This window comes from Chamaea fasciata, unplaced genomic scaffold, assembly GCF_029207755.1.
Source record: "Chamaea fasciata isolate MVZ Bird 193981 ecotype frontalis unplaced genomic scaffold, bChaFas1.0.hap1 SCAF_8, whole genome shotgun sequence".
Taxonomy (NCBI): Eukaryota; Metazoa; Chordata; class Aves; order Passeriformes; family Sylviidae; genus Chamaea; species Chamaea fasciata.
Genome location: NW_027094093.1, coordinates 38,451,577 through 38,575,260, shown reverse-complemented (window position 1 = coordinate 38,575,260; position 123,684 = coordinate 38,451,577). Strand labels below are relative to the sequence as shown.

Below are 123,684 nucleotides of genomic sequence, written 5' to 3'. Positions count from 1 at the left end.
CACCAAACCAAAATAACTTCAGGAGCAATAGTCAGTTTTTAAATTCATATGAAAGCTTTATTAGTTGTTCCATGCACAATTTAAGAGATGAGACAGGTTTTCAGACAATTTGGGGAAAAACAAGCCCTATTCACCCGGCTACTCCGGGCTCCCACACTCCTCTTCCTCCCAGGAAATTACAAATTAGAGGAGTGCAGGGAGGGGAGAGAAAAGCAGTAATTTATGAAAACACAGTACACCATAATTTTGCCATTTTCCTGCAATAAGGATGGCAAATGATTCATGGGGAAAAATGAAATATATTCCCCTGTCAGCTCAATAGATCCAAGATTTACAGCTCCTCGACTTGGACAGGAACAGCTCTGCTTGCATAGGAATGAATTGCAAATCAGTTAATTGGAGAGATGCAAAAATAATAAATGAATCTGTGCAAAATAAACGGAGCAACAATTCGGGAGAGCAAATGAAGGGCAGCGTAGCCCTGGGTTTGTTCTGGGGGGGGGGGACAGGGACCTCAGCGCTGGGCACAGCACCCCGACCCTGCTGATTTTCCAGAGCAGTTCAATTCCAGCTGCAGCAGCTGGACAAGCACAGCTGGCTGTGGGGGGCAGAGCCGAGGGTGCCTCCTTTGGCCAATACAGGCACTGGGGGAGAGGAGAGGGGGATGTGCATCCCACCAGGTGATGCACAGCTCACCTGGGAAACGTGGGGTGTGTGACCCCATCCCTCCCTCCCTCCCTCCATCCATCCATCCATCCATCCATCCCTCCATCCATCCCTCCATCCATCCATCCATCCATCCATCCATCCATCCATCCCTCCATCCATCCATCTATCCCTCCATCCATCCATCCATCCATCCATCCATCCATCCCTCCATCCCTCCATCCATCCATCATCCCTCCATCCATCCATCCCTCCATCCCTCCATCCATCCCTCCATCCCTCCATCCATCATCCCTCCATCCATCCCTCCATCCATCCATCCCTCCATCCCTCCCTCCATCTCTCCCTCCTGCTGTGGGGGGCACAGCTCACCCGGGCAGTGTGGGGTGTGTGACCCAGCCCTGCACATCCCAGCTCACCTGGGCAATGTGGGATACCTGCCCCAGCACGGAGCTGTCCCAGCAGCACGGCCACGTCCCCAGGGGGGTGGCCTTGTCCCCAGCACCTGCCTTTGGTTCCCACCTGATGCGGGAACACCCAGCTCGGGCCCCGATTATTAATGAATTATTAACGCTGCTTTGATATTCCCCATCCTATTTCTAACCAGGCTGCAGCAGTCACACCAGGGGCCATAAATCTGAATTTCTGACCCGTCCAGAGGAACTGCCCCCAAAACTCCTGCGCCTTCCAGGAGCTTGGCATGAGGCAATTCTACTGCTGCAAAGTATTTGGGATAAAGCTGATCACAGCAAACATTCTTTGCCTTATCACTTACACACTGTGGATTAGGGAAAAGTCCGTAATCTCTGCAGCTCCCCTCCGCTCTGGTTCATTCCCACGTGGAGGGAGCTGCTTGTACACAGCCCCTGCACCAGCACAGCTCCCTGGCAGCTGCGCCATATCCCTGCTACAAGTGTAAATTAAGCCACGAAATAATCTGGAGATTATAAAGATTGTGCTCACGCTGCTAACGGCGCTGCTGACTCCCTGACAGGGAAAATGGATCTGCTCCGTCAGAACATTCATCAGCACGTGGCAGCCCGGGCTCACCTGACGTGGAACACGATCCAGGGTTGGGAAATCTCTGCTGTTCACTGATTTGGGCCAGGATCAAACCCATTCGTGTGTGGGGACTGCTCCTGGCAGTGGAAACCCAGGTGGAAAATGGAAATATCAGCCAAACCCCCGGGGGCTGCTGCCATTCCTGAGAGGGCAGGGCAGGATTCCTTCCCTGTCCCCTCCGCTCACTCCTCACTTCCAGTTTAAACTGCAGAGCACTCACTCTGAGCTAAGAGGGGAAACTCGGGCTCTGTTCACCAAACACATCCATCCCCGCGCCCTCCTTCCCAAAGAAACTTCTTCAGGGAGACTCCGAGGTATTTCTGCACCTGCCACAACAAACTGGCAGCAAAAGGAGGCTTTTAACCAGTTTTATTGATTCATGCTTTCGGTCCTTAGTTAAAAACAAGGCACATTAAATACATCCTCTTATTGCTCAATAAACGCATGCGGCTCATTCCAGATACCAAAGGTAATAAATAATGGCAGGAGAACACCAAGACCATTACAAAAATGACCATCCAGCTTCAAACACAGCATGGAACAGCCCAGGCTGCAACAGGAACCTGGCAACAGACCTAAGTGCCACGAGGAAACGTGCAGTGTGTCTATACACGTATTTATACACACCCAGACACTGCACGGATCTCCCCTCCCCACAGGGACGGGTTATCTAAAATACAAAACACCCACAGAAAATCCAGTCATCTTTCACTTCACCAAAAAAGAAAAAAAAAAAAAATTCCCACTCCTGCTTTTCCACCCCAGATCGGCACAGCAAGACAGTGACATCACACAACTCTTCCCACAGTACATTCACAAAAAGAACCCCACAGAGCAAAGGCAACACTCCTGCAGACAGAAGGAGGGGATAAATCAGCACTGCAGAGTTTTCCAGGTGCAGAGGCAGCTGCTGGGGGAGCACATGCAGTTGTCCCTGGCACCGCAGGCCCGGCTGTGCCGTGCAGGGGAGCAGGAGGTGACACAAAGCAAATCCATGCCCAGGGACACACACACAGCCAGGAGAACCCCACAGTCACATTCCAGATGCAAGATTAGCAACACAGAAATTATGCTTTGGGTACAACACAGAAATCCTGCTTTCCAGGTACATTCAGGTTATTATCTTAACAATGCCGGTTAGAGATGAGTGGAGAATTTCTCTTTAAACTGTACAAAAGCTGTTCAATAGTGAAAATATTTTTCTTTACAAAAAACCTGTTCAATATATTGGAAATATTTTTTTCTTCACGTGGCCTGGAAAAGGTCTCGTGACTTTTGCTTTGTTTTTTATTGTTGGTTTTTTTTTTTTTTTCCCCTTAAACATTTGTTAATAGTAGAATCCTGAACCCTTTCCCTCGCTCACGGAGCCAAAATTACTGAGTGTTATACATTCACTTCCCTCCATCCTGCAGGATAGGTGGAACCTGTTACTGTGGGCTTGGAAACACCAACATTCCATCCTTCACCCGAACATTCTGGAGCACAGCTCAAAAGGAAAAGCCTACAGGACCACAGGAACAAACCCCTTTGCTCATTAGAACATCCTTGTGGTGCCAGATGTGCCCCCTCCTCAGCCCCTGCTCCAGGCACAAAGCCAGAACCTGAACAACATCTGCATCAAAACACCAACTGAACCTGCAAAAACCATCTGAACCGTTTTAGGAGCTCACCTTAGGTGAGCCTTGCCCTTTTCTCTTGTATCTACTATTTTTCAACACCTGAATGTTAAATGTTTCTTTCTAAGGGCTCTGCTTCTGCAGCCGAACACGGCCTCTGCACTCTGCTAAGCATCTCCATCTGTGTCTCTGGGACCATCTTCCCTGGTAAAACACCCAAGGAATCCCTGCTGTTCGCTCCTGCCCTGTTATTTTCCATCAGTGGACTTGGCAATACCAGCTAAATACATCAAATTTTACTTCAGCAGAAATTCTGGGAAGCGAAGTTTGGTTTGAGGTGGAAATCGCTCTGCTCAGGGAATACAGCAGATGCCAAATCCAGCAGCAAACCAGGTTTCCCTGCCTTGTTCTACACCAGGCAGAAATGTCCCACCTGATCTCAGCCCAATCCAGCAGCAGGAGGACAACAGGCAGTGCTGGAAACAGCTCCAGTGAGGGCTCCATGCTTTGGTTTTTTCATTTAACCTGCTGAGAAACAGCTGCTTTGTTTTTTCTAGAAAAGTTAGTAGGATGCAAGACACACACTTTGTTTTTTTTTTTTTTTCACTGTGTTTGAGCATTTTAAAATTAATTTAAGACTGTTGTGCTACCAAAACCTGCCCGGTCCTACAGAGCATCAGGGTTTGCCCCAGACTTGCAGGAGTCTTTAGCGTAAAACGCCTTTTGCCTTTATTTCACTGCACAAAGCACCACCTGCAGACAATGCCATTTATTAGAGGCAGTTTATTTGTGTTAACAGGGGAGCAGGGATGCTGTTCCCAGCTTTCAGCTACATTATTACCTCGGGTGATTAATCCGGGTGTCTTGTTTTCCAGCTGGAATTTCTGAGTGGCCAAGTACCGGCCCCACTTGAATAACAGGGCAAAGCCACCACCCAGAGAAGGCTCAGGACAGGTCTCCACCACCCCCACCCCCAGGAAGTGCCAGTTTTGTCCCTTTGGAAAGGCATCTCCACTCCAGAACATAGCTTTCCCCCTCCTGCTCCTTGCGGCAGAGGCAGAAGCAGCTTTGAGATTTTGCATTTGCAGAACTCTGTGCGTTTAAGGGCAGGATTCACTCTGAGCACCGTGTGCTCCAAAGGTGAAGGTGATGCAAATGCTCCTGCAGCTGCATTCCTGAGCCCCTGCGGGGACACCCTGGGGCTGCAGGACCCCACCCCAAGGTGACACAGCAGGGACACTTGGGGCTGCAGGACCCCACCCCAAGGTGACACAGCAGGGACACCTGGGGCAGCAGGACCCCACCCCAAGGTGACACAGCAGGGACACCCTGGGGCTGCAGGACCCCCACCCAGGGTACACAGCAGGGACACCTGGGGCTGCAGGACCCCACCCCAAGGTGACACAGCAGGGACACCTGGGGCTGCAGGACCCCACCCCAAGGTGACACAGCAGGGACACCTGGGGCTGCAGGACCCCACCCCAAGGTGACACAGCAGGGACACCTGGGGCTGCAGGACCCCACCCCAAGGTGACACAGCAGGGACACCTGGGGCTGCAGGACCCCACCCCAAGGTGACACAGCAGGGACACCTGGGGCTGCAGGACCCCACCCCAAGGTGACACAGCAGGGACACCTGGGGCTGCAGGACCCCACCCCAAGGCCAGGTACCGGAGCATAAGGGAACCATTACTGACAAGGACAAACACAGCGAAGTCTTTAGGGAGGGCTGCAGCGGGCTGGGCGCCCCGGAGGGTCCCGGAGGGTCCCGGGCTCAGAGCCCACCCCCGCTGCGGTCCACGGGGATGGGCTGCCGCCGCCGCAGCTTCTCCTCGGCGCTCTTCATCAGCACGGCCAGCCTGCTCCCCGACACACGGCCCTTCTGGATGGCGCTCATCAGCTGGGGACACGGGGACAGGGGACACGTCACCCCGGGCTGCCGGCCCCTGCCGGGCCCCGGGGAGGAGCCCACCCACCCAATTCCCACCCTGCAAACCCAAACTGCGGCTCGTTCCAGCTCCCGGGAACGCCAGAGACTGCTCTGGACAGCGTGGGTGGCAAGTAGCAAACATGATCCACTTGGAAGCAGTGCAGACAACGCCAGTGCACGCAGCCATCGTCACTGGGGTTTTTCCTGTGACACTTCTGAATGTGGGATAACCCAGCAGTGGCACGGGCTTTCTTTGGTTATTTGTAATACCTGAAGGATGCAGCTCACAGAAGATTCAGGATTTTTTTTCCATTTAGGAAGGAATTGTTCCCTGGGAGGGTGGGCAGGCCCTGGCACAGGGTGCCCAGAGAAGCTGTGGCTGCCCCTGGATCCCTGGAAGTGTCCAAGGCCAGGTTGGACAACTGATGTAATGGAAAGTGTCCCTGCCCCTGGCTTGAAGTAGAGCTTTAGGGTCCCTCCCAGCCCACATCATGCAGGGATTTCATGATTCCTGATCCACCACTGATCCCAGACCTGCCCTTTTGCACCCACATGCCTTTCTCTGGAGAGACAGTGTACTTGACTCCCACAATTCTTTCAAATCCAAATTCCTTTATAGACTTTTAAAACTAATTTGCTTTTAAGTCCTGGAAGCTGGACTCTGCTCTCTCCCAGTGAAAGCACACTAGTGCTAAGATTTTAGTTAATTCTCTTTTATCCCATGGATAAAGCCAGCATTAGAGCTGAAATTACCTGCAGCCAGCTCTGCAGAGAGCGCTGGGGAAGCAATCCACGCTTGCCAAATGCAATTTCTGACTCCCACTGACTGCAGGAATCCTTCAGATTCCTTCCCCCATGGGAAAAGCTGCTCCTTACACCTGCAGCTGGACCTGTGCAAATGTGGAGTGTTCTTCTCCCTGGTCCCCCTCCCAGCTCCAGAGGCCCAGGGAGAAGGGCAGGCACAGACAGGGCTGTCCCTCCTGCCCAGTCACCCCCCTGGGCCACCAGCCTGCCACAGCTTGGGGCAGGGTGGTTTAGAGGAACGGGATGGCCTTAAAGGCCCCTTCCCACTCAGACCAGTGTGGCATTCCATGATTCCTCCTGATTTAACAAGGGGCTGTTGCCTTTACCTCCCAACAGCAGCTCCCATCATTGCCTGGGCACTGGGAGCTCCAGGGGCTGCCAGGGCCACCCTCTGCCAGCCCACTGAGCTCCCCCAGCACCGTCCAGGGGCCCAGGCCAGCCCTGCTCTGCTCCCACCTCCAGGCCAGGCAGCCCCAGGTACAACCTGCTCTATTTTCCAACACAAACCTCCACAAATATTTGCCCATGGCTCGCACAAGTTCTGCGCTGAAACGCAATTACTTGGAAGTTTTCAGAAAGCAAACACCCAAGTATTGGCCACTGACTTAACAGATCCATTAAAAAATTAAACAAACATTTAATGTATTTTGCTCCTTCCATGGCAACCCCAGCTGATTCCAGTGCCACCCTCCCTGCTCAGCCCTGAGAGCTTCCCTGGAGCAGTGAGAGGCACAGGAGGGGGCTCAGCCCTGCAGTGGCATCGCTGCTGCTCTGGAGATGTGCAGGAGCCACAGGGGGACACAGCTTTGCACAAACAACGGTCACACTCACACCCCTGAGCCCTGCCTGGCCTTGGCATTGTACAGGGATGGGGTAGGGCTGGCAATCCCCGTGACACTGCTCAGCCCAGCAATAAAACCCCAGAATGCCCCAAACCCCACAGAACAACCAGTACTGGTTGTTTCAACTCCTCAACTGCCGTACCCAACCCACCCAAACTGAGGTTGACTCAGCCCTGCAGGAAGGCTGGGCTGTCTCAGTGAAAGGTTTCCAGTGCAGGTCCAGGGCTGTGCCTTTCCAGCAGCCAGAGCCCCGCTGGGCTGGTCTCTCCCATTTGAAGAGACCAGCAGCAGCTCCCAAAGCCATTGGTTCTCCTTCCCCCTCGTTTGTTTGGTTTGGTTTTCCCCCTTCCCTCGAGTTCACTGCAGCTCCTCAGCTCAATTGCTGCATTTTAGGCAAATAAATACTCCTTTTTGCTAATGCTGGACACAACCTGTGAAAATTTTCTGCATTTAGATTCAACAATGCTGCTCTTATCCCCAGCTCATCTCCAGAGAGACAATTACCATTTCCTTTGCCTTGATCTTGTTTGTTTAACTTGACACAGTGAAGAAAGGGCTGACATTGACCAAAATCCCCAGCATTAATTTCTCTCCTGTTTGGCATTCATCATTGCCACCAGGCAGGGGAGACATGGCAGGCTCTGAAATGCCACCCCAAAAAAGACTCCTCAAACACCAGCCCAGCTGACAAACTGCACATGCAAAGGGAGCAGCCTTGGGTTTGCTTGAAAGCCCCCCAAAAAGCAGATGCATGTCATTTCTTTCAGAGAGACTGGGACAAATTAGCCGATCCAGGAGTAAAAATGGGCTGTAGAGCCTCGATGGGCTCTAAGTACAAGCTCATTCTTTATAATATTCAGTTTACTGAATATTATAAAGAATTAATTAATTCCTAATTTAGTTTATTATTATTATTACAGTTATATTACTATTTATAATTATAAATATTTGGTTATTTAGTTGTTCATTATTCAGTTCCTAAGTTTACTCATTTTTACAACAACCCTTACAGCTGTGGATAATGTCAGTGTGCACACTTGTGCCATGCACCTTCCAATGGACACCTGTATCATCTTTAATATTTTTTTATATATATATATATATATATATATATATATATATATTTATATATATTTATATATTTATATTTATATATAAATATATATATATATATATATATATTTATATATATTTATATATTTATATTTATATATATTTACTCATTTTTATAACAACCCTTAACAGCTATAAAAATAGCTATTAAATATAAATATAAATATAAATATAAATATAAATATAAATATAAATATAAATATAAATATAAATATAAATATAAATATAAATATCTATTTATAAAAATAAAACCAGCTATTATATATATATATAATATATAAAAAAATTATATACATATATACTCATTTCTATAACAACCCTTACAGCTGTGGATAATGTCAGTGCGCATACCTGTGCCATGCACCTTCCAATGGACACCTGTACCATTTCAAATATATTTAAATGGGATTTCTGGGCTTAAAATGGCAAATTCAGATCTGGAGTGGGGCATACTTTGTAAATTGGACCCGTTCTTTGAGTCTGACTGGGAAAAAAAACCCAACCCCTGATTTCCAAGCTGCTTGAGGATGGTTCTGTGTGCCCCTGGTGTCCAGCCCAGCCCTAGGCAAGGGGAAGGATTCCCTGGCTGTGTGTTTGCTGTTTAAAGCCAGGAGCAGCAGTACCTGCAGGAACTCGTTGAGCTCCACCTGCCCGTTCTTGTTGAGATCCACCTCGTTGAGGATCTCGTGCAGGGTGTTCTCGTCGATCTGCACGCTGATGCTCTGCACGGAACAAGCACAGCACAGGGGGCTCAGCACCCTCAGCCCCCACAGGGATCCCTCCCAGAGGGGCTCAGGAGCACGGGGCAGCTCACCTGCAGCACACGCTGCACGTCCACGATGGTGATGAAGCCCTTCTTGTCCTTGTCAAACATGTGGAACCGCTTCTTGTACCTGCCGGGGAGGGGCTGGCAGTAAGGGCTGCCCGGGGGCTGCAGGGCACAGCAGCACGGCAGCTCTGCTGCCTCACTCACCTCTCGATGTCTGAAGGCACTAGGCTGATCTCAGAGCTGTCTGTTAACTGGTCTGTTTTCACTTTGTAGCCCATTTCGTAGTACAGAAACGTTTTAGCGGTCTCAAGCTCTTCCTACAATGAAAACACAAAACCTTGGTATCTGCGCAACAGCAAGCTCTTACCAAAGTATTTATTTTTTATACTTTATTATTAGCTTCTTCCACTGAACCAGTGCTTCTCTAAGGTCCCAAAATTAAGCAGATGGCAGCTAGAAAGTATCCAAAAGTTAAACTTAGGCACTTTTTACTCTTGGAAAAATGTATCAGGCTAGTAAAGACTTCTAATTTCTGTGTAAATGCTTTCAGTACCATCCACACCTTCAGTCACACACAGTCCGTCTGCCCCTTTCAGGAAGAAATGGCCTTTTTAGGCCAGGCGTACAATATGTCATTTCTCTCCCACTTGATATCTTAGTGTGATGATTCACCCAGCTGTCCAAAATCAGGAAAAAAAATCAGGGAGCTCAACACCAGGCAGGCTCTTTATGGTTACAGGAGCTTCCTTTGCTGAGGCAGATCTGCTGAAAAGTGTCAGTGAAGCAAAATAACTGACAGGAATGGGACAGCAATGCCAAGCCTGCTTTCATTCCTAAGGCTGGGGAGCAACAGGAGACAGACCTTCCCCTTCCCCTCCAGCCCCTGGCCGATCCCAACCCACTTCACAGCCATTTGATAAAGTCTTCAGAACTTCAGAAATGCACCAAGTGACTCATTCTCCCGGGAATAAAACATCACTTGTAGTTCTCTATTCAACCCAGACGGTTAACAAGGAAATCCCCTCCAAGCAAAACAAACCGGCCCCGGCTGAAAGAGGGCCCTTTGTACCTTCTTCTTCTGCTCACACCAGTTGAGCTCCTTGCCCATGATGTCCACGATCCTGGGCAGCGCCTCGTGGGCAGCCTGCACGTTGAGAAAGGCCAGGCGGGTGCGGCGGGAGATGATGTCCACGGCCGTGCGGGCGTACTCCTTAACCCCGTACACCACCTGCCGGGGCCAGTGCACGTCAAACACACACAGCCCGCAGGACAAAGCAGCTCTAGCACCCGCTAAACCCCGAGAACAGGCCTGGGAAAGCTCCTTTTCCTCGGAGCATTCTACAGAATCCAGCCGGGATCAGACGTTTGTATATGAAATAAAAAATGGGCGCTATATAAATATTTAATTATGCATAAATGTATTAATGCGCGTATATATCGACACATGAACATAAGGTGTGCTCCAGGCACAGAAAAAATCTTGGCCTCCCCAAAGGGAAGGGCTCAAGGAGATGTTTCACAAGGCCACTAACCTAGGACAGAATCACAGAAGGTGACATGGTTTTCCCACGTACCTCAGCTTCAATGTAAGGAAATTCAGACACCAGACGTTTCCCAACAATGGGCCACCTCTTCCCTGTCACCTGGGCTATTTTGGCCACCTCAAAAGCCTTGCCCCCGTAGGTGGAAGCCAGGTGCTGAGCCACCTGTGGGGAGGAAAACAAATCCAGCACGCTTTGAAAGCACATGAAAGACACATTTTCCTCGACCATTCCCTCATCCCGCAATAACAAACAGGCTGCCAGGGGCGCTGGAGTGTGACAGTGTGGGAGGAGAGCCTGTGCGGTGGAGGCTGGAGCAGCACTGCCCTGCTGTGTCTGGGCCACCAGGACTGACACCAGCCCTCTGCCACGCTGCGATCACGGCTGGTGCACAGCTCGTGGGGGGATCCAGGGATGGCCGACTGGCAAGTCAGAGCATTTTTAAGCAGGAAACAGTCAAGTTTAGGAGGAAGGAAAAAGGGGAAGATGAGGAACAATTACTAGCTTTATTTCTGTTAGAACTATCTCTGCCCCAGCTCCCATTGGGCCCAGCAGACCTTTGTGCAAGTTCTGCTGGTGTTTGACTTGGGGGAAGCCCAAACCCCTCCACCACAGGAAGCCGGGGCTCACCTCACTTTCCAGCCCGTAGTCCTGCACCAGTCGGATGTAGAGCGTGGGGCTCCAGTCCTGGGCCCCCTCCAGCTGCAGCCCCATGGTCCGGCAGGAGCCAGCCTTCAGGCTGTGCACACGGATGGCCGTGTCGATGGTGTCCCGTGCCATGGCTCGGTACGTTGTCCACTTCCCACCTGGGGAACACACACCCTCCTCCTTATTTGGGGAAAGCAGCAGCAACACCAGCTGTTACACACTACAGACACATCTGTGCAGTTCTTTTATCACGTGATTCGTGCCAGGCTTGCTCCAAGCCAGTCCCCGTGCCACTGACAGAGCAGTTTCTGGCCACAGAGGCTGAAGAATTAGCACGGAACAAGCTTTTTGTTGAAGCAGCCTGGGGAAGGCCAGCAGAGGGGCAGCTCCAGGGAGCTCCCAGTACCTGCGATGGTGATGAGGCCGCTGTCGCTGACGGTCACCACGTGGTTTCGGGACAGGGACTGCGTGTCCTTGGAGTCGGGGTTGGTCACCAGGGGCCGGATGCCACTCCAGGCTGCCAGCACATCTCCTCTTCTCACTGTGCAGAGTCACACTGAGGCAGGGCCAGCCCCAGCCCCGGGCTGCTCCACACCCTGCTCGGCCCTGAGCAACCCCCAGAGCTGGGGAGAGCCCCCAGAGCCAGGGGACAAGCTGGGCTATGGAATCCCAGCATCACTGAGGCTGGAAAAGCCCTCCTGGCCATGAGGCCAATTTGTACCAATGCCCACATTGTCACCAGCCCAGAGCACTGAGTGCCACCTCCAGGTGTTTTCTGGACAGCTCCAGGGATGGGGACTCCAAACCTCCGTGGGCAGCTCCAGTCTGACCCCCCTTTCCATGAAAATTCTTCCCAATGAACCTGAACACTCCTTACATCACATTTCATAAACCAAAATAAAGTTTGTTACACAAGTGTAACATTTCCTTTCAGATCTTCCAAGCTCTTCCTCTAGCTTGAAGGTTATTATTCCAAGATCTCCTCCTGACAAGTCATCTTTACCCCCAGCCTTCACCCTAAGTGCAGCCGCCAATTTACATTATACTGAAGTCTTTGGAACATGTTTTTAGTACAACTTTCAAATGACCGATAATTGAAAAATCACTAAAAGGGTGTAAAAAAACATCCCCCCAAAGAACAGGGAATAGATTTCCGAAATCAGTGGTGCTCTGCCAGCGTGTTTAACCTGCCAAAATGAAGTGTTAATCACAGACACAAGATCCTGTATTAGGGTTATAAACTAATGAAACTACAGAAAGCAGCACGCGTGACGCTGTAATTAAGCAGCTGGAAGGTGTCCAAGCCTGTGGAAGTTGATAACCCTGGCACTGGCTCTGGCAGCAGAGGCAGGGCTGTGGAGGCTTGATACGGGCAGTGCTGTTGTTATTTCAGCTCCAGCCATCTATAAACTGTAATTGCGCAGGAAAACCAGCACAGGCCCAGCTGGGCTCAGCCAGAGGGACTGAACAGCTCCGAATGTGCTGCTGGAAAATGCGTGGGAAACCATGGAATGGCCTGGCTTGGGACTGACCTTACAGCTCATCCCATCCCACCCCTGCCATGGCAGGGACACTTCCACTGTCCCAGGCTGCTCCAGCCCCAGTGTCCAGCCTGGCCTTGGGCACTGCCAGGGATCCAGGGGCAGCCACCGCTGCTCTGGGCACCCTGTGCCAGGGCCTGCCCACCCTCACAGGAGAGGATTTCATCCCAATATCCCATCTAATCTCTGTCCTATTCACATTCCCATCTCCCTCCCTGGTCTCCTGCACTTCCAACACCAACTGCTGCTCCAGACACTCAACAGGAGCTTCCCTGGACACTTTCATGCAACATGCAGACATCAACTCTGCCCTTCAGGAAACAAGGAATGGAGCATTTCCCATCTCCAGACAGCAGCTTTTCCTAAACCTGTGAAGTACGTTTCAATGTTCCCACCTGAGTGCTTTTCAGATTTATTTTAATGCTGCAGCAGAAACGCAGCAGTAGAAAAGCTTCCACGGAATAACTGAAATAAACCAAACCCTCACTCTGGAGGAGAGACGGCTGCCCAGGGCAGTGGTAGGGTCACCCTCCCTGGAGGTGCCCAAAAAACGAGTGGATGTGGCACCTGGGGACGTGTGTTAGTGGTGACGATGGCGGCGGTGCTGGGACCGGATGATGTGGAACAGCAGCACTGTACAGCTCATGTTCCCAACGCCCAGACCACAGCCACCACAGCTGTCAGCCACACAAAAGCTCCAGGCAGCAGCACAGCCCAGGCTGCATTCCCCCAGCCCTCCGCAGGGCAGGATTCCCCGCGGTTACCTTCCACGTCGGCGCCCAGGTAGTTGCGCACTTCGCTGAGGATGAAGTTGATGTCCTCCTCGGTGGGGATGGGGTGGGAGGTGACATCCGTGGGGCTGTCCGTGGTCCCTGCGATCGTCATCTTCTCCCAGGGCAGGAAGAAGATGACTCTGCCGTCGCTGGTGGCCGGGTCCAGCAGCCCCATGTTGTCAGGGCTGGAAGAGAGGAGTGGCCTGGCTCAGAACGGGAACGGGGCGGTGACACCCGGGGTCTGTCCCTGCACCCCCAGGACCCAGGGAAGGACCGGGACACAACACCTGTTCTCAGGTGAAGGAGTTAATTAATGAACAAATAATGGATTTCACGTGTGGCCAAGACACGGCTTTAAACAGATGTCCCAGAAGTGTGGGGAAACAAGGCCCGTGGATGTTTCAATGCCATAAAATCACAGTGGTTCCTCCAACCTGCCTCCACAGTAAAGGTGGAGCAGGAGGGGTGAGGGGTGGCAACTGAGAGGAAAAAGAGAACAAAAAAGAGAAATGAAGACATTTAAGGAATATCCTTCCAGTGACACTAAGCCTGAGTTTGTCACCAGCTGCCACTTCAGCAGGAAGGAACACCCACAGACTCCCGAGGGACTTGGACCAAGGAACGTGCTCTGAGTGCTTCCAGCCCTGTGGCCCTGAATGGGGAACTGTGCTTTGAGGAAAAAAGTCATAAGAGACTTGGTGGCTGCTGCTACTCAGGCATTATTCATTCCTTCTGCCAGTGCTACAACAGAATGATTCAGTACAAGGACGAAAAACTGCTTTGGATAGGAGATTTTAATTCACGTATCAGGTTTTTCTGGCGTAATGTAAGAAAGATATCCACGGGTACAAACCCACTACCTCCTCACGGCTTATCAAAAAGCTCTGCTCGTACTTCAGAAAACAAAAGGCTTTTATAAACACTTCAAAGCAAACAGCTTTTATGTAGGAAAACACTGAAGTGCCCCTTTTTTCGATCATTTTTACTTCAAGGACTGATGCTGACTTTCACTGAAGGTGCTGCAACTCCCTTTACAAAGGTGTGCAGTCAGGTCAGGGCTCTTCAGCTGCTCCCCCGCTGCTGAGATACAGAAGCACAGGAAGGAGAGCAGGAGATGCAGCTTTAGGTGGCAGTTAGGGACTTCAGAGGGGAATTATTCAATGGACCCAAACCCTAAGGCAGCGTCTGAAGGCAAAGACCTGCTTGGGTGGGATTTCCCTATTCAAGCTGAATCGATACAAATTGCATTTTTAAGAAGCCTGAAGTGATTACTGAAGGGAAGTTGGCAATATCTGGCAAGGCTGGGAGAGAGGCTGAGAATTTCATAGCTAGCATGTATATTAGACCCATTTTAGCTGATATTTATAGACAGCTTAGGCATATGGTGGCAGAGGTACAATCTAATAGGGGAAGTCAACACAGGTTTGGGAAAGGTAAATCACCTCAGACAAATGATTACTTTTTAAAATGAAAAAGCTGTTGATTTAGAGACAGAGGAAATCAGAGGTTTAATATACAGTATCAGAATTCAGAAACTTTACAGACATTTTCTCCAAAGTATGAAATTTTTTTTGATGCGGTTTCATAAAAACTGTTGAAAAGAAGGAAGGGAAACAAGCAAAGACTTCAAACTAAGTTTTCCCACAGCACCTCTGGACTGAAGTGTTTTAGACTGCACAGCAAGTGCCGAGAAAGGCTGAAACTGTTTTCCATATGCCAATTATTTACTGAATCACTGATACCAGCTACCCTGGGAAGCTCTCTCTCCATGCCCTTTGCCGTGCTTTTTCCAGCTTATTTAAATAACTAAAGAACCACCCAAACAAATGCAAAACAAGGCGTTTTGCATCAGAAAGAAGCATCTTAACACCCAAACACTGGCCTTCCTGAGGCCCCAGGAGTCATGCTGCTGCACACCAGGAATACCTCTGGAACAACTGGTTTTATGAGGCAGAAATTCCTACGATTCCACCACGGATGGGAGAAGGAGGTAAGAGCCACGCAGCCGCAGCCGCCGTGGTGAGGTTTCTTTTTAATGATGGCTAAAATGGGCAAACTCAGGATTGGAAACTCCAACCTGAAGCATAAAGCAATGCCCTCAGAGAGAAATGTAGAGGCAAAAGGTCTGGGAGATCCATGGAAGGTCTTGGATCCACGGAAGATCTCCCCTTGAAGAAGCATTTGACCAAAGCACCACAAACGCAGTTAAAGAATGATAGAAGGTGACTCTCCATAGAGAAGTAAAGTGCAACAGGCAGGTTTACCTGGAATGTGGAATGCAGAGCAGAGAGGAAAATTCCAGAAACATCTGAAACTGGTCAGAAGGGAGAGGAAAAAGCCCTGCCTTCACAGACACATTCCAGGCAGGAAGCCTGATTAACCAGGGGAGGAATTCTGGGACTATTAATGAAGGACATCAATGAGCAAGAATCCCATGGGGAGTGAATGCATTAGGTTAACATTAGTTTTACAAAATCTTGACTATATTTATAACTTAAACCCTCTAGATGTTAAAAAAAAAATCAGTTCGTGTGACTATGGGCCAAAATCCTGTAACACATTCCCAGGGCACACGTGGACATGGTGAAATGCCAACCTTCCTGTGCTGAGCAGTGTTCCTTGGCACCAGGAGAAGGAAGGCCTGGTACAACCAAGATTAAATCCCACGAGTGTTTTCTATTTAGCAGACAGCTCCCTGCTTTCAGCTATCCCACTCCAAGGAAATTCAGTGCAGTTTTATCTTATCAGCTGTGCTGTGGAGGCAGTGTGTGGGCAGATACTATTTTCCAAGGAAAGTAATGCCCACATGCTGACATACACCGGGGAACATGGAGAACAAGAATTCTCCACATTTCCAATTAAAATTATTGGGTTATTACAGAATAAATAAATCAGAGCTCTCAAGCATATCCAGCCATCTTCTACTTCGAATTTACCAAGTGAGTCCAGGTTTTAAAGCTTTGCATGTTTTTGTGTAGGGCCATAAAGCTAATCACACCCATCCTTCTCCTAGCATATGAGGAAACTGGGATTACAGCCCATTTCTCCACATTTTTAGTACTTTAAAGCAGCTATCAGGTCATTTTATCATTTTTCATGGAGAAAGATACAAAAAAGAAAAAAAAAAAAAAAAAAAAGACCAGAAGAGAATGCAGGGGTGATTTTACACCAGGCCAAAAATGCCTCAATTTTACAATGTGTGGTGGTGTCCTGTTGGGACAGCTGTGGCAGAAACACCCCCTGGTGCACTGGGAGGCTGAATTCCCATTCTGAGGGGGCTGTGGAAGGCATTACTGCAAGGGCACTGTATCAACACAACTGGGCTAAGTCCATAAAGGGGAATTTCCATTAGGATGCTAATGACTTCAGGAACCAAAGGTAATATTTGAGTTCCGACTGACAAGGCTGGCTCGGGAGAAGGGGATTTGGCTTTGCACAGCAAACAGGGAGAGGAGCAGGAGACTGCAGGGAGCAGAGTGCCACAGGAACCCCTCCTGGAACAAGGAGGGCACGTCCTGTCCACCAAAACCCCCACGGGTGGGTGGGTGGGTGGGTGGGCTTGGGATTACAGCAAACGTGGTTGTGTTACCCTGAGCTACTTCTACTGCCTGTGATAGTAATTATTATTACTAATTACCCTGCCCATTCTACCACTTATTCTGTGCCTCTGCACTCCTGTTTCCTCTGAGCAGAGTCACTGCACAGGGAGTTTCAGATCTAAAGGCAGGCAGTGGAACAAGATGATCTTCAAAGACCCTTCCAACCCAGAGCGCTCTGTGATTCCATGATTTAACAGGACAAGAGATTCTGTATGAAGGTGCAGCCTCCCTAGAAGGTTTTACATGCTCCTTGTTTTCCTGAGGGGGTGACCAGGCAGCAGCACACTCAGCTCAAAGACATCACTGAAACAGGTGCTTTCACAAGCCTGGGGATGTTCTGCCTAAACACCTTCTGCTTCAGCAGAGCCCTGCCTTGGGGAGCTCTAACTAAAAGCTACACGGCCTCAGCCTGTTCTGAATAGATGAAATTGTTCTCCTCCCCGGCACAGCGCCAGGATCCTCTTTAAAAACCACAAATAAAAATCAGAATCACACTGTGCACTCCGAGGGGCCGCACGGCCAGCGGTGCATCCCTCCCAGCTGATTTATGCAGCAGCAGCAGAGATTACAAATGGTGTTACACGGGCAGCAGGCTCCCTGCGCCTCACCTGTAATAACCAGGCATCACGATGTGCACGCCTGCACTGGGCTGACAGATGTTGGGCACCTCCTGATCATCCATTTTGCGGACTGAGTCTGTGAAAGGTCCCGTGGCATTGATAACACACTTGGCTCTGACATCGAACTCCTTCCCTGGGAAAGAAAACAGTATCAATCACAGACACCATTTGTTTCCTGCTCACCGATGCTCTTTGTTATTCATCTCTCTATGAAGTCAACCTACTGTAAAGTGTACCCTTCGTGTTTGAACACAACAGCTGGGATGGGTTCTAAAAATTAACTGCCTGTGCACCCAACACCAGATTTGAGGGAAAATGTTTTAGAGTGGAATTCCAGCTTATCTGTAAGGGCAGGAGAGAGGCGGGCGGGGTGGAAGTTGCTCAGCTGAAATCTGCCTCTCAAGAAGAGAGATTTCAGTCTCAGCCCGCAGAGTTGGTAAATGGGATTACTACTGTACAGCACGGAGCCTTTACAATGTCATCTTTGCTTGACAGAAGGGCTGGGATGGAGAGCTCAGTCTGGCCTGCCAAAACACTGGGGTTTGAGTGAGAAATGTGACAGAAGTGGAAGCTGAGTGACACTAATGGCACGGGCCAGGAAGATGGCTCCTGTGTGGGTTCAGGGCTGTTTGCAGATGGCAATGGCCCCGCTCCTCCCTCCTGGGTTATCCCAGGGTGTCACTGTCCCCTGCAGTGCACACCCCGCAGACCCCATGCACCCCACAAACCCCACACTTACCTGTGACCACATCCCTGCAGTGCACCCTGCAGACCCCACAGAGCCCACACTCACCGGTGATGACGTCCCTGCAGCGCACCCCGCAGACCCCACAGACCCCATATACCCCACAGACCCCATACACCCCACAGACCCCATACACCCCACAGACCTCACAGTCACCTGTAATGACGTCCCTGCAGCGCACCCCACAGACCCCACAGACCCCATACACCCCACAGACCCCATACACCCCACACACCCCACACTCACCGGTGATGACGTCCCTGCAGCGCACCCCGCAGACCCCACAGACCCCGCAGACCCCGCAGACCCCACAGAGCCCACAGACCCCACACTCACCGGTGATGACGTCCCTGCAGCGCACCCCACAGACCCCACACACCCCACAGACCCCACAGACCCCACAGACCCCACAGAGCCCACAGAGCCCACACTCACCGGTGATGACGTCCCTGCAGCGCACCCCGCAGATCCCACAGACCCCGCAGACCCCATACACCCCACAGACCCCACACACCCCACAGAGCCCACAGAGCCCACACTCACCGGTGATGACGTCCCTGCAGCGCACCCCGCAGACCCCATACACCCCACAGACCCCGCAGACCCCATACACCCCACACACCTCACACTCACCGGTGATGACGTCCCTGCAGTGCACCCCGCAGACCCCGCAGACCCCACACACCCCACACACCCCACATTCACCGGTGATGACGTCCCTGCAGCGCACCCCGCAGACCCCACACACCCCACACACCCCACACTCACCGGTGATGACGTCCCTGCAGCGCACCCCGCAGACCCCACACACCCCACACACCCCACAGACCCCACACTCACCGGTGATGACGTCCCTGCAGCGCACCCCGCAGACCCCACACACCCCATACACCCCACACACCCCACACTCACCGGTGATGACGTCCCTGCAGCGCACCCCGCAGACGCGCGTCCGCCCGCCGCCCGTGCCGGGGCTCTTGAGCAGGTGCCGCACCTCGGTGTAATTGGCGGTGGCAGCGCCGTAGCGGGCGGCGGTCAGCGCGATGGCCAGGTTCATCCGCGCGTCGTTGTGCTGTCCTGCGGGGAAGGACAGCCGTCACCCGCAGCCACGGCCGCGCTATGGAAGCGTGTCAGCCCCGATCTGTCACAGCTGTCCCTGTCACATCGCATAGCGCTGACGGCCGCTCGCTGCCGGGCTCGGCGCACGCGGGGCCGGGGCTGCGCGGGCACCGCCGCGCCCCACGGGGCTCTGCCTGCCCCACCGCGGGCCCGGAACGAGCGGAGGACAAACCACCTCTCCCTTCTCCTCCGTAACCCTGCCGTCAGCCGGGACCCAATTATTATGACAATACAACTGGTAGTAGCCAACAAGCGCGATGACCAAGCGAACCCATGACACTCGACACCCAAAACATCCTTTTAGAGACTGGGCCAAATTTAACTGTTTTTGGGTTTTTGGGTTTTTTTTGTATATTCCTTTGAACTTCCCAACATGCAACATAAAAGCGCCCAAAAAAGAAGAATAAGTGGACAAGAATTAATGAAGGATTCTTAACATATATCATTAAAGATTTATTACTGAAATTCCCTCGTTAAAGAAAACCAAGAGAGAGGTGGAGGGGACTGTGAGGGGAAGATGATTAATTACTCTGAAATACTGGCTTCACCTGAGACTTTTCCTATTTATTATTGCACTGAAGTTGGAGGCCTGGATGCTGGCTGGAAAGAATTACTATACATTGAAGGGGCCAGGCTCTGTGTGTCCTGAATAATTAATTTCCGAGCAGGCGAAACTTCCTGAGGTACGGTTCACTTCCCCACCTGTTTGGACCACTCCTATCACAGACGATACTGATAAAGTGATAAATTTGTAATAGATACTGTAGGTGATTTATGTTGCCAGCATTCCCAGCATTTAGTATAAATGGTTTATGTAAAGTTTGGTCCTTCGGATTCTGCCTGCGCAAATCTCCAACCCCTGTGCAAATCATCTGCTCCCAGCTAAAAGGGCAAAGTTATAAAGATGGGATCAATGGCCTCGCAAGCAGCACCTCCCCTCCCCAAACCCCTCACTCCAACCCAGCCCAGGCTGTGCAGTGCAATCCGTCTTCAGCTGGGAGAAAAAAAGTTACACAAAGTGTACAGGAACGGCAGCATGATAAAGCACCCATGAAGAAACAAACAGTAACTCCAATTCCACACGGCAAACAATGCCCGGAATCAGCTGCAACAACGGCAGAACAGCAAAACAACTGAGCAAGATGTCAGGAAAAGTTGGGGATGCTCCATCACGCGAGATCCACGGGAGGGAACAACCATCGGTCAGAGCTGGCAGGCAAAGCATTCAGTAACTGCACGGGCACTGCTGCTGCTGCCGTGGCAGGGAGGGAAAAATGACCTTATGAGGTTCACCTCAAACCTGCCCAGTTTCAGGCAGGGTTGAGAGAAGGTACAGCTCGTGTGCAGAGGGAGCACTGGGTGAAAAAGGGACAAAGGACAGCGACAAGCTGTGCTACAGCAGCTGCTTCCACACAACAACAGGGATTCCAGAGGAAGCCGGTGTTCAGGGAATGACTGGATGTGGCACTCAGTGCTCTGGGCTGGTTGATGAGGTGAGGTCACAGCTTGGACTCGATGCTCTTGGAGGGCTTTTCCAACATAAATGCTTCAGTGATTCTGTAATGCAGGAAACGCTCCCGTAGCCTGCAGCCAAGGGCTCTCCGGAGCTCATTGCTCCGCAGACATCCCCTTTATCTGGTGCTGAACTGGGCCAGCCTGACCCACGGCACCGCAGGGCTCGGCTGTCCCGGGCACACAGCAGCACCCCTCAGACCCCAAACCCTGCCGTGCCAGGGGCACAAGGGGGATTGGTCCCCTCCTTGCAGCAGGACCCTGGCGCCAGGGGGGCCCAGACCCTGTCAGCCTGCTCCTGGCAGCAGTGCCCCAGGCGGCACCGGCACAAACCCCGCTCTCCTGTGGCTGCCCTGGTGTGGGGATTCATCACACGGCAGCACGACCCCACTTCAGCCAATATTAGCTTTGGTCTATGGAACCCTGACTGTTTAAATTTGGTGAGTTTGCCTCTTCCCAGATTTGTCACTTATTTGTCCAGAGCAAAAGCAATCCGGAGAAGCCAATCAGCAGAATAAATAATGTGGAAACGGGTAGCTTCTATAAAACCAAACTTCCAAGTAACAAATGTTTAGCAAGCCCCAAATCCAAAGGCTGCTCGGCGTTTTGTTGAGCCTCCCAATGCTCCTAAGGTCAGAGTGAGCTCAGGACACTCTCAGCACATTCCCAGGATTTGGACCACTGTGTTCAAAAGAACATTTTCCTGCTTTCTCTGAACCTCTCATCCATTTTCCCCTCATCATTATTCTGACGCAAGAACCCCCGTGCTATTACTCACTCCTCAGCTGTCCAAAAGCAACTGAGTGCCCGTGGAATGCATTTGCAGGCAGAGGACTGGGAAATAACCAGTTCCTGATTAACTACACTGGTAGAAAAACACACTGGCTTCAGATTGATGGGACCTACAGTGTGGAGTCCTTGAGTATTTCATGGCATAAACAGCAGAGATCTGGAGAGGTCTGGATTTGAAAGGAGCAAAGAGTGACTTCCCACCTTGGGGATTTATCATCTGTGGAGAACAACAGTGCAACAGTTTAGGAGAGATGGGGTCACAGGATAGTGGTTTCATACTCAGGAACAGCTGGGTTTTGCCTTTTTTTTTTTTTTTAAAGCCTGCCAACTGGCATGTATGTTCTCTCCCCTAGATAAGGACAATAAAATCCTGCTCTTGAACAGAGAATCGGAATATCCTGAACTGGGAGGGATGCACAGGGATCACTCAGTCCAACTCCCTGCCTTGCACAGACACCCCAACAATCCCACCCTGTCCCTGGGAGCGCTGTCCAAATGCCCCTGGAGCTCTGGCAGCCAGAGCTGTGCCCATGGGCTGTGCCCACTCGCTGGGGAGCCTGGGCAGTGCCCAGCACCCTTCACCCAAAGGAGAAGCACCTTTTCCTGATATCCAGCCTAAACCCCTCCTGAGAGAGCTGCAGCCCTTCCCTCAGGTCCTGTCCCTGGTCACAGAGAGCAGAGAGGCGAGCTGCCCCTTGGCAGGGAGCTCCAGACCACAACGATGATCTTTAACACTCGAGAGAGAAAGGGAAAGGTAAAGCAAAGCAAAGGTTTTGCATCTCAACCTTCCTGACCTTGCAATCAAATGTCACTGACCCCAGACACAGAGACCCCCCTGAAGAGCAGAGAAAAGCACCTCCAAGCTTTGGCTCCTGCAGCCCAGGCGTGTAAAGCTCTCTTGACACGGGCACTGCTGCACCTTCCCAAGATGTCTGTTCAATGATTCCACTCCAAGAAACCCGAGGTGTGATCCATGGCAAGGGAACCCCGAGCTTCCAGGGAGGCCCTGGATCAACCAGCACAGCCATCCCTGTCCTGCACAGCAGCCACTGGGGCTCCAGAGCCAAACAGAACAATGATCCCCCCTCGCTACCACAGGCGACCCCTCGGTGATCCTTTGAGGTTTTCCAAAGACTTCAGCCAAAAAGTTATTTTCTAACGACACAGTGGCTGAGCCAAACTCATTTGGCATCCTTCTCCACAGGTAAGTATCCTCCTGAAGATCCCCTAAATCTCCTAAGTGCAGGCAACGCAGGGAGATGGTAACTGTGACATTCCCTGAGACCAGATGTTCTCCAGTGCCCTGCCTGGAGAGGACTCTGCTGCTCCAGGGCTGGGTTGGAGAGCACTTGCTCCTGGCATGATTGTCACCTGCTGCATCCTGACAGAAGGCACTCACAGCTCAGCACACTGGCAGAGACAACTGATGGAATATGCTGAGCTCTCTTTGCAGCTCCTTGTGCAGCACCTCTTGAGAATAGCAAGGAGAAAGGAAGGAATCATCCCTCCCCTTACTTGTTGTTTTCACCTGCTCTAATACAGTCACAACGAAGAGTAACTTTCGTTTTTACTAAGGGCAGCCAACACGGCTTTTCCCAAACACTGGGCTAAGTGCTTTCACCAAATTAACACCGAATCCTCTAAAAAACCCCTCACTTCTAGAAGCCACACTGCTGAGGACATTCAGTGTGCAAAGACAGTTTGAGTAAGTCTGTCCCACACCACGGTAAGCCCAACAGTGATGCCATTTGGTTTATAATTTCTTCGTTTCGTGTGATTTGGGAAAATTCTATTTTCACTCCTTAGTAGCAAATGCTGTATTTCTCCACATCTGAACAGACAATGTTTCCGTTGGCACTCACAGGATCCTCCCCCAGAGTGCACAGTGTACACTCAATTTTATTTTTATCAGAGCTGAGCCCCAGCCAGCAGGGAGTGGTAACAAAGCCCACGGACCGGAGAGATTTGTTTGGGACTGATTCAGGAGCGTAGTGTGAAAACCAGAGCGTTAATGAGGCACTCTGGCAGTTCTGGTATGTTCTGTCCTGTGTCACACCAATTCACACAATCACAGAGCCCAGAAAGGCTTGGGATGAGAGGGACCTTAAAGCTCACCCACCTGTAGGTGTATTCCTTACTGCAGGTGACTGCAGGCACGCAATAAAGCAACACAGGGAACCAAATCCAGTGTACACACAAACCTTACCCAAACCTCACCACATTTAAGGCTGGTGAGTGATCACACAACTATCCATGTGCATTAGATATGGACAACTACACTTCACCAAGACTGTCCCTCTCCTGTAAATTTTAATGAAGTGCTTAATTGCACGAGCAGTTTTATTACAAGCCTTAAGCAGGAGCCCAGGAGCTGCTGTGCATATGGGAAGGGTTAGAGCCCAGACAGGCACGATGAATCAGCTGGAGTGACTCAAGATCATTCCAGACTTCTCTGAGCGAGAACTCAGCAAGTTCTCCTCCCCAAAGACAAGCAGAGTAAGTTCAGGGGGAATGTCCCCTTGGACTCGTGAGTCACAGGTCAGCACCATGCCCTCGGACCTGAACTCTCCACTCACTGAATCACATGAAAAGGAAGTGGAATTTGCTGCAAACTCCCAGACTTTCTAGGATATGCAGCACTCACGTCCTTGTTGCTGTCCTGCTCCAGGGGATGAGCTCTGTCCCGGCCGCATCAGCTCCATCCCCCCCAGCAGCACAGTGACAGCACTCCTGGCTGTCCCTGCAGTGCACAGGGAGCCCCAGCTCTGCTGTGCCCTGGGCCACCCGTGCTGCTGAGGTAAGGTGGGAAGGATCATGGACAGCTGGAAATAACCACACCCCACGTTTTAGCTCTTTAACATCCGCCCCAGGGTGTGAGCTCTCATGGGAAGGGAAGCCTTGAGACTTCTCACAGGTAGATTGATTCCAACAGATTCAAACTCAGATTTGACACATCCAGTTTAAATAATCCAGTGACCTGAATTGCTGACTTCCTCCACTGAGCACCAGCTCAGCTCACCAGAGCTAAACCTCCCTACTCTTGGAATCACAGAACGGTTTGGGTTGGAAGGGAGCTCATCCCATTCCACTCCCTGCCAGGGACCATTTCCACCATCCCAGCCAACCTGACCTTGGGCACTTCCAGGGATCCAGGGGCAGCCACAGCTTCTCTGGGGACCTCTGCCAGGGCCCCACCACCCTCACAGGGAAGGATTTCTCCCTGATCTCCCACCTCCTCCTACCCTCTGCCCGTTTAAAGCCAATGCCCCGGTTTTACCACGATTTGTTCCAAATTCTGTAGTTATAAACAAAGCAATATCCCAAGCAAGAGGCAGAAAACCCATGGAATATTTTTACAGAAGAAATCCCAGTATCCTTCAAATGCCTGTCTGATCGAGTCTGCTGCCAAGTTGCAGCACAGGAGCTAAAACTCCTACTGAAACTAAGATCCCAGAAAGCAAAAATAAGCCACAATATCCACCACATCCAGTGACAGACAAAATTTGGAATTCTGGCTCTGTGTGACTGCTTTATAATTACGTTGTTTCCCACTTCTTTTGTATCAGCCTTCAACTTGTCACTACACTGGGACTGCCGTGTCAGTGGCAGGAAAAGCACCGTGTTAAAATGAAACTAAACATTGTCACTGTCAGTTTATGGAAACGGCGCTAAAATGTCACCGTGAGCACCCGTCACGGCGGGGCTGCTGCGGCCGTGCCACCGCGCCAGGCTGGTGTCACCACAGCTTACTGCGTCCCCACTGCCACCAACGCCTTCCAGGGGGGAAAATCCCGGCGGGGCCGCTGAGCTGGTTTTTAACTGCCAGCAGAGCAGGGATGGACGTGTCAGGCACTGTGTGCTGAGCCTGGCCAGCTGCCGCTGCTGCTGCCGCTGCTGCGCCACCCAGGAGAGCCCACCTGGGAACAGCACGGCCAGAGGGGTGGGAGTGCTGGAGGGCCAGGCCAGCGTGGAGAGCAGCACTGCTCCCGCAGAACCCACAGCAGCAAGGCTGGAAGAGACCTTCCAGCACCACCACAATCTCCCCAGTGTCCCAAGGGCCACATCCAGACGCCTCCGGACGCTGCCAGGGATGGTGACCTCACCACCTCCACAGACAACTTCTTACACAATGCCTGACCACCCTTTCAGAGAGAAGCTGTTCCTAACATCTATCCTGATGCTCCCCTGCACAGCTTGAGGCCGTTTCCTCTGCTCCTGTCCCTTGTTCCCCGGCAGCAGTGAGGTGTGCAGGGGTCCCAATGCCACATCCCACGGGGAGCAGCACACCTGGCAGCCAGTGAGGCACTGCAGCTCTGCCAAAACACATCCCTGGCTCACGGCAGAGCTCCATCCCTGAAAGCCACGGCACACCGGGGACCACTCCGATGTTTGTGCCACAATGAACAAGGAACAGCGTTCTGTTCAGGAATAATCTTCAATCTTTTTGGTAGCACGACCTGAAGAATTATTCCCCGTTCACTTCTTAAGGGACACAAACCCCACCCTTTGCTTATACAAGCATTAAAAAAGGAAGGAGAGAGGCCCCGAATTCACTGGAATATTCATCATTTCCAACCTTAAACCCAGAGCGTACAAACAGACGAATCCGGCAAGTCAGAAAGCAAAGCCAATTTAATCTGTGGCTCCCCTGAGGTAAATGTAGTTCACAGTCCTGCCCCCACCCCAACCTCAGCCATAATCCCTGCTTCCTGGAGGTAGGAAAGCACTGGAGTGAGGAAAATTCTGCAGCAGGATATAATGATCCAAAATGACAGGGACAATAATGACAATGAATTTCATGTCTCCCAGTCATGAGCCGGGGATGCTTGACTGGGCTGACTCACACGATTAAATTGTTACAGGTACAGCAGGAGCCGCAGTTATCATCCGGTGCTTTTGGGAAGGCGCCCGGGGCGGCGGGCGGGCAGCGCCGGCTGCACGGCCCTGCTGTCGGGAGCAAAGGGCTCCTCCTGCGGCTGTGCCTGCTCCTCTGACAGAGCCAAAGCTGGGTTAAACATGCAGCTGGTTCAGCCCGTTGATTTTATCCCTTCTGAAAATGATAAAAGTGCCCTGACGGGTAAAGCGTGGCGGGACCGCAGCGGCGAGCCGGGAAGTGGGCAGTGCAGGATCCCTGTGTGTGTGCCAGCACCAGCACCAGCATCAGCACCAGCATCAGCACCAGCATCAACACCTGCACCAGCATCAGCACCAGCACCAGCATCAGCACCAGCATCAGCACCTGCACCAGCACAGGGAATGCTGTCCTGGGCTCCCTCCTGCAGTGTCCTGGGCTCACCTGCACCTGCACTGTCCTGAGTTCTCTGTACCTGCACTCTCCTGGGCTCCCTGCACTCTCCTGGGCTCCCTGCACTCTCCTGGCCTCACCTGCACTCTCCTGGGCTCCCTGCACTCTCCTGGGCTCCCTGCACTCTCCTGGCCTCACCTGCACTCTCCTGGGCTCCCTGCACTCTCCTGGGCTCCCTGCACTCTCCTGGCCTCACCTGCACTCTCCTGGGCTCCCTGCACTCTCCTGGGCTCCCTGCACTCTCCTGGCCTCACCTGCACTCTCCTGGGCTCCCTGCACTCTCCTGGGCTCCCTGCACTCTCCTGGCCTCACCTGCACTCTCCCGGGCTCCCTGCACTCTCCTGGGCTCCCTGCACTTTCCTGGGCTCCCTGCACTTTCCTGGGCTCCCTGCACTCTCCCGGGCTCCCTGCACTTTCCTGGGCTCCCTGCACTCTCCTGGGCTCCCTGCACTCTCCCGGGCTCCCTGCACTCTCCCGGGCTCCCTGCACTTTCCTGGGCTCCCTGCACTCTCCTGGGCTCCCTGCACTCTCCCGGGCTCCCTGCACTCTCCCGGGCTCCCTGCACTTTCCTGGGCTCCCTGCACTCTCCTGGGCTCCCTGCACTCTCCCGGGCTCCCTGCACTTTCCTGGGCTCCCTGCACTCTCCTGGGCTCCCTGCATTCTCCTGGGCTCCCTGCACTCTCCCGGGCTCCCTGCACTTTCCTGGGCTCCCTGCACTCTCCTGGGCTCCCTGCACTCTCCTGGGCTCCCTGCACTCTCCCGGGCTCCCTGCACTTTCCTGGGCTCACCTGCACTCTCCCGGGCTCACCTGCACTGCCCTGGGCTCACCTGCACTCTCCTGGGCTCCCTGCACTCTCCTGGGCTCCCTGCACTCTCCCGGGCTCACCTGCACTCTCCTGGGCTCCCTGCACTCTCCTGGGCTCCCTGCACTCTCCCGGGCTCCCTGCACTTTCCTGGGCTCACCTGCACTCTCCCGGGCTCACCTGCACTCTCCTGGGCTCCCTGCATTCTCCTGGGCTCACCTGCACTCTCCTGGGCTCCCTGCACTCTCCTGGGCTCCCTGCATTCTCCTGGGCTCCCTGCACTCTCCTGGGCTCACCTGCACTGCCCTGGGCTCACCTGCACTGCCCTGGGCTCCCTGCATTCTCCTGGGCTCCCTGCACTCTCCTGGGCTCACCTGCACTCTCCTGGGCTCCCTGCACTCTCCTGGGCTCCCTGCATTCTCCTGGGCTCACCTGCACTCTCCTGGGCTCACCTGCACTCTCCTGGGCTCACCTGCACTCTCCTGGGCTCCCTGCATTCTCCTGGGCTCCCTGCACTCTCCTGGGCTCCCTGCATTCTCCTGGGCTCCCTGCACTCTCCTGGGCTCCCTGCACTCTCCTGGGCTCACCTGCACTCTCCTGGGCTCACCTGCACTCGTCCTGGGCTCCCTGCACTCTCCTGGGCTCACCTGCAGCCCAGCCTGCACTCCCTCCCCAATCCCTGCATCCTGCAGGATTCCAGGGGCAGCCCTGTGATACAGAGCACACTGGAAAACAACGGGGTATGGAGCACTGACAGAGTATCTCCCAGCTACACCAGTGTGCCTGCAGGGCTTCTCTCACCCAGCCAGCCCCAGAACGCAAACACCAAGAAATACGAGTAGCTGTGTATTTAAATTCACCTATGCAAAGTCTGTTTGGTGACAAACTGTCAGGGTTTTTATATCCAGGGAAGGAAAAACAGCCACAGAGTTGTCTGTAATATCCCTATTACAGCTCAACATCTCCAAATATCCATTTGTCAAACATGAATTATAAAGCTATAACATTTCATAATTCAGGACACACTCAAATCCTAGGAAAAATAGCTACAAGAGCCCAAATAAAAAAAACACATTTATTCCATTTTTGACAGCTTAATGAATGCCCTACTCTTTTGCATTGATTTTTGTGTGTGTGTCTGTGTGTGCACGTGTGCCTGGGAAGGATTTCTCAGGGGGTTTGCTGTAAACAGGGAAAGCGAAATCCTCTGCCAAGGTCTCTTCTACTTTTAAATAACCCCCATATTAAAATATCTCAGCAGAGAATGTATGCAAAACTACTGAGAATGCAAAAAACCAGCTACTTACATCCAAGTAAACATCCAGGAGATTTGTAGAACAAGACATTAAACAATCCAATACCTTGATGTGGCAAGAGAGTCCTAGACACAGCATATGGTAATTTCTCCTTTCAGGAAATAACAGCAAATTGAGAAAGCAGAGCCCTAGAATCTTAAATTCAGGATTGATTCCAGAACACAGATTTTCCTTACACACCTAAGGGTTCATCTTGCAAGGCAAAATATGTTACAAAAGCCTGCAAGCACCTGGAGACAGAAAAATAATGCATCATAAAGAGAATGGTGCCACTTGGAATTGCTGAACGCTTTACACTGACGCACTCTGGCCAGCTGGATCCCTGCTTTAATGGTTCTCCTAGTTCTTATCATAATGAACTCTACAGAATTTAAATGGAGATTAATTCCTCCGTTTAAAGTGCTTTAGAACAATCCTGCCCGAGATCCTGAGCTCAGCCCAGCCTCTCCCCGTGCCGCCTCTCCAGTTCTCCCGCAGCCCCTAAGTGGATCTGACAGATCCCTGCTCAGATAGCAGCCGCCTTCTCCCCCCAAAATGTTGCCTTTTTGCTATTCAGGAGTATCCTAATACCAACAAATGCTAAATGCAGTCTGACATGTCCCCCTAAGAAACAAACTTGTAAGTTGTGGCTTCAAAGCAAACCTTGAATAAATAGGACACGTTGTGTACACCCCGGCTAACATCCAACATATGCTTCGGCTTCCCGATGCTCAGGCAGAGCAAGAATCGCCTCTGGACAACGCTGTGATTTGCTCTTGCTGGTGCTCCCAACGTTTCTAATGCACCATTTCTTTGTGCCTGTATAAACAATTGAAGGGATGTAATGAAGACGACCCCGGCGCTGTTGGGAACACAACGTCCCCATGAATTATGGATGGCTGGAGGTGCCACGGGGCCCCACCACGCTCCCAGCCCTGCACACAGAGCCAGGGGACACCCCTGGGCAGGACCCTCAGCACACAGAAAATTCACTGAGACACGGAACGTTTTTACCCCTTCCCTTTGGCGGTGGGGATGGACAGCTGGGATCATTAACAGCTCTGTTTTCAACAATCACAGGGACAAGGAGCAAAGGGAAGCAAGGAAACAGCATAAAACTGCATTTAGCTGCACTTGCAGTTAAGATATTCCACCCTTAAAAGGCCAATTTATTCATTCTTCAAGGGAGAGAGGAGGGATGGACAGGGAAAAGAAAGATATCACCTACTTTAAGACGTGTATTTTGCTTTGCCATTATTTAATCCTCGATTTTATGACTAATTCTTCTGAAAGGACTAAAACAAGTTTAATTTCATCACCCTCTTCTCTACTTTCAGCTCCATCCCCTTTCCCTTTGTGCTCCATCCCTCCGGATTTAGGGTGCGACAGCACATCATTAGAATTCCAGTACAAATAATTTACAAGACCTAAAGGGAGCTTGCTGAAATGTTATGACTTAAAGCCCGTTTCCCGTGGCCAGAACGCAGGTTAATTGATCAGGACAAAGCAGTTCATGTGCTCCAGCCCCAGGGGAGCCCAGCTGCCCCAGGGGCCACCCCACAGCAGAGGCAGCACGGCCAGCACTGAGCTGGAACGTGCCTGCCCAGAACTGAATTACCACCCTGGCTGGGCAGTCATTTATTCTGCAGTGGGTGCAGCCTCAAATGTGTAACATGCAGATGTGTGTTATCAACTCACACATTTCATCCCTGAGTCCTTCAAACCCATTTTATTCTTCAGCGAAACTGGGGTTTGGTGGAGCTTGGAGAGCTTTTTAAATTGTAATTCCAAACAGCATTTCTTTACATTCTGCCTAAAACCGAGGGTAACTAAGCTGTATCTTAAAAAGAAAGCAAAATAAAGCAGGACAGACTTTTTTTCCTTTTTTTTTTTTCTATTTTACTCTTCCTTTCCAACACTGAGTGTGGGTTTGTTTCCCTCTGTTGGGATGGCACCAAAACCTCCAGAGACATTTCTCTGCCCTGCCCGTGTTTGCCACCAAAGCCCAAGTGGCATCTTGATGCCGAATCTTTAGATTTACAGCACTGTTTAAAATAATTGTTCATGTGAGAAACCAATTTTAAGGCTATCCTGAAAGATGCATCCTTGGAATGCTGGAGTAGTAAATAGCCACGATACAGCCAAATTATTTATTTAATCAGAAAAAACTTCACTAGATTATAAATAGATTTCAAGCTATAGTGCTCTTATGAGAAGTGTAATTACAGTTAAGAGAACCACTTCGTTCTTCTGGGAGGCTCCTGGGATCCCTTAAAACAAGCTAAGGAATAGCTCAGGATACAGAAAAATAAATCTGAATTCCTTCTCTGTGTGCTGTCTGTGGCAGGTCCTGGTACTGGGTACAAATCCACCACATAACCCCACAACCAGTTTTGTTAAATTTGCAAATTTTGCTCTTACTTCCTCCAGACCTTAAAGATAAGATAAAATGCAGCTTCCCTCAGTAGTAAAATCAACTAAACACCAAGTCCATCCTTTAAATCCGACCCTTCTCCCAAACAAGGATCTGCACATACATGTTCCCATGCACATGAATAAATCTTAAATTGTTTTTCCATGCTGCTGGGCTCTGAGACACCTGCAATTAACAACAGAAGCTTTGGCCAGAAGCCTCGCAAACCCCATTGGAGTCCAGTGTGTTTCCAGAGTCCTTCCCAGTCCTGAACCCCTTTGATGAGCTGAAGAATTGTTCTAAATGCAGTTCTACAAAGGGAAAAGAATTCCCTTCATCATCCGCCTTGTGTGAAGACCTTTCTGCTGCCAAAAGGTCAGAAACCACATCTCCACCAGAACACTTTCACACTGCTCTACACCCACGAGCCAAGGAAAACCATTGCGTTTGCTCCCACATCCGGGAAGTTGCTGTCGTGAAAACGTAACTTATCTCCCAAATTAACAGTTGACAGGCAAGCTGAATCCTTCAAGCTGTAGAGACCCAGAGCACAATCTGCAGGCTCACAGTGGTGTTTTAACCCCCAACCCAACCCCCCTGAGCACGGGAGAGGCAGAGAGGCCACGCACCATCATAGTAGACAATGGCTCCGACCAGCTTGTCCCGGCGCAGCATGGGGAACAGCTCCAGGGCCCGGGCCTTGGTCAGCACGTAGCTGCTCTTCAGGCACTGGCTGCCCGCCACCAGGTCATACAGCTTGATCCCAACCCAGTAGTACGGCAGCTGCCACCACCTGAGGGGGAAAAACCACTGTGAAGTCAAAAAAAAACCCCACAAATGAAGCATTTAGAAGTGCGTGCACCCGCTGTTATTGCAGTACAGAACACGGCGAGCTCTTACAGCAGCCCTGCCTTGTCCAGCAATACCAGCTCATGGTAACAAGGCAGGGTAAATACTCCAGACTTAGGTGTTGTTTGCCACTGTTTGCAACTGAGCACATTCAAGGGTTTATTTGCTCTAAAATCAGGGCCTAAATCACAGAGCCTCCGTGTGAGATGCTGGAGCTGTGTGTGCAAGCTGGGAGGATTCCCCCAGGCACAGTCCAAGGCCTCCTGCACAAACAGGGCCACAATAAATGCAGGCAACCATCGACCTACACAAGCTCCAGTTCTTACAAGCCCCTCTCACTAAGACAGGAATAATGAAAAGAGGAATGGTCCTAATAGAATTAAATTCCTTCATCAAAACCTCTCTGCTCTAGGTAGCCTGTAATTCCAGTGAACAATTGCTCTTACAGACTGAAAATCTAACCCAAAGCACTGGATGTCTTCCTCAGAGGAGGAGGAGCCTGTTCTGTCCATACCCAACTGCCCTGTGCTCATATGGGCTGAAGAGCACCTTGCTGGGAGCAAGGGGAGGGCGTGTGCTGAGGACAAGGGTGCACTGAGAGAACAGCAAACACATCCTGGGAATGAGGGCTCTTTCCAGCTGTCCCTGTCGGGGTGCTGGAAAGGCACTGAAGAGCTGCATCCCAGGATGTGCCCCCAGGGCAGGGATTGCTGGCTGGGGCACAGGAGAATTTTGTATTTCTGCAGCCCAACAATTTCCCCTGGGATAGCTTCGAGGAATCTCCCCCAGGCCAGGGTTTGCTTGTGAGGAGCCAAGGTAAAGGAGAGAAGGCACAGCAGAGCTTACTTGTAGATGGGGAGCATGATGGGCAGCGGGGCCGAGAGGTGGGGCGCACTCTGCAGCAGGTGTGCACGCTCCTCCAGAGCCTCCTTCACCATCCTGTACTGCAAAACACCAGCCATGGTCAGTGCCAGAGCCCCCACCCTTCTCCAGAGCCTCCCTCACCATCCTGTACTGCAAAACACCAGCCATGGTCAGTGGGAGAGCACACAGCCTCCTCCAGAGCCTCCCTCACCATCCTGTACTGCCAAACACCAGCCATGGTCAGTGGGAGAGCACACAGCCTCCTCCAGAGCCTCCCTCACCATCCTGTACTGCCAAACACCAGCCATGGTCAGTGCCAGAGCCCCCAGCCTCCTCCAGAGCCTCCCTCACCATCCTGTACTGCAAAACACCAGCCATGGTCAGTGCCAGAGCCCTCACCCTCCTCCAGAGCCTCCCTCACCATCCTGTACAGCCAAACACAGTCAGTGCCACACACCCACCCTTGGCACCAGGGCAAACACTCGACACCAGGCTTAATCCAGGTATCAACCCCTCACACCATTGTTACTGGGCTTCCAAAAGCACGCTGCCATCTGCTGAGAAACCCCAAGGTTCAGGGAAAGGATCCCCAACAAAATAAAGCTTCAGTAGTTTCATCTTGGTGTCCTGGGAGCACAACTGAGTAATTTTTCACTTGAACAAAAAGCTGAAGGAGCCACGTTGCCCTAACGAGGGGCAGGAGGCACTTCAGGAGGGGAAGGACCCGTCCCACGGCACAGCCCCATGCCAATTCCCACAGCTCAATCCCAGGCAAACTCCAGCTGCAAAGGCAGAAGGGTTCCTCTCCAAACCAATCAATGTGCATCAACGTGCAGCTGTTCTTTGGCAGAAAAGGTGTGTTTCTATAGGTGGGTAACTGCAGGGTTTGGGTATTTCCCCCTGAAAAATCACCGCTCCTGCAGCAGCATTACAACCACTAACACACACTTTGAGAGGTTCCCATGGGAAGACAATAGGATTCCTCAAAACAGGAATATCAGGCTTCCACCCACACAAGAATGCACAAAAGCATTTATACACTATCACTCATTTACCACATTTTCTTCCCCCATGCCAAAATAAATCACTCATTTACCATCTTTTTTTCCCCTTATTCCAAAATAAGTCGCTCATTTACAACATTTTTCCCCCATTCCAAAATAAATCACTCATTCACCACCTTTTCTTTCCCCATTCCAGAACAGGACAGCCACTCATTCCCCCCAGTTCATGACATTACCTGTCTCATTTTATTGTATTATATATAATATATAATGTATTACATATTAATTATATATTAATTAGATTATATATTTTTTATTTTATTTTTATTCTGCTATCAGCCCTGTCTCTGCCTGCCTTTCCCAAAACCCCCAGCCTACCAGGCATGGCAATGACACTGCCCATCGAAGCACTGGAAACCTCCCCCAGAGAAGACACTTCCCATGCACAGCGGCTGTGGAATTCAACACTGGAATCCAGCACTGAAAAGCTCAAAAGGAGACTCAGCTCTGACTGGGACAGTGAAGTCAGTGAACAACCAGCACAAAAAATTACCTGCTCGAAATCCAAATTCATGATGGCCTTCTGGAGGTACCTCACTCCACCGTGGATCAATTTAGTGCTCCTGCTGCTGGTCCCCGATGAGAAATCATCTCTCTCCAGAAGGGCTGTTTTTAGTCCTGTGTTACCAGAAAACCAAATTAACTTCTTAAATTACACAATTTGTATGTAATTCATTAAAGACACTTCTCTAGGGTAGAGACAATCACAAGAAAAATTACTCTGTACATGGATAAATTTGTATTCAAAGTGTAGTGCGCTGTCTATATTGTAATGAAAAATTTTAGCCTTCTTCCTGAGGGAAAAGTCAGAGCAGAACTTAAACAGCAGCACATTAAAAGCTGGATATTTCACAATGGAAAGGCATTACAGGGGCCACGCTCCCCAAGGAAATGAGAGCTTGGATGCATGGCAGGAACAGAGGGGCTCCATGGACACTTTTAACCCTTTGCAGCAGACAGCTCCAAACCTCTTCACTAACGATTGAAGTGGCAGTCCAGAGAGGGAAACTGGCAGCTCTGCTTACCCGGAGTTTGCAGAGGTGCCCAAAACCAGGGGAGGGCGTGGGGCACACCTGGAATTCTGACATACACAGGAAATAGTCGGATCAGCCTTAATCACTGAATCCCTAGGGCTGGCAAGACCTCCAGGATTACTGAGTCCAACCACGCTCCAGCCCCTCAATGTCCTTTAGTCACGAGGGACCCAGAAGTGGACACAGCACTCGAGGGGCTCAGCAGTGCCAACGCAGGGATTTTAACATCTGCTGGTCTCCCCAAACTTTTCTGTCCTTAAAAAAATCTAATTATTACTGCTAACTTAGAAAGATCAGAGCAATTTATTTTTGTCGAATGTGACTGAAGATTAATGGACACAATCAGAAATAATTTGGTGAAGATTTATCAAGCACACGAAAAGCAAAATTTGTTGTTAAGCGAAGCAAACACGATAAAAGAGCAAGTTCCATGAATGAACAGCAACGAGACACAACTCATTAACCAAATGCCTGTGAATATTTCACACCTCAGAAACCTACTGATATAACCAGTATATCCAAGAAAAGGATAAACAGAGATTAACTGTAATGATTTCTGTCGGCTTTACGGCTGCATTCCCTGCCAAAGCACAGCAGAGGCAGAAGAGATCTTTGTCCTGTGTTATTAAATATAACCACCAGGCTGGAGTTTGGGCTTATCTCCCCATGGTCAGACCCTACTGCTGTATCCGTGTCATATCACCACACCTTCTGCACAGGTGTTTTCCAGCCCAAACTGAAAGGCTCTCCTGGGGTCAGGTTTAGCCTCTGTTTCTGAGGTTCATGTCCAGGTTAAAGAGCCTGAGAGCTTCAGGGCTCTCTGCCCTGCCCAGTTCCCCAAAGGTGGGGCAAAGGGGCACGGACCTGCTGCGTGACCTCCTTCGGGGCCCTTTGGCCTCCTGAGAGGTTTCCTAACCAGGAGAACCAACCCTCTACCTGTGAGTACTTTAGAAGAGCCAATCTGAGAAGTCTTTTCCAGGCCAGGAACCCCAAGAAGGAGCCGGCACGTGAAGCTCAGGCCTTTACCTCTGGTGGCTGCATCCAGGGCACAGCCACAGCCCGTGGCGCCGCCGCCGATGATGAGGACATCGAACTCCCCGCTGCTCTGCAGGGCTGCAAGCTGCTGCTCTCTCGTGGGGAGATGCTCCCTCCTCACTGGGGCACCTTCTTCAGCCTCAACCTGCACCAAGGCACCCTGCAAAGAGGGAACACAGCCCATGAGGCCCCGGCTTTAGGTACACACACCTACGGGGGACAGACACCGCGCACAACACAGCCTTTTCCAGAACCAGAAAGGTAAACTCACTTATTCCCAGCCACCTCCTCCATTTTAACAATAATTCATATTAAACATTGAGGAGCAAACAGTACTAAACCCATGAAGTGCTACCACGCCTTGGCTTCACCTTGCCCACCTCAACGTGACACTGTACTCAAGTGTTACTGCCTGTAGCAATTCCTTCGAGGAACGCTCAAATGTTACAGCACGCTGTTAGGATTTTAATTACAAAGGCAGCATTTTAATAAACAGACACACGGTTGGGCTCCTGATTCTCCACCAAAAAATTCACCACGGCAAAGGCTGCAGAGCTGAGTGAACATTTTACATCTCACACAGTGGCATTAATCCGAGCTCAAGTCTGGTGAGGTTCAGGAGTGATGTGATTGTCAAACGTAGTGCCCTGAAACACCAAAGAAACTCTCATTTCACCCCCGCTTTGAGAAACTTCTCAGCAACGCAGTTTAGGTCCTACAGCACCTTAAAATAGGACTTTAAAGTGACAAAGCTTAACAATGTGGCAGTTTCCAGACAGGTTCACATTTTCCTGGCATGGCCCTGGGAATCTCTTTGGGCTGATATTCCCGGAGCCAATGCTGCTGCCTGTGCAGTGACTGTGGAGAGAAGGGCTGATGCTCAGCCACCTACCAGGGACCATGCAGGGTTTGAGCAGTCACTGAAGGCTCTCTGCTGTTAACATCAACTAAAGCTGAATTCTAAACATTTCCAGACTTACTTGAAAATTATAAACACTTTAAACACCAGAAAAACCTGCTTAACCCTCATTTAAGACCTAATTTAGGCCCAGTCTCCAGGCCAAATGGCAGACTTTACTATGCAGAATAGCTTCTGTCCAGATCTCCCAGACAGGAAAGAGCAGACTAATAAAAATTCAAGTGACAAACCACAGAAACTCCTTTCCAGCCAAGCACAAAAAGCCTCAGTTCAGATTATATGGTGCATGCAGCCTAAATATTTTTGTTCAGAATTATTTGCTCATTCCTCAGTAGTATCATGATTTAAATGCATTAGATCTGTGTCCCTCTCTCCACCACAGAGCTGAAAATAAAATCCAGTAACGAGTAGCCATGACTCAAGGAAGTGCATATTCCAAAGATAATGAATGACCAGGTTCATCCTGCAATCAGGGATGGTGCTGACTATAACACAAGCAGCTCATGAAAATCACTTCGGACACCAGCAACCACTGTCACTGCACGTGTAGAACAATTCAATCCATGGGGAAAGTCGGGCCAGAGACAGAGTCCTTCACTTCATACTGAGGATCTAACGAGTCCAGGGGAGCCACGGAGCTGCTGCAGGGCTGGAGCCCCTCTCGAGCCAGGCTGGGAGAGCTGGGAATGTTCCCCTGGAGAAGGGAAGGCTCCAGGGAGAGCTGGGAATGTTCCCCCGGAGAAGGGAAGGCTCCGGGAGAGCTGGGAATGTTCCCCTGGAGAAGGGAAGGCTCCAGGAGAGCTGGGAATGTTCCCCTGGAGAAGGGAAGGCTCCAGGGAGAGCTCTGAGCCCCCGGCAGGGCCTGAAGGGGCTCCAGGAGAGCTGCAGAGGGACTGGGGACAAGAAAGAAAAATTAAGATTTAGAATCCTGGCATGCCCACAGTTTTCCCAAGCGTGGTGACTGATCCCTGTGGGATCAGCTCTGTCCCCTCAGCCCCGGCTGCACACCCCACAGCAAAGCTCTGCTCATCACCTGGTGCTCACAGCCCTCAAACACAGCCCTCAGCTCCGCAGGCACACAGGGAGCCGGCAGGCTCACAGGTGAATCCTGATGAGCTCGCTGTTGACACTTCAACGTGGGCTGCTGGCAAAGATCACCGGAGGAGGGACAAGGCTTGGGCGCTTCAAAGAAATTCAGCTTCCACCTTATTCTCCTGGCCCTGGAACTGTGTCCATTCCCACGTCCTCCTGCCCCTTGCCCTGCTCTCTCACTGGCCCCTCTCGGCTCCAGCACTGCTGTAAAACTTTTATATCCCCAAAGTATAATAAAAAGATAAAATAGAGTCCCAGAACGGTTTGGGTTGGGAGGGACCTTAAAGGCCACGCTGCCACTCCCAGACAGCAGTGACAACACTAAAAACACCTTATCTTGCCTGTGTTTTGGCTGATCAAGCTCAGTGACATGTGCTCAACTTCCACGAGCTCTAGAGAAGGAAAATCCTCACCTCCAAATTTTCCCTGCACTACATTTCCAGGGAAATTTCCAAGCGTACTACTTAGCTTCAGGCAAACAACAGAACGCCAGAAAGGACAGATTGGGAGTTCAAGAAATACTGGCATCAGGTGGGTTTGTCTCCATGTTTTGGTTTGTTTTGAAACCCGTTATTTACAACAAATGGCTCCTAGCAGAGCCCAGAGCAGAGTCCCCAGCATCCAGCCCCTGGTATAGGCAGAGTGTGGAGATTAGCCCTGGAATATAAGCAGAGTGATTAGTACCAGGAATTGATATAGATATGATGCATCTTGCTGTCAATTAAATGGGGGAGTGAAGAAAAGCTGCACGCAGGGATTCCATCTGCAGTAACGTGATTAGTTTGGCAGTGAACAAGTGTGTTTACTGAAATAAGCAATTGCTGTTTATATCTACAATTTCTCAGGCAAGAGTTCCCTGAATGGTTTTGATTACGCTCTTAGTGAGAGGAATTTAGTTTGGCAGTTTGAATTTAATCATCAAGTTATAAAGTGATCTAGTAATCCATAAGCCAATGCTCTCGTTAATTTGCTACTGTAAATCTCCAGGTAGGTTTGCAGAGTCAAATTCATCATCCTTACTCATTTAAACAACAACAAAAAAATACAGTAATTAAAACTCCCCAAAGCAGACCCTGATGCATTATCATATTATCACACTACCGGATTCACCTTGCTGAGCAATTTCTACTGACCAACAATGCACTCACGCACCAGGAAGAGCAGGACTGGGAAAGGACAGCAGAATCTTACAACTCCAAACCAAAGCACTGCCTTTGCCTTTAGTGATCATGAGGGGAGAGGGGAAGGAAAAGCCACCAGTGGTCTCCAGTTCAACCTGGCATAGCCAAGAACACCCCATCTCACACCTGGCACCAGCCTGCTTAGGTTGATGCAGTGAATAAAGGCCCAGAAAACCAGAATGCAGCACTTCAGGCAGGAAGCAGGAGGATCTGGTACTTCCAATACTCTGTGCCCATCAGTGCTGGTGAAATTCACTGTGCCACCTGGGCCACGCAGGTGTCTGAGTGTCTGAGAACAAATCGCAGAATTCCAGAATGGTTTGGGTTGGAAGGGACCTAAAGCTCATCCTGCCATGGGCAGGGACACCTGCCACTGTCCCAGGCTGCTCCAAGCCCCGTCCAGCCTGGCCTGGGACACTCCAGAGATGGGGCAGGGGTGGAATGACACCAGCTTTAAGGCTCCTTCCAATCCACACTGTTCTGGGATTCAATGATTCAACTTCAGTAGCACGAATGTGACCCCAAGTGTCAGCACAGAAGAATTATTTGGGATAAAAGCACGAGTGGTTCTGTCACTTTGACACCCTGATCATGCTCTGCAAAACCCTGGGGTTTAATCTGTGTCTGGAAGTTCATAGTGGTCACCCATCCCCAGAAAAAGAAGAATTCCCTAAATTTTGGAATACTGCAGACAACATGCAACAAGTGAGATTTCCAGGTGATTTCTGCCTTCCAACTCCTCTTATTTAACAGTCCTAAAAGCTGCAGTATAATGAAGCCAGGCTGTAAAACCCTGGGATAAAGACTCTGGAGAGAGCACTACCAGCTTGGAGCAAGGCAGGCAGCTCGATGGGGAGCTCACTTGAAATGCTGGGGTTTATTTTCTGCAACAGTATCTGAAGCCATAAGAATCCTGCCTTATCCACTTCCCAGCTTGGCTCCCCAGAAATGACTCATCTCATTCCCAGCTGCTCCTCCTTCTCCCCACAGAAACAGCCAGAAAAGGGATTTAAAGACAGTTGTGGATGTGGCACTTGGGGACACGGGTCACAGGGGCCTCGGCAGCGCTGGGGGAATGGTTGGACTTGGAGTCCTGAAGGGATTTCCCAACCCAAACAAGAACTTGGTGCAATGACTGCGAAGGGAGCTCAAGGGCACAGCCACCGCCACCCTGCTGGGAGGAGCAGATACCCCAGGGAGACCTGTTCCCTCCAACAGCAGGATCCAGCACACAGACTGACGTGGGGATGTGCTGCACCCCCTTCTCTGCTGCTGCTTTACTGTGCCAGGGCTCCCCCATCACCCTTCCCTGCTGGGGACTGACCGACCACGCCACCCTCACCTGGAGCACAGCCCTGCAGGGGCCACAGGCAACAGGAGCCTGCCCAGGACTGCCCCGGCACAGACCCTGTCCCCAGGAACCCAGCAGGAGCTGGCACCAGCACTGTGCTGGAGCTGGGATGCTCAGAGGGAGCGTTGGTGGTTTCACTTGCAGCTTCCAAGCTTGAAAACACTGTCCTGACAGGGCTTTTACCTCAGCCAGGTCTCTCCACTCCTCCTGCAACTAAGTAAAGCCCCCAGTGGCACCCATAGGTCATTTTTTAAAACTATTTGTACAAGCCTGACATATGCTCCGACAGGTTTTAAGTTTCCCATTTTATCAAAAATCATAATTAATACTTACGTGTTTGTTTCTATACTGAGAAAATTGAGAGAGGCCAAAAACTGTTGCTATGGCACCTCCTCCAATGAGAGCAGTTCCTTTCACTGCCTTCTGAAATGCCATCTTTTACTGGAAGAAAAGAAGATAAAAATGAATTGGCAGTTTTACCACGTCAGGATCTGGTACACATGGAATAGACCATTTGAAGAAACTAATGACAATGTTGTGACAAGCTGAAATTTAGGGTGGCAACGTCTTAATTAGAGATTTTCCCTGCAATATTAATAACTTCTAAACAAAGTCTAGACAGAGGCAAGCCGGAGTGCTCTGGTGTTTGCTGAGAAAGCTAAAGGATGAAAGAGTGTTTAGATCAGAGTGGATATACACACACCCCACAGTGTCCCTGAGTGTGTGACAGCTACTGCCAATCCCAGGATGGTGGGAACAGCCTGCCCCCACCCACAGGCCACCAAACCCTTATCCCAACACCACAGCAGATCTGATCAGCTCCACAACATCTCCTTCAGCTCCCTGCCCGTCCCATCCAAGTCCTGCGCCTTCCAGGCAGGAATTGCCCAGCAGCCCAGCCTGTCCTACCCCGGGGTGGTGGCGGTGCAGCAGGAGCAGGCCCTCAGCGAGAAGCAGCAGCGCAGACAGGGACAGCACTGCCCGCTCCAAAGCAGGGTGGCACTTCACCACCCAGCTCCACAGGGTTTCAAACCAGCCCTATGTGGGTCAGGCAGATCCTTAATAGACCCAGTGTTCGGATCCTGAATGACAAATTTGCACGGGACTGACCTGAATCTTAAGCAGGCACAGCCCGCTCCGACTGTCCCGGCCCGTGTAGGGATAACATCCATCCCGTGCGGGGATCCCGCCAGCACCCCGCACACGGGGACACCCCCGGCCAGGCCACACACCCCCCGCAGTCCCCAGACAGCTGACTGAGCACCAACAAAGCCCAAAGCAGAGGCAGACAAGGTGTGCAGCCCTGTGCCAACGCTGGAGCACCAGCCCGCTCCCTGGGCTGGAGCAGGGAGCCAGCTCCCCGTGCCAGGCCGGGCAGAACGGCCCTGGCAGCCTCCCCTGACGCTTGTCAGGACACAAACACACAACCAGGGCACCTCACTGCTCCTGTACCTGCACGTGAGGCTGCAATGCCTCAAAGGAAGGAATTCCCCCCTGGCAGGGTGGGCAGGCCCTGGCACAGGTGCCCAGAGCAGCGGTGGCTGCCCCTGGATCCCTGGCAGTGCCCCAGGCCAGGCTGGACACTGGGGCTGGAGCAGCCTGGGACAGTGGGAGGTGTTCCTGCCCACGGAATGAGTTTTGAAGTCTCTCCCAATGCACACCTTGACCTCATTCCCTGAGCACTTTGCCTGCAGCACGCTCAGCGTGGGGGAAATTCCCCCCCAATTTCTGGTGCAGGCATCGATGCAGGGCTGTTGGTGTACAAACCGTGTAAGGGATCACGTGCAGAAGGCCAAGACTTGCAGCTTCCCACAAGTGTTTCCACAGAGGGGCATTTATGCTCTTGGAGACTCCCACCGTGACTGCCTTTCTTGTGTTGCATTTTCCATTCACTTCTTACTGTGGTCACAGAAAAAGATCAGCTTCATCTTTCCCTTGTGCTGTGACAGGGAGCAGGGAAAGGGAAGGGTGACAGACAAACCCCAGCAAAGGAAGCTCCTGGGAGGGAAGTTACTGGAGGTCTGGCCTCTGTGAAAGCAGAGAGGAAGACCATGGACAGTCACAAAGCTGTACCACCACAAGGTGGAATCCAGGAGAGCAGAGGAACTGGAGGAGCAGCTGGAACATGCCACACTGAAGGAGCTCAGAGAGTTCAGCGAGGCTCCTGTCCTGTGTGCAGCCAGGCCACACTGATGGTGACAGCAGTGCTGCACACACCACCCAGCACCGAGGCACACACACCTCTGCCCAAGGCTCCCAGGAGGCAGCAAGGACAGCTCTGCTCCCCAGGGAAGCCTGCTGGCACTGCCGGAGTCGTTGCACACCCCTCACGCAGCAGCAAAGGAGTCGCTCTGAGAGCCTGGAACCCTCCAAGCGCCTGTACTGGAACACAACAACCCAGGAGGTTGAAAAGGAAGGAATTAGCATCTTCCAAGGAGCTGTCTCACACGTCTGCAGAGATGCTGGCCCGCGGGAAGACAAAGGGAAGCGTGCCCCTTCCATGCTGTGTGAGCTCACAGGTGAGGGCTGAAGCACAAGCCCTGCTCAGAACCAGGGCTCCTGCAAGCACAGACAACACTCAGCCCTGCTCCTTGTCCCCTGGCTTGGACCTCTCCTGAGACTTCATTTTGGACACCAGGGACACACCTGCCAGAGTTACACCATTCCTCTCCACGGAATTCGAGCCCAAGGTGCACAAACCACTGAGTAAGAGGCTCAGTGATTGTCACCTACACCAGCTTGTCACCTGACCCCGGTCTCAGGGCAGATACAGCTGTTGAAGTGACATTAGACGTGCCACAGGGCACAGCTTTCCCACTTTGATCATGGAGGTAGCATCTCTAACGCCCAGAAAGAGACTCGATGTCCCTGCGCGGGAGATTTCTGCCCCAGGGCTCCTTGCCTGGCCCCCGGGCTGCTGCATTAGCTCTCCTCGGAGCTGAGAGCCGATTACAGGCAATTCTCCCGAGAAAAGAACTCTCCCAGGAGACCGGCTGCTCAAATTGCCACATCAATCTTGCTCACCATCCCTAAGAGGAGCTCATTCAGGAGAGAAGGGAAAATAGGGCTTAGCATAAGCCACTCTAGCACAAAGCCAGACAGGCATTCCAACCAGACGGTGCTTTTACACCTGGAACAGCTCACTTGCATCCCGGGAAACGAGAGCTGGGAGCGGATGTGTTTGGAGGAGGCTGGGTGAGCTCAGGGCACTGCAGGTGGGCAGGGCTGTGCAGGCACATCTCCGGCTCTTCCCGAGAAAGGAACGGCCCTGCCGGCAGGAAAAGGGACACAAGGGCTCCTCGGGAAAGCAGCACAAGCCCAACACTGCCACAAAGCCACGGAGAAATGAGAGGCTCTGGACGGATATCACAGAACCCTGGGCACGGAGAATTCCAGACTTCCCGTGTTCACAGGCACTGACCCCCAAGCAAACACTGCATTGACCTGAGGCTGTGGAAAAGGCTCCAAAATTAAATGATAGCACTGGGAGTGTGGGTGTGGAGTTTGATTAGAAGTCTGTGATATCACAGGGTGCAAAACTCAGACTTTAAGGTTTTGGAATATAGTCATATATATATATATAAAGCAAGATGGAGGTTTTAGGGCAGAGGCTGAGTCTTTCTTTTTCACCTTCTTCCTCATGGGTCTGGGTGGGATTTTGTAATTGGTTAAAACATTCCACATTGCAGGCCAGGGGTGGTTGGTTATTGGGTTAAAAGTAAGAATAATTTAGGTGTCACTTCTTAATTGGACAGTTTGTCCTTAAAAGGCCTCGTAGAGAGAGAGATGGGGGCCATTTTTAGTTGGTTCAGCTAGAAATGCTGTAGAACTCATGGTTTGTGAGACTGTAATATAGATAAGAATTACTAAACGTCTGAATCCGAACAAGAAATACCACGTCGTGCATTTAATCCCCACCCTGGCAAAAGAAGAAGATAAAACACAACACAGACACTCCTGGGTTTGTCCCCCAGCTCTGCCCCGGACGGCCGTGGGAGGCTGAGCCAGCTCAGGGCAGGACAGACCCGAGAGCAGACGAAAGGGGAAGGAATGCAGCCCATGTGGTTCCCACCAAGCCTGCACGAGGGGAGAGCCCACGCTTACAAACCCTTCCCCTTCTGTCAGCAGGTACTGAAACCTGCCTCTCTTCCAAACTGAGATCAATAGCTTGTGGCAGAAGTGGGATTTTATTTTAATGAAAATTATAATAGCAACCAGCATGAGAAGCACTACGGTCAGAAAGATGTCATCTTTCCATCACACAAATATTCTGAATCCCCTTTAAAAGCGGCTCAGAGTGTTTTAGTGCTGTCAGTGCCATCTGACACAGTAAATCTGCACGTCAAGCCTTACCCTTGATTTCAAGAGAAGCCATAAATGGCACCTTTGGACCCACGGCCTCACCTGGAGGGTGGGCTGAGGTCCCTGACAGGCTCCAGAACAAGCTGTGGCAGGAGCAGGAGCCCTTGACTGGCGTGGGAAGAGCCAGGAGCATGTCATGAGGAGCAGCTATTGCATGGAGTCATCTGTCCAAGGAGTTCAGTAACCCCAGGGAACACTTCCCAGCAACAGCTGAGCACTGGTGAAGATTCAGAGGGACATCAGCTCAAACTGCTACTAAAGGATCCGTGATAAGAAGAAATAGGCTTTCAACTTGAAAGGACACAACGGGGCGGGGAGAGCAGTCCACACAAAATCGAAACTACACAAAGGATTTATCAGCACAAGTTCCTGCTTTCATTTTCCAGTGGTTAACACAAACCCCAGCCGCAGCGGGAACTCCTTGGTGCATTCCTGAACCAGCAGCTCAGTCACACTCACTCGCACTACAGCAACACTCGGTAGTCACTTCCAGAGGAGTGGCCCACTGCAGAGCCAGGCTGGTGACCAGCTCCCCACCTCAGGGAGGTCCCCAGGTGACCCTCCCCAGGTATCAGACCCTGCACCTGCTGTGTCACAGGTGAGGGCTCCACTTCAGCAATGAATGCACTCCTTACACCGCGTCCAACACGTCGGTTTTGGTTTATTTCTGCAGAGCTCTTTGGAATCTTCTAGGAAGAAAGGCACTACAGAGGTGCTGGACACAGGGTGTCTTCGCTTTCAACGCCATGCTTCAAACCCAAAAACCTACAAGGCACCACTTCCACCCTGGCTTTTAAAGAAGGGATTTCAACACCTGTCCTCAGCAGATGCCTCTGACCAGCGTGTCCCACATGACAAACCCGTGCCACCCACAGCCCTCACCAGGCTGGCACAGCTCCTGGCAGTCACCTGCCTGCCTTATTTCCCGTAATGCCCGACCCAGCCAGCTGCCAGAGCGTTGGTGGGATGTTACTGGGGTTGTGCAACCCACTCCCACCCGAGGCAGCAGGAGGCCGAAAGGGAAGCGCCCCAATCGCCGGCGTTTCTCTACTCAGGTACTTTCTAATTACAACGACACGGGGCTGGATCTGAGCAACGCATGGCCCAAGCTGGGGGAAAGAATGAAAGGAATGAAGGAAGGGGAATGGTGGGGAGCTGAGCCCCAGAGCCATGAGTTAGAGGGCGAAGCAGGATGAGGATTCCAGCAGGAGTGCAGGGACAGACGGATGGAGGCTGCAGAGCTCGCCGCAGCAGCGTGAGCCGCCCCGCGCTGCCATCAGACACGGCTCCGAGACGCAGACCCCGCGATTCGGGAGGAGAAAAACCCAATCTGTTACGTTGTACATCCCTGAGCCTCGCGGGGCCATTGCCATGGAATCCGGGTGCTTCACATTCCATTGCAAACGAACACATCTAATAAAGTGAGTCACTCTGTGCGAGGCTTAAAAATAGAAAACTTATAATCATCTCCACTACGGTTTGCATAACTCGCCGTCGGCGCAGGAGGATTGTCTTAATTCCTTCCTTCCCAAAGCTCCTCAGGTAAGTTTGGGACGAGGACAGGCGCAGACTGATGTCCCTGCGGGCCGAGCTCAGCCCCGCACTGCTCCTGCCGCTCCAAAGAGCCGCAGTCGTGCCCTCAGCTCCCTCTGACCCAGCTCTCCTGCCTCTCGCAGGACTATTCATCAGGTGGCCAGGGTGACAGCAGCAGCGAGGCCACGGCTCAGTTCGGACCGCGGGTCCTTTCAGCCTTCAAAGCTGTACCGGTCTGCTACCGGCAGTTTCAGGGTGTGTCACTGCAGGAAGTCGCCAACTAACAGGAAAAAGGGGATGTAACCAGAAAACAGCCCAATTAGCACCCTCTTAACCAGGTCATCTAGCAGGCTGTCTCCGGTGTGCTTTGAGAAGCCGGGAGTGGTTCGTGTTACACGGGATGTCAGGCCAGCATCGCTGAAATAGCCGGAAGGGAACTGAATAAAGCTTAAACCAACCCGAGCTGGAGATGCTTCCCCTGCGAGGCAGATCCGGCGAGGAACAGCACGCCCCAAGGCAGGGCTCCAGAGGGTCCCAACACGGCTGGCACAGCGCGGACACATCCACCCTCCAGAGCCTCTCCTGGAGCCCCCCATGCTCACTCTGGGTTCCCCAAACACAACTCAGGGCACGGCAATTAAAGTCATTATCCGTGACCACCTCTGCAAACAAGCACAGCAACGTAACCTGCGATATCCAGACAGCTCACAGGGTCACCCCACAGATGCGTGAGGTCCCGCACACAGAATTTAAACTCCCAATCCCCCCAGGCCACCCTTGTGCCGGTAAGTGGAAGCCAAGCAGCACTTTACCGCATGGGGAAAATCCTTCCCATGCTCCAGTACAGGCAACCAGCTCGGCTCCCATGCCCAAAAGCGGTTGTAGCACTTGTCGGGCACAAAAATAAAGGAGAAACAAAGCAGAAAATAGGTATCCTATCCTCATTCCTCCTCTTGGTCCTACTGCCTCCAACTACTTCATCTGCCTTCTGTACTCAGGCACCAAGATATTCCCACCCTGCTCTGGATGACAGAACAACTGCTGTGAACTCCGTCCCACAAGGAACAAACTTTTTGGCTCCTCTTTCGAGTGTCTGCATTTTAGCCTAACCACTTCTTATTCTTCTGCTTCCTGACCCTCCCGCTTACAGATGATGAGGGGGAAAAGTCCAGTGTGTAAATCCCTCTTGGAATTTCAACAGCAATGGTCTTGCCAGAGACAGCAGCGAGTTTGGGAATGAGGCAACAGTGCAGACAGGGATGGCCGCAGTGATGCAGTCCAAGAACTGTATCTGAGGACTAACAGGAGTAGAAAAACCCCACCAATGTCAATAGGTGTTTTGAGCTTTCCTGGCATACAAACCTCACAACTTATTTACCAAGTTCTAGATGAGAGTATTTCAATTCCCTGCTGGAAGGAGTGGGAAGCCTGGTCTCCAGCCTGATCACTGACTAATGTGTGCAGGATGATTTCCATCCGTTTGTGTTCTTGTGCCAATGTTGTTTTAACTTAAACTTTTCAGATAGTCACTCTTGCTTTCTCTGTTGGCGGGGGTTAAATCAGCCATCAACCACACACACCATACAATGACTATAGGCCAATTACTGTCACTAGAATGAAACGCTCTTGTCAGATACACTTAATTTATAGCTGCTTCCCTTTTTCTTTGATATTCTTCATTCCCCTCATTTTTAATGCGGATATTTGAGTAGACAGTCTGCCAGTTCAGCTTGATCCCAATGCTGGCACTTTATCCATGCTTTTCCTTCCACTCCCTAGCCAAGGAAGCAAGGAGCAGGGATCAGAAAACAAGGTGTTTTGCTTTTTACAAGACTGGACATATATCTGCACACACAAACAGGAACCGGCTCAAAAAACAGCGACAAATTAGGTGAATACTTAGGTGTGGCAAGGAAGTAGCCTAGTTTTTTTTCTGGGATACAGATTGAGACCTGATAGCACATGCAAAACTAATCCTGGAGGAGGGGCCTGCGTTCAGGATCACCCTGAAATCAGAATCAATGCGTCACTTGAGAAGCTTTGCAAAGCAAATAAAACCAACCCAGGCCGAGACTTTGGACTCCATCCGCAGGATCTGCTTGTGATTTGGGCTGAGTTCACCAGGAAACCCCTGGAGACAGAGCTACACGCTCACTCAGGAACCTGGCTCAGAGAAAAGCCATTTAGGGATATGGAAAGTTTCCAAAATCAATACTGTGATGTTGTGGAAGAGGTCTGATTACAAACCGCCTGTTCGTTACGTAATAAAAGCTGTTTCCTAAAGTGGAGCTTTTTGGAAGAAACAGGCTGCATCTACATTACCAAGGGCTAATTAGTGGAGCTGTAGAGCCCAACAGCTGCTGCTGCAAACAGCTCCGTGGTCCCTGTGCTCTGCAGTGTTTACCCCAGGTGGCTCCTGACTGAGCCACAAACACCCACGGAGCAGTGGCAGGGCAGGAATCCTTCCTTAAAGGGTGAGCTTCCACTTCTGTCCCACTCGCTTCAGCTCTCTTTTCCCACCCTTTAATTTTTATTTCACCGAATCCCCAGAAACACTGAGGTTGGAAAAGCCCTACCAGACCATGGAGTCCCAGCTGTGCCCGTGCCAACCTTGTCCCCAGCCCAGAGCTCTGAGTGCCACCTCCAGGAACTCCTGGGACACCTCCAGGGATGGGCACTCCAAACCTCCCTGGGCACTTCCAAGGCCTGAGCACCCTTTCCATGGGGAAATTCCTGCTGCTGTCCACCCTGAGGCTCCCCTGGCCCAGCCTGAGGCCGCTCCCTCTCCTCCTGTCCCTGTTCCCTGGAGCAGAGCCCAGCCTGGCCCCGTGTTCCACCCTGGCCCTGGTGTCCCACTCTCCCGAGCACACCCAGTGGGTCACAGGTGGTGGCAGGGTCAGGGATCACCCTCATGCTCACATCCACTGCAGGAGCACACCCATGATGACACAGCTAATCCCTGGAGAAAGGCACGTTCCAGCTGCAGCCACGAGGCCAAGACCATCCAGCGGCTCGGTTAATCTGTACAGCCAGGCTGGCAGAGCTGAGACTGAGGGTACACAGCCCATAAAAAGGCAAAGTAACTCCCCAGGTCCCCCTTGGCAGCACACAAACAAGCACCAGCACAAGGAAGATATTGCCCAACTGAGCCAGCTGCTTGGAAATGCCAAGCCCTGTTTTGAAACCATCGACTGCAAGTGGAAGGTGAAAGGCACGACTGAAAACTGATGGCAGAAAAAGTACATTTCTATGGAATATTTGCTAAAGCCTGCAGAGACTTGTGTGGAGACAAAGCAGGCAGCAGCAAGGAACCTGTAGGAGCTGTCCTTTGGAAAAGTCCTCTGCATGGATGGCCTCTGCACTCACCACATCCTGCCAACCTCCTAATTCCTGTGGGGGACAGTCAGCAGGTAGAAATGGATCTCTAGAGAAAATACCATATAATGCAGCAAGGTCTAGCTCACAAAGCTGTTATTATCACTGTGCTCCTGTGCACACACATAATGAAGCAAAAAACAAAGTGTAAATCCATATAGACACAACCAAAGTAATGCTACAATTTACAAGGGGTGTGAATCTTTTTTTTTTATGCACACTTGTGCCTACTCAAAACTTCCATCCAACTTCAGACTAAGTAAACTGCTAATTGCCTAACCTTCAAACGAATAATATTCTGGTTATTGCTGCTGAAGGGGCAATGCTGGACTTTGCTTTACATATTAACATAGAAAGATCCTGAAATATCAGACCAAGTCTTTACTGGCTACTGAGTCACTGCTCATCGTTGAAAATTCCTGAAGAACTGTAACCACGAATAGGTGAGGAAAGGAAAAGGGTGGAAAGGAGCAGGGAAAAGGAGAAAATGCAGCTCCTTTGGAGGGGAGGAGAGCCCCTGCTTCCCAGCAGCAGGTGCAAGGAGCTGCAGACCTGTCCTACCTGTTCACAGCAACACCAGAGGAAGTCAAGCAGGGAGTAAATCTGGCTGGTTTTGAAGCCAAGCTCTCCACACAAACATTTGTATCTTCTCCTGTAGAATCAGGCTTACAAACATTTACTTAATAGAGGTGAGAACTCTGAGGAGCTCAGGACACAGAGCAGTGGTCCCAGGAGGACGTTCAGTGGAAGGAATAACTTACTTTCATTTTACAAAGTTCAGTGTAACTACAGCTGCGCTATTTTTCACCAAGAATTCAGGGGAGGTTTTTTTGATAATGGGAGATATTATTTCTATCAGCTCCATCCAAGAAAAAAAAATATAGTTAACGAGCTCTGCAGCCTCCTTATTTATTATATACAGATACCTAGAGGCACTCAGCAGCTGTCCTGGACAGGGAAACACTGGGGCTGGACCTCTCGTTGTGGGACGTTCTCAGGGATCACAGGGATGACCTGCAGACGGGACAGCTGCCAGGGGCTCTGCACCACTTCTGGAAAACTCCCACACTCTCCTTTTTTTCTTTTCTTTCTTTCTTTTTTTTTCTCATCCAAAAGCTTAAATAAAATGGGGGGAGGGGGAGGGGGGGGGGAAAGCTGAGAGCACTTGATAGTGAAGATCACAGAATCCTGGAACGGTTTAGGTTGGAAGAGACCTCAAAGCCCATCTCACTCCATGGCAGGGACACCTCCCACTGTCCCCGGCTGCTCCAAGCCCCAGTGCCCAACCTGCCCCGGGACACTGCCAGGGATCCGGGGATCCAGGGATCCAGGGGTCCAGGGATCCAGGGGCGGCGCAGCAAACCTGGGAAATGCATCCCAGGGCCTGCCCATCCTCACAGGGAAGGAAGGATTTCTTCCCAGTATCCCATCTACCCGTGCTGTTCCTGAGCCTTACGCGGGGACCGATAAAATCCCAGCGTGCTTGCGGTGGGAAGAGGACCCGCAGACGCTCCGCTGCCGGCCGGGCCACGGGCAGGGGCGGCGGCCGCGGTGCCGGCCGCCCCGAGCCCCGCGCAGCCCGGCCTGGGGCGCTCCCAGGGCTGGGGCAGCCTCGCTGGGCAGCGGGCTGAGATGGGGAGGAGAGGCAGCAGGACTCGTTCCCCGTAAACGTCTCGAACAAAACACGCCCGCGTGCCCGCGCCGGCCCCGCTCCCTCCATCCCGCCCCGGCAGAATGCCCGCGGCACTTACCGCGGGAGCCGCCGAGCCCGCGTCCCTCTGCGGGCTGTGCCGGCCGCCGCGGGGAAAAGAGCGCAGGGCGGCTCTCTCCCCGCCCGCCCTCCGCCTGCAGCAGCCAGCCGGGCTCCCCCGAGCTCCGCCTCGAACGCGGCCGGCGCCTCCCCGCCCTGCTCCCCGCCCGGGGCCGCCCTGCCCCGCCGAAGGCCGCGGAGCGCCGCCGCTGCGGCCTGGGCCCGCGGGGAGGGGCCCGCTGCGGCCTCCGCGTCCCCGGCCTCGCCTGATGGGGGTCGCCGCCCGCGGCCGCCCCTCCGCGGGCCTGCGCCGGTGGCCGTAGCGGAGGCGGTACCGGAGGCCTCCGGCCCACGCGTGGGGCCCGGCTCCGCCGCCCGCCCGTCGCGGTCCTCGGCTGTCTGGGTGTCATTAACAACTGCAAGGATTGGATTTCGTGATTGTGCGAAGTCGGTGATATTCAGTCACTGGCGATGGGAGCAGTGTTTATCCCAGAAACATCAGTGCTCTCAAAAGGGGCTACGAGCTGAGTGCCAGCTGGACTTGGTAAATACTCCGGCTTAGAAGCTGTCAACTGAAGAGAAAGAAGTGAAAATAAAAGGAAGAAGAGCAGAAAACGATTCGTTGTTTTATAAGGATATGGTTATAGGGCGTGTGCTTTTTGGAGCACGTGAGAAGGGAAGAATTGGGATATGAAAAAAAAAGGGGGATTTAAATGCAGTTTGTGGCGAATAATTTCAGCATGTTCCAACACACACAAGTTGTGGATGTGAATGCCTACCCCCATGTACGTGTTCTAACATCTAGATGATGTTGTTTCATCCATCTCTAACAAGTATTTGTTGGAGCCAGGAGAATTCCCTGTCCTCCCACCCCTCAAAGGGGTTGTCTACCCAGATGTAGGTGCACTGTCCGTAATGATGTGTGCCAAATTTTGGTTGACACAGGGCAGTTCATGAGTGCAAAATGTATCTACAGCCGGTTCCCAAGTGAACATTTCCTGCATCCCAGCACTGCTGTGTCTCAAAAGCTTTTCCCGACCTGCAAAAGCTTGGAGGGGGTAGAAAATGAGGGTGTCCTACTGCTCTCTTCATAAAGGGAAAGTGAAAACTTCCCGAGGATCACATTTCCAAGCAATCTCACTTTCCAGGAGAGGTTCTCCTCACCTTCACAGTGCACCTGCTGATAAACAGGGATGGGCTGTCCTCTCCCCTACTTCGGGCTTCTCTTCAACTGCTACGGTCTTCTTATCTTCGTTACTGATTGTTTAAAATTGGGCTTCATCAGTGTGAAGAGTGAAAGAGTTTTACAAGGCTAAGTGAAAAAAAAAAAAAAAAAAAGAGATGCCTGAAAGGATTGCAAAATCCATCCCTCTCCAGTCTGTTATTTATTTAATGCCTGGATGAAATTATTACCTCCAAAAGCTCCGTGCGTGTGTGTGGCTCGGTCCCCGGGACACCTGCCAAGACAGGAATTTCATATGCCTGAAACCATGTGCTCAGCAGGTGTAAATTGTGTGCAGGGAGAGTGGAGAGTTCACCTTTTGTCCTCAACCCCAGAGGCAGTTTCTCTTCATTAGCGAGGGATGATGGGGAAAAAAGATCATCCTCGTTTCCTGACTGCGTGCCAAAGTTATGTATCACGAGAGGAAAATCTGTTCATACGCTCACAAATATGTTTTCTCCTGATCTGTCTTCAGGGAGATGTCTTTGTGAGGAGCAAGGGTGGTGACAATCCCGGCAGAGCTGAGACAAAGGGGCAGAGACAGATGCAGAATTTCTCCGCTGGAGTTTTTCCAGCGGGACCCACGGTAGGTCCTCCCGTTGTGAAACACGAGTACGTAGTCGTGGCTGTGATTAGGAGTTTAAATCGTTCCCATCTCGGGCTGTGGGTGTCGGGTATCGCTCCGAGTCCAACCCTGTGCCTTCCCATCTCAGTTTACTTCTGGACCAGGATGGTGTTCAGGTATTTCCCCTACACTGCAGCAGGGAAATCCATCCGCCCTGCTCCTGTGTCTGAGGGAGAGAAAGTGGCTCGTTCTCCTCTTGTGGTGTGTTATCATCCTAATTATCTCGGATTGTTTGCTGTCCCACCGAGGTCCCACACCGCAGAAACAAATGCCGAAATTGCAGGTTTGAAGGACGAAGGTCACGAGGTCACGTTGTTTGTAGCAGAACAAACCCCATCATTAATTGGCCTCTCCCTGCAATGGCAGCACGGCAGGGAATGGAAGGAAGGGACGTGGAGCATCCGTGTTTTTCTGGGCCAAACAGCCCAGCTAGGTCTGATGGACAACATGAATTCTGTTGGTAAAGAAAAGGAGGACAGAATCTTTCAGAAAGCAAGACCGCTTGGACTTGTCAAGAGCAGTTATTTTCTCCTTAAATGTTTAAGGAGCTTTGTTGTGGAAAAAAAAAAACCCCAGCAAAACCAACAAAAACCTATTAAATTTACTTTCTCTACATGTGCTGGAGTGAGAGACTGTATTCAGCAAAAGCAAGGCAAAAGGCTCTTCAGAATTTGGGCTGTATTCTTTTTTTCTCTCAGACAATGACAGAGGAAAACCAGCCCTGGTGACTGTACGTGTCTGCTGTTTATCCAGTTGTTTTTGTTTTTGTTTCCATTGAATTGATTAGGAAAAGCTTAGAAAACCTGTTCAGAGACATATACAGTGACTTCAAAATTGCCAGCCTCGTATCCCATAACAAATAAATCCAGGATTTGGCTCTCCTGTTTGTTTCCCTGGCACTGCCTGCCTGGTGCCTTTCTTTTGAGACCTTTAGAGAGGATCTGGGATGAACAGTTTCAGGGTGTCCATGCATTTATAAGGAACTTACAGGTTGCCAGCAACATCATCAATAATTGTGCTGGGAAAAGTTATTTTTAAATAACCACATATATCATTGTCAATTTGGTTTCAGTGACCTTTCGTGATCCAGAACTGTTCCATTGACAAAGAAAGGCTATTGGAAAATCCCTGAGAGGGATAGTTCCTGGTATCTGGAGCAATCAGCATTCCTGGAGGTGAGTGGCTCCTCTCTGTGTCCAAAGCCAGGGTAGGGATCTCTCACCCCACCTTCCCTCAGCACCATCCTGACCGCTCCAGCCATCCTGAACCCTCCCTGGGATCTCACATTGTGCCTTTCCCATCGGCTGAAATATTTCTCCCTGCAGATTTAAATAATTAATTGGGACGTGCCTGGTGGGTCTTGAGCTAAACTTCAGAGAGGCAGCAGATCTGTGTGACCAAGTGACCTTTTGCTGTCCTGCTCGTCCCCGCGCGCTCGCTGTGCTCAGAGGGACGCTGTCAAAATTGCTAGCCCTTAAAACTTTAACCCGCACTGACAACTTGTTCTACATTATAAGTCTCCCCTAAAAGATTTCCACGATTGTTTTGTTTGTTTTGTTCCAGCCATCTTTGCTGAAGGCTCCACGGTACGGGTTCATTTGTCCTTTTGGGTAGGTGGATATTTTTAAATGCCCGGCTTATTCCGTGACCTGTTAAAATCGAGTTGATGTGCGTGTGCTCCACTCAGCGCAGAACTCGCCGGGGATGGAGCAGCTTCTCTGCTCTCTGGAGGAACAGACAGGAACATGCTTGGGAAGCCGTTGTGGAGAGGCTTGGAGAAGCCATTTTGAAAGGCCTCTTGTTTCTTCAGTGCCTTGGAAGTCTTGACCGGACTTGCCTGGCGAAACAAAGTGTTGTGTGTGTGTGTTAGTGAAACACCAGCTGGTTCTTACACACGGGTTTGCTGTCTTCCGTGGTGCTCTGATTTAATCATTTATTTCTAAGATCTGCATTTACAGAATCACAGGATCACTGAGGCTGAAAAAAGCATCCAAGACCATCTAATCCAAGCTGTGCCCAATCCCCACCTTGTCCCCAGCCCAGAGCACTGAGTGCCACCTCCAGGAATTCCCTGGACACTTCCAGGGATGGGCACTCCAAACCTCCCTGGGCAGTCACTTCCAATGCCTGACCACTCTTCTGTGAAGAAATTCTTCCTGAATTCCTGAAAATATTCAACCTGATTTTCAACCTGAACCTCCCCTGGCACAACCTGAGGCTGTGTCCTCTCCTCCTGTCCCTGAAGAGGCACAAGATCCCCCCTGAGCCTCCTTTTCTCCAGGCTGAGCCCCTTCCCAGCTCCCTCAGCTGCTCCTTTAGGACATATGTGGTTTAATACAGCTCCACATGAGGAGGTGGATCAGGGACAGCTGTGCCATCACGCTCCCCATTTTCCTGTGCCAGGACAAGGCATCACCCATTTTATATCAATGCAACACCCATTTTATAGGGGGTGCCAGTCCCTCCACGTGGCTTGGGAGCACGTGTCCATGCCAGCAGGCAGGAGGGAAGGAATGACATACCCCAGGTAAGCCACACCTGCACTTTTAAGCTTGAGTTGAGCTGATTTACCACTGCCTATCAACCCGACCTTGTTCCTATCACAGTGCAGCAGCTGAACTTGGGGAGGGAGGCTGCGGGTGGCCCTGAGCTGCAGCATCCTCCTCAGAGGGGCACAGCAGTCACAGAAACACCTGGAGCTCCTGGGCCCTGCTCTGTCAAGCCTCAGCCAGAAGCAGGGACAGCTTCCACTGTCCCAGGCTGCTCCAAGCCCCATCCAGTCTGGCCTCGGACGCTGCCAGGGATCCTGGGGCAGCCACAGCTTCTCTGGGAAACCTGTGCCAGGGCCTCCCTATCCTCACAGGGAAGGATTTCTTATACATATCCAACCTAAATTTCCCCTCTGTCAGTGTGAAGCCATTCCTCCTTGCCTGCTCACTGCAGCTCCTGGTGAAGAATCCTTCTCTGGCTTCTTTGTAGCCTGTGGACTTGCTGCAAGAGTGCCCTGTCCTTTGGGGGCACGGAACAGATCCATCTGCACTGGAGGTTGGCAGAGAATGTTCTCCCAGCCATTGTGATGACTAAGACAAGGAACCCCTTGGAACTCCTCGTTTTGTTGGAGTAGGATTCTGATTCCTACTCAGCTGAACTGATCCTGTGAGATTTTCCCCAGTTCTGAGGCTCTGGACCACCATTTCTAACATTGCAGGTGTGGATTTCTGCCCTGTTCAGCAGCACCCTCCTACTCAGAGACAGTTCTGAGGGGAGCCAAGCGTGAGCCTGGGTCACACAGCTTGGGAACGGGCTCCCAGAGCGTGTTCTGGAGTGACATCTGGGCCCCAGGGGGGCCTGGGAGTTGCCAAACTCCTCCTGGTTGACAGAATTCCCTGCAGGACGTCAGTCAACACGCCCAGATGTTCTGAGCAGATACAAACCAATGTGAAGGACATGAGGAACTGTTCTCTGAGTTATGAACCATGAGTGCAAGGACAGCTTTCACTTCTGCTCTGAGCAAGTAGTGCAGGGTCTGTCACTGCAGTGACCCCCTGTGCAATGATTCCCCAAGGAGTGGCGCAAACAGCGTGTTCTGTTCTGCTCTGCCTGCCCCAGAGAGCAGAGGGCAGCTGGGGACAGGCTGCAGGGTGGCCTTGGCCGTGCTGAGTCACCCATTGCACCCAGTGATCTCAGAGGACCTTTCCAACCTCAGCCAGCCCAGGGCTCTTTGATTCTGTGATCCCCTCTGAGGACACGCTGCTGGGTCCCCTGTGGCTGTGCACAGATGTTGCCAGATGTGCCTGCCTGGCAGGGATATATATCCCTACCAGGAATGAGGAGGTGGGAGAACAAAAGGAGGGGGAAACCTCCTCGTGACTGACTTCCAGGCAGACACAGTGAGATGGGGAATTAGGGGCTTCTCAATATCAGTATCTTTTGCCGAAGTGCTTGGTGGGTTTTTGGTCCTGGGCTTGTCTGAGAAAACAGTTTTTCTAGGCTGACTAATCCAACTGTAAGCAACAGCCTAAATAATAATTATTGCTTACAGTTTTTATTATGTCACCTTCTGCCAGCGGAAGCTGAGAAGGAAAGGGAACTGCTCTGGGCTGTCACATTGTGCTGTTCGTGCACATCCAGACACAGGACACTGGAACATGACCTGCAGTGCCAGAGCTGGTGGTGGGACCAGAAAACTACCTGTGCAGAGGTGGGTGGTTCCTCCTGCCCGGGCAGTGTTCTCCAGCACTTTTGTACCTAAATCTTGATGTTCCCTTGACGTGAAGCACTCGTTGTAGCTTTTCTTTGGACTCTGGCTCACGTGTGGCTGCTTGTGGGAGCGTGTCCAAGGCAAACTGAGTTTCAGGAGCGTGCACCGTTTATTTTGGGACACAGCACGGCCACATCACAGCACAAGCAAGGACTCACTATTGACATCACCACACACAGGCACCGTGTGCTGCAATGTCATCACCTGGCAAGTCACAGAGACTGTTGTGAGCACACTCTGATCATCCTTTGTGGGTCAGCTGAGCCACTGAGCCCTCAACCATTGGCCTCCCCTGGCAAAGTCCTTCCAGGACAGAAAGGGAACAAAAATACACATTTGTGACCTGGTCTGAAAGCTTTTAAATGTAAAGAATGATCATAGAATCATTTAGGTTGGAGAAGACCTTTAAGATCAACCCCAACCGTAGTGCTTAGGTGTAAAGAATCTTGGAAACCTTTACCTGTAATCTCCTACAGTTCTTCCATTAAATCACTTCTTGCTTTTTCAAGGAACGATATTAGTTTGTCCCTGATAAAAATACAATGCTTAGAAACAAAATAAATTTTAAAGGAATATGTTGAGAAACAAAAGTTTTAATAATGATTACTGAAATAATTAGGGATATCTGTGAGAGATGAACAAGACCAAAACCAACAGTCGGGCCATACGCTCTGAGGTGTATGACGGGTGCATTATACACATTCCCAAGGGTTTTTTTAATCCTTTAGAGGAAAAATGCGTAGTGGGTAGTGCTGACTTTTAAAAAACTTTTTTTTTCCCCTGGAAATGATGGCTGAAAAGTGCTGCACGAGCGGAGGCTGTCTGAGAAACGGGATGGAGTAGGTGACAGCGGTGACATCGGTGACAGCGGTGACATCGGGTGAGCTGGTTGAGGCAGGGGCGGGGGAAGCTACCCGGGCGCGCATTGGTGGTTCAGTGGTAGAATTCTCGCCTGCCACGCGGGAGGCCCGGGTTCGATTCCCGGCCAATGCAACTCGTTTTTGCCGGCGGTGGAGGCGCCGCGTTTTGTGGCCGCGGCGTTTTGGTTTTTCCCCGCGGGGCTCCCGGGCTGGGGAAGCGGCGCGGGCCGGGCCGGGCGGTGCTGGCGGCCGTGCTGGGCCGGCCCGGCGGAAGCGGCGGCCGCGCGGGGAGGCGGGAGGAATTTAAAAAAAAAAAAAAAAGGAAATGAAAAACATTAAAAAAAGAACGCCTGGAGATGCCGGGGATTGAACCCGGGACCTCACACATGCGAAGCGCGCGCTCTACCACTGAGCTACATCCCCGGCTATGAGAAGCCGGCGCCGGGCGCCCCCAAATGGAGGGGACGGCAGGGGGACCGTGTCCCGCTGAGTGCCCCGGCCCGACCCGGCCGCACACAACTCCCTCTGCCGGCACCGGGACACCGGGACACGGGCACGGAGCGCGACACGGGCACCAAGCCCGGCACCGGGACACGGGCACGGAGCGGGACTCGGGCACCGGGACACGGGCACGGAGTGCGACACGGGCACCGAGCCCGGCACCGGGGCACGGGCACGGAGCGGGACACGGGCACCGGGACACGGGCACGGAGCGGGACACGGGCACGGAGCCCGGCACCGGGACACGGGCACCGGGACACGGGCACGGAGTGCGACACGGACACGGAGCCCGGCACCGGGACACGGGCACCGGGACACGGGCACGGAGCGGGACTCGGGCACCGGGACACGGGCACGGAGTGCGACACGGACACGGAGCCCGGCACTGGGACACGGGCACCGGGACACGGGCACGGAGCGGGACACGGGCACGGAGCGAGACACGGGCACGGAGCCCTGCAGCGACACCGGGACACCGGCACGGAGCGGGACACGGACACGGGGCGGGACACGGACACGGGGCGGGACACGGGCACGGAGCGGACACGGACACGGGGCAGGACACGGACACGGGGCGGGACACGGTCCCCCAGCCCCGCAGCGGCACCGGGACACGGGCACGGAGCGGACACGGACACGGACACGGGGCGGGACACGGTCCCCCAGCCCCGCAGCGGCACCGGGACACGGGCACGGGGCGGGACACGGTCCCCCAGCCCCGCAGCGGCGCCGCCCCGTCCGTGCGCGGGGAGCAGCAGCAGAGCCCCGGGCCCCGGGGCAGCCCGCGATGCCGATGCCCTCCGGGGCTCCCCAGCCGGGGTCAGGACCTGGCGGGGTTGGAGCCCTCATGCTGCCGGAGAGGAACCCAAGGACGTTCTTCCTTCCCGTGGCGGATTCCCAGCAAAAGCAGCACCGTCCATGAGCTGTCGAGGAGCTGCCCGGAGCCGGTGTTTGCAGAGCCCGAGCACCATCCCCACGGCAGCGCTGGGTGCCCTCGGTGTGCGCTCAGCTATCCCTCAGGGTCTGGGAACAGGTTAAAACCTTAAAGGCCATCCCATCCCACCCCTGCCACGGGCAGGGACACCTTCCCACCTGGGACAGGGCAGTGTCCCAGGCTGCTCCGACCCCATCCAACATGGCCTGGGACACTGCCAGGGATCCAGGGGCACCCTCGCAGGGAGGAATACTGGATACTACCAGAACATATTGAATTTATTCTCCCACAAGCAGCTGTACCGAGCCCACAGGGCCCTTCCCCACCCAGCCATTCCCATTTTGACATCCGTAACCCTGGCCACTCAGGTTTTTCCATCCTGTCAGAAAACAGCACTTACAGCTTGCCTCTCTTCCAGCCAGATTTTAAGAAGCTGCTTTCTGGCAGTTCCTGGCTGTGGTTTTCCTCATCAACACCCAAACTCTGGTTTGTGTGTAACCTAAGGTGCAGAGTGGCCGTGGCTCCTCACCAGGCTGAGCCAGGGGTGCTGGGAAGGCTAATACCAACCTTGCAATAAAAACACAAAGCAATTTAAAACCTTCTCTTCAGTTTCTTCTCCTTTTGTTTACCTTCCTGTAGAGTTCAGAATAGCCGAAAATGAATAATACAGATATTACTATGCTGTTATGGATTACTCAGCTGTGATGGACAGTCACCCAATTGCGAAACTTCCCATCTGGGGGGTGGATGGAGGCAGAGCACATTCTGGCTGCTGAGAGCAGCAGCTCCGCATCCAAAGCCTATCAGCAAGTATTTCATTACTGTCCCTTTGGAAGCAAGACAAGTGCTGCCTATATTGAAGTGAAACAAGGCTTCTCTTCCAGCCTGGTCTAAATATCCTCTAGACCTCATCACCTACCAAACACAGAATAAGGTGAATTACTCAGGCAAGACACAGCACGAGGATGTGACGGGAGAGAATAAGATGCCTTAAGGTGACTGTAAAGGAGAATAAAATGCCCGTGGATGGATGTGAATTATGGGGTGGAAGCCCCAGGCCCACCAGAGCTGCGTGTTCATAAACAGGAGGGAGCAGGACGGGCCCTGTCCTGCTCCCAGCACACTCACATCGCTGACCCTTCCCAGCATGGCACATCCCTGATCCTTCCCACCCCAGCCAGCGCGGGCACTGGCCAGCCCAGCTGGCCCGAGCCAGCCCCTGCTTCCAGGAAACACTTTGTCATCTTGTTTCAATGCTGCTGGAGGCCGGCACAAGCTCCACATTCAGCTGCCTCCAAGGACTACATTCACCTCTTTGTGTTTGGGTTTCTGTGCTGACATCAGGGAAAAACAATGTCACTCTGTTATCTGGCAGCTCCTCCGCATTCCTTGGTGGGATTAACTCATTCCTGGTACCTCGGGAGCCTTTCAGGGAGGCCTCCCCTGGCCCTGGGGATGGGCTTTTCTTTGATCTACTCAAGTTTCTGCCTTTTTCGTCAGTTCTCAGTCACATACACGCGTAAACTCACTCAAATCACTCGCTGTTTTCCACAGCAGCTCTTCTCCAGGCTGGTGGAGCCTGGCAGGAGCTCTGTCCCGAAGCCCCCGGACTGCAGGGAGCAGGGATCACAGCAGGCTTCTGAAGAGGCAGATGGACAAGTCCGTGTTCCCTTCTAGCACAGCTTCCCACCACGGCACTTGTTCCCAGGATTAAATGTTTACACTCAGAATTCCTCCGTAAAACCAGCGCTCTCATTCAGTAGAACGCAGCAGCAAAGCCCAGTGGTGGAAAACAAACAGATGAAGAGGATTCATGTGGTGGATCCAGCCCTGGAGCTATGACAGAGCTGCAGGTCTCGGCTCCCAGGTGTGTCTGACCCCTCCGTGTAACACCTGAGCCCGCGGCAGTGGCACCTACCTTTTATACTGAAATACAGAAAATTGGTTTTCTTTCATCACATGGCCACATCATCCATTTGTTTGAGATATCCAAATGCAGAATTCCAACTTGAATTCCAGCCTCTTAGCCTGGAGAAAAGGAAGCTCAGGGGGGACCTTGTGGCTCTGTGCAATTCCCTTCTAGGAGGGGATGGCTGGGGGGGATTTGGGATCTGCTGCCAGGGAACAGGGACAGGAGGAGAGGGAACGGCCTCAGGCTGGGCCAGGGGACGCTCAGGGTGGACAGCAGCAGGAATTTCCCCATGGAAAGGGAGCTCAGGCCTTGGAAGTGCCCAGGGAGGTTTGGAGTGCCCATCCCTGGAGGTGTCCCAGGAATTCCTGGAGGTGGCACTCAGAGCTCTGGGCTGAGCACAGCTGGGACTCCCTGGGCTGGGAGGGCTTTTCCAACCTCAGGAATTCTGTGATTCTGTATGATTATTTATCTCCTATTCAGCATTCCTGTTCTCCTTCAGAAAACATTCCCGTTAGAGATCAGGAAAACTGCGAAGGGACAAATATCAGAGTTAGTGTGTTGGAACGACACCTGAGTACTGAACACTACAGAAATGTGCCACTTACCACAGCATCTTATGTAATAAATATATCGAAAAACAAAAAATGGCCACGGGCTTGTGATTTGGGAAGTTAAACAACTAAAAAACCTGCCGATGTGACATTTCAAAGAATCAAAGAATCGTTAAGGTGGGAAAAGAGCTTTCAGGAAATCGAGTCCAACCATCAATCCACGATTCAGTGGTGTCCTCAGGTGTCATATCCACGTTTTTTGGAACATATTTACCCACTAATCAGGAAATGGAGTGCTTGGAATGACCTCTAGGAAGATCTGCACACAGGTTACACCCAGCTGGAATGAAGTTCCCACCTTAAGTCCTCCAAATACAAATGGCTTTCTCTCCTGGATTTTTCGCATCTTGGATTTTTATTCCCTCAGCTCTCTTGCTTGTTGGAATTGGAGAATAAAGCAAGGAAGGCTTTCAGCAGCCCCCAGCCACGAAGGAGAACTACAGAGTCCACGTGTTTGGCTGGGTTTTGTTGTGAGAACAAACACACGCCCAAAATACAGGTTACAGATGAGCCCGTAGTAAACAATTCGGAAAGCTGGAGTTAAAAAGGAGATAAAAAGGCAGAAAACATGATTAAAGTACTGAGCTGAGAGATTCATTAGTGTTGCAGACAGATAAGTAAATTAGAGCCCTGCAGAAATTATTTGACTGGCAAATTAATTACACAATATTACAATGGCTCTCCCGGCCAAATTTAGCCCTCGGGAAGCAGGTAGGAGTCTGCCTGACTCAATAAAAGGAGCCTCGACTGGTCTGCAGCTTAATCAGAGATGAAAATTAACATTTCAGGATTTGAGGCAAATAGGAGGCTTCTGCCAGGCTGGGGAGGCCAGGCTCTAGCTCAATTACCTGGGCTACAGTGGCAATAACGCTGTGCAGGCAGCAGGATGCTCCTGCCTCCTCACAGGCCCTAATTCACTGCCCTTCCTGGGAAACCAAGGCAGGAGCTGGTCTGGAAACCCACGCGGAGCCTCATTAGGGCGGATCACTCAACGGGGCACTTCAGGTTTGCCTAGAGAATGTCTGATTAAAATATTTCACCCCAACCCTTAAAAAGTACACTACTATATTATTATTATTATTATTACTGCTATTACTATTACAACTGCTACGACTATTATTACTATTGTTGTTGCTATTATTGTTAATGTTATTATTAATGCTATTGTCCTACTTTCCTTCAGTGTTGGCTTATTCCCTGAACCTCATTCTCCATTTTTAGCTCTCACTCTGTCCCCAGAAACACCCCAGGTAAGAAATATTTTTTTTTTTTTCAGTTTGTATCACATTTTTAAGGTATGGATATTAGGAACTCTCTCCTGGACACAGTGTGGTTTGTTTTTTCCTGGATCAGCTTTGGAAATACATATTTGTACCCCTGGAACGCCTTCCACGACAAGCACCAGACAATACTTGTTACCCGCGGCATCATTCCAAACATGAAGACCTCAACACCGCTGCAGATGTTAAAAAAAGACCTTTTCCTGCCCCCAGGTGTGGCAGTGGCTGTGGTGGCCACCCCGAGCCTGGCAGCACTCGCCCAGTGAGTGCAGTGAATCCCTTTCCATCTCCTTTGCTGTGTGCCCGGCCTGTGGGATTGCCTGCTGCCAGTGCGGGCTCGTTTCATGGGGATCTGACTGATACCAAAATTGACTTGGTTTTCCAGTGATGTCTTGCAGCAGAATGTTGTGAGCTGGAAACGAATATATTTCTTCTTGCTTGTCACATCAATATGGCCTAATTTTGTTGGCTTTTGCATTGAACAATCTGGTGAACGTACAATCCAGTTTTGATTTCTCTCTTTATGATGCCTCTTATTATTGAAGCTCCCTCAACCAAAAAAATAACATATTTTTATTTACTGGTAATATTAATGGGATTCAATCTGTGCCTCAGTTTTAATCTAGTTTTTCCATATTGAAGAACCAGATCCCATTTAATTAAAATTGAATAAAACCCAGTTTTTTCCTCCATTCAGTGTGCAGGATGAACTTCATTTTGCATAGTTTTATTTAATACCGCTCTTCTCAAATCAGGGTTTTTCACTCGCTGTGCTTCAAGTGTTGCAAGAAAGACTAAATTATTTATTGTGCATGATTAATTGCCTGTTTCTCCATGATTATTCCATTGTCAGGCAAGGGTGAGTGTACATTTTTGTACCACTGGGTGTGTGTCCATCCTACACTTGCCCTGAATTCCAGCTGAGCTTCGCTGGAAGCAGAGAAGTGCTGAGAGAAGGAAAGAGGAGTTGAAGCTTGGAGACCCTCGTGGCTGTAGGATGAGGGAATCCCAAAATGGGTTGGGCTGGAAGGGACCTTGGAGCCCATCCCGTCCCATCCAACCCCATCCCATCCCACCCCTGCCAGGGCAGGGCGGGGACACCTCCCATTGTCCCAGGCTGCTCCAAGCCCCAGTGTCCAACCTGGCCTTGGGCACTGCCAGGGATCCAGGGGCAGCCACAGCAAATCTGGGAATTGCAGCCCGGCCAGGAATTCCCGATTCCCAATGTCCCACGCAGCCCTGCCCTGTGGCAGTGGGAAGCCATTCCCTGTGTCCTGTCCCTGCAGCCCTTGTCCCCAGTCCCTCTGCAGCTCTCCTGGAGCCCCTCCAGGCCCTGCCAGGGGCTCGGAGCTCTCCCTGGATCCTTCCCTTCTCCAGGGGAACATTCCCAGCTCTCCTGGAGCCTTCCCTTCTCCAGGGGAACATTCCCAGCTCTCCCCGGAGCCTTCCCTTCTCCAGGGGAACATTCCCAGCTCTCCCGGAGCCTTCCCTTCTCCAGGGGAACATTCCCAGCTCTCCTGGAGCCTTCCCTTCTCCAGGGGAACATTCCCAGCTCTCCTGGAGCCTTCCCTTCTCCGGGGGAACATTCCCAGCTCTCCTGGAGCCTTCCCTTCTCCAGGGGAACATTCCCAGCTCTCCTGGAGCCTTCTCTTCTCCGGGGGAACATTCCCAGCTCTCCCTGGAGCCTTCCCTTCTCCGGGGGAACATTCCCAGCTCTCCCAGCCTGGCTGCAGAGGGAACCAGCCCTGCAGCAGCTCCGTGTCTCCTCTGGACTCCAGCAGCTCCAGATCCCTCTGATGTCAAAGCCCAGGGCTGGGGCAGCTCTGCAGGTGGGGTCTCACCTGAGCACAGGGGCTGAGGGGCAGAATTCCCTGGGGAACAGCTCCAGGCACAGCCAGGGTGAGCAGCACAGGGCTGAGTGCGGCTCCCTCACACACTGCTCCCTGTGGTAGCCACTGCACCCTGCAGCAATCAGTTGCACCCTGTGGGAATCCCTTACCCCTGTAGGAATCCCTTACCCCTGTAGGAATCACTTGCCCCTGCAGGAATTCCTTGCTCCCTGGAGGAATCACTTGCCCCTGGAGGAATCACTTGCCCCTGTAGTAAGCAATTGCACCCTGCAGGAATCATTTTCACCCTGCAGGAATCATTTTCACCCTGCAGGAATCATTTTCACCCTGTAGGAATCCCATCCCCCAGCAGTCAGAGCCCAGTGCAGGAGCCTCCCGGCCCAGCCAAGGCCCAGCATCACCCCAAAACCCACACCAGGATGGGGACGCCAAGGGAAAAGCCCCTGGGACGAGAGAGAAGTGTCCCAGGAGGCCACAGTGGCCAGTGACAGAGGGGTCCTGAGGCACGGGCACAGCTCAGCTCCATGGGAAGGAGCAGGACCTGCACGGGAGGGAAACACGTTCCAGGCTGACAGTAAACTCAGGCTCAGCCCATGCTCCCCGACACTGTTTTGATAATTGATAATTAAAGAAACTGTCCTAACAATTTTGGTAAATGGTTTTCAGCTTAGGCCTCTCTTTCCGAAGCACTGGAAATAATTAACTTTTTGAAACGTAACTCCTCCATGCTCGGTGCTGAAGTCAGGCGTTTTAAAAAAAGCAAAAAATGGTATTTTAATAACTATTCTCATAATTGCAAACCCCATTCTCCACACAGTCCTGTTTCCAATTAACAGCTGCATTAATGGGTTTGTTCTCTCTGCCATTTCCCTCTAATGACAGCAGCCATCACAGACATGGAGAGTTTGCAAATTCATAACTCTCAGGACCTGTTTTCTCTTCGTTTAACCTCCGTTTTCTGAGGGCTGGAGCAGGGTATGAGCCTTTTAGCAGGAGATAACCTCGTCATGCCGTGGCTGGACAAGCCCACCGTGCTGGACCCCATTCCTGGTGCCTGTCAGACAACCACAGGATGGTTCAGGCTGGAAAAGCCCTCTCAGACCATGGAGCCCAAACATTAACCCGTGGCTACCAAACCCACCACTAAACCACATCCCTAAAAGGAGGCAGCAGCAGCTCCCTGCTCCTTGGGGGAGGAATCTGCAACCCTGACAAGGCCTGAGTGGTCTCACAGCTTCAGCTTGTGGCTGTTGCACTCTGTGCATCATCACCTTCAGCAGCGCAGGAAAGCTCCTGCAGCCCAAAGGAGACTGTGCTTTGTGCCTTGGCCTCGGGACCACAGAATCACAGCGTGGGCTGGAAGGGACCTTCAAGCTCGTCGTGTTGCACCCCCGCCATGGGCAGGGACACCTTCCACTAGCCCAGCGTGCTCCAAGCCCGTGTCCAGCCTGGCCTTCAAACCTGCCGGGCCTCAGTCCAGAGCATGAGCTCAGAAGGCAGCCGGGGCCCCTCTAGAGATGAGCGCCGTGTTTTGCAGAGCACGCTGTCCTGGGGCTGTCTGAGGGAACACGGAGATGGGAACCCTCCATCCCTGGGGGCAGCCCCTGCCTGGGACGTGTCCTGGAGAGGGGACACGGCTTGTGACAGCACCGTGTGACACGGGGTGCCCAGGACAGCCACCACCCTGCAGGGACAGCCCAGGACAGCCTGTGCCACCAGCCCAGCCCAGACCGGGCCGCAGGGAGGAGGAGGAGGAGGAGGAGGAGGAGGAGGAGGAGGGGGAGGCTGGCGCCGGGGGGCTGGGCTGGCACACTCCGGAGAGCTGCGTGCACGGATCACCCACTCACCAGTCATGAGCACAACAGCGTTCAGAGATGCTGCGGAAAACACCCAAAATAGCTCAGCCTCGGGAGGCCTCGGGGCTCGCAGCCTCCCTGGAAAAGGGTTTTGCGGAGCTGAGAGCGGAGGGGAAGGACGGGCCCCTCCGGCCCCGAGGCAGGGCGGGCCCGGCTCTCGCTGGCGGTGCCACGGGCACGTTCCCTCCCGGCTGCGGGCGCTGCTCGGAGCCGCCGGCCTGGGGATGTGACAGCCCCGCGACGGCCGGGGCCATCCTCACCGGGACAGACATCCCCGCCGCCGGCAGCCCGCAGAAAATGCTTCGCCAGGGCTTCGACAAACGCTCTGGGGCTGGGCCGACGGGAACAGAGCGCTGGGAGCTGAAATCCCGGGGGCGCTGTGACTCTCATCTGCCGGGCTTTAGGGAGTGCCGGGGACGGGACATTCCTACAGGGGAAAGGGATTTCTACAGGGGAAAGGGATTCCTACAGGGGAAAGGGATTCCTGCAGGAGAAAGGGATTTCTACAGGGGAAAGGGATTTCTACAGGGGAAAGGGATTCCTACAGGAGAAAGGGATTCCTGCGGGGGTAAGGGATTCCTACAGGAGAAAGGGATTCCTGCAGGGGAAAGGGATTCCTACAGGAGAAAGGGATTCCTGCAGGGGAAAGGGATTCCTGCAGGGGAAAGGGATTCCTACAGGAGAAAGGGATTCCTGCAGGGGAAAGGGATTCCTACAGGAGAAAGGGATTCCTACAGGAGAAAGGGATTCCTGCAGGGGAAAGGGATTCCTGCAGGGGAAAGGGATTCCTACAGGAGAAAGGGATTCCTGCAGGAGAAAGGGATTCCTGCAGGGGAAAGGGATTCCTGCAGGGGAAAGGGATTCCTGCAGGGGAAAGGGATTCCTGCTGGGGAAAGGGATTCCTACAGGAGTAAGGGATTCCTGCAGGGGAAAGGGATTCCTGCAGGGGAAAGGGATTCCTGCAGGGGAAAGGGATTCCTGCAGGGGAAAGGGATTCCTGCTGGGGAAAGGGATTCCTACAGGAGTAAGGGATTCCTGCAGGGGAAAGGGATTGCTACAGGGGTAAGGGATTCCTGCAGGGATAAGGGATTCCTGCTGGGGAAAGGGATTCCTGCAGGAAAAAGGGATTCTTAAAGGGTACAAATGATTCCTACAGGGCCCTGGTGTCCCCAGGAACCCCCTCTCTGCACGGGTGGCTTTGGGGACGTGGCTCCTGACATGAGCCCCCAGTGACCCCACGCTGCTGTGACAAGGCCCCTGTAATGAGAAACGCGATGGGGAAAAACTCTGGGCTTTGTGCCGAGTGTCTCTCCCGGCTGCCGCTCCGAGCAGACCCAGGGGCACTTTAGGAGCTCGTCACTGACCCCTCTGCGTGTGCAGGGACCTCTGGGCAGCCTTGTCCATCTGGGGATGGGGCCAGCAACACCTCCCGCCATGAGCAGTCACTGGAAACCTCCCCCTTTCCCCAGCTTCTGTGGATACTTGTTTTCCTGCTTGGCAGTGTCTTCCAGGGAATTTGTTTCTCAGGGAGAAGGATCCCAAATATGTTGAGCAAATCCTTCCCAAGCCGAGGAAGGATTTCACTTAAAACAACAAAATACATTTCACTTAACGAAAGCAGCTAATTGAACCAGATTTCTGTGTCTTGTGGCAGTAACTCCCAAAACACATGGAAAATAATGTGCAATTATGCTATTTTTGACTGTTTGTGGCACAAACACATCAGTCGAGTATTGTGTTTTGGGGGTTTCCAGAGCTGGCAGAACAGCCTGGTGCTGACACAGTCCCTGAGACAATTCCCAAAGAAGCAGGAGATGGCCAGTGCAGACCCTGGGCATGTCCCCAGCTCTGCGTCCCTACAGGTGAATTCTAGGGGGGCACAGAGCAGTTCTGTCCCTATAACCTGCTGCAGGAGTGGGAATGGGGCAGCTGTGCCAGCCTGTCCCTGCTGTGCTGGGCTGCCTCTTCCTGATCCTTCCCCAGCCCCGCCTGCAGCAAAGGGGTCTGTGCCCCTCCTGCGGCGGCCTTGGGGTTGTTTTTCCACCCTTGTAGCCTGGCTGGCATCCTTGTCAGAGAGCAGGAATGCGGGACTGAGTGGCAGATGAGGAGCTGTAACAGACTCTGCAGCGTAGTTACTACTTTTGGCACTTCCAAGCCTTTCAGGAGAACGCTGCCAAGTGAAAAACCCAACCGACGCCTGAGTTTGAGCGTGTGTGCGTGGGGGAGAGTCTGGGGATGTGTTTTATGTAAGAAAACTTCAGCAGGCACTTTAAATAGTCTGTTTGCTGGGATCACTTGCATCCAGAGGACGCGTGTCTGACATCAAACCCCAAGGATGCTCCTCGTCACCAGGGTGGGAAGCTGCACCCCGGGCAGGGCTGGGCCCGTTTGGTCCTAAAATCACGGAATCGCAGAATTGTTTGGGTTGGGAAAGCTCTGTGAGACCACCGAGTGCAGCCATTCCCCAAGCACTGCTCAGGTCACCCCTGACCCATGGCCCCAAGGGCCACGTCCACGCAGATTTTAAATCCATTCAAGGACGGGGACTCCAGCACTGCCCCGGGCAGCTCTGCCAGGGCTGGACAACATTTTCAGGGAAGAAATTTTCCACAATATCCAAAAGGAACTTGCTCTGGCCCATCCTGAGGCCGTTCCCTCTCCTCCTGTCCTTGTTCCCTGGCAGCAGATCCCAAATCCCCCTCGGCTGTCCCCTCCTGATTATGAGGGACTGTGCAGGGCCACAAAGTCCCCCCTGAGCTCCTTTTCTCCAGGCTCAGCCCCCCAGAGTCAGGGCTGGAGCTGGTCTGACACTTCCAGCAGGAAGATTCCCTGAACCGGAGTGGAGGTGGAACATCGGGGGGTGAGAGGGGGGTGGAAAAATCAAACTAAGCCCAAACCAAACCAGCGAAACAACAAAAAAACCCAAATAAAAACCCGCTCAAATCAAAACACAAACCACTCCTGAGCGGCGGCGGGGGGAGCCCCGAGGGGACAGAGGGACAGCCCGAGGGGACAGAGGGACAGTCCGAGGGGACACAGGGACAACCCGGGGGGGAGCGGGGCAGCCCGGCAGGGAGCGGGGCAGCCCGTGGGGATGAACGGGGCAGCCCGGGGGGACAGAGGGACATCCCGAGGGGACAGAGGGACAACCCGGGGGGCAGTGGGGCAGCCCGGGGGGGGAGCGGGGCAGCCCGTGAGGATGAGCTGAGCAGCCCGGGGGGCAGCCGGGCAGCCCGTGGGGATGAGCGGGGCAGCTCGGGGGGGAGCGGGGCAGCCCGTGGGGATGAGCGGGGCAGCCCGGGGGGGAGCGGGGCAGCCCGTGGGGATGAGCGGGGCAGCTCGGGGGGGAGCGGGGCAGCCCGTGGGGATGAGCGGGGCAGCTCGGGGGGGAGCGGAGCAGCCCGGGGCCGCCCCCGCCCGCCGCCAGCCCCCCCCGCGGCGGCCCCGGGCCGCTCCCCCGGCGCTGCCGTCACCCGCCGCCGCTGACGGGCCGTGACGGGCGCTGACGCGCGGCGGCAGCTGCGAGGGGGCGCGGCGGCCCCCGGCACCGGGCTCCGGTCCCGGCTCCGGCCGCTCCGCCCCGCTCCGCGCCCGCGCCCCAGGCAGGTAGCGGCGGGCGGGCGGTGGGGACGGGGATGGACGTGATGGGGATGATGGGGATGATGGGGATGATGGGGATGATGGGGATGACGGGGATGGGATGCGGAGGGTCCCGGGACTCGGCCCCGGCCGCCAGGCGTGGGCTCGGGGCGGCGCGGCGCGGCTCCGCCAGCGGTGCCCGCACAGCTGGATGCGGGCGGGCAGATGTTGCTGGCGGCAGGCGCGGCGCGGCTGGGCAGGAGCAGATGGGCTGCAGCGAGCGCCATATGGCCCGTTTAGCCTTTCACCTCGGGGAAATCAATCACTGCCGCCCCGGAGCACGCTCCGGCCCCGGCGGGAGCACGGCCGCCTCCGCGGCAGGGGCGGCGGCGGGACCTCGTCGCCGGGGGACGAAGGACGTGGCCGGCGGAGCTGACATCGCACACCGCCAACACCTCTGCGCTCAGGGCCCCGGCGGAGGCTGCGGGACAGCGCTGATGTGTGGCCCGTCCTGCTGGCCGGCGGTGACACAGGGACAGCAGGGAGGGCTCCGTGGGCTCCCATGGAACTACCACGTGCTGGCAGAGACTCCGTGGAAACGGGCATTGCTGTGACAAATACCTCGTGTCAGCTGCCGCTACCTGCACGGCTGAGCTCCAGGAGTGGACCGAGAGCAGGGAAAAGGGAGAGTAACGCTCCATGTGTAGTTTTAGAGAACTCTAAGGGGAATACTGGAGTGCTTGTGAGATGGCCCAGTCACGTCTGGCAGCGAGACCCCCACGCTCTGACCGGGCACCAGGACATCCAGCTTCACCTGGGCACCCATCCTGACAGGCACCTGCAGCCTCAGGGTCTGTCAGGGCTGCTCACCTGCCAGGGCAGGCCTGAGGCTCTCGCGGAGCTCGTGTGTGTGCTCTGGGACAGAGCTCTGGACAGACAGGGGCCGGAGCTGCTGCTGCGGCCCAGGGGAGCTGGGTCCTGCTGCTGCAGCCCTGAGGACACCCATCTCCAGCTGCTGCCAGGATCAGACACCGGATCCAGCCTTGTGCCTCGTGGGCAGCTCCTCCTTCGCCCTTCGGGGACTTCGGGGACTTTGCACCTTGCGTGGAATTGGACAGAAGGACACTCCTGGCCTCTCTCCCCCTGGAAGGAGCTCACTGCAGTGACACCACTGCCTTGGGCCTCGGTGATGGCCTCAGTGCAGGTGTCCCTGTGCGGTGTGTGTCCCTGTGCGGTGTGTGACCCTGTGCAGTGTGTGTCCCTGCAGTGGGGATGGGTGGTGGCTGTCCCGAGGCCTGGCACTGCCTCCTTCAGCCCAGGCAGGGGAGCCAGCCCCGGCCTGCAGCTCCAGCACTGATACCACTGTCCCTTCCTATCAGCGCCCCTCTGTTAGTCCGAGACTTTTGGTCTCTTGAGAAGGCAATAAATCTCCTCCCTCCCAAAACTCTCCTGAAACACGTGGCCACATAGGCAGGGGATGTGAGCGGTGGAATGTCCGTGTAGGGCAGGGCCTGATGCAGCAGCTGCACTGGTGCTGCAGGACCCTCTTTAACGTGCCCCACAAACACAGCCCTGCCGGGCCTGCCTGCCAGGAGGGGTTTGGGGGAGCTGATGGTCAGGGCCACAGCACTGACCCTGCCCAGCTGTGCTGGCTGCTGCCCTCGGTGCTGAGCACCACGCGTGCCAGGGCACCCCGAGTGCTGCAGGGCACCCTGAGTGCTGCCAGGGCACCCCAAGTGCTGCCAGGGCACCCCAAGTGCTGCCTCAGGACTGCAAGGACGAAAACCTCCCCGTGGTGATGGCGATCCCATTCCCACTGGAGAGGAACAACCGCACACGGGTTCCTGGGCTTCCTCCTCGTGAACAAGGACTGACTCTCCTTCCTCGGGGATTTGCTGCACTGACAGCCAGGACTGACACGGATTTTGGGGTTTTTATGGGACGTGACAGCAGCAGATGCATTTCCACTTGTGGGTGGGTTGCAGAGCACAGCCTGGGGAGTCAGCTGGGCTGGCCTGACCCTGCAGGAGCCCTGGGCTGGAAAACCTCACTCGTGGCACCTGGAGCCTGCTGGGAAGATGGGCTTGCACTTTTGGGAGCATGAGTGGAGATGTCTTCCCATGTGGGCAGTGCAGGTCCAGAAGTGCTTGTGGCTCACTCTGACCCGTCCCGTGCCCCATCTCCCTGTGTTTGCATCGTCTGTAATTCCCAGAGCCGTGGCTTTAGGTGCTGCTTCCCTACAGGAGACCATCCTGTGAGTGAGGGGCCATTCCCAGCTCCACCCCACTGCCAGGGGCCATCCCCAGCTCCCACCCCACTGCCAGGGGCCATCCCCAGCTCCCACCCCACTGCCAGGGGCCATCCCCAGCTCCTATCCCATTTCCAGGGGTCATCCCCAGCTCCCACCCCACTGCCAGGGGCCATCCCCAGCTCCCACCCCACTGCCAGGGGCCATCCCCAGCTCCCACCCCACTGCCAGGGGCCATCCCCAGCTCCTATCCCATTTCCAGGGGTCATCCCCAGCTCCCACCCCACTGCCAGGGGTCATCCCTAGCTCCCACCCCACTGCCAGGGGGTCATCCCCAGCTCCCACCCCACTGCCAGGGGCCATCCCCAGCTCCTATCCCATTTCCAGGGGTCATCCCCAGCTCCCACCCCACTCCAGGGGTCATCCCCAGCTCCTATCCCATTTCCAGGGGTCATCCCCAGCTCCCACCCCACTCCAGGGGTCATCCCCAGCTCCCACCCCACTGCCAGGGGTCATCCCCAGCTCCACCCCACTCCAGGGGCAGCAGTGCAGAGCCCAGGGACAGGGAACACTCCGTGATCAGCACTCCGGGAGAAGAGTGACAGTGTCTGTAATGAAACCTGTTCTTTGTGCTCCTGCCTTCAGACACCCAAATCCAGCATTTCCCCACATGTCTGGAATTGTGTTTGCAGTTATTTAATTTGGAGTTCTTTTTTAAAAAGCATGGAGTCTGGAATGTTTGTTCTCCGCTTTTTTTCACATCATTACTCTGATACTGCTTGATTAGCTCCCTCCCCAGTCATGATTGGTAATTAAAATAGGCATTAAAATTAGTCACTTAGCAATTTTGCTGTTCAATTGGCAATTAAATTACTTAATTGCAATTAAAGTCCTAATTTTAATTGGCAAAATGATAGATGTAGATTTAAGATAATATGTATAAATACTTTAATAAGTGTCTATATAAGGATTACTTAATTACTCAACTTCAAGTTTATGCTGTTAACTTTAGAACTTTTAAGTGAGTAATGAAATTTATATTACATCTATTCTAAGGATATGGTAATTAGATGTATCACTTAGCCCTAGAAGGGCCCTGGCTGGAAGTTGGTGTGGTGGGGAGCTGAGGGCTGGACGAGCTGCCGGGATGTGGCTGACACTGATGGTTCTGTGGTGGTGGTGCCGCTGAGGGAACCCGCCCGAGCTCCTCTTCGGGTGAACCCCATGGAGACGACCCCAAAATGCCATTCCGGAGCAGAAACAGCCCTCAGTGGTGCCCCCCAGCCTTGCGGTGTCCCTTTCCCGCCTGGTGCTGTGGGATACAGCCAGGAGCTGCTCTGTAGGGTCAGGAGCGCACTGTGGGATGGTGTCTGGGGTGGGAGAAGTTTGCCTCGGGGCTTCGGGGTTCTCTGGTGTGTGTGGAGCGGGACGGACGGTGACTCCAGGCACGAGCCCCCAGTGTCCCAGTAAATAAATCCCTGTCCTGCCGTGCTGGCGGGGCTTTGGGAGGCGGTGCTGCCTGCTGGGGCAGGGCTGCACGGCGCTGGGCTGGGGGGGTTTATCCCGGGCCAGGACCTCAAACCTGCACGGCTCCTTCTGTGTGCTCTATCCCCCGGAACTCCCGAGGAAAGGCACCGGGAGCAGTCCCCGGGCTGTCCCGGGGCTGTCCCCGGGCTCTGGGGATGTGGCTGCCCCGGCTGCGCTGGGAGCTGTCCTTCACCCATTCTCTTCTTTTTCCTGATGCCACTCTGTCCTTTTTTCTGATGCCACTCTGTCCTTTTTCCTGATGCCACTCTGTCCTTTTTTCTGATGCCACTCTGTCCTTTTTCCTGATGCCACTCTGTCCTTTTTCCTGACGCCACTCTGTCCTTTTTCCTGACGCCACTCTGTCCTTTTTTCCAGGCTGGACCGCGGCAGGGGGAAGATCCCGGGTCAGAGAGCAGAGCCCACCGTGGAGGAGGCCGTGTCCCCTCCCTCGCTCTCTGCACACTCCTCCTCCAGAGTCCCATCCCCGCCGGGTGCAGCTGCGAACTGAGGTTTAATAAATGCAGCGCCTTTAATTGCACTGACCCAGCTCTGCTCTGTGCCCCCTCCCCAGTCACACCGGCCTGGGCTTGGGCTGGGAATGATGGAGGCTGGGGGAGCTCTGGGGGCGTTGCTGGGGAGAGGTTAAATAAAATAAAACAGTAATAAAAAAACCTCCACGTGCGTCTAAACAAATAAACAAACACCGGCTATTTAAATAAATAAAGGAATTTAAAACAAATAAGTCTAAAATACATGAAAGTTTTAAAAAAATAATAAATTAAAGAAAAAATAAATTAAATAAAACAAAATCGCCAAAAAAAAAAAAAATGAAAATCCGAAAATAATGAAATAAATTAGGCAATGAAAAAGAAAGAAAAGTAACTAAAATGAAAACTATTACAATAAATAAATTCAAAATAAAATTAAAATTTAATCAATACAATATAGAAAATAAAGTTAATAATGAAATAAAATATTAATTAAAAACAGACTAAAATCCGCTTAAATTCCGCGTGAGCAATGGAAGCGGGGGCACGTCGTGCTAACTGTGGCACCGGCCCGGTTCTGTTCTGGACCCGGCTCTGTCCCTGTCCCGGTTCTGTCCCGGTTCATGTTCCGGCTCTATCCTGGTTCTGTCCCTGTCCCGGCCCTGTCCCGGTTCTGTCCCGGTTCATGTTCCGGTCCCGGCCCTATCCTGGTTCTGTCCCTGGCCCGGCCCTGTCCCGGTTCTGTCCCGGCTCTGTCCCGGTTCATGTTCCGGTCCCGGCCCTATCCTGGTTCTGTCCCTGTCCCGGTTCTGTCCCGGTTCTGTCCCGGTTCTGTCCCGGGCCGGGGTCGCGGCCGCGCGCGCTATTCCGGGCAGCGCGTCACGGTGACGCGCGCGGGGGGGCGGGGGCGGCACCGCCCTCTATGCAAACGAGGCCACGCCCCCGCCCCGCGCGTGGCCGGGGCGCGCCCCTCCGCGTGACGTCACCGGTCGGAAACTTACCAAAAGGGCGCGCTGGCGCGCGGGGGGGGCGTGTCCGGGGCGGGCCCGCGGCGGCGGCGATTGGCGGGCGGCGCTGACGCGCGGTGACGCGCGGGGGCTCGCGGCGCACGTTGGTCGGCGGCGGCCGCGGCCACATAAACAAAGGCACATTGCGGGCGGGCACAGTCCGGCCGCCCGCGCCGCCGCCGCCGCCGCTCCGCCCGCTCTTGGATGCGCGCCCCGCGCCCCGCGCCGCGCTCCGCTCCCCGGTGAGTGCCCCGCCGCTCCCGCCTCCCGCGCCCCCCTCCCGCCGCGGGGTCCCGCGCGCGAGGCGCGGGCTGCGCCCCCCGACCCCTCCGGTCCCGTCCCGTCGCACCGGCCGGCGGGTCCCGCTCGGGCTCCCCGGACGGGACGGGTCGCGCTGCCCGAGGGCGCGTGTCCCCCGCGGAGCTGCCGCGCTGAGCCGGCTCCGCCCGGGCTGCCTGTCACCCGCGCCCCGCTCCGGTACCGGCAACACCGCGCCGGCAGCCCCGCGCCTCGCCCGCTCTCCCGGGGGACGCGCCGCGCCTTCCCGAAGGGGACCTGGCAGCCGGTGCCGGTGACAGCTCGCCCGCGGGGAGCCTCTGCCCGGTTACCGAGAAAATAATCCAAACCGAGCCCAGATCTGCTCCTCGAGGGGCGCGGGTGGCCCTGCCCCGGCACCGCTTCCGCAGCGCGTGGGGTCCACAAGTGGGGCTCCCCCAGAGCCGGGCAGCCGCGCCGGCGGCTCCGTGTGTGTGTCCCTCCACCGGCGGCTCCGTGTGTCAGTTCCCTGCCTGGGCTGCCTGACCGGCGGCTCCGTGTGTCTCTGTTCCCCGCCCTGGGTCCGTGTGTCGACTGACAGCGGGTTAGTCTGTCAGTCCCCCGCCCCTGCCTCCCGATCGGCGGGTCGGCGTGTCGGTGTGTCCGTCCGTTCATCGGCGGGTCGGCGTGTCCGTCCATTCGTCGGCGTGTCCGTCCGTTCGTCGGCGTGTCGGTGTGTCCGTCCGCTCACCGGCGGGTCCGTGTGTCCGTATGTCCTTCTGCTCACCGGCGGGTCCGTGCGTCCATCCGCTCACCGGCGGTTCTCTGTGTCGGTGTGTCCGTCCGTTCACCGGCGGTTCTCTGTGTCGGTGTGTCCGTCCGCTCACCGGCGGTTCTCTGTGTCGGTGTGTCCGTCCGCTCACCGGCGGGTCTGCGTGTCGGTGTGTCCATATGTCCGTGTGCTCACCGGCGGGTCCGCGTGTCGGCGTGTCCGTCCGCTCACTGGCGGGTCCGTGTATCTCTCGCAGCCGTCGCGCCGGGCAGGCTGGAGCCGCCGCCGCGCTCTGAACCCGCGGACGCCTCGCTCCCCGCCGCGCTCCGACGCTGTCCGCCCTCGGCTGCCCCGAAAACGCCGCTCCCTCGGCTGAAGGTTGGTGCGCTCCGTCCCCGCGGCTCCGCGGCCCCGGCAGCCCCGGCGGGGCACGGGGGTCCCGGCGCTCGGCCCCGCAGCCGCCGGTGCCCGGCGCGGGGCGGCGCGGGCCGAGTCTACCTGACGCTGTTTCGTTTGCAGCCATGCCCTGTGTTCAGGCTCAGTATGGGTCCTCGCCTCAAGGAGCCAGCCCGGCCTCCCAGAGCTACAGCTACCACTCCTCGGGAGAATACAGCTCCGATTTCCTAACTCCGGAGTTCGTCAAGTTTAGCATGGACCTCACCAACACTGAAATCACTGCCACCACTTCTCTCCCCAGCTTCAGTACCTTTATGGACAACTACAACACGAGCTACGACGTGAAGCCCCCCTGCTTGTACCAAATGCCCCTGTCCGGACAGCAGTCCTCCATTAAGGTGGAAGACATTCAGATGCACGGCTACCAGCAGCACGGCCACCTGCCCCCCCAGTCCGAGGAGATGATGTCCCACTCGGGCTCCGTCTACTACAAGCCCTCGTCGCCCCCGACCCCCTCCACGCCCGGCTTCCAGGTGCAGCACGGCCCCGTGTGGGACGACCCCGGCTCCCTGCACAACTTCCACCCCAACTACGTGGCCACCACGCACATGATCGAGCAGCGCAAAACGCCCGTGTCCCGCCTGTCCCTGTTCTCCTTCAAGCAGTCCCCGCCCGGCACGCCCGTCTCCAGCTGCCAGATGCGCTTCGACGGCCCCCTGCACGTCCCCATGAACCCGGAGCCGGCCGGGCCGCACCACGGCGTGGACGGGCAGGCCTTCGCCGTGCCCAACCCCATCCGCAAGCAGCCCTCCATGGCCTTCCCCGGGCTGCAGCTGGGCCACGCTCCGCAGCTGCTGGACAGCCAGGTGCCCTCGCCGCCCTCCCGGGGCTCGCCGTCCAACGAGGGGCTGTGCGCCGTGTGTGGGGACAACGCGGCCTGCCAGCACTACGGCGTGCGCACCTGCGAGGGCTGCAAGGGCTTCTTCAAGGTGAGCGGGGCCGGCGGAGGGCTCTGAGAGGGCGGAGAGGGGTCTGCGGAGGGCAGGAGGGCCGGGCAGCGCCGGGGGACCCCGCGGGGCCGGCAGCCCCGCAGATGGAAATCGGTTAGGACAGAGCACTGCGTCTGAGCTAACCATGTGGAACAGAATTCCCTGTGGTAAAATTAAGTGATCTCTTTATTTCACCATCCTGATTGAATAATCTTATCATTTTAAATAGAGGAGGTCTCCAAGGAATGTAAATAATATGAATGCCCACGGATTTGTATTTACCGAGCGTCTCTTTCCCTCCTCTTGGCATATAAAACACGGCTAGGAGCTGCGAGGTTAGCTGGGATGTTAACGCTGTCAATTTTCTCCTGTTAAATGCCCTGGGAAAGAAAAAAAAAAAAAAAAGGGAAAAAGGAAGGTGGGGGGGAAGGAAAAAGAAATAAAAGGGGAAAAAAAAGAATTAAAAGGGCAAAAGGAAACTAAATAAAGGGGGAAGGAAATAAAGAGGAGAAAGGAAATAAAGGGCAAAGAAAACAAATCTTACAAGGTAGAAGAAGAGAAGGGAAAAAGGAAATAATAGAAAAATTTAAAAGGGAGAAGAGATTAAAGGGAAAAAAAGGGGAAGGGATATAAAGGTTAAAAAAGGGGAAGGGATATAAAGGTTAAAAAAGGGGAGAAGTAAAGATAAAAAAGGGAAAAGGAAATAAAGGGGAAAAAATGAAAGCAGGAGCAGAAAACGAAGAGGAAAATGGAAGGAAACAAAGCGGAAAAACGGAAAATAAAATAACGGGGAGGGAAGGGAGAAGAAAATGAAGGGGAAAGGAGGCAGAAGGAGGTGCGGGTGGACGCGGGGCGGGCGCGGCTCTCCCCGGCCCGGCGCTGAGTTCGCTCCCGTCCCGCCGGCCCGCAGCGCACGGTGCAGAAGAACGCCAAGTACGTGTGTCTGGCCAACAAGAACTGCCCGGTGGACAAGCGCCGCCGCAACCGCTGCCAGTACTGCCGCTTCCAGAAGTGCCTGGCCGTCGGCATGGTCAAGGAGGGTGAGTGTCCGTGTGTCCGCGGGTCCGCGGGTCCGGGCGCGCCCCGCGGGGCCGCGCCGGGCTGACCGCTCTCTCTTGCAGTGGTGCGCACAGACAGCCTAAAAGGCCGGCGGGGCCGCTTGCCGTCCAAACCGAAGAGCCCCCAGGAGCCCTCTCCCCCCTCTCCCCCGGTGAGTCTGATCAGTGCGCTGGTGAGAGCCCATGTCGACTCCAACCCGGCTATGACCAGCCTGGACTATTCCCGGGTAAGCGGCACCGAGCTCGCGGAGGGACCCCGCCGCCGCCGCCCGGGGAGGGGGGGCCGCCGGCCCCGGGGCCGCTGCGGGGGGACAGGCGAGGCCGGCCGGGGGCTCGGCTCCAGCCCTGCCCGCCCGCCGGGGGCTCGGCTCCAGCCCTGCCCGCCTGCCGGGGGCTCGGCTCCAGCCCTGCCCGCCCGCCGGGGGCTCGGCTCCAGCCCTGCCCGCCCGCCGGGGGCTCGGCTCCAGCCCTGCCCGCCCGCCGGGGCCTCGGCTCCAGCCCTGCCCGCCCGCCGGGGGCTCGGCTCCAGCCCTGCCCGCCCGCCGGGGGCTCGGCTCCAGCCCTGCCCGCCCGCCGGGGGCTCGGCTCCAGCCCTGCCCGCCCGCCCGGGGCTCGGCTCCAGCCCTGCCCGCCCGCCCGGGGCTCGGCTCCAGCCCTGCCCGCCCGCCCGGGGCTCGGCTCGGCCCCGCCGGGGCTCGGCTCGGCGCCGCCCCGGGATCGGGCCCCCCGCGCACGGAGAGCGGCGGCCTCGGAGCGCCGTTCCTAATCGAATTAATTGCCCCGGAACATCTAATTTCCTCGCCGGTCAGAGAGAGCTTTAATTGTTATCCCAGCCCGCTCCCCGGCCGGGGACGGGGTGAGCAATTTCACGGGTTATAGACTTTAGAGAACCTCATTAAGTGCTTTTTAAAATGAATTTCCAGTTCCAGGCTAACCCCGACTACCAGCTGAGCGGTGACGACACCCAGCACATCCAGCAGTTCTATGATCTCCTGACCGGCTCCATGGAGATCATCCGAGGGTGGGCGGAAAAAATCCCCGGCTTCACTGACCTCCCCAAGACGGACCAGGACCTGCTCTTCGAGTCCGCCTTCCTGGAGCTCTTCGTGCTGCGGCTGGCGTACAGGTGAGCGGGGGTCGGGGGAATCAGACCCTTTCAAGGTCCACTGCTCTGCGTTTTATTAACTCCTCGGTAATTAGGTGCCTCTTAAATCCTTCATTTATTGCTCCTCAAGTAATTAGTTGTTTAGATTTTCTCCCCCATCATCTCCTTTCTTATTTTTTTTTTCATTTCTTTCCTGTTCTCTCTTGTCCTTTTTTCTCTTTCATTCCCTCTTCTCTGTTTTATCTTTCTCTCCCTCCCTGTCTTTCTTGCTTTCTTTCTATTGCTCATTCTCTCTTTCTTTTCTCTTATCTTTTGCCCTTCTCTTATCTTTTGTCTTTTTCTTTCTTTTCCTGCCTCTCTCATCCATCCATCAGTTCATTCTGGGGTTGTCCCCTTCCTTCCAGGTCCAACCCCGTGGAGGGGAAGCTGATCTTCTGCAACGGGGTGGTCCTGCACCGGTTGCAGTGCGTCCGTGGCTTCGGGGAGTGGATCGATTCCATCGTGGAGTTCTCCTCCAACTTGCAAAACATGAACATCGACATCTCTGCCTTCTCGTGCATCGCTGCCCTGGCCATGGTGACAGGTGAGTGTCCCCGCTCCCGCTGGCCCGCCCGCCGTTCCCCGTGGCAGCCCCGTGATGTCCCGCTCCCTTCTCTTTGCAGAGAGGCACGGGCTCAAGGAACCCAAGAGGGTGGAAGAGCTCCAGAACAAGATTGTAAATTGCCTCAAAGACCACGTGACTTTCAATAACGGGGGGCTGAATCGCCCCAACTATTTGTCCAAACTCTTGGGGAAGCTCCCCGAACTCCGCACGCTTTGCACACAGGGCCTGCAGCGCATTTTCTACCTGAAACTGGAGGATTTGGTGCCACCGCCAGCAATAATCGACAAACTTTTCCTGGACACTTTACCTTTTTAAAAGACTCTTCCCGTGCTCTTCCGCTGACCCGAGGAGAAGCTCCAGCTGCCTGAAGGGGAGCTGGTCTGGGCCCAGAGCAGCACCCCTGGCTGCCAGCTCCCACCCAGCCAGCGTTGCAAACTCCTGCAGGCAGAAACGCGACGGGCATTTTGGCTCTGGGGCATCATGGATGCAGCTCATGGACTACACAAACACCATGGTATAAACTTTTTATTATCGGCTTCTAAATGAGTTTATTATTAAGGACTTCTGGTGCGAAAGACAAGCCCGGGCACGCGGCTCAGGCTCGGTGACAAACCGAGCCCTGAGGTGGCCCACGAGTCTCACCCTCCTAAAGACTAAAGTTTTCTGCTGTAAAAGAAAGCTGTAATATACCCAAACCCCAAACAGTGCGTGGGTGGCGTGGCATTAATGAAGGCGAAGGCTTGTACATTTTTCAGATGCGGTTTGGCTCTATTAAAAAAAAAAATATTCTGTGCCTATTTATGATGAAACATGGGAAACAATTCTAAAAAAAAAAAATCAGAAATAAAAGCTAAATGTGTTTGGAAAAAAATAATTAAAAAAAAAAGAGAATTAAAAAAAAAAAAAAAACCCAATCTGTCCATACCAGGGAAGCATGACGATTCCAGGGTGACAATGTTATAGGCACTTGCTATTTCAGTAATGTCTATATTCTATAAATAGTATTTCAGACACTATGTAGTCTGGTAGCTTTTATAAAGACTGGTAGTTATCTAAGCTTCGAACATTTTCTCAATTGTAAAATAGGTGGGCACAAGTGTTACCCCCCGGAATTCCCCCCAAAGGGACACATAGTGTTTGTAAACACCGCCCGACACCCCTTGTTTGTAAGTGTTGTATGTACTGTTGATGTTGATTAAAGAAGAAGTTTATATCTTGATTATTTTGTTGTCTAAAGCTAAACAGATCTTGCATGCAGCAGCTTTTGACTGTTTCCAGAGTGCTTATACTATACATAACTCCCTGGAAATTACTGAGCACTTTGAATTTTTGGTTTGTTTTGTTCCGTTTGTTTTTTTGTTTTTTTTTTTTTTTTTACGTCTAAAAATTGTCGGTTAATATATTATTTTATGTTCGAGTAATATTTTTAATATTGCCATATTCTGTAGTATTTTTCTTTGTATACCCCGGTTTGGCACACGGGAAAGTCGCTGCCTTTTTTTAATATGGTGTACGACAGTTAGAAACGCGGATTATTATAATTATAATTATTATTATTATTATTTTTTTCTCCCGAGAACTCTTTCTTTGAGAAAGACAATTTTAATGTTTACAACAATAAAACATGTAAACGAATCGAATTTCGTCTCCTTTCTGCCGAAGTGCGAAGCTGCTCCGCCAGCCCCCGCCGCACCCAGGGGACAAAAGCCTCTGCCCGTGCGGCGAGCCCGGAGCGCCGAGGGCCGGGGCCGCTCCCGCTCCCCGCCGCCGGCTCCGCGGGAGGAAGAGGAGGAAAACCCGCGGCTCGGAGGTTGGTCCTTTCCCGGGTTTCACCACGCTCGGTCCCCGCCGCATCCAGCCCCCGCGGCAGGACCCGCGTCCTGCGCCATCCATCCCTCTCCCCCTCCTCCCGCGCCGCCGTTTGCTCAGGCGCATCCCTTCGGCGGGGGGGCCAATTCCGCAGGAAAACGCCTTGAACGGAGGGGTTTAATTCCCAAAGCTGCCCCCGCGGCGGCGGAGGGGCTCGGGGGGCAGCGCGGGGTGTGCGGGGTCCCGGGGAGCGCTGCCCCAGAGCCCCGGGCTGCTGCCCGGCTTTAGGTCGGGAGCGCCTCTCGGAGCCCCGCGGCACCGGCACCGCGCCCGGGGCACCGGCACCGCGCCCGGAGCCCCGCGGGTCCCGGACCGGGATGCGCTCTCGGGGTCCCGCGCGGAACCCAAACTCCGCTGGTTCATCCGGCGGGGACGCAACTTGAGCCTCTCGCCTCGGGGAGACAACAAAACGCCCGTGGGAGGGTGGGCGACGCCACGGCCGGCATCGGTTTGACTTCTCTGTGCCGCGCGGCCCGCGGTGCCCAAAACCCCACGGGCGCGGGGCACCTCGCCCCGCAGCTGGCGGGGAGCGTCCCGGTGCCGCATCCCCGTCCCGGTGCCGCAACCCCGTCCCGCATTCCCGTCCCGGTACCGCATCCCCGTCCCGGTGCCGCAACCCCGTCCCGCATTCCCGTCCCGGTGCCGCATCCCCGTCCCGGTGCCGCATCCTCATCCCGGTGCCGATTCCCGTCCCGGTTTCCGGGGCTCTGCGACCCGCGGCTCTGCAGCCCCCGGTGCGGGCGAGCCTCGAGCCCTCGGTTTGCCGGGGAAGGGGCTTTGCGGCTCGGTCAGGTGAAAAAAATCGCAAAACAAAGAGTTGTAAGGAGGAATAAAAGTCGGTGCCGTGGCAGGCGGGTGTCGTGAGGGGTGAGGAGCGGGGCCGCGGCAGAGGCGGGTGCTGCCGAATTCATCCTGGGTTTGGGATCGCCACGGGAACGGGGCCGGAGTAGTTGTGGCTTTAACCTCCCCAGTGCACATGGAATACAGATATCTCCTGAATATAAAGGGAGAATACAGACATTCCCTAAATGAGTGTAAATAAACATGGAAATGGAAATGTCTGTGCCATAGACGGGGTTTAAAATGTAAAAGAAAAACAAAAACCTGTTTATAGAAAGAATTTAACAACTCGATCCCCCTCTTAATATCCCCCAATTCCTCCCAGACATCATCTGCTTCCACCACTTCCATCAGCGCCTTTCGCAGGAACTTTTCTAACAGGTTTAACCCCCTGCACCCGGGGACAGCGGAATTTATCCCTCCCAGGCGGCCATTCCACACCTGCCTCGGCTTTTCCCCCGCTCGCCTCCTCTCCCCGCAGTTTCCCCCAACTCCGCCGCCCCCGGGCGCGCTCCCGGCCGGGCCGGGGCTCGCGGGGTGAGCGCGCAGGCACCGAGCGCCGAGCAAAGGCCGGAGGGACCCGGGCACCGGCGTGGGCTGGGGCCGGCAGCGCTGCCGGGGGCTCGGGGCCGGCTCTGGGGACAGGCTGGAGAGGGAAGCGCTGCCTCTGCGCTCCCTGCGTTCCTGCCGGCCGTGCTCTGCGGGCTCCAGCAAGGCAGGGAAGCGCCGAGGGAACGCTGAGCGCTCTATAGAGACATTGAGAAAAACGTTCGGAGCGGGAGCTCAAGGCAGAACACGGAGCTGAAGGAATGATTTTGAACCGGTGGTAGCAATGGGAGGATTTATTAAAAGATTTCGCTTCTCCGGGCTTGCAGTATTCCAGATCAATAGCTATCTTAATTATTTTAGCCGTGTGCTGCTGCTGGAATTTGTTACTGCTCGTTCTGCCGGGCTCGTGCGGTGAGCAGCCAGACCCGTCCCGGTTTGTTCCCACGGAATTCCAAGCTTTGTAGTTCCTGACCAACCCAGCGGGCTAATTTGAGCCCAGCTTTGTGTTTTGCTCGTGCAATTGCCCTGTTTTCTGCGGAGTTACCCCTGTGGGGCCCCGGGGTGTGAGGATGGAGCCCGTTTGCTTTGTCCGGAGCCCCGCCGGTGCTCCCAGCGCAGCCCAGGCAGGGCAGGGGCTGTTCCCCTCCAGAGCCGGGCTCCTTTCCCCTCCTGCCGTGGATGGAGGAGGAGGTCACACCAAATTTCCCAAACGTGCCGAGATTCCCAAACCTGCCAAACCAGCTGGGGGTGGGTTCAGGCCCAGGTGTTTGCAGCTTACCCTGCCCACCGGTGTTCCACCGGTGACATTTAATTTCGGCCGCGTTTTTCGGAGGCTCTGGGCGGTGTGATGTTGTCCTGGGTGCGCTGCGCTCCGGGTGCCACCGAACCGGGCTGACACAATTCCCAGCCGGTGGCTCGGGCACCAGGAGGTTTTCCCTGCAGTTGGATTGCCTCGGGCACCAGCCCCGAGTGCCATTCCCTTTGGGAATGCAATCGGCGACACTTGCGTTGGTCCCTGCCCTGGTTCTCCTCAACCCGCGTGTCACGGGCACCGTGAGCAGCCGGGAGGAATTTACATCTGGGGTGGTCAGAGCCGGGAAATTCACGTTTCATGTGATTTTACCCTCCCGGCTTTTCTTGAGTGGGAGAAATCCCCGGACTGGCTGCGTGCAAAAAGCACCTTGGATGCACCTGTAGCTGATTTTTTTATGTATAAGTAAACCCCGAGCTGCATAATCTGCACTTGCTGAAACGTTAGCCCTGAGTAACCTCTGCAGCTGGGGATGGTGCAGAGGGAGATGTTGGTATTCATGAATGTTTTGACATATTTGACATTTCCTATATGGTGTGCTTTCTCTGTTTCCCTGATTTCCTCCTGTCTCTGCTGCCCTGGTTTAGCAGTGAAGAGTTTCCTTCCCTGGCGTTGTGGGCTGGAGGCACAAGGTGGAGAACTCCAGCTTTGTGGGTTTGTTTGGGTTTTTTTAAAATTATCTTATTTCAAAGTGTCTATCAAAACAGTGGCAGTATTGCATTTCAATGGGATTATTGCATTTCAATGGGACTAATGCATTTCAATGGGATTATTGCGTTTTCAGGGGTGCAGGGATGGCCAGGAGAGCTCGTTTAGACAGAGCAGGTGATTTGTGTTCTCCTTCCAGAGCAGCCAGCCCGGCCTGCAGAGCCGTGAGTGTCTGAGGGTGAGGGATGGAGCTTCCTGCAGGTGCAACGGGAACGTGTTTGGTTTGGTAGGACAGGAGCAGGGCAGCCCTGTGGAGCCAGGGAGGAGGTTTGGGTCACTGTGCCGCACCAGGGGAAGGTGCCAGGCTGAGGGACCCAGCAGAAATCTGCTTTTGGGCCAGTGCAAGCAGCACATTTCATCAAACAGGCCTCTTGTCCAGTCAGAGAATTCCTAAATTTTGATCAAATCTTCATAATTCTCCGCAAGAAACCAGATGTCGTTTGTGATTTTTGGGACCATCACTAGGAGTAGCAGAACTCAGGAGTTTTGGTCACTTCAGCCTTTCCTCCTCAGCTCCGCATTCCCAGCTGAGCAGCTTTGGGTGAGGTGGAGGAGTTTGATCCAGATGAGCGTTCCTGTTCAGGAGCAGTGACGTCTGGCCAGGGTTTGTGTGTGGACACTCAGTTTCCTGTGTCACCCCTTGGGGGGCTGCAGCCTGTGCCCTGCCCAGCTGGGGGGGTCACTGGGGTGGGCTCTGTGTGCGCTGGGCTGATGCTCTGCCCGAATTCGTGGCTTTGATGGGATGGCTCTGCTCTAGAGCACCAGCACATCCAGCTGTAAACGCCTGTTGGGAGTCTGACTGAAGGCACAGGCACTTGCACGTGTTAATAAACACCAAATAACGTTACTCAGCTCGTTTTTTTACCTCGACTAATTCGGTTTGCTACCAAGAAAAATCCAAAATTTTAGTTAATATTCCATTTTAACCTTCCATACCAATGACACAGTGAACTGCAGCGCCCCAGCCAGGACTGCAGTGACGCAGAGCTGTGACACGGGGACAAAAACAAACAGCAAAAAGTCTCTTCTGTGTGTTCCCCCCCTCCAGAGCAGCTTGTGACGTGGTTGTGCTGTGCAGGGCCGGGGTGCTGGGGCAGGGGCAGGGCTGTGGGTGACCGCTGCTGGTTCTGGGTGGGGCTGGTGACACTCCGTGGGGACAGAGCTGGCTGTGGGTGACCGCTGCTGGTCCTGGGTGCTGTTGGTGACACTGGGGACAAGGCTGGCTGTGGGTGACAGCTGCTGGTCCTGGGTGCTGTTGGTGACACTCTGTGGGTGACAGCTCCTGATTCTGGGTGCTGTTGGTGACACTGGGGACAGGGCTGGCTGTGAGTGATGCTCTATGGGGACAAGGCTGGCTGTGGGTGACAGCTGCTGGTCCTGGGTGCTGTTGGTGACACTGGAGACAGGGCTGGCTGTGGGTGACACTCTGTGGGGACAGGGCTGGCTGTGGGTGACACTCTGTGGGGACAGGGCTGGCTGTGGGTGATGCTCTGTGGGGACAGGGTTTCTAGGATGTTGTGAAATCTCTGCCTTGCATTTTCAAATAACAACCAACAACAACAACAACAACAACCTCCCAAGTGCAGTGTCACTCCCAATCACCCCACTTGCAGAAACCCGAATTTTCAGTGTAATTACTCAAATAGTTATGCTTTCCCAAGTTAACCAACATCCACAACAATTACCAAAAAAAAAACCCCAACCCTAATTAATTATTAATGATCCCATCCCATTCCTACCCAAAAGCCCAACACAGAGACGCTGCGCCCCAGCCAGTTCCTCCCTGTGCCCAGGGTGTCTGTGCGGCACAGGGGACAGGGGACGGCTCCTCTGGGTCCCTGCTGTGCCCTCAGGTGTGTCCTGGGGGGGATTTTATGATGCTCCTGTCCCCAGTCGTCTGTTCTGTGCCTTTAGCTCTAACAGGGAGCAGGGAGAAGAAAAAACCCGAGTTTGTTTTGCAAACAGCGCTCGCTCCTCTGTACACCTTCTCCTAAACTGTGAGTTCCTCCAAAGCACAAACAGCAGGGGAGCAGAAACCTCTTTGCTTTCAGTTAGTTTTAACTACCTGAAGCAAAGAAACTTTCTAAACTGTTTTTTTTTTCTCTTTTTCTTAAAACTGTTTAAACCTACTATAAACTAAAAACCCAAAGAACCCACCCGAAGCTCACACCTGCAGCCCACCGGAGCCTAAACCTCCAGAAAGACCAATAAAAACCTGAACAAACTGAACTACAGCCCACAACAAAGACCTGCTAAATTTACCACCTCATTTCAGAACAACAAAGGGTTGCATTGTTTCATATTATCCATTCTTTATATGTATGAGCCCTTTATTTGTGAAATTAATATTTTTTTCCACTTTTCCCTAAAAAAAGTTCTTCTCCCAAACCAGTTAAAAAAAAAAAAAAACAAACCCCAAAAACATTTAAATTTACTTCCCATGCAGTAGGGGCTGTGCCCTGCAGGTACCAAACACCTTGTCCTGGTTTGGGACAAATTTGTGAGAAAACTTTTGAGTGGGGTTTTTTTCTTTTGGGAAGGAAATTTGAACAGCTTTAAATCCTATGGGATCTCTGCAGTTACCAAGGGAAGGTTCAGGACTCGTGTTTTGAGGTTTTTGGGGGTTTTTCTCTGCAGTTACTCAGTGAAGGTTGAGAACTCTCATATTTTGGGGTTTTTGGGGTTTGTCTCTGCAGTTACTCAGTGAAGGTTCAGGACTCATATTTTGAGGTTTTGGGGGGTTTTTCTCTGCAGTTACTCAGTGAAGGTTCAGGACTCATATTTTGAGGTTTTGGGGTTTGTCTCTGCAGTTACTTAGTGGAGGTTCAAGATTAATATTTTGGGGTTTTGGAGGGTTTTTCTCTGCAGTTAATTAGTGAAGGTTCAGGACTCTCATGTTTTGGGGTTTTGGGGTTTTTCTCTGCAGTTACTCAGTGAAGGTTCATGACTCTCATATTTTGGGGTTTTGGAGGGTTTTTCTCTGCAGTTAATTAGTGAAGGTTCAGGACTCTCATATTTTGGGGTTTTGGAGGGTTTTTCTCTGCAGTTAATTAGTGAAGGTTCAGGACTCTCATGTTTTGGGGTTTTGGAGGGTTTTTCTCTGCAGTTAATTAGTGAAGGTTCATGACTCTCATATTTTGGGGTTTTGGGGGTTTTTCTCTGCAGTTAGTGAAGGTTCAGGACTCTCATGTTTTGGGGTTTTGGGGTTTTCTCTGCGGTTACTCAGTGAAGGTTCAGGACTCTCATATTTTGGGGTTTTGGGGGTTTTTCTCTGCAGTTACTCAGTGAAGGTTGAGGACTCTCATATTTTGGGGTTTTGGGATTTTCTCTGCAGTTACTCAGTGAAGGTTCAAGACTCTCATGTTTTGGGGTTTTGGGGTTTTCTCTGCAGTTACTCAGTGAAGGTTCAGGACTCCCGTATTTTCAGAACACAACATTTCCCTAAAGCCACCATGAAGTGACCCTCATCATCAGTTTTTTCCTGTTTTGCTGTAAAATCGGGCATTTTCCTGCAGGTGTCCGAGGAGAATGGACATGATTTTGGGGTGATGTGACTTCCAGAACCTGGTCACGAATTTTTCAGCCTTAGGCGTGTGAGTCTAGGGCATCAACAAACTGCTGAGGCTCAGGGCTGGTCAGCGCAGCATCACGTTTCATATAAACATTTATATAAATGGAAATGATTGAGGGTCCCAAAGAATAGCACCCCAAATTCATATATTCATGATATTTATGTCACGAATCATCTCCCGTGTAAGAAAGCACAAAGAGGGGCAACAGAACGCACTTGGGCCTATTACAAATTAATATTGAGTCACATCCTGACGTCCTTTCTCCTGAAAACCTCTGTAAAAACGATTCTTTGTGCTAATTCCTGAAGATGAAACTTCCAAAACTGAAAGAACTGCTAAATTTTTTTATTTCCTTGCATTTCCTGACACAGACAAGTACATTTCATGCGTCCACAACGCCTTTCCTCATCTGTAAGTGACCAGCAGGGCTGCGATGAGAAACGCATATTCCATAAAATCCATTTGGGTTAACAGATTTGCACACAAAAATCTGATTTAATGACAAAGTTTCCAGGAGAAAAGTCCCTGCTCTTAGTGAGGCGGTGCTAAAACGGATTCCAAACCTCTGCTCTCTGCATTTGGAGACATCTTAGTGGAGAAAGCTGCAGGTTCGGTGAACCAGGAGCTGCAGAGAAGCCCTTGGCATTGTAATCCCAGGAACTCCTGTGCCATGGAAAGCCGGAGCAGGGTTGTTTTCTGCAGGGATCCGAGGCTGCACGAGCCCTGGGAACATTCCCACGTGTTTGTGCTGGAGCCGGTGTTCCCAGGGAGGAATCCTGGTTTTTATGCATCCGGCCCCAGCTCCCACCCAAGATATATTAATACTATTTAATAGGGATTTAATATTTAATAGGGATTAATACTGTGGAGATCTGCCTTTAGGGGAAAGGAAAAATAAACCAGGAGTTGCTGCTTTTGGTGCAGAAGATGCCACGTCATGGCACTGCCTGCTCCAGGCAGAGTTACAGCTCAGGGCTGGGAATGCAGGTGGGAACATGCCGGGAATTCCAAGGCAATGTCCCACCAAATCCTGTCGGAAAGAGGAACTATAAAGGGGTGGGCTGGGGGCACTTTTCTGACCCTAACAGTCTTTTCAGCCTCCCTGGCTGTCAGGAATGAGGGGTGGGGTGTGCTCTGAGGTGACTGGGAGCACAGCCAGGGCCGGGCAGTTCCAGTGTTTGGGACAGCGGCGGTGTCAACCCTCCTGGTGAGCCCCCGAAGTCTCTCCTGGCCGTGCAGGGTTCATCCCTGCACTGCTCCTGCCTCTTTGCCCGAGCCAGGGGCTCTGAGGTGCGGCAGGGATGGCAGCGAGGGTGTCACAGCCTTTGGCAGGTGACGCTGCCCTGGGGAACCCAAGTGGATTTTGCCGTGAGCTTTTCCATGGATTCTGTCTGGCCGACATGCTCTTCGCGCGGCTGTTCCTCAGGACGTGGCTGTAATGAGAAAAACAATTCAGACGTGGCCACTTGTGGCTCATGGAGGGCACTCGCTGCCAGCTCCTGCACCCCTTGCTTTTAAAACTGGTTTTTCAATGAAAGCGTCACCGCGGCTCCGAGCGCGCCGCGGCGGAAACGGATCACGTCTGCCGTTTGAAAGGACCCCTCCTCAAACCCCGCTCAAGTTGCAAACAGAAGTGATCTTGAGAGCCCTCCTAATCCCTCCTGGCTACCCCCGTGCTCCATAAATAATGCTCAGCCCTCTCTGCCACCCGGCTTGGCACGGCGAGGCACAATTGGCAGGGCTGGGAGCGGCGAGCAGATGTGCTGCCAGTCTGCTGCGGGGTGCAGAGCACAGCTGTGGAGCCTGCTGCTGCTCATGGACCCCCGGGCTGGGCTCCAGCCCCTCCAGCCTGGCTCCTCGGAAGCCGTGGGGTGTGCAGAGGTAAGGGATCAGCCCTGGCTCTTTTCTTTGGGATAGTGGGATAGCGGCGTGAGGAGATGCAGAGCTGCCTCTGATGAGGGTGCTCGGCATAAACGGTCGTGTTAGAAGCAACGGGGAAGAGGAGCAGTTGGCCGTGTGAAAAGTATTCCTTAATGAAGCTGGAGGAATGTGATGGAGCACCGAAAGCTGGGATTTTGGTCAGGAAGGCCTTGGGAACGGCTCCCTGCAGTGCTGGGGCTGCTCTGCTGGTCCCAAAGCACGGTGTGCTCCTCCAGCCCCTGCTCTGAGCACAGGGAGGAGTGACACCCTGCTGGGATGGCACCCAGGTCACCCCAGGGGTGTCCCCTGCCTTCCCTGTGGGCTCAGTCTGGGGAGCAGCAGGGTGGGGAGCCTTCATGCTCAGGGAACAGTGCAGGAATTCCAGCAGCCATCCAGACCCCTGATGCCATCCTTGGCCTTTGGTCAGTGCTCTCTGGACACCCCGACCCTGCTGTGCCTGGGGCTTTGGTCAGTGCTCTCTGTACACCCCAACCCTGCTGTGCCTGGGGCTTTGGTCAGTGCTCTCTGGACACCCCGACCCTGCTGTGCCTGGGGCTTTGGTCAGTGCTCTCTGGACACCCCGACCCTGCTGTGCCTGGGGCTTTGGTCAGTGCTCTCTGGACACCCCGACCCTGCTGTGCCTGGGGCTTTGGTCAGTGCACTCTGGACACCCCGACCCTGCTGTGCCTGGGGCTTTGGTCAGTGCACTCTGGACACCCCGACCCTGCTGTGCCTGGGGCTTTGGTCAGTGCTCTCTGGACACCCCGACCCTGCTGTGCCTGGGGCTCTGGTCAGTGCTGGATGGTCACCAGGATGGATGGATGGATGGATGGATGCTGGGCAGGAACAACCCCTCTGCGCTGGCACCCTCCAGCCCGGGCAGAGCCTGGGCAGAGCCCGGGCAGTGCCAGGGCAGCCAGGACGGGCTGGGAGCCCTGGTCCAGCCCCCGCAGCAGCAGCTGAGGGTGGCCCCGGGCGGGCTCTGCCCTCCCTGTGCGTGTGTGCGGTGTGTGGCCGCATCCGCCAGCTCCCCTCTCCCTCGGAGGTGTTTGCAGAGCCCGTGACCTTTGCAGGAATGTGTGCTAGCCAGGGGATGGCTGGTCCCAGCCCCTTCCTTCCCCGGCAGCCTCGGCTGGTGCTTTCTGCCTTCGCCTTTGTTGTTTTGTGCTTCCCCAGGTGAAGCTCCTTGGAGGATGTGACTTTTCTTGGCAGAAGCGGCTCCAGGGTGGGCACAAGTTGGGCTGGGCAGAGGCGGTAGATAAAGAAAATATCCTAAATAAGTCCCCAGCCCCATCCCTCCTGCAGGGACAAACCAGCACCTGCTGTGCTGCCCAAATCCTTTCCTTCAAAGAGATGGGGAGAGGGAAAAAAACCCCCAAACCCCTTTTCTGTGGCTGAGTTTTGTTTCCTGATTTCAATTGAGCGAGTTAACGCCTGGATAAAGGGAACACTTTCCCCTCAGTTGTCTGTGTTTTAATTTTAGTTTCCCCTGCCATGGCGGGTGCTAGTCTCATGTGTCAGAGGCTGTTTCCACAATTATGGTTTGCCTAATGGTCCTTTTGTTATAATTCATGGGCTAATAGAAGTCAGAGATGGAAAAGACCTGTTAGATTATGGAGTCAATGCCCTGCAAATGCAGGATATCATCTCCAGGACAGAGGATGTACCGGGTGTGATTAAACAGATTTTACACTTGATCTTAGCTAAATTACGGTTAGGAGTCATTGGATTCCTGGATGGTGTAATAACAATGGCTTCATTTCAGGTGCTGGGAGAGCACATCTGTACTGGAGTTTGCCGTGGGGCATTTCTCTGCCTTGCCTCTAGATGTGCCTGATTCCTGCCAGGAAAATTAGAGATTGCCACCAGAGAGTGGTGTGGTGGGAAAAATAAAATCCGCCAAATATCCCTTAAAAAAACCACTTAAATTTTCCCGAGTTTGAGCGGTGCAAAATATCAGCTTTTTAGGGAAAATAAAGCTGTAGAAGGAGAAAATCCTCATCAACATGAGGGCCGGCAGCAAGTGTTTATGGAATCCAGTGGCTTTGGTGTTGAGTTGAGCTCCGAATGCTGCTGGGTTTGGGCACATGTGAACCGAAATCGTTAGAGGAGACTCAATTGAAAAATAAAAAAACCCAAAACAAAATGCCAAAAAAACCCAACCGAAAAGTGCAGAGCCCAGCCTTGACAACTTCAGCTCAGCTGGGTGTGAGAGCAGCCACCCGTCCCGAGGGCGGGGACAGAGGGGACAGAGGGGACGTGCCAGGCTGGGGCTCGGGGACCCTGCAGGAAGCACTGGCTGTTCATTGCCTCCTGTTCCCGGTTTGGGGCTCAGGGCACGGGGATGCTTCTGGTCTGCTTCTCCTCCATGGACTCCCAGAAGGGTTTGGGCTGGAAGGAACCCCAGAACCTGTCCAGTTCCACAGGCAGGGACACCTCCCATTGCCCCAGGGTGCTCCAGCCTGGCCTGGGACACTGCCAGGGATCCAGGGGCAGCCACAGCAAATCTGGGAATTCCAGCCCAGGCAGGAATTCCCAATTCCCAGTGTCCCACCCAGCCCTGCCCTGTGGCAGTGGGAAGCCATTCCCTGTGTCCTGTCCCTGCAGCCCTTGTCCCCAGTCCCTCTGCAGCTCTCCTGGAGCCCCTCCAGGCCCTGCCGGGGGCTCGGAGCTCTGCCTGGAGCCTTCCCTTCTCCAGGGGAACATTCCCAGCTCTCCCGGAGCCTTCCCTTCTCCAGGGGAACATTCCCAGCTCTCCCTGGAGCCTTCCCTTCTCCAGGGGAACATTCCCAGCTCTCCCAGCCCGTCTCCATCTCCGTGGCTCCCCTGGTGTTGCTCCAACAGGCGGATTTCCTGTTTTCAGTGTGTTAATTTTCACGTGGCTGTTCCGAAGGATCAGCAGGGTCCCGGTGCAGGTGGCCCTGCCCTGCCCTGCCCTGCCCTGCCCTGCCCTGCCCGCAGCTCCTGCCGTGTCCAGCAGCCCTTCCCTCCCCTTCCACGGGTGCCGAGGTGTTTGGGCGAGGCTGGAGGTGTGAGGGACACCCGACTGCGGAGCCTGGACCTGTCAGCTCAGGCTGCTCTGCCTCCTCTGGCTTTTTGGGGAGGGGAAGTGCTCCTTGTTTGAGAGGGGTAAATGGAACGTCCTGCCCTCTGTCACTTCTGTGAACCGGGGTAAAACGCAGCCTGTGAGGCCGTGCTGTCAGGAGAACTCTGAGCAGCACCTCCCTGCTTTGGGATAGCAGGGATTCATCCCACAGTTTGGGAAATATTGGGAAAAACGAGAGTGAGAAGGGCACCTCGATTTCAAAGGCTGCAGTTAAAGGGGGGATAGGTTTTGTTGACCTGGCGTGCTGCAATTAAAAGGTGGAGGAGGTTTCCTCCAGGACAAAGTGCAATTTTTGGGAAGTTTTGAAAAACTTCCCCTGCTCCTTGAAGTTCTTCACTGGCAGAATTGGGAACAAAACCCACAGGAGCAAATGGCCAGGGCAGGAGTGTCTGGGTCCCCCTTGGAAGGTCCTTTTCGGGGCACAGCTCCACCCTGAACCCAGTTTGATTATGTAAAGTTGCTCCACGGCAGAAATCTGACCTCGAGTTATTTTCAGTGCCGCTCTCATCTGCTTCTCCTATAATTAATTCCTTGTGTAATTGCTCTGTAAGGGAGTCTGGCCGCTCTGCTGGCGAAAACAGTCGTCATCAAATATGTGGGAAAAATTGGAACACAAACACGAGCCTTGCAAAGGCCGAGCAGCAAGTTCTGAGATTTTTCAGATGGAATTGGAGAAGTAGAAATTACTGCAGCAATAGTTGGTTTTTTTTTTTTCTGCACTTTCCAACCCCGTGCATCTCGAAATAGACGCCTGTAACATCCTATTTACAGCGTTTTTCTTCCTGAGAGTGTGACTGCAGGAACCCTGCTGGGCCCAATGGCATTGTCTGGTAGGGAACAGCCTCGTGGCCTTGTCTGGGAGTTATATTAAGTACAAAGCCTGTTTATTTAGATCAAAATGCGACTTTTAAGGCACGCTGAGGAAACCTTTCCTTTCACGAGTGAGGAGCAGAGGCTGTGGGTGCCTGTGGCCAGGGAGGCGCCAGGATTCCGGGAGGGGATGCACCTGCTCTGTCCCTGCTCAGGGCAGGGCTTTGGAGCGGAGGAGCTTCGTGGTCCCTCCCTGCCCAAACCATCCCGTGGCACACGGAGCCCTCTGCCACCGAGGCATCCTGAACTTTTGTGCGTAATTATCCTCGTGGTCCGTGACAATATAAACTTTTCCTCCTGACTGGAATAATGAAAAAACAGAAGGTTTTTTTTTTTTGTTTGTTTGTTTTTTTTTAAATGCACACACGATTTAGGCTCTCCTGCAGTTGCTGTGAAGTGCTTGGATTTTTCTGCAGAGGGGTTTGCTTTAAAGGGCTTTATTTCCCCTGCTGAAGGAATTCTGTGGTGCTGCCTTCCCCCCGTTCCCTGCTCTGCCATCCCCGCCGTGGCTCCAGCGAGGAGCAAAGCCCAGGAAGGGGAAGGTGCTGCTTTACCCCCCCGCAAAGGGGTGGTTTTGCTGCTCAGGAGTGCAGCAGGGGGGCCCGGCACACAAAGGGTGCCGCACGTTCCCCCCGTAGCAGCGGCTCAGGAGCCTTCACGGTGCCCTTTACCTGTCACAGCAGATCGGATCTGAGCCTGCCTCCCCGGGCTCTGGGCAGCTTCAAAAACAATCTCTGGACGTGCCCTGAGGAGCCCAGGACCCGGGGAGCCAGCACCGGGAAAAGGGGATGTGTGTCCTGGGGACACCAGGGCGGGCTCCTCTCCTCCCCTGCTGCCCTCCTGCTCGGAAGAGCCGAACTCCCGTAAAAACGCATTTACGGCTCCCTGAGAAGCAGAAGCTGCCTGTTCCATCCTCCGGAGCGGCACCACTCGGGGATGTGCGTGGAGATTTCAGGCGGTGTGGGGGTAAAGGGTGCTGGAATCCGTGGGATCCCACACCCTGCTCCAGAAGGATAGATCCTCGTCCTGGAGCTGGTTTTGGAGGAAAAACAAACCCCAAACAGATTAAGAAGCACTAAGAGCCAGAATTAACCTTCTAGCTCGCAGTTCGATTGCGTTTATTAAAAGCAATAGGAGTTTTTTTTTTTAAATTTTTTTTTTTAATGTAAACTTGAGGCCAAAAATCTGAGGGAAAAACTTCTAAAAAAAAAGTTTGTGTTTTCCTCACACACGTACAAAAATTGGGAGTGAAAGGCAGGACAAGTGCACAGCGTAGGATATTTCCAATTTCTCCATTCCCTGCACATGGAGGGCAGTCAGGGCTGAACGAAAAAAATCCCCACCACCCTCTTGCTGCAGGTGCAGCTCTCCAACCCTGTATCTTTCTGCTGCACTTGTGATCAAAATCCTCCTTTTTCGGTGCCATACGTGAAATCCGTGTCTTCTTTTCACTGTTCATAAATAATTTTGCAGCAGCAGTTGCTGCTCCCTGCAGAAGGCAGAAAAATCTGACTAATGAGAGATCCCAGTTCCAGGTTTCCAAAGGGCAGTTGCTGGAAACATCCATGACTCAAAACCAGTTAAACGCAAATCACAAAAAAACCCTTGTGAGGAGCTGAATTTTGGGGCTGAGGAGCTGAATTTTGGGCTGGGGAGTTGAATTTTGGGGCTGAGGAGCTGAATTTTGGGGCTGAGGAGATGAATTTTGGGGCTGAGGAGATGAATTTTGGGGCTGGGGAGTTGAATTTTGGGCTGGGGAGTTGAATTTTGGGGCTGAGGAGATGAATTTTGGGCTGGGGAGTTGAATTTTGGGGCTGAGGAGATGAATTTTGGGGCTGAGGAGCTGAATTTTGGGGCTGAGGAGATGAATTTTGGGGCTGAGGAGATGAATTTTGGGGCTGGGGAGTTGAATTTTGGGCTGGGGAGTTGAATTTTGGGGCTGAGGAGATGAATTTTGGGGCTGAGGAGGCAGAAAAGGCTCTCTGCACACACAGGGGTTTGGAGGGGAGATTCCTGTGGAACATTTCTGTGGCAGAACAACGGGAACAGTGAGTTGAAATATTGCTGCACCACCTGGACTAGCAGAGATTTGGCCTGGCCACCTCCTTTATCTCAGCGGAAAAGGACAGAAATTAAAAAATGAGTTTCTTTGGGGTGTTTCTGTGGGTTTTTTGGTTTGTTGGTTGGTTTTTATGGCCACCTTCCACTATCCCAGGGTGCTCCAAGCCCTGTCCAGCCTGGCCTTGGGCACTGCCAGGGATCCAGGGGCAGCCAGTGAGGACTCTGCTCGTGTGTTTCTCTTGCAGGGCTTGCAGCCCAGGTGAGCAGGCACAGAGTTGTTATTCCCAGAATAATTCCCTGGTCATCGTCCAGCAGAATTTGGTGATTTATTCCCAGTGACCAATTGGAGCAGGAACAGGAGTGCTCCGGCTCCTTGGCCTTTTGGAACAGATCCCCTGCGGTGACCAGAGGAACTAAATATTAACCCACACCTGGCTTTACAGTGCAGCTCTGAGTTTCAGTTTCACAAGGTGCTCTGCCACAGTTTGACCAAATTCCTAACAAAACCCTGGCATAGCGGGGGATTCATCCCACAGGGAAATATTTGGGGAAATATTTGGAACAATGAGAGCTGGAGCAGGAAGAGCACCTTGATTTGAAAGGCTGCAGGGGTGGCAGAACCACTCACCCCCTTGATACTCAAGTAACTCGTGGTGCCCACAGCGCAGCCCCCGCTCGTTTGGGGCTTTTGGGAGGAATCCTGGCGGGAACTGCCCCGGTGTGGGTCCCAGCGGTGCCAGTGCCAGGCTGTCCTGAGCACAGCCAGGAGATGCCCAGGCTGGCTGGGAACACGGCATGGGTGTTCCTCGGGGTTTGGTGCGGGGTGAGGCCGCCCAGGAGCCGCTCCGTCTCCGCTCTGAGGCACAGCCCCTCGCTCAGGCAGCTCTCCCCTCTGCCAGAACACATTTAATGCTTCTGCTCCATAAAAGATCATTTCTTCGCAGGGAGAATTAACGCACGCGGGATGAGAGCGGCCCATATGTATAACCCAGGCACGGTTATTCCTACGATTACAAGTAAAGGGAGTGATAATTACCATGGCAATTTGTTTCTTTATGGATGAGATTTCTTCAAATAGATGCAGGAATATCTCCTCTCTGTCTCCGTGTCCTTATGTTTGGCTTTTCTGCGAGATAAAGGTTCCGCCGCAAACGTTTTAAGGAAATTGGAGGTGCTTACTGGAAAGCCTGGCTTTTAAAAATGTTATAGCATTTTTCACCAGTCATGGAACACAGAAAAAAAAATGTCCTCAAGAGCTCCCAAATCCTATTTGTTGGCCAGAGGGCTCCTGGGAGGTAAGGAAAGCTGGGGAAAGTCTCCAAACGCGTCGTCATCCGCAGTGCTGGTCGGGGTGAGCGTGGGGCTCCTCCAGGGGTCATTCCCTGGAGCTGCTCCTCTGCTGGGCTTGGCTTGAACCTTCTCCTGGTCCCTTTCCCCTGGAAACAACCTGCCCTGGGCACAGGTCGGCCCATCAGTGCCAGGGGCTCCTCTGGGTTTGCCTCCTGACCCAGCCACCTTCTCTCCCGGCTCCCAAGAACAGCAGCGCCAGGGGAAAAATCAGTTTTGCCCACCCAGAGGTCAACGGGATGTAGAAGTGCTTATTTACCAGAAGAATTGATTCATCAAGTGAATTATTCAGCAAAGATGGCAAAATTAATTGAATCACATGTTCGAACAAATGGAATCTGACTGGTTTTATTGTGTGTGTTCAGAGACCAGCAGTGGCTCTGCCTTCCGAGGCAGGTTCCTCTGCTCAGTTGCTTGGCAGGAGAAATTTGGATTTTTAGAATTTCACTCCTTGCTCTTAACTTTGCAGAAATCAGCATCACGTTCTCCAGTTAAGAGCAATCCTAAAATGGAGAAATGTTAGCTACAGGTTAATTTGACTTGGGGTGTGATTAAACCATTTGGGGGCAGAATCATTTGCATGTTTTCATATAGAGGGGTTCAATAAAATCAATTTAATCTTGTGCCCATTCAGAGCCGTTTATTTAGGCACAGATCTGGAAAAACGCTTCTTGAAATGCGTTTATGAGGCAAGCCTGAAGTGCTTTGCTTTTGTTCCTCTGGATGAGGAAGGAGTCCTCTCCTCAAGCCTAATCAATACAAGTTTTGTGTTTTGAGCTGGGTTTGTTCAGCCTGCCCCGGAACGTTCAGGTCAGTGCTGCTGCTTTCCAAGTGTGGTGTTGGGTGTCCCACCCCAGGGACTTATTGGAGGCTCCCGAGCAATGCATTCCAGTCTGAACCATCCCACAACTGCAGGATTTCCAATTGGCATGAGCTGCTTTCTCTAGGCCTGCTTTATATTTAAAAAGCGATTTTTTTTCCCCCTTCTTTGTTGTTTGAATCCAGTCCTGATTTCCTTAAAGATTTTCAGTGGATTGTTCCACCAGAAAGACAAATCTGTTAGGTCAACTTTGATTACATTGGGGAGACATATTCCATTATATAATTCACTGGGGTCTGCACTACTCTTAAAGGAAAATATAAAGCTCCCTCAAATGTCAGGGTTTGATAGATTCAGAATGCAGCCCCTCCAAACTCCATTAGGCCTCCTAATCTCTGAATCTCCTCGTGCTCCTCCCACCCAGAGCTCTATTCCTTGTTGGAATAGAGGAGCTTCTCCCAGCAAACACGGGATGATTTAATCCTGCCCCCACGGCCTGGCTGGGAGGGACGCTGCCCTGGGCACCAGGGAGGGAAACTCACAGGGGATATTTCGCTGGCTTCTTCCTCTCGTTCAAAGGCAACCAAATGTTTCACGTCGAACGTTTCATTTCGAATGTCTAAGGCGAAGCACAGACCCACCAAGCTGTGTGTGCAGCGCAAGAGCAAACGTGCCTGAAATGGTGGCGGCACAAAGATGTTTTCCAGCGTGAGGCTCTTGGCAGGTGGATCAAATGGAGTTGTAGGAACACTGGGAATGCTTACAAGGCTGTAAACTGCTCCTGTGGGGACATGAACGGCCTGGATGGCCAAATAAGGGGAAAACGCGCACAGAAGGAGCGCTTGAAGCCGAGAGGAGGGAAGTCCTGCAAATTTAGTTTGTAGTTTTGACAAAATGTGACTTTTCACAAAATCACGAAGCGGCAGCTGCTAACTGCAGGCAGTTTGTCTGTGGTAGCTTTGCTCTGGTTCTGGTTTAGGGGCAGACCAAAGGTGAGCTGGGCCTGGGCTGCAGTGTGGGTTTTCTCTGTTTATTCCACAGAGGGCTGAAATCGGTAATTTTTACAGTTTTGTTTGGTGGAGTGGGAAAGTTTCCCAGCGTTTGTCATGGCTGGGCTTTGCTTTTCCTGCCTGAGGAGCAGAATCCCAGCGTGTTTGGGGTCGGAGGGGCCCTCGGAGCCATCCCATTCCTGCGCCCTGGCAGGGACACCTTCCCTGGGCTCAGAGCAATCCCCACCCAGAGCCGCGGGGGATTGCAGCTCTGACTGCCTGAACCTCAGTGAACAGGAGCGTTTTGTCAGCAGCTAAATCTGTTCTCCCTGCGAACTGCCAACTCCTCGTGCTGTGTAATTACCCAGCTCAGAGCAGAGCTGAGAGTTAGAGAACAGCTTGAGCCCCTGTTCTGGTGCAGACAACTTGTGTTCAGCCCTGGCCCAGGCGTGCTCCTGACAACTCCTCATCTGCTCCCTCAGAGCGTTTCCCCACCGCTCTGGGCCTTCCTGGGTGGGGTTTTTAATCTTCCTTTCTTCCTGTTAGAGCTGGGATTAATGCACAGTTTTGTGTTTGGACCCGGTGTTTATTAATTCTTATCTACAGCACGGTCTCACAGATCGTGAGCTCTGAGCAGCAAGGTAGAAAATGGCGGTGTAGATGCCTCTGACTCTTTCCAAAGTCTTTTAAAGTGCTAATTACCCAATAACGAGGTGACCCCTATACTATTTATACTTTGGACCCAATAATTGACCACCCAAGACCCCTCCACCCCATAAGAAACAAACCCCTGAAGTCAAGAAGGTGAAGAAGAAGGACCCAGACAACGCCCCCAATCCTCCATATTGCCTCCTATATATTCCTGTATACTAAAAATCTCAGAATCCAAGTTTCCAGGGTTTCCCCATTCCTGGATCTGCCTCTGAGGCTCCCTGGCACCCCGTGGCACTGAGATCCTCCCTGTCCCCACTCCCCCATCCCAGCAAAGGCTGCTGAGGGGTGCAGGGGCTCCCTGCCAGGACAGCCCTGGCTCTGTCAGGGTTATTTGGGTAATGGAGGGAGCAGAGGAGGGGCTCTGGAATCCCTGCCCCGGCACTGCGAGCAAATAGCCCGATTTTGGTGGTCTTTCCTGGAGGAAGCTGGCTTTAAAATTGCAGGGAAAAAAAAAAAAAAAGACAATTTTTCTCTTTAGAGGAGCTTGAGGCAGAGTCTTGTGCTGGGTAATGATGAAGGAAAGGTTTGGTTTAGCTGCCCTGGTTTTGAAGCCCTGTCTAAATGTCACAGCAGCAGAATCCTGGGTTGAAGGGACCTTAAAACTCCTTTAGTTCCAACCCCCTGCCACGGGCAAGGACACCTTCCAGCAGACCGGGAGCCTTGTGCTGCACCAGGAATATCTGTTGAGATTTGAAGAATGATGCTAAAGCTGTGCTTTGTTCTCTGCGTTTCATCCTCCTGATATTTCATTAGAGGCATTTTCTCGTCCCTGACAGACACGTGACAGGGCCGTGCTCGCGAGTTCTGGGGACACCCTGGACATTTTTGGTTTGAGCTGCAGGTGAACCTCCCTGCCCTGGGGGGTTTGGAGCCCCCAGCCTGATGATTTGGGAAGGCTGAGCTGGAGCAGAGACTGGGCAGAGCTGGAGAATAAAGGAGAGATTTATTCAAAGGCTTTTAAGGATTCATGTTGGGCAGGACAAGAGCCTGGCCAGAGCTGCACCCGAGGTGGACCCAAAATGGGCACAAAACGGACCCAAAATGATCCCAAAATGGTCACAAAATGGTCACAAAATGGACACAAAATGGCTGAATGGTCACCAGGTCTCACATTTTTATAAGTGTTGGTCAATTTGCACATTGGGGTTTAATTGTCCAGTCCCAGCTCCAGGCTGTGAGGTCCCGTCCTTCCTGTCCCTCCCTCCAGCCCACCCTTGTTTGTGCTGTTGGGGCTGAGAGTTGTCCTTGGTGTGCAGCAGGAGAAGGATTTGTTTTGTGTCCCTGCTGTGTGCAGAGCCCAGTGACACTGACTGTGAGCTCGGAGCTGCACCCCTGGGCACCGCAGAACCCGAAATCCATGGGAGATCAAACCGAAGGCATCAATCCCTGGAGGTGTCCCAGGAATTCCTGGAGGTGGCATCAGGGCTCTGGGCTGGGGACGAGGTGGGCATTGGGCACAGCTGGGACTCCATGGGCTGGGAGGGATTTTCCAGCCTCAGGGATGCTGAGGTTCTGGGAAAAGAGCCGTGTGCTGGCAGAGAACAGACTTTTCTTCTTCCTTTTGCTCACCAGCCTCCTGCTCCTTGTTTTACCCCTTTCTAACTCCCCTTCCTCACCTCCGTCCACGTGGAAGAGGAACCAAAGGGAAGAGGCACGTTCAGGAGTTGAGTGTTCAAAAGGCTTTTTTCTCCCAGCTCTGCAATTTGTCAGATTATGTGGAGGTTGTGAAAAGGTGCCTGACTACGTAAACTCCATCCTGGAGGCTTCAGGTGGACCTGAGCCTTGTTTGAGCTCTGTGCCCAGGAGTGAATTCCATCCTGGATGTTATTAAAAGTTTCCGTCCTTAACTGTGGCACGGCTCACAGCAAATGATGGCTTAAACCTCCAAAGTAATAAAAGAGGGAGAAATTACAGTAATGTGGAAATCTCTGCTGCTGCAGGAAAACACGCCCCAGCCCCCATTATATTTGCATTGCGCCTGACCCACAAACACTGCCTCAAAACTGAGATGGAATTTGGTGGGAATTAAACCGTTCCGGGGAATACGAGCCGTGAATGATGGGGCTTGAATGAAACCACAGAAATATCATAAAGGGTAAGAGCACGTGGCATTTGTTCTGTCTGAAATCCTCGTGGTTTCCGAGCTGGGAATGCCTGTTATCACCCTTTCCAGGAGTCCTCTACCACTGGGGTACGTGGCTGAGAGGCAGCTGCTGATAGGCAGGGCATAAAAGGTTGATAAATCACAAAAAGAAGACATACTTTTATGGGGGGGGGGGGGGGGGAGAAAAAAAATTGCATTCAGCATTTTTTCCCGGGTAAAGTATGCAGAAAACCTGCTTAAATGGAGCATATAATTTTTAATGAATCAGACCCTTTCTCCTAGGAAATGAAGCAAGTATGATAAATATGATGGAAACTGGTGAATATCAAGGGTCTGGTAATCAGATCGGATTGGAAACCCACCTGAGGTTTGTGTGAAAGGTAGAAGCTCAGAAGGATTAGTCTTCAGGCCGGCAGACTTTGAGGGATGTGGGATCAATTGAAGAAATTTGATTGTAATCAATTAAGGAAAAAAATACCGCTGGAAGTAGGGGGGTAAGAGAGGCACAATTACAGGGAGGTGAGTGAATCACTGAATCAACAGCCTGGTGGCTCCAGGATTTATTTTGAAGCAATCCAGGCATCGCTTTCCTGGGAACGCCCACCCTGCCTGCCCAAAATTCTGGTGTTGGCCGAAGACAAGGAAGTGCTAAAACCCCTTGTGAGAGGGAATTGTCCCATTTGGGACCCGGGCCCCTCCCCTGTGGGTGCCAGCAGCTCTGCAGGTGTCTGTCTGTCCCCATGGGGGCTCTGAGCATCCTCCCAGTGCTGGGGGAAGGGGTTTGGAGGCAGCAGACTGAGAGCTCTGAGCTCCCGAACGGGGATGTTTTCATCTGCCCGCGTTGTTAAACGCCCTGGCCGGGAGCTGAGCCCAGGGAAAAGGGAGCTCCCAGGATCCCTGCAGGGCAGGGAACAGGTAAGTGCCACACCTGAGCTTATCCTGCTCCGTGTGAGCACATCTCCTTGGGTTCCGATAACCGAATGCTCCAGAGCTCCCAGACAATGGCACTGCTGTCCCTGGAGCAGGCGAGGTGCATCCACACACTCCCCTGGCAGCGTGGCTGCATTTTCCCTGCTTACTTCACGGGAATATTTCCCAACACCGACTCCTCAAGCTTGAATCATTTGCCACTCACCATTTGCCCTCAGTGTGTTTATTGTGTTTCTCTTGGACATTTTTAAAAAGTCCTACCCTCTATGGAAACTCTCTGGGGTTTATGGCTTCTCACTTCACGATTCTTTCTCTTTCCAAGATGAAATAGTTGGATGGGAGCGAAGGGGGATGAGGCACCTCTACCTGCCCTGGCATTGTTCATTGTGGCCTCTCTCATGGATATTTAATCAACTGTGTTCCCTGGCCAGGTGGTGTTTCCTGGGAGGGTTCTGCTGTGGAAAGGTCATTCAAGAACTGCGATGGTTTTAAACCTGTCCGTGTCTGATACAGCCGTGGCTCAGGGTCAGATTTCATGGATGGACAGGACAGATATTTAATTATTGCCATCTCCCTCACACACACACAATCTGCACCTATTCCAAACTTTACTCTGAAGTCTTTGTGATGTCATTGAGTGCTCTTCAAGTGGCAAACAATGTGCTTGTCTATTATGAGACAGCCAGGCTGCCTTGGGACCAGCTCCTTGTGCTCTTCCAGGAGAATTTACAGGTGTTTGGCCATAAATCTTGAGACTAATGTGTCTGAATTTCACGGGTTTGCTCAGGCTCGGGCTTGATTTCCTTATTTAAAGGCAAAGCTGTGCGTTGCTGCAGGATGGAGGGTTGGGATGCTCTGGCCAGGCAGGCGAGCTCTGCCAGTGACCAAGGGACACCAGCAGGTGTCAAGGGCTTCCTGCCAGGTTCTCTCTCCTTTGCAGAGGAGCAGATTTGTCTATGCTGCTGCTCTTGTTGGTAAGGCTGTGGAATCAGAGGGGCGCAAAACGATTTGGGCTGGAAGGAATTTAAAAGCTCATCCAGTGCCACCCTAGAGAAAGGGACACCTCCCACTGTCCCAGGCTGCTCCACACCCCAATGTCCAACCTGGCCTTGGGCACTACCAGGGATCCAGGGGCAGCCACAGCAAACCTGGGAATTGCAGCCCGGCCAGGAATTCCCAATTCCCAATGTCCCATCCATCCCTGCACTCTGGCAGTGGGAAGCCATTCCATGTGTCCTGTCCCTCCATCTCTTGTCCCAAGTCCCTCTCCAGCTCTCCTGGAGCCCCTCCAGGCCCTGCAAGGGGCTCTGAGGTCTGCCTGGAGATCTGGGGGTTCCCTGTCCCCAGGCCGATTCCCATCCCGGGGCTCCCACCCGATCCCATCCCGGGGTTCCCATCCCGGGGCTCCCATCCCAATCCCATCCCAAGGCTCCCATCCCGGGGTTCCCATCCCCATCCCAGGGTTCCCATCCCGGGGCTCCCGTCCTGGGGTTCCCATCCCGGGGTTCCCATCCCGGGGCTCCCATCCCAATCCCATCCCAGGGTTCCCACCCCAATCCCATCCCAGAGTTCCCATCCCGGGGCTCCCATCCCGGGGTTCCCATCCCGGGGTTCCCATCCCGGGGCTCCCATCCCAATCCCATCCCAGGGTTCCCACCCCAATCCCATCCCAGAGTTCCCATCCCGGGGCTCCCATCCCGGGGTTCCCATCCCGGGGTTCCCATCCCGGGGCTCCCATCCCAATCCCATCCCAGGGTTCCCACCCCAATCCCATCCCAGAGCTCCCATCCCAGGGTTCCCATCCCGGGGCTCCCATCCCGGGGTTCCCATCCCGGTCCCGTCCCGGTCCCGTCCCCGCTGCGGGCGGCGCCGCCTCTGCCGCCCTCTGCCGGGCGCTGCCGGGACTGCGCCGCCGCTGCCCCGCCCGGGAGCGCGGCCCGCCCGAACCGGGGTTTGTCCCTTTATTTGTCCCTTTCTTTATCCCTTTCTTTATCCCTTTATTTATCCCTTTGTTTTTACAGCAGCCTCCCTGCTGCTCCAGCTCCTTAGAAATCTCCCACGGAGGATGGGGCAGCACTGTGGGAAACGCCTTTTCCTAGAGGCAGAATGGCAGTGAAAATGGAACCCCCAAAGGCCCTGACTGTGCCCCAAAGGCACCGGCTGTGGGGGTTTGACCCCATTTCTGTTCAGGGGCTCCTGGGGTGAGCCCCAGGGCACCCGAGGGTTCCTTCCCTGCAGCCGGGCAGTTCGTACCCGCGGGAGGGTCTGCGTAGGGCTGAGGGAGGGTCACTGCCCGGCGTCCCCGTGACCACCAGGTCCCAGTGGGGACGGGGATGGTCCTCCCCAAACCGCCCCTGCACAGCTGGCTGCAGAGAGGAGCGGGTGACCTTGTCTCTGTCATCCCCCGAGCACAGGGAGGACGTGGGAACACTGGAGAGAGCCCAGAAGAGCCACGGAGCTGCTCCAGGGCTGGAGCCAGGCTGGGAGAGCTGGGAATATTCCCCCGGAGAAGGAAAGGCTCCAGGAGAGCTGGGAATGTTCCCCCGGAGAAGGGAAGGCTCCGGGAGAGCTGGGAATGTTCCCCCGGAGAAGGGAAGGCTCCGGGAGAGCTGGGAATGTTCCCCCGGAGAAGGGAAGGCTCCGGGAGAGCTGGGAATGTTCCCCCGGAGAAGGGAAGGCTCCGGGAGAGCTGGGAATGTTCCCCCGGAGAAGGGAAGGCTCCGGGAGAGCTGGGAATGTTCCCCCGGAGAAGGGAAGGCTCCGGGAGAGCTGGGAATGTTCCCCCGGAGAAGGGAAGGCTCCGGGAGAGCTGGGAATGTTCCCCCGGAGAAGGGAAGGCTCCGGGAGAGCTGGGAATGTTCCCCCGGAGAAGGGAAGGCTCCGGGAGAGCTGGGAATGTTCCCCCGGAGAAGGGAAGGCTCCGGGAGAGCTGGGAATGTTCCCCCGGAGAAGGGAAGGCTCCGGGAGAGCTGGGAATGTTCCCCCGGAGAAGGGAAGGCTCCGGGAGAGCTGGGAATGTTCCCCTGGAGAAGGGAAGGCTCCGGGAGAGCTGGGAATGTTCCCCCGGAGAAGGGAAGGCTCCGGGAGAGCTGGGAATGTTCCCCCGGAGAAGGGAAGGCTCCGGGCAGAGCTCCGAGCCCCTGGCAGGGCCTGGAGGGGCTCCAGGAGAGCTGCAGAGGGACTGGGGACAAGGGCTGCAGGGACAGGACACAGGGAATGGCTTCCCACTGCCACAGGGCAGGGCTGCGTGGGACATTGGGAATTGGGAATTCCTGGCTGGGCTGCAATTCCCAGATTTGCTGTGGCTGCCCCTGGATCCCTGGGATGTCCCAGGCCAGGCTGGAGCAGCCCGGGACAGTGGGAACAGCCGCGGCGCAGCCAAGGGAGCCTGGTGGGTTGTTTGTTTCCATCTGCTGCGCTCAGGAGCTGCGGTTGTGCTTTGTCCACTCCAGGAGAGACACACCCGTGAGGAGAAGCGATGGGAACGGCTGAAAAACTCATTTAACCAAGACAGACAGGAAGAGATCTGCGGAGGGAGTTTGGAGAAGGCCGGCAGCGAGCTCTGGGTCACACCCTGGGGCGCGGCTGGAGCTGCCCCTGGCCTGGGGAGCAATGCCCAGAGGGGTCTCTGCTCCACGTCAGCCCCTCCACAGCTGATTTCTCACTCAGCACCTGCTCCAGGGCACAAATCCCGTCCTTCAGAGCTGCTGCTGAGCGGTTCTTACCTGAGAAAGGGGCTCTGCAATCCTTCACGTGTGTACCCAACCCACCCCCAGTCACCTCTCGCTGTAATGAAACATTTCACCCCTCAGGTGTGGTTCACCTTCTGGGACGGCCGAAAGGCTTTACCTGCCTCAGGAGTGTCACTGCTGTGGGTGTGGGGTGTTGGTGAGCACAGGGTGCACCTCAGCAGTGCTGGAATGCTCCCCGGGCTGGCCCGGAGGGGAATTGATCCCAGGTTTAACTCACGAATCGATCCTAACAGCTGAGATTATGCTGCCAATCCTTCTTTAGTGGATTGCTATCAATTAGCGCCGAAAATGGTTCTGTAACGTGCTGTTAGTGTCTGTCTGCCGCGGCTCCCTGCCACTCCAGGTGAAATTTGGGTGGGAGAACAAATCAGCCTCAGGCTGGCCCAGGGGAGCTCGGGGTGGACAGCAGCAGGAATTTCCCCATGGAAAGGGAGCTCAGGCCTTGGAAGTGCCCAGGGAGGTTTGGAGTGCCCATCCCTGGAGGTGTCCCAGGAATTCCTGGATGTGACGCTCAGCGTGAATGGAAATCCCTGTGGGAACTGTAAAGGGAGATGGAAACACAGAACTGGGGGAATCCCAGGAGGATTTCCCCAGGAGCTGGTTTGGAGCTGGAATCTCCGTGTGTGTGTGTGGACAGCAGCAGGAATTTCCCCATGGGAAGGGTGCTCAGGGTTTGGGAGGAGCTGCCCGGGGAGGTTTGCAGTGCCCATCCCTGGAGGTGTCCCGGGAATTCCTGGAGGTGGCACTTGGGGCCAAGGTGAGGATCAGGCACGGCCTGGATTCTGTGACCTTGGAGGCTTTTCCAGCCTCGGGGGTCCTGGGATTCCGTGATTTCTCCGAGGTGCGTTTAATTGCAGTCACACTCTCTGCACTGCCCCGTTCTCTCCTCTCTGGCTGGTCAGTTGTGCCGAGGTCTCAGGCTGTCAGTGCTCCAGGAGGAAAATCTGTACTTGCAAAGGCAAAATTAAGGGCTTTAACTCTTTTTTTCCTTCCATTCTGTTTTTTTTTTTTTCTCATTTACCCATTGGCAGCACATGTGGGGGAGTTCTAAAGGCTTTGCCTGAGATTATTTTTTATGGAGGCCTGACGAGCACGGGAAGATGAGTTTTTGTGGACATCGGGTCTCTGAATATCTCCAGGACAAGTTTCCTTTTTGCCTGCGAGGTGTGCGGTGGGCTCCTGGCGCAGGGCAGGTGATCCGAGGCTGTGTGCACACCTCGGGATAACACTGCCTGGGTGGGTTTTATGGATGTGTTGAGATGATTATGATCACCCCAGCAGCACATTTGATAAATGAAGGTAATTACAAATACAATAGCAATTGATGTGATCACGGTGTTTACCAAGTGTGCCTCATTTCGTGCATTGATTGGGGCTCTCAGAGGGATGTGGGCGCATTCCCTGCACCCAGAGCAGGAGAGGCTGTGGCTGCAGGGGCACAGCCTGGTCACACCCCCGTGGAGATCACACCCAGCTCAACAAGGCCGTGGGCAGTGCAGGGGCCTGCCCTGGTACCCTGAAACCCCGTTTTTAGAGAGTTGTGCCCATGCTTCGCTTGCCTTTCTTCCTCCTGAAAGGAACACAAGCAGCCAGGTGGAGTCTGCCTTGCTGGAAACACCAGCCTTGCACCTCAGCTTAAGACTGAGACAGGGAATTTAAAAAAAAAAAAACCCAACAAAAAAAATCGAAATAAAAATAGATAAAAATTTCAAAACAAGCTTTTAAACTTGTATCTTTTAAAATAAGGATTAAAAACGAAGCCATGAAGCACCCAAGCCCCAGCTTTGTGGTGTGTTTCAGCTTGCAGTCACTCGTTATTGCATGCAGCAGTCTGCTTTGATAAACCCATTTTTTTTGTAGCTCAAGGTAGTTAGCGTGACACCATTTGGGATGCCTGCAGTTATGGGATGGATCCAGGCAGGCAGCGGCGAGGGCCGGTGAGCGTTTTCCTGTTGGGATGGAAGCTCCTCGCATCAAGGGGCGCATGAAAAGCAAAGCTGCGCGGGAGAGATCAAAGGCAGGGCTGCTCCAAAGGAAGGGGACGGTTGTGCAGCAGGCACGGAGGAAATACTGCCCCAGATCTGAGCTCAGCTGGGCACTGGCACCCGGGGAGGCTCACCCAGAGCAGCCCAGATGAGAGCAGGGACGGCTTCAGGAGCGTTTCAATGGCTGGTGACTTCCTTCAAGCTCTGTGCATCCTTCTGGAATTAGGGAGGGCTCTTCATGACAAAATCCTGAGTTTTAGGACTTCAGAAAAAGCCCTGTTGTGCTGTATACTCGGTGGTGAGCAGTTTGTGATGTGCCTGGTCTCCTTTCCAGGGTTCGTGCAGCTGCTGGTGAGTTTTAGCTTCCAGTTTTTGCAGTTATTTGATGACTTGTGTCCTTCACTCTGCCTTCTTTAGTGTCCAGTGGCCTGGAGACCACCACAGGGGTGTGCTTGTGGCACGTCTTGTCCTCGCTGACTCTGCTTTCGCTCCTCCCTGACACCTTTTCCCACGGAACACCCTTGGCTCCTGCCCACTCTGCGAACTGGGGGTGAGCCCAGAGACGTCAGCAGGTGGGAACTCCTGAGCCGGGAAAGCCAGGAGACCTGCAGGGTCTGCAGGGGCAGCCAAACGGGTTAAACTGGGAATGGGGAATGGGGAGCTGCAGGTTAAACCTGCAGGGTGCAGGGACCTGCACTTTAACCTGCTCTCCTGCAGCCAGGTTAAACTGGGAACTGGGAATGGGGAACTGGGGGTGAGCCCGCAGCCAGGTTAAACTGAGAATGGGGAGCTGGGGCCTCTCCCGCAGCCAGGTTAAACTGGGAATTGGGAATGGGGAACTGGGGGTGAGCCCGCAGCCAGATTAAACTGGGAATGGGGAACTGGGGCCTCTCCCGCAGCCAGGTTAAACTGGGAACGGGGAACGGGGGCCTCTCCTGCAGCCAGGTTAAACTGGGGACTGGGAACGGGGAACTGGGGTCACTCCTGCAGCCAGGTTAAACTGGGAATGGGGAACTGGGGCCTCTCCCGCAGCCAGGTTAAACTGGGAATGGGGAACGGGGCCTCTCCTGCATCAGGTCTTTCTGGAATGCGCTGCCAGAGGCAGGTGGCTGGTGCTGTCTGTGCTGCTCAGAGCAGGCTGTGGTCACCGCAGCAGTCCCTCCCGTGGCTGTGTGACACGCAGCCAGGCCCTCGGTGTGTTTGCATTCCCTGCTGCAGGCCATGGAAGGTGCGGCTGTGTTGCCACAGGAACCAGTGGTACCTCGTGGTTTTGGTTGGGAATAATGGAAGCACCTTCCAGTGGCGCAATTCTGAGGCTGACCAGGTGTTTTTTGGGGGTTTTTCTTTGCTGCTGGGGACTTTGGTTGTGCTGTTCAGAAATCAGGAAGGAATTCCTGGCTGGGAGGGCGGGCAGGCCCTGGCACAGATTCCCAGAGAAGCTGTGGCTGCCCCTGGATCCCTGGAAATGTCCCAGGCCAGGCTGGACAGGGCTTGGAGCACCCTGGGACAGAGGAATTTGTCCCTGCCCATGGCACTGAAGGTTTTTTGTGTGTTTTGGGGTAGCAGCAGCTGCACCGCCACGTTCTGCAGGTGCTGTTGACACGGGGAGCCTCCAATCCTGCTTCTCTCCAACTTCCCATCCCAAAGAAAACACTTGGAAGGGCACTTCAGCATCTCAGCTGAGCATCAAATCAGAGAAGGTTCTTCTTGTGAATGGCTGAACAGCCCCAGCTCGCCCTGGCTGCAATGTGATTTAAGAGTACTTAGCACCTTGCATTAATTGGCTCTAAATGGGCAAAAGGCATTAAAATGAAATTCTTTTAATTAAGTGACAATAAGCATTCCGTGCTCCGGCACTCAGCTGTAAATTGTTTGGGAATCCCGTGCCTGGGGAGCCGCCGCTGCTCTGCCCCTGGATGGGTCCTGGCGGCCGGGCTGGAGCTGCAGCGGCTGCCCCAGGCTCGGCTCAGGTGTGTCCTCCCTGCCCCGAGGCACAAAACCTGCCCGAGGAGGTTCTCGGGTGGCTTTTCCCTTCCCCTGTCCGCGGGGTTCTTGGCTGTGTCTGCTCCAAACGCAGCTTTTCCCGGTGTTCCTCTGGACTTGCTGCTTGTCCCGGGGGTCTTTTATCCTCGTGGAGAGGGAACATCGTTTGGAAAACCCCAGAAGACGGTGAAGGAGACGTGTGGGGGGTGCCCAGCCAGGGCTGGGGCTGCCGGCAGCATTTGGGGGGTGCCGGGGGGCAGGTTTGGGGGCAGGGACACTAAAACCCTGTGGGGCAGCCCTGCTGGGGGAAAAGGAAAGGGAAAGGAAAAGGATCCCGCCTGTAGGGTGGGACACCTGGGCTGGTGTCCAGGTAGACTTCAAAACAAAAGTGCGACCAGGCTCCTGTCCCTGTCCCCATCCCTGTCCCTGTCCCCATCCCTGTCCCTGTTGTCCCCTCCCGACTGCCCCGCCCTGTTTGACGGGGATTTATCCCTCTGCTAAAGGAACTCCGGGGCAGGAGGGAGGAATCCTGCCCCGCTCGGCTTCGCCTTTTCATCCCGTTCGGATGCGCTCGGCTCCTCGGAACCCGCTCCCCTCCGCGAATGGAAATCTCATGAAAGCCCTCTTGGTTCCCTGCCCACCTCTCCACCATGGATCCGGTCGCTGTCGTTATTTCTGCCTGTGTCGCTTTTATTTTTTCTCTTACCTTTTTTCCCCCCTCGGTTTTATGTAAATAATGTTTGGATAATGGAGTGAAATGGTTTCCATGGTGCTGAACAAATACGGGTCACGGTGTGTGGGACTCCTCTGCACCTGAACAAGAAGGTGAACACGGGTATAATTTTTAATTATTCGCTTTCTTACGACTAAGAAATAAGTTTGGTGGCTCTTTTGGCATCGTTTCTGCTGACGAGAAAAATTTAGTTCGTTGCGAATTCTGCCAAAAATAGTTCTGCCTTTCAAACGGTAATTTTTTCACTGTATTCACCCGTTTTTTTTTTCCCCTTTTAAATGACACTATCATGCATTACACCATCTGATTAAAAAATCTGCTGGAATAATATTTACACTGAACATCTGTCATTGGCAGCTGTAAGTGTGTTCTGTATTTATCTACACGAACTCGAGCTCGGAGCCCCTTGCAGGCAGCACAACTTGGGGGCGGAGGGAAGGAGGCTCTGTGTGCCTGGCTCTGCCAGGAAGGGGTTAAACAGATGGATCATCGCTTTGGGGACCGAGCTGGGGTTACAGGGGCTGTTTTTACATGCTCCCCGGCCGCCGGTGTCACCGAGGGAAGCTGCAAAGGCAATTCTGCAGAAGGATGAGGATGCTGGGTGTGGGGATGTCCTGGGAACCGCAGGGCTGGCTGGTGCCAGGGGCACGGCAGGGTGGGATTGTGCCCCTCGGAGCCCACCCCTGTGCTGCCCTGGCCTCTGCTGGAGCTGGATGAAGTCGGCAGGGCAGGGCTGGGCAGGAGAGGAGCCCGTGTTGGTGCCCTCCCAGCCCAGCCCGTGTGTGCCCTGCCTCGCCCTCAGACGGCTTCCTCATGCTCTGCAAACAAGGAAAGAGGATTTCACTCATCCTCCAAGAATGAGGATGATAAAACAGAGTTCAGGAGCTTTATCTCATCGTCTGAGTTGCCATCTAAATAGAATTTACGTCGGCTGACCCCACTTAGGTCCTGCCTGTCCCTGTGAACTCTGCAGAGGAGATGAGCTGCTGGGTCTGGAGCTGCAGGGGTGACCCACAGGGTGTCCCTCACACCTTTGGGGGTCTGTGACCCACGGGGTGTCCCTCACACCTTTGGGGTCTGTGACCCACGGGGTGTCCCTCACACCTTGGGGGGTCTGTGACCCACAGGGTGTCCCTCACACCTTTGGGGTCTGTGACCCACGGGGTGTCCCTCACACCTTTGGGGGTCTGTGACCCACGGGGTGTCCCTCACACCTTGGGGGTCTGTGACCCACGGGGTGTCCCTCACACCTTTGGGGGTCTGTGACCCACGGGGTGTCCCTCACACCTTTGGGGTCTGTGACCCACGGGGTGTCCCTCACACCTTTGGGGTCTGTGACCCACGGGGTGTCCCTCACACCTTTGGGGTCTGTGACCCACAGGGTGCCAGGGCTGCAGGGACCTGCTGTGACACAGGGACTCTGCACCACGCGGAACAGTTTAGGTGTGGAACCACGTTTAGGTGTGGAACCACGTTTAGGTGTGACACTAAATCCCACAGGGAATGCTAAAGAACTCGTCTTTTAAGATTTAGTTTAAACTAAGATTACCATTTTAGTGTCAGCTTAACAGGCAGCAGCTGTTTTGCTGTTCACAAACCTCGCCCTTCTTAGCAAAGCTTGTGGTGAGCCTTGGAGTGGAGGGGGGGAACAACGAAATAATGAAATCCTCCCCAGGTGAGAACCCCAACGAGCAGCTGAAAGCCCATTCTCAGCCCTACACCGTGTGAGAACCTGCAGACATGAAGCTGTGCCTCACTCTGAAACTCAGCCTGGGCTGGATTGTCAAGGGAAAAAAAAAGAAAAAAAAAATCCAGACATGAAAGTTCTTTAATTGAAAATTTCCTGCCACGGTTTTAAAGCGTTTACATCTGGGCTGAGTTCCCTCAGCTGGGGACACGAGACTTGGAGTTGCAGGGAGGCTACAAGGACTGGAGACAACAGCGTGTGGCTGAAGTGACTAATCAGACAGGAAAAGAAACGCTGGAGCCAACAGACTCGAGAACAGTCCGTGGGCAATCTGTGGTTATCCCTGATATCGAAAATGAGCCGTTGAATAGATCAGAGGAAGTTATAAATGAAAGTGCTAAATTAGCAACAACAGAAGTTTGTGTAGGGGTGACTCACACGCGGAAAAGGGACTCGGTGTTTAGCGAAAAAAACCCTTCAAATAATTCATCTGTTACTCTGAGCGTCGTCCTCAGCTGGTCCTGGTGGCGAGGGAGGGATTATTCTGATATAAAGATGTGTTGTCCCCAGCTGATGGCACGGAATAATCCCAATAATCCCCTGCACAGGGGTGGCCTGGCCAGTGCCATCCCCCTGTCTCGAGGTGACAACAGCAGCTTGCAGTGACCTGCAAGGACCTGACCTGCCCCAGCCGGGTGCTGCCGTGCTGAGCCTGGGGTTAGAGGTGCCCCTGTGTCCTCACAGGTTTGACAATTCCTCTCTCTCCCAGCTTTGGCAGCGCTCAGCTGGTGTGGGGAGCAGCAGGGGGCTCCGGGGGCTCTGCAGCTGGGGAATGTGATGTCCTGGAGGTTCCCGAGGGTGGGACAGGCTGCCTGCGGCCTCACACCCTCGTCAGGGAGCTGGGGAGAAAGGGTTCCTTGGAGGGGCTGTAAAAATGCAATGCTGCCCCCAGGTTGCCACCTTTAATTTGGGTTGTGCAGGTTCTAATTTAGGTCCCTCGGGTTCTGTTTTAGAGCTGGTTCTAAATGACAAAGCAAACCACGTCCATGAGGAGTCCTCTGGCTGCACCACCGAGGCACCACTTGGAAACATCCTGCCTGTGTGCACGGTCCCCCGTGTCCCTCTGGGACGTTTTAGGTTCTGTGTGAAGGTTTTGGGTTAATGCTGTGTTGGGACAAAGCTTTGGCTCACCCGTGTCGAAAAACCCAAACAAACAAACATGGGATTTATGTAGGCTGGAAAGTCAGACCTATCCTCCTAATCTGGATTATTTAAAGGAGCAATTGTGTCTGTTCTTAGAGAATCCCAGGATCCCTGAGGTTGGAAAAGCATTCCAAGGTTATGGAGTCCCAGCTGTGCCCAATGCCCACCTTGTCCCCAGGTGCCACCTCCAGGAATTCCTGGGACACCTCCAGGGATGGGCACTCCAAACCTCCCCGGGCAGCTCCTTCCAACCCCTGAGCACCTTCCCATGGGGAAATTCCTGCTGCTGTCCACACACACACACATGGAGATTCCAGCTCCAAACCAGCTCCTGGGGAAATCCTCCTGGGATTCCCCCAATTCTGTTTCCATCTCCCTTTACAATTCCCACAGGGGTTTCCATTCACGCTGAGTGCCACCTCCAGGAATTCCTGGGACACCTTCAGGGATGGGCACTCCAAACCTCCCTGGGCACTTCCAACCCCCGAGCACCCTTTCCGTGGGGAGATCCCTGCTAGCTGATGCATTTCTCCTTCCCCCGTGGCATGGCAGCATTACTTTTCAGCATTCCCATTTGGATTCTGAGATGAAGACAGCTCTCTCCATTCCTGCTGCGTCACGTTCCGGGTCAGGGAGACCGGGCTGATAACAGCAGTCCTTACGAGATATTCATAAACATCATTTCCCCCCTGAAGTTTTGACATGGAAAAGTTTGTGAGGAGAATTATGGCTCTTATTATCAGCAATACGTTAAGGGCTAAATTTAGTTACTGATGTGGCAGGAAACTATGGGAGCAGTTTTTTGGTGGAGGCTGAGGCTGAAGCCAAGCAGCCCACCCTCCTCAGGAATTAATGGAGGCTTTCATTCTCCCTGGCAGAGCTACTTTATCATTCATATGACTAAACAGACAATCAATTTAACAGCAACGTATGGGAATGGAGGGAATGAACAAATAAGCTATGAATGATGAGAATAGAAAAATCAAGCCCCCCTCCCTTATTCCCTTTTAATGGCTAATACCAACAGGGACAAGACCAGTAAAAAGAGGTTAATGAATTGCAAAGATCCTTTAGAAAGTGATTGACTGGTATTGAAGCTCAGTCAAATCAGTCATAAATATTTACTTTTATTAGCAACAGTGGGTTGCCTGTTATTTCCAATTGATTTTTAAAGCTGTCAGAAATCTACCACTGTGACTATTATCAAGTGTTTTATTTCGTCGATATTTTCCAGCTGCAAGGAGCTGGAGCAGCCCCTGTCCTGAGCCCCTTTCCCCAGCTGGCTGGGGAGTGCTGCTCCCAAAGGATTTTTATCAGAGGGGGAGGTAAGATTCTCCCCCCTGGGAATCTCCCTGTGACATTTAATGCCTGGGATGTCACCCTGTGTCCTCTGTGCGTTTCTGTGCTACCCTCAGCCAGCAGCCCAGGGCTGGAGCTGTGCTGGGGCTTTGGGAAGGAGCCTGGTGGTCTCATCCCTTGGGAAGGAGCCTGGTGGTCCCTTGGGAAGGAGCCTGGTGGTCCCTTGGGAAGGAGCCTGGAGGTTCTATCCCTTGGGAAGGAGCCTGGTGGTCTCATCCCTTGGGAAGGAGCCTGGTGGTCCCTTGGGAAGGAGCCTGGTGGTCCCTTGGGAAGGAGCCTGGAGGTTCTATCCCTTGGGAAGGAGCCTGGTGGTCTCATCCCTTGGGAAGGAGCCTGGTTATCCCAGCCCTTGGGAAGGAGCCTGGTGGTCTCATCCCTTGGGAAGGAGCCTGGTGGTCTCATCCCTTGGGAAGGAGCCTGGAGGTTCTATACTTTGGGAAAAAGCCTGGTGGCTCCTCTCAACCCTTGGGAAGGAGCCTGGTGGTCTCATCCCTTGGGAAGGAGCCTGGTTATCCCAGCCCTGGGGAAGGAGCCTGGTGGTTCCTGCCACCCCTTCCCTGGCTGGGGCAGCCCCAGCTCCCCTCCCAGGATGTCCCCAGGGACCCCGGGGTGACAGAGCCACCCCAGCGGTGCTGCCGAAGGAAAACCTTCCCCAGGTGCTGTTTGCTGTTTGCCCCACATCATTCCAAGGGAAATAACAAAAGGAATTTCCCGGAGATAACAACAAAGAGTTAACATTTCCCAGGGCAGACAAGTTTCCAATTCAATTAGTTTTAATGAACCTTCTGCTCACTGGTTACTGAACTAGAAAGAACAGCAATAAATGCCCAGAGGAAAGAGAGAGAGGATATTAAAGGAGGGTTAGTGTATAGTATATAAATTTCCAAGTTGACTAAAAGAGTGGCCTTGATATAGTTTTAGGAACCGAAGCTACAATATCATCTCTGCTTTCCTTTCCCAGCTGTCACCCAGGCTGGATAAACCTTCCCCTGTCCTGATCCTGCCAAACTATTGACCCTCTATTGTCTCTGGAAACACTGGGAAAAATGACAAATTGGCTTTTGGGGTTATTATTATTTTTTTTAATCAACTGTACGTTTTTGGTTTTGTTTTTTTTTTTAAGGAAAAAAAAAAGATAGTTGCAGTGTTAGTATTTCATGAGTCAAGTGCAGAGAAAACAGGAGCTGATAAGAAAATGAAAAAAGCAAATATAAATTCAGGAGTGAGAACTCTATATTTAATGCATTTTAATTTGGAATGGGCAGTAATTTTTTTTTTAAATGAAGCTTTGAGGCCATTGTTCAGCCTGTTTTTAACAGCAGCCCCACGCACGTTTGCTTTAAGTTTAAATATGAATTTTGTGTGAATTTTGGGCCCCGGAATTCTGGCGTGTGGGGTTTTCCTGTGGTGCTTCCCGAGCCCGGCAGAAGGTGTCAGGTCCCGGTTAACACGCAGCCGCCCCGTGCGTGTGTTTGCACACCCCTGCTGCCTCAATATTGGACGGAAACCGTGGATTTTAATAAGTGCTGCATGTTGCATTGTTGTTTCAAAGAGTATTTGCTGTTATATGAGGCTCCTTTCCCCCACTCCCTGAGTTCCCTTGGAATCAGCGACATGTACTTAAAATAGTTCACTGCCTGCTTTCTTCTGTCAGCAGTGGGAAACACTGGGAAAAAAATCCTGGCAGACTAGGCATAGAATTTATCATTCATCTGCAATCTAATACGAATTTAGAACACAAAAATTTGAGTTTTCCTCCTTATATTGGGAGAAGTTAAAGGCAAAATTCTGCTTGCAGTGTTTTAATGGGGATATTTTTATTTTTATTTTATATTTGATATCTTTATTTTTATATTTTTATTATTTTATTATTTGAAATTTTATTTATTTTATGATTTTATTTTTATTTTTATTTTTTGGTATTTTTATTTTTGTTTTTATTTTTTTACTGAGCCCCAGTGCTGGGAGAGCAGCAGTTTTCCAGCCCTGTGCAGGTCAGCACAGCCAGGCTCGTGTCACCCCACAGCCCCCCTGGGTGCCTGTGCAGCACAGCCACACCTTGGGAACGGAAATAATCTCACAGCCGCCTTTAAATACCCAAAATGCGCATCCCAAGTCAGAGTCTGAAATAAGAGACCCCACCTCCTTTCCTTGCTGCTTAGTTGGCAAGATCAGAACCAAAAGAAGCAGGGATTCTGTTTTAATTTAATTTTGTACACAGTAGCTGGACCAAGGTATTTTTATTTCCATATTTTTTTAATCTAGTAAGTGACCACAAATAGAGAGGGTTTTTTTTTCTTTAAGTGCTAAAATGGACTGGTTATATTTCCCATGTAGACCAGTTTTATTTTCCCAGCAAAGCACAGCCCAGAACACCCTTCCCCACTGCAGGCAAACTGGAGTTTTTGGTGTACAAGGCACTAAACTCTTCTTTTGATATTTTTTTTATTATTTTTTTTTTTATTCTCCGATGTTCATAACAAGACAGAAAATTATTACAGTAATTTTACAGGCTGTTTGCAAGGGAACAAACGGAGCAGCTGAGGGAAAGTTCTTCAGGAACACAAATGTTTGTGTTGGTGGGAAGTGTTTTGGGGCAGGGCTGGGTGCTGAGGAGCTGGGATGGGTTTGGGATGGGTTTGGGATGGGTTTGGGATGGGTTTGGGATGGGTTTGGGGTGGGTGCTGAGGAGCTGGGATGGGTTTGGGATGGGTTTGGGGTGGGTGCTGAGGAGCTGGGATGGGTTTGGGATGGGTTTGGGGTGGGTGCTGAGGAGCTGGGATGGGTTTGGGATGGGTTTGGGTTGGGTTTGGGATGGGTTTGGGGTGGGTGCTGAGGAGCTGGGATGGGTTTGGGATGGGTTTGGGTTGGGTTTGGGATGGGTTTGGGGTGGGTGCTGAGGAGCTGGGATGGGTTTGGGATGGGTTTGGGATGGGTTTGGGATAGGTTTGGGGTGGGTGCTGAAGAGCTGGGATGGGTTTGGGATGGGTTTGGGGTGGGTGCTGAGGAGCTGGGATGGGTTTGGGATGGGTTTGGGATGGGTTTGGGATGGGTTTGGGGTGGGTGCTGAGGAGCTGGGATGGGTTTGGGATGGGTTTGGGATGGGTTTGGGATGGGTTTGGGGTGGGTGCTGAGGAGCAGAGATGGGTGCTGAGGGTTCAGAATTGATGCTGAGGAGCAGAGATGGGTGCTGAGGGTTAAGGATTGATGCTGAGGAGCAGAGATGGGTGCTGAGGGTTCAGAATTGATGCTGAGGAGCAGGGATGGGTGCTGAGGGTTAAGGATTGACGCTGAGGAGCAGAGATGGGTGCTGAGGGTTCAGAATTGATGCTGAGGGGCAGAGGTGGGTGCTGAGGGTTCAGAATTGATGCTGAGGAGCAGAGATGGGTGCTGAGGAGCAGGACTGGGTACAGAGGAGTAGAACAGCCGCAGCCCTGGATGACTGGACCCAACCAACACCTGCCCTGGATCCAGGCCCATCCTGGTGCGGGGGAGCTGGGCACAACTCCAGCACGCACGCTGGGATGAGGAGACGCCTGAAATCAGCCAGGGGCTCCCCCAGTGCCGCCCCGTAGATTTTGTTGTTGTTGTTGTTCGTTGGATTGTGTCCCTGTTGGCACTGGGAATATTTATTCCTCCCAGCGGCAGGGTCAGGGGTGAGCCCCACACCGGTTTCTAGGAGCAGGGCCCACCCCAGCAGTGCTTCCAGACGAGATGCTGAGCCTGGAGCAGGCTGGCAGCCCCTCCCCAGCCCACTGAACCCCAGCAAACGCAGAGTGCCGGGCAGGCGAGCAGGAACAATGGGGGAGATAAAACAACCCTGCCTCCCCGTCTCTGAAATAGCAGCTCCAAGTCTAGAACTTGCCTCTAAGATATTACAAGAACTTTGCCAAGTAGCACATGAGAAAATAGAGCCCACAGCCATATAGTAAGCAAAAAAATTCTGTTTGAGTATTGACATGACAGTTTTTGAAAGTTCAAGCAGAAAACCAATTATAATGAGCACTGAAAAGCCCGAAGCCCTGCTGTTCAATAAATAAAAAAGTACAACAAACTATTTTCCAAAAAGGTTCTAGAGAGTTTCTCCTTGTCCCACTACTTACAATATGATTACATAAATAGTCTCTATTTGCTGTTGAATTGCCAGGCAGCTGTATTAAAGTACAAATCAAATCAAGTCAGGATTAGAAAGTAAAAGAGCATGGTTTAAAGTAATCTATCCCCCAGGAACTGTGCTCAGATTCATCAAACAGAGCTTAAAGTACAGTATATCTTATACCCTTGTGTTTCCATGCTGCACTGCTGCACAACCAGTTATTATTTTTGATATCCAGAGAACGTTGCTCGTAGCTTTAGAAGGCTCACTTGCTTATTTAAAGTACCAGGAACCTTCTCTGTCACTTATTATTATTTCTCTTGGTTAAGATTCATGAGGAGGCCGTGAGTGTGGAAGGCAGGGAGCTGCTTTATTGATCGCCTCGGATTTGCCTCCCCTGAATTACTGGAAATCTGCGCCGTGGAGAAAGGAATGATGTGTTTTCCTGCCGCTCCCCCCGCTCTGCAGGTGCAATATTTTTAAAAGCTCTAAGCCCCTGTGCGTGGTTCTGCCTCATCAGCAGAGTTCCCCTCCTGGGCTGGACGGTCAGTGATCTTTAGGTGAGCAAAGCTCTGACACCAGGGTCCCCGATCAAACAGATTTCTGCTGCTCTGGAAGCACAGCTGGCCCTCAAAATGAGCTCAGATCACACGGCCGGCACGACTTGATGGAGCCTTTCCATATTCCTGTTTTGAGGCCTCAGGAGTGCAGGCTGCCCTTTGTGCAGAGCCTGTGGAGGGAGGAGGATGCCGGGGTGGCAGAGGAAGGGCAGAGCCTTGGCCTGCTCTGTGTCACTGTCCCCTGAGACGGGGACCTGGGCAGAGCAGAGCCAGCCTCGGGTCACGCCCGGTGGCCAAAAGGCGCAGGAGTGACACTCCTGGTGCGGGAATGACAATCCCTAAGGATGAATCCGAGTTCAGAAATAGCCTGGTTGGATGCTCAGCAGCTGGTGGGTGACAGATGGTTCCATAATCCTTTCCTGGGGACACCAGGGGACGTCGGTGACAGCTCTAGGGGCTCCTGGGGCAGGGCTGGCTCTGGGCTTGTCCTGTGGCTCCCACAGACTGGACAGAGCAAGGGGAGGAGCTGGGACACTCCAGATGTGGCTCCTGCCAGGGAATTCCTGCCTGACCTGGCGGATCAGGGACACTCTTCCTGCCAGCCCAGAGCAGAGCACTGCCCGTGTCCACTGCCAGTGCCGTGAGGAAAGCGCTTCAAGCAGAGCCAGGGCAGCCTGAGGTCGGATATTAGGAAATATTTCTTCACGGAAAGGGCTGTCAGAGCACTGGGACACGGTGCCCAGGGCAGTGGTGGAGCCACCACCCCTGGAAGGGCTCAACGCCTGTGGATGTGGCACTCGAGGACAGGGGCTGGTGCTGGTTGATGGTTGGACTTGGTGACCTCAAAGGACTTTTCCAGCCTTCCCAATTCCCTGGTTCTGTGCTTGTTGCCACTCTGCCGGGGAAGATCATCTTCCGTTCAGCACAGGGCAGTGCTGTGGCTGCACAGGGAGCCCCCAGCAGAGAGGGTCAAGCAGAGCCGCTGAAAATGCAATGTGCTGGTCATTTTTGGCTGCTGGGGGCGGAGGGGAAGGGGCGACAGCGAGCACTTGTTGCAGCGCTTCCCCTGAAGCTCTGCCCTGGGGAGTGCAGTGCCTCCCTTTTTCCCGTCGCTTGTGGGTTTTGCTTTGGGGAGCAAAAAATCGGGGCCCTTCTCCTCCCTTTGCCCTCCTCACAACCCCACAAGCTGCACGTCTCTATCCCTGCTCCTGCAGAGGCTGCCCTGCACGGCGCAGCCCTGCGTGGTTATATAAATGTTA

The 123,684-nt window shown here is 53.4% G+C and overlaps 2 protein-coding genes and 2 non-coding genes across 5 annotated transcripts; 2 read left to right on the top strand and 2 right to left on the bottom strand.

The window, feature by feature from the left end:
• Nucleotides 1–2,080: 2,080 nt before the first annotated feature.
• Nucleotides 2,081–52,007, bottom strand: GPD2 (glycerol-3-phosphate dehydrogenase 2). Its single transcript, XM_066190494.1, has 17 exons — nucleotides 51,919–52,007; nucleotides 41,231–41,338; nucleotides 36,346–36,514; nucleotides 34,779–34,903; nucleotides 33,204–33,301; nucleotides 32,138–32,301; nucleotides 19,182–19,346; nucleotides 17,513–17,657; nucleotides 13,297–13,490; nucleotides 11,398–11,532; nucleotides 10,974–11,149; nucleotides 10,377–10,508; nucleotides 9,872–10,030; nucleotides 9,007–9,119; nucleotides 8,848–8,926; nucleotides 8,657–8,755; nucleotides 2,081–5,244 (listed from the first exon to the last, which is right to left on the bottom strand). The coding sequence occupies exons 2-17, from the start codon at nucleotides 41,330–41,332 to the stop codon at nucleotides 5,119–5,121; spliced, it is 2,181 nt and encodes a 726-aa protein (XP_066046591.1). The 5' UTR covers nucleotides 41,333–41,338; nucleotides 51,919–52,007; the 3' UTR covers nucleotides 2,081–5,118.
• A 6,940-nt stretch (nucleotides 52,008–58,947) lies between these two features.
• TRNAG-GCC (transfer RNA glycine (anticodon GCC)) lies at nucleotides 58,948–59,018 on the top strand. Its single transcript has one exon. It is a non-coding gene; the product is annotated as a tRNA-Gly (tRNA).
• Nucleotides 59,019–59,236: 218 nt separating this feature from the next.
• TRNAA-CGC (transfer RNA alanine (anticodon CGC)) lies at nucleotides 59,237–59,308 on the bottom strand. The gene has a single exon. It is a non-coding gene; the product is annotated as a tRNA-Ala (tRNA).
• A 17,536-nt stretch (nucleotides 59,309–76,844) lies between these two features.
• Nucleotides 76,845–83,428, top strand: NR4A2 (nuclear receptor subfamily 4 group A member 2). 2 transcript variants are annotated; one of them, XM_066190493.1, is made up of 8 exons: nucleotides 76,845–76,920; nucleotides 77,962–78,083; nucleotides 78,225–79,090; nucleotides 80,001–80,130; nucleotides 80,212–80,300; nucleotides 81,072–81,274; nucleotides 81,658–81,836; nucleotides 81,916–83,428. In XM_066190493.1, exons 3-8 carry the CDS (start codon nucleotides 78,227–78,229, stop codon nucleotides 82,170–82,172), a joined length of 1,722 nt encoding a protein of 573 aa, XP_066046590.1. In that variant the 5' UTR covers nucleotides 76,845–76,920; nucleotides 77,962–78,083; nucleotides 78,225–78,226; the 3' UTR covers nucleotides 82,173–83,428. The 2 variants fall into 2 exon arrangements, with proteins under 2 accessions (XP_066046590.1, XP_066046589.1); XM_066190492.1 differs by having other exon boundaries at nucleotides 80,212–80,375.
• The last annotated feature ends 40,256 nt before the right edge of the window (nucleotides 83,429–123,684 follow it).

Bases quoted from the DNA above. Each gene is read 5' to 3' on its own strand.
- GPD2 (XM_066190494.1), bottom strand. From the start codon at position 41,332: ATGGCATTTCAGAAGGCAGTGAAAGGAACTGCTCTCATTGGAGGAGGT. The intron at 19,347-32,137 runs GTGCGTGGCCTC...CCTTCCCCGCAG, and splicing joins AGCCATTGTCTACTATGATG to GACAGCACAACGACGCGCGG. The intron at 11,533-13,296 runs GTAACCGCGGGG...GACTCTGCACAG, and splicing joins CCTGGGCGCCGACGTGGAAG to TGAGAAGAGGAGATGTGCTG.
- NR4A2 (XM_066190492.1), top strand. From the start codon at position 78,227: ATGCCCTGTGTTCAGGCTCAGTATGGGTCCTCGCCTCAAGGAGCCAGC. The intron at 79,091-80,000 runs GTGAGCGGGGCC...GCCGGCCCGCAG, and splicing joins GCTGCAAGGGCTTCTTCAAG to CGCACGGTGCAGAAGAACGC. The intron at 80,131-80,211 runs GTGAGTGTCCGT...TCTCTCTTGCAG, and splicing joins CGTCGGCATGGTCAAGGAGG to TGGTGCGCACAGACAGCCTA.